Source organism: Oreochromis niloticus, linkage group LG16, assembly GCF_001858045.2.
Source record: "Oreochromis niloticus isolate F11D_XX linkage group LG16, O_niloticus_UMD_NMBU, whole genome shotgun sequence".
NCBI lineage: Eukaryota > Metazoa > Chordata > Actinopteri > Cichliformes > Cichlidae > Oreochromis > Oreochromis niloticus.
In genome coordinates, this window is record NC_031987.2 from 10,994,110 (window position 1) to 11,114,571 (window position 120,462).

Below are 120,462 nucleotides of genomic sequence, written 5' to 3' on the forward strand. Positions count from 1 at the left end.
GGATGATTTCATGGCTGTGCCTTCAACTGCAGACTGGTGGTCCATTGCAGAGGGATTCCAGGAGCGCTGGAACTTCCCTCTCTGCTGTGGAGCTCTGGATGGGAAGCACGTCTAGACGAAGGCACCCCCCAACTCAGGATCCATGTTCCACAACTACAAGGGAACTTTTTCCATTGTTCTCCTTGCGGTTGTGGATGCAAGGTATCGTTTCCGTGTTATTGATGTTGGGGGGTATGGGAGGACCAGCGATGGTGGTATTCTGGCCAACTCCACCTTTGGTCAGCCTCTTCGGGCTGGGACTCTCCATCTGCCTCCTGACCAGCCTCTACCTGGTGGAGAACACCGTGGAGCCCAGCCCCATGTCTTTGTGGCTGATGAAGCGTTCCCGCTACGGCGGGAGCTCATGAGGCCTTTCCCTGGACGCCTCGTCCCATTAGAGAAGAGGATCTTTAACTATCGCCTTTCCAGGGTCTGGCTGATAGTGGAGGGTGCCTTCGGTATCCACTCCTCACAGTGGAAGTTGTATCGGCGCTCCATGGAGCTCCGTCCTGAAATTGCGGAGAAGTGTGTGAAGGCAACGTGTGTTCTCCAAAATGTTCTTCGCTGTTTGGACGAGAGAGGGGCACCTGCTGTGAGGGGTGTGGCACCTGCTGTGGTAGAGCCGTTGCAAGGCCTGGGTCATGTAGCAGCAAACAACTCCTCCAGAGAGGCTGCCCTGGTGAGGGAGAAGTTCATGGCCCACTTCTTGGCGGAGGGAGCAGTGTCTTGGCAACCAAAGGAATAGCCTGTTTGTAGTCCGAGCGACTTCCCCACAACGGCTCTTTTAAGAGCCACCCACAAACCTCTAAAGAGTGTTCCTGCCTTTTTAAAATTTTCTTAATAAATGGAGCTCTACTCCAAAATAAACTAACCTCTCTTTATTCTCTTAAATAACTTGTCTTCACTATGTTCCTATATACAGTGGGATGCAAAAGTTTGGGCAACCTTATTAATAGTCATTATTTTCCTGTATGAATCGCTGTTACAATAAAAAATGTCAGTTACATATATCATATAGGAGGCACACACATTGATATAAACTAAATATTTATTTAATTTCTTTTTTTTGTGTGTTGCCAATTTATGCACCTGCTTCATTTTGTTTAAACAATTATTGCACACTTTCTGTAAATCCAGTGAACTTCATTTCACTTCTCAAATATCACTGTGTGTGTCTCCTATATGATATATTTAACTGACATTTTTTATTGTAACAACCAACGATTTGTACAGGAAAATAATGACTTTTAACAAGGTTGCCCAAACTTTTGCAACCCACTGTATTAGTATATTTTGTCATTAGTATAATATGAAATCAATTCTACATGTGTCAAGTTGGGTGCCAATATTTGCTGTGTAGTAGAACAGAGACATTAGTCATTACAAATGTTTATTGGAAAAATTTTAAAATTCACTAACAAAAACATTGAACATAAATATATAAAATTTAACTATTGACAGAGATAAAGGAATAAAAAGGACCCAGCTTGGAGTGGAAGAGCCTCAGGGAGAAGGAGGGGAAAAATAACAACATTGTTTCTGCCCTGGAGAGCCTGCTGCCTCATCAGAAAACTACTGATCATTAGGGTCTAATGTTTCCAAATTTAACACAGCTGTGCTGTTTTCAAAAACTAATTCATACATTTGAAATTTCACGAATTCTCATGTCTGAGGCGGCATGCTCTCCAGAGCAGGAACAAGGGCGAGGAGGAAATGCTCCGTTGGAGACCGGTGTGGCCTCTTCAGGGACTCCAGGATGGCCAGCTTCACCGCTGTTGGACCGTCCTGGGACCCGTCCCTCGTCCGCCTTTGAACTGTCCTCATCTGTGGGCCTGTAAAACACAGCACAAAACAACACAAAGTAATGAGAAGGCTGCTACTAGATTTTCATTTTCAAAATTGAAAAAAAAAAAAAACAGGATATAAACAGATTGGTTGTAGATATTTAGTAAAGGTAATCACAGGGGAATCCAAGTGAGTAAAAAGCTATCAGTGCTTGATGTACATACCTGTGGTTGCAGCAGCAGGAGTGGAGGGACCAGGGACTGGGGAGCCAGGAGAAGCAACAGGGGATGGCTCTGCTGCAGAATCAGTTGGCTCTATCAAGACAATATTAAATGTTAACAGGTTGAAAACAATAGTCATAGAGAAATTATATACAGTGGTCCCTCATGTATTGCAGCACATGAACAGTAGTCACAGTTCTCACAAGTTGATTCTCAAAGTGCAAACCTTTGTCAATTTTAAAACGTATAAGTATTATTATGCCGCGCTTTTTCTCCGTCTGCGGCGCCACTTTTGTGCGCCTTTTTCCCTCCCGGCGCAGGTGTGTATTTCCGAATGAGGGTCATAGTTATGAGTGTTTCTGTGCTGTTTTTTCTATTGGACGTGATGGTTATCAAAACCAAACATGATAAGTTTGGAAAGCGCAGGAGACACGACAAGGAGGAGATTTGTCAATCAGGCTGCAGAATTCAATGCGCATTGTTGAAAGCTGTATGGTGCAATAAAAAAAAACAGCGAAAAGGCGAAGTAGTGACGGATGAACAGCGGGACCACTGTATACTGTTTATTAATAAACAAAATATATTCCTATATGACAACACGCATAAATTAACTGCCTACATTAATTCATTGTAAACATACCTTCTGACTGACACTCCCCTGCTGCCTCTCAGGGCTGTCCCTGGTCCTCGGGGGGGAAGTTCTCCACGGTCCGCACCATATTGCCGCTAGTCTCCCGCGGGGTGAGGAAGGGGTCCAGAAACCCCATGACCGCGAAGAACTTCCATCGCTTCCCCGATCCTGCTGCAGACCCACTCCTCTTCTCCTTCTCTGTCCTCTTCTCCTTCTTATACGTGTCCCTGAGGCGCTTCCACTTTTTCCTGCAGATGTCCTCTGAATAAACACATTATCTTGTTAGCCGAAAGGTATTTGTACATCAGTGGGAAAATAGCGGGACAGTAGGCGGGCTTGCTAGCTTTTGCGCGGCTTCATTGGGTCAGTCTGAAAATTCAAAAGAAGAATGAATGAACTTACCAGGTTGCCCGATTTCCTCACTTATGTGCCTCCAAGCTAGGTCCTTTTCATTCCTGTCTCGGTAGAAGTAGCAGCTAGCATCATACAGCTCTGGATGGTTAGCCACCGCACTGATAAGCCTTTCCTCCATGCTGAATGAAGAATGAAGGGCTTTGGCTGGATCTGCCCCTTTGACCTAGGTCAGAGCCACGTCACCAGGCTCCTGATTGGTTGTCACGGCGCGAATTGACGCTGGAGTTCAGATTTTTCCACCTCGAGCGGTTGACGCGATATGCGTGTATGCACAAAATGCAACACAAAAACTGACGTGCGTGGTTTTATTCGCGAGTCAAACGCGCCAGACGCGGTACACTGATGCGCATTTCACTCGTTTTCGCGATGCAAATCTGCTTCCGAATGTTCGTGGGACCCGCAATCGCGTGTCATCACGCTTTCCCATTGACTTTACATGTAAACCTGACGCTCTGTTTGCGTCTATCACGTTCGGTGTGAGCGATTCACTACAAAGCACTCTCTAAGCACGGCTCTTAGCCCTCATTGATAGATTTAAAATTACTGTGCTTGTAAGATACAGTAGTTTGTTGTGGTTGAATAGAAACTGTCTTACGGATTACTATTTCCCTGTTTTGTAGGTACTTGGAATACAAAGCAGGATCTGCAACATCAGTGATAGCGGTCAATCCCACACAACCTCAATTATCATTGTTTGCTCCAAGCATCCATTTATTTTCCCCGAATTCACCCAGGCAACAGGCCATCACCCAGTCCATCCTCCAGGACCTTATTGTAGGATGGTCTCTCCCCCTGTCTATTGTTGAGAATCCACATTTTAGACACTTCCTGCATGTCCTGGATAGCAAATACACTCCTGTGTCTAGGACCACCTTGACAGAGAAGTTGATACCTCAGTTTGTCACTAAAGTGAAGGGTGACATAATCAAAGCCCAGGAAATCCAGCTAAATGTAGCAATAACAACAGACCTCTGGTCTGACCGGAGGCTTCGGTCTTTCCTGGAAGTTACCGCTCATGTTGCCTGCAAGAACAAGGACTCTTACAGTTTACAATCATTTTTGCTTGACTGTAGGTGTTTCACAGAGAAGCACTACAGTGAACGAATCGCCTCAGCATTTGACAACATAGTTAAGGAGTATGGCATTGGCCATAAAATAAGCTACATTCTGCCGGATAATGCATCGAATATGAAGCGGGCCTTTAAAGTCAGGATACCAGAAGTAGAGCACCCTGAAGGTGACAGCAGTGATGACCTCGATGATGAAACAATGTGGGAGGATCCAGAAGATTCTGATCCATGGTCAACGGATGAATGTCTTTCTTGCTTCGCCCACTCGCTGCAACTCTTAATCAGTGATGGGATGAAAGAGGTAAAGGCAATAGCTAGAGCCATTGCCAAAGCCAGCATGTTTACAACCCTGTTGCACAGCAGTAGTAACCAAAAAGACTTGTTTGAGGCACACTTTGGCTCCAATAAGTCCATCCCAGCAGCAAACAACACCCGCTGGAATAGCACCTACAGACAGTTAAAGGCTATGATCACACTTGACCACAGGGCCATCACTGAAATGTGCAGCGATACAGAGAATTTAGTGTTTTCAGCCCGAGAGTGGGCTCAGCTGAAAGACCTTTGTGCTTTGCTTGAGCCTTTTTCTGAGGCAACAGACCTTACAGAAGGTGATCATCAGGTGACTATTAGCATGGTGGTCCCCACTGTTCTGGACTTGAAGAATCATCTTATAAAGAAGTGCAAACCCCCCAGGTCATACCTATAGTCAGGGCACTGAAAAGATCCTTAGAGAAACGGTTCTATGGAATTTTCAGGCAGATTTACATGGACAAAAAGGATCCAGAAGAGCTGTGTAGCCATCTACTTCCTTGCCACCATGCTCGACCCCCAGTTTGGACTGACCTGGATTGATTTAGATGTCCAAAATGGTGAAACCGGACCAGCACTGAAGCGGTTCAGAGATGACCTTAAAAAGTCATTAATAGGTATAGGTATAATAATTATTATTTATTATTATTGTTGTTGTTGCACTTATTATCACTGTCTTTGGTTTTATAGCATCATTAGAAGCATCCCGTCTAATCCTGTCTTTGTGTGTGTGTGTGTGTGTGTGTGTGTGTGTGTGTGTGTATGTGTGTGTGTGTGTGTGTGTGGATACACCCTTTTCCAGACCTTTTGATCACAGAGGTAGACAGAGATGCACCTGCAGCACCAACAGAAGAAGACACAGAATTATCGGATAGTGACTCAGCGCCACCCCTAAAACAACGTCTTCTTTCACGCTACAAGGCATTTAGGTTGCAGCACAAGTCAGGACTCGAGCACTGATGCACAAATAAGCAAGTACCTAGACAGCATAAATGACTGTGAATGTGATGCACTCACCCTTTGGTCAAAAAACAAAGAGCGTTTCCCAAGTCTACACAGTGTTGCCTTGAAGGTCCTCTCTGTCCCTGCCTCTTCTGCCCCAGTTGAGAGAGTTTTTAGTAGAGGAGGCATTCTAACTAGACCCCACCGCGCACAGCTAGGTTATAAGATGTTGCAATCTTTAGTTTTCTTGAAGTGCAATCAATCACTGTTTTAAAATGTGAACCGTTTTCTCTCCCTCCTCTCTGAAAATATGCTGTTTGTTCATTATAAATTTGTTCATGAGATATCTGTTATTTGTTCATAATGTCTGTGTTCTATTGTTCCTGCCCTACTGAACAACAGGCTTAATTTCATTGGCAGTGTGTTGTAATCACATGCCACTGAAGACGTCAAGATGTCAAAATCTTTTAAGCACTTGTTCTTATTCTTATTAATGCACAATTTGCATTGGTATGTAATATTTGTGGTTTGCATCTGATTCATGTGAGGTGTGCGCATGTCTTTATATTGTTTAATTACTGAATTTTACTTAAAATTGTTGTTTGACTAAATAAATGTGACCACTGACTTTTGAATAACATCTGCATATCACTTTGTTTTGACAGGCCTAATCCATTTCAAGGAAATTGATATCATACAGTGTAATTTGGCTAGTACTACTACAATGGGACATGATGTAATTTCAAGCTTATAATCTTCAGTTTGTTACTATTTTATCTATATATAAAGTATAACTGAAACCAGTTAAATATTTCTCATTCTTTAGACAGTTGTTGGAGGTGTTCGCTATTTTGTCAGATGACTTTGGAGCCAGTCAGTACCATCATGTAAGTCCTCAAAAGCACACAAAACTTAAAGTCTTTTTTGTCTCAGTCTTGGTCTTGTCTCAACTTGGTCTCGGTCTTGTTCTCTTCTCAACTTGGTCTTGGTCTTGTCTTGTTCTCAATACCCTCTGGTTTTGGTATTGTCTTGGTCTCGGTTTAGGCGGTCTTGACTACCAGTCTAAGTGAGGGTGCACTGAGAGTGTCTGGCAAAGGCCCCAACCTGTGAGATCTTCAATTCCCAAATCTAGCAGAATGTCAACCAGCATTACGAAGAAGGAAGGTAGTCTCATTTTTCCTCCATGAAGAGGCTGGGAAGATCAAATCTAAGTTGACTATGTTTCTCACCTCCATTGTCGAGGGAGCTGCACACATCTGTAGTTGTAAGGTAGCTGTTGCCTGTTGAGGTGTCAGTCCCATTGCTACTAGCCATTTGATGCACTTAGCACTAGCCACAACAACACTGATCGCAAGATGTGTGACTTGTTCCTGGTGGGACTTCACCAGGGCTCTACATTTTTATTGTTTATGTTCATAATTCTTTTTTTTTCTTTTTTGTGCCTGTCCCATTTGGTTCTTTAGCCATCAGAATTGTTGTCTGAAGACCAGCAACGATGCCCAATGGATTTACTTTACCAAGTGGATCATCACAGCCTTGCCGTATTGGTCCATTTGATCGACCTTTGTTGTTATTATTTATTTTATTTTATTTTCAGTTGTTACAGACGGGACAGACATGACTAGGGGATAGGAAAGGGAGACAGAAAGATGAAGGAAAAGAAAAACAGATGGGAAGAGGGACAGTGAGAAAGGGCACTTAAAAAGAGAAAGAGAGAGAGAAAAAAACTCCTGGATCACCTGTTGAGAGAAAAAGAAGAGAAAACAAGCAAAAAAAGAGAGCAACATAATAAACACAACACCATCGCATTAATCTAGCTAAGTGTAAACAGCAGTAAATACTAAATCTCCTGTTTTAATCTCCTGCACTTGAATCTGCCAAGATTCAAGTGCAGGAGACACCAACTTTGGTGGTGTCAAGATCTCAACTTAAATTATGTGGTTTTGTTGGCTTGTATATTTGACAAATGAGTTCATTTGGTAATAGTACAACATAAATGACAACTGGATTTGAATGTGTAAATTAAGACGACAAAGCAACAAGATGCTTAAATTAAGCTATGGGCTACTTAAAAACATCGATGGAGAAATTTTAAATTTCCCTTAAGAATAAAAAAAAGATATATATCTTCTTTCTCTACAATACCAAAGACTTCTAATAACTGATGTGTTGATGTACTAATTTTACAGTCTTATCTTATGTAAAACAAACAAAACATTCAGACATGACTGTCAATAGAAAAGACTGCCACTGTTTGGCCCTCCTCCCCCTCCTCTGTGTTGCAGCTATAAAAGTGTTGTCTTGTTCAGTGTGGAGGGAAGCAGCTGAGTTTAATGTTATGTGTTCCTAATATGTAAGAATCTATGTAACTGAATCTTAAATCTTTTAAAGTATAAAACTACTTGCTGTTTGTTTTTGATTGCTAATGTGGACATTGTACAACAGGTGCAACAGCTGCTGAGAAGGAACGTGTCTTAATCAGGTAACATGTGTGTGTAAAACAGCATTTGAACAGTATCATAGAAACGTTGTTCAGCCATATTGATGTCTGGTATTTCTTTCTAATGAATATAATATATCATTATTACTGATCTATCTTATCCACTGTGACATATTATGGAGAAAATGGGAAACTCAAGTGAGACTGTATCATTTGTGCTGGCTGCTTATGGAAATGTTGGAGAGTTAAAATACCTGTATTTCATCATAATACTGATCTGGTACCTCTCTATATGTGTGGCCAACACAGTCCTTATTTTGGTCATACGTGTGGACAGAAGACTGCATGAGCCAATGTATATACTGCTGTGTAATTTATGTGTGAATGAAATAAATGGCAGCACATCACTGTATCCTCTTTTGCTCTCACAAATGTTTTCAGACAGCCACGAGGTGACTGTGCCATGGTGTTTTCTGCAGATGTGTTCTTTGTACACAAGTGCTTCTGTTGAGCTTTGTAGTTTAGCAGCCATGGCCTATGACAGATATATCTCAATCTGTCATCCATTCACCTATAATGTGATTATGAACACAGAGAGAGTGTTTTTGATGATTCTGCTTGTGTGGGTTTTTTCATTTCTTAGTTTTATTTTCTCATATTCATTCATCTTCAGTTTGAAGTTTTGTGGAAATATTATTCACAGCGTGTATTGTGACCACCAATTAATAATTAGACTTTCATGTTCAGTTTCAATCCAAAGCTTTATTTCTGACATATCCTTCGCCATTCTGAGTTTTTTCTTACCCTTCAGTCTCATTTTAGTTTCTTACCTGAAGATTTTGAGAGTTTGTCAAAAAACATCAAAAGAAAACAAGCAGAAAGCTGTGACTACTTGCACCCCTCAGATCATCTCTGTGTCAAACCTGTGTGTCGGGTGCATTTGTTACTCTATTGACTTCAGGTTTTTAGTTTCTCAGGTACCAGATGAAGTTCGTATAATTTTGCCTATGTATGTCCTCATTTTTCAACCTATGCTCACCCCATTTATGTATGGATTTAATTTGCCAAAGATAAGGCAATCATATCAAAGGTTTCTGTTTGAGAGAAAATAAATATCTTTGTTTAAAATGAGGCTCTTTTAGAGCATCTTTGCCCTGTAGGAGAATAACATTCAGCAGATATATTTGAATTCACAAAACACCCATGCAATACTTAAAAAGAACTTTGTACATGTAATTCCTCCTAATTCGATACAAAGCAATTTATTAAACAATACAAAATTGTGTCTTTTTATGAATTTATGAGTTTTAAACAAACTACCAGACTCAGGTCATGGTGTGACCCTCTATAGTATTGTATTGCTTTTAACCAGGAAACCAAATTTTTGGTTGTTACACTGTCCTTAACATTGTCACCCCAGAACAGTGAGAGATGGACTATATATGCTGTCAGATCATTGCTCATGAACTTATACCAACGTACCACAAATGCACACAAGATCTTTTCACTGGATGTAATGTTACTCCAAAGGCCAAATGACAGAGATGTGATATTCAACCCCTTTTCATGAAGTTCCACACAGAACACAGGAACAGATAGGCCTACAATCATAATACAGACTAACTCATGCATGAACACAGACACAAACAGAACCCCAGTTTTTATGGAAATAAAAAAATCATTGTTTCTTTGCCTAGTGCCAGTTCCACACCTGAAATAATGTGGCAGCTGCATGAGGCTCTTCTTACAAAGTGGTTGCTGCCTGTAGTAATGGTAATCCCTGAATGAGATAGTGGACACTAAATTTCACTATGTGTTTAGATTACTTCTGGTAGGACAAGCATAGTGCAGTTATAAAATCAGCTAAAGCAAAAACTCAGGTGTGGGAGGCCATGGAATAAGACGTAGGGCCTACTGGGTGTAATTTTTGCAAAACTTCAGTTGACTCAGGAGAAGAAAACAGTTCTCTACTCACATAGAGTACAGGGTGGGCCATTTATATGGATACACTGTAATAAAATGGGAATGGTTGGCGATATTAAAGTCCTGTTTGTGGCACATTAGTATATATGAGGGGGAAAACTCCTCAAGATGGGTGGTGACCATGGTGGCCATTTAGAAGTCAGCCATCTTGGATACAACTTTTGTTTTTTCAATAGGAAGAGGGCCATGTGACACATCAAACTTATTGGTAAAGTTTCGTGAAACTGGTTCAGTGTTGGATTTGCCAAAGTGTGGACGCAAGAAAACTGTCACTAATGAAGAAACATCAGTGGCTGTCCTAGCTTCATTCAGCAAGAGCCCACAGCGTAGCACTCGCCGCATGTCACTGGAGAGTGGCATTAGTCGAACATCCCTTCGGCGGATATTAGCTACTCACAAATGGCACCCTTACAAACTCAAACTACTGCAGCATCTCAATGAGGATGACCCAGATCGGCGCACAGAATTTGCAGAATGGGCAAAACAAAAATTGGAACAGGACCCTCAGTTCACGCAGAAGATTTTGTTCAGTGATGAGGCAAACGTTTATGTGAATGGTGAAGTTAACAAACAAAACCACCGCTATTGGTCTAACTACCAGAAATTTCAAAGCACAGGCCGAGGGGGCGGTGTGGCAGCAATTTTTCACACCAGCCTATTAATCAGCGAAAGACCAAGACAGACTTTTAATTCATTTGAAAGCCTGATGCTTAACCTTGTCCACCCCAGCTGTAAAACTCAAAATCCAGTCTTATTTGTGATCATCTATCGTCTACCTGGGCCTTACACAGAGTTGCTCTCTGATTTCTCAGACTTTTTATCTGATAAAATAATAATAATAAAAAATAATTATTGTGGGTGATTTTAACATCCATGTAGATGCTAAAAATGACAGCCTCAACATGGCATTTAATCTGTTATTAGACTCAATTGGCTTCTCTCAAAATGTAAAAGACCCACCCACCACTTTAATCACACTCTAGAGCTTGTTTTAACGTATGGCATAGAAACTGAGCATTTAACAGTGTTTCCTGAAAACCCTCTCCTGTCTGATCATTTCCTGATAACATTTACATTTACAATAATTTAATTAATTACACAGCAGTGGGGAGTAGACTTTGTCACAGTAGATGTCTTTCTGAAAGCGCTGTAACTAAGTTTAAGAATATAATCCACCCACTGTTGGATAAAACAAACAAAAAAGTCAGACATAACTGTCAATAGAAAAGAATGCCTCTGTTTGGCCCTCCTCCTACTCCTCCTCTGTGTTGCAGCTATAAATATTAGCAGAAGCTTATTTTTGTCTTGTTCAACCTGGAGGGAAGCAGCTGAGTTTATTGTTATGTGTTCTTAATATGTAAGAATCTGTGTAACTGAATCTTAAATCTTTTAAAGTATAAAACTACTTGCTGTTTGTTTTTGATTGCTAATGTAGACATTGTGCAACAGGTGCAACAGCTGCTGAGGAGGAACGTGCCATAATCAGGTAACGTGTGTGTGTAAAACAGCATTTGAACGGTATCATAGAAACGTTGCTCAGCCATATTGATGTCTGGTATTTCTTTCTAATGAATATAATATATCATTATTACTGATCTATCTTATCCACTGTGACATATTATGGAGAAAATGGGAAACTCAAGTGAGACTGTATCATTTGTGCTGGCTGCTTATGGAAATGTTGGAGAGTTAAAATACCTGTATTTTATCATAATACTGATCTGGTACCTCTCTATATGTGTGGCCAACACAGTCCTTATTGTGGTCATACGTGTGGACAGAAGACTGCATGAGCCAATGTATATACTGCTGTGTAATTTATGTGTGAACGAAATAAATGCCAGCACATCACTGTATCCTCTTTTGCTCTCACAGATGTTTTCAGACAGCCACGAAGTGACTTTGTCATGGTGTTTTCTGCAGATGTGTTGTTTATACACAAGTGCTTCTGTTGAGCTTTGTAGTTTAGCAGCCATGGCCTATGACAGATATATCTCAATCTGTCATCCATTCACCTATAATGTGATTATGAACACAGAGAGAGTGTTTTTGATGATTCTGCTTGTGTGGGTTTTTTCATTTCTTAGTTTTATTTTCTCATATTCATTTATCTTCAGTTTGAAGTTTTGTGGAAATATTATTCACAGCGTGTATTGTGACCACCAATTAATAATTAGACTTTCATGTTCAGTTTCAATCCAAAGCTTTATTTCTGACATATCATTTGCCATTGTGAGTTTTTTCATACCCTTCAGTCTCACTTTAGTTTCTTACCTGAAGATTTTGAGAGTTTGTCGAAAAACATCAAAAGAAAACAAACAGAAAGCTGTGACTACCTGCACCCCTCAGATCATCTCTGTGTCAAACCTGTGTGTCGGGTGCATTTTTAACTTGATTGACTTTAGGTTTGTAGTTTCTCAGGTACCAGATGAAGTCCGTATAATTTTGCCTATGTATGCCCTCATTTTTCAGCCTATGCTCACCCCATTTATGTATGGATTTAATTTACCAAAGATAAGGCAATCATATCAAAGGTTTTCTGTTAAAGAGAAAATAAATATCCTTGTTCAAATTTAGCCTGTCTTAGAAGATCTTTGCTCTGTTGGAGAACAACATTCAGCAGATATATAACCAAAAAGATAACAAAACAACTTTGTACTTGTAATTTCTCCTAATTCTAAACAAAGCAATTTATTAAACACTCTGAAATTGTGTCTTTTTATGAATTTATTTAAAATAAATTACCGGGGTCATGTCACAATGTAACCCTCTATAGTACTGTATTGCTCTTAAGTAGGAAACCAAATTTCTAGTTGTTACACTGTCCTTAACATCATCACCCCAGAACAGTGAGAGATGGAATATATATGCAGACAGATCATGCTCATGAACTTATACCAACGTACAGCAAATGCACACAAGATCTTTTCACTGGATGTAATGTTACTCCAAAGGCCAAAGAAGAGAGATGTGATATTCAATCCCTTTTGATGAAGTTCCACACAGAACACATAGCCTACAATCACAGATGCAGACTAACTCATGCATGAACACACACAGAAGCAGAACTCCAGTTATTTTGTTATAAGAAAATCAAGGAACCGGGTTTGGAACACCTGCAATAATACTCTAGTTTCAAAGTGCTTGCTGCCCGTAGTAATGGTAATCCCTGAATGAGATAGGGCACTAAATTTCAGTATATGTTTAGATTAGTTTTGGTAGGACAAGCATAGTGCAGTTATAAAATCAGCTAAAGCAAAAACTGTCACGGTCCTGGGTCGGTTCGACCCAGCATTTTGAGTTTCTTATGTTTTGGTTTATTTTTGCATTATGGATTAGTTCTTATTCTCGGGTGATGCTGTTTTGATTGTGATTGTATTCTGTTTCTTTAGCTATCTGGTGATGATGATGATGATTATTTCTGGTTTAGGTTTCGTTATCTTGCCCTCATGTTTAGTTTAGGTTGCCTGTGCTTAGTCTTCTCTGTCTGTCCCTCTGTCTGTCCATGATGTCTTTATGCCTGCTTATGAGTCTGCGTCTGTGTCTCTGTCTGTCGTGTGCTTCCTGTTTTATTTTGTAGGTCTGTGTCCTATGTCAGTGCGTTCAGCTTTGTGCTCTCCCTGTCTCGTCAGTGTAATCAGCGTCAGCCGTGTCTCCCAGCTGTTTCCTCTTCGCTCCGTTCACCTCTTGTATTTAGTGTCTGTGTCTTTCCCTACTCGGTGTCGCGTCGTTAACGTCTGTTCACCCTCGCTTCCTCTGTGTGTTCTGTTCGCCAGCCTGTCAACCTGCCTAGTTATTCTGTTTCCCCAGTTTAGTTAGTGTTTTCCTGTTCTGCTTCTTACCAGCAATAAAGCTGTGTATTTTGAGTTACTTCTGCCTCCGTGAGTCCTGCATTTTGGGTCCTCTCTTCCTGCCTGCCTACACACAGACATGACAAAAACTCAGGTATGGGAGGCCATGGAACAGGACGTAGGGCCTACTGGGTGTAATTTTTGCAAGACTTAAGTTGACTCAGAAGAAGAAAACAGTTCTCTACTCGCATAGAGTATAGTGCTGGTCGGGTGCCACTTCCTTTAAATTAAGATAAGATAGCAAAAGACTCTGTGATACAGTGAAAGGGATCTACTGACTCAAGGGTAAATCCGCTACACTGTGTCACTCAATTCTTGCTATGCGGACAGGATTTGACCCACCTGCAGACAGCACATCATCAAACAGTGGACCGACCATTCAGCAAATACTTCCTTTTTTTAATTTCCAAATTTTACGAATGGCTCTCACAGAGAAAGTACTGAACAGGACAATAGCATTTTCCCCAAAAGAAAAAAATGTAAAAAAAATAAAAATAAAAATAAAAATAAAATAAATAAAATATCTATCTATCTATCTATCTATCTATCTATCTATCTAGTCATATATGCTTTATTCATGGTGTTACCTGTTCAGTGAAATTATACTCTGTAACAGTCACAATGGTGGGGTGTCTCTTTAAGACAACATTAGTATGCGCCACTGCCCTACTTGTGAAGTAGGGCAGTGGCAATGAGCTGTTTATAGCAGAACAGACACCAACCAGCAACCACCTTACAGCAACCACTCTGAATCAATGTCGTCAGCTTTCCTTGGAAAACTGCTGAAGTTCTGCTGGAGGTAGGAGTTGAAGATGTCAGGGACTGCTGCTTCTGCCAGGTGTTCCCAGCACAACCTCACTATGTTTAGGTGCACCAGGTCTTTCCAGCATCCTCTCCCATCACCTGATCTTACTCACCACCAGGTGGTTATCAGCTGACAGTTCAGTTCCTCTCTTCAACCAAAAGTACAGAACAGCAATTAACTTTGCATGAAGGGAGTAAAACAAGCATTTTCTCGGTTAAAACTGTCTTAGCCTAGTCCCTCTATTTTACAGGTGTTGGGGTGCTGGGCCTTTTGACCCTGCTGTTGTGTCTTGCCCGTGAGTCTTAGGTCTGCGTCTGTGCTTCCTGTTTTATTTTGACAGTCTCATGTTTCATGTTCAGTGTCTTTAGTTCTGCTTCCCCTTTAATGTCATGTTCAATTGTATCAGCTGTGTTTCCCATGTGTTCCCCCTTCTCGCATCACCCTCATGTGTACTTCTGTGGTCTGTTGTCATTCACTCTTTGTCAGGGCATCTGTTGTGTTCACGCCATGTTTCCAAGGTCTTCACTTTTCCATGTCTGTTTTTTCCAGGGTTCACTTGTTTAGTTTAGTACTTAGTTTTCCCAGTTTTGTCTTAGTTAGTTCCTGCCTTTTGGTTTGTATGTCAATTATCAGAGTGTAATAAACAGATCACCATCTGTTCTGTTTCACCCATGATTGTAGTGTCTTCATTTGGTTACTCCTCTCTCTACACGAAATTTCAGATTGGGACAATATGCAGTGCTGACATTCCTGGGTCTGGAGTAAATTCTCTTATTATAAACTACGCAACATGTGTAGCTTTGCTCTCAGGTTCAGAATGTATTGAATTTCGTTCTTCCTCTGGGTTAGACCTTCCTCCCAGTTTCCTTTAATTAGAAGCAACAACTCAGCGACTTCTTGCTGAACAGCAACTCAAGGAAGAACGGAGTGAGGCCACCTACCGCAGCAGAGACACTACATGTCATGTACTGATCATTAATGCATCCCCACGCATGCTTCATTAATCTACTCAACCTGGGCATATGTCTCCCTAGAATAAAGGTTGGCATCAAACAGAAACTAACCACAGCTTTTAGTCTGTGTTTTGCCCTTATACTTAATTTAAAGTATCACTACATTGCTACCTGATGGCAGCATAACCATTCTGCTGTCTCACCAGGAAGTAATGCCAAAAAATGCTCCAGCACACTGGCATCCAGCAACCGATCCTCCTCTCTCATCAGCCACCAGAGAGGCCCAGCCAGGCCAGGATCGCCATACTTAACATTATTAATGGTAAGGCTAACGAAAGGGAATACTGATACCTTCGATTAAAATGTTTTTTTGAATACATGTTGACAACATTTTGGCTCGCCTTTGCATTATTACAATTTGAACATTTCTCATAATTTTTTGACAATGTCATAAAACAGACACACACAGCAACACCTTAATCAAAAATGACAAAGTAAATTGAAACTTTGATCAAATATCCACTCTAGGCATGAATCTACTTTGATGATAGTCATGTTTTGCTCTCCCCGACTAGGGCGAAAAATGACCCCACCTTCACAAGGTACAAATCCACAATCTGCTTATCTCTGGTTTTTCTTTTTCCAATTAAATCGTACAAAATTATACACCTGGGTTGGCACAAATCAGTGTATTCGATAGCACCGGAATTGTCCAGTATTTTGGCTAAACTAAAATCAAAGATGTTCAAAAGATGACTGGAGTGCAGAGGGGCACAGATGTATAGTGAGGGTGCACTGAGAGTGTCTGGCAAAGGCCCCAACCTGTGAGATCTTCAATTCCCAAATCTAGCAGGATTGCTGAAGGGAGGTAGTCTCATTTTTCCTCCTGGAAGAGGCTGGGAAGATCAAATCTAACTTGACTATGTTTCTCACCTCCATTGTTGAGGGAGCTGCACACATTTGTAGTTGCAAGGTAGCTGTTGCCTGTTGTTACAGAAATACCCAAACCAGAGGTGCATATGAGGTGTCAGTCCCATTGCTACTACCCATTTGATGCACTTAGCACTAGCCACAACAACACTGATCGCAAGATGTGTGACTTGTTCCTGGTGGGACTTCACCAGGGCTCTCCATTGCTATTGTTTATGTTCATCGTTTTTATGGACAGAATTTCTTGGCAGATTCAAGTGCAGGAGGCATCAACTTCGGTGGTGTCAGGATCTCAACTTAAATTATATGGTTTTGTTGACTTGTACATTTTACAATTGAGTTCATTTGGTCATAGTACAACATAAATGACAACTGGATTTGAATGTGTAAGCTTAAGTTAAGTTTTGGACTACTTAACCCTCTGGGGTCGACGGACGCACCGGCGTGTCAAAATCACGTGACGAAGTTAAGACGACACAGCAACAAGATGCAGTGACCCAACAACCCAGAGTCTCCATTTCTTGGGTCGAAAGTGCGGACTTCAAGTTATAGACCAGTTTTTAAACTGTGTTGATAGGCCCCGTAAAACCAGAGTTATGATTAAAAAATACACGCCATGTTTTTGTCTGCATAAAACTGTGGTGTTTACAGCGGGAAGAAATGGTAAAAACAGCGTTTTCTACAGATACCGCTAGCAAACACTCTCTTCTCGCGAGAGAAAAAAGAAAAAGAAAAAACACCTCTTCCCTTTCCTGATGGTGTTAAAGTGTACCATGTCAACCAATCAAAAAAATGATATGGCAACATCTGGCATTTGGTTGTTTGGGAAGAGGGGGAAGTTTTAGGAGCAACGCTGGTGAGAGAGAGCGAGTGAGCGAAAGAAAGAGAGAGGGAGAGAGAGTTTTCGCATTCGAGAGATTAGTGATGCTTAGTGTGTTTGGAGGCTATAGTTAGTGTGTAGTGTAGTCATTGTTCTGTTTTGTGTGTCAGCTATACTGATGAATGTCATAGTTGCTCCAAAAAAGCTACCAAAGGCAGATTCCAGTGTAAGTGCTGTCTCCACATGGAAAACAGGACTGATACATCTCCTGCTGTCAGACCTGCAGGGTTTAGGCCTGTGCTGTTGTCCTACGGATGATCTGATATCGTCTTGTTGGTGTTGTTCCCAGATCATCATGAAAATGTTGTTCCAGGTTCAACATTGCAAGTGACCAATCACATTGTTGTGACGTTATTCTTTTGCGCGCCAAGCCATTCGTGCATTTATGAAATTCCAATGTTGCAAGAACAATATCAATTCTGCTTACCGTTTATTAAAGGCTTAGGGTTAGGGTTAGGATTAGGGTCAGGGTCCGTTGATCGGTGGACAGAGGCGGTTTCTCGCAGCTTAAGTACAGTTTTTTGTTTTACGGCGGTTTTTCCCGAAGTCGCAAAAGTATGACGTCACAACATTCTGATTGGTCACTTGCAATGTTGATTCTGGAACAACATTTAGTATGATGATCTGGGAACAACACCAACACGACGATATCAGATCGTGCGTTATCCTACAATGTAAAGAAACTATTTTTTGGAGTGGCACAAATCATTTGTGTGCCTTCCTATTTGATGCAGAACACCTGATTGTTCTGTAAATAGTTTTTAATGGTTATATAAAAAACGCATGAGGTCATGGCTGCATTTTTAGGTAAATAGTACCATATAACTTTGGTGTTTGCAAAAATTGTGTATAATTTGTAGAAATGTTCAATTTCTATTTGCATTTAAAACATTAATGGAGAAACTTTAATTTCCCTTAAGACTAAGAAAAAGTTATCTTCTTCCTCTACAATATTCAATTCAATTCAATTCAATTTTATTTATATAGCGCCAAATCACAACAAAAGTCGCCTCAAGGCGCTTTATATTGTACAGTAGATAGCACAATAATAAATACAGAGAAAAACCCAACAATCATATGACCCCCTATGAGCAAGCACTTTGGCGACAGTGGGAAGGAAAAACTCCCTTTTAACAGGAAGAAACCTCCGGCAGAACCAGGCTCAGGGAGGGGCGGCCATCTGCTGCGACCGGTTGGGGTGAAAGAAGGAAAACAGGATGAAAGACATGCTGTGGAAGAGAGACAGAGATTAATAACAGATATGATTCGATGCAGAGAGGTCTATTAGCACATAGTGAGTGAGAAAGGTGACTGGAAGGGAAAAACTCAATGCATCATGGGAATCCCCGGCAGCCTACGTCTATTGCAGCATAACTAAGGGAGGATTCAGGGTCACCTGGTCCAGCCCTAACTATATGCTTTAGCAAAAAGGAAAGTTTTAAGCCTAATCTTGAAAGTAGAGATAATTTCAATACTAAAGACTTGTAATAACTGATGTGTTGATATAATAATTTTACAGTGTACCTTATTTAAAACAAACAAAGAATGCCTCTGTTTGACCCTCCTCCTACTCCTCCTCTGTGTTGCAGCTATAAATATTAGCAGAAGCTTATTTTTGTCTTGTTCAACCTGAAAGGAAGCAGCTGAGTTTAATGTTATGTGTTCTTAATATGTAAGAATCTGTGTAACTGAATCTTAAATCTTTTAAAGTATAAAACTACTTGCTGTTTGTTTTTGATTGCTAATGTAGACATTGTGCAACAGCTGCTGAGAAGGAACTTGCCTTAATCAGGTAACATGTGTGTGTAAAACAGCATTTGAACAGTATCATAGAAACGTTGCTCAGCCATATTGATGTCTGGTATTTCTTTCTAATGAATATAATATATCATCATTACTGATCTATCTTATCCACTGTGACATATTATGGAGAAAATGGGAAACTCAAGTGAGACTGTATCATTTGTGCTGGCTGCTTATGGAAATATTGGAGAGTTAAAATACCTGTATTTCATCATAATACTGATCTGGTACCTCTCTATATGTGTGGCCAACACAGTCCTTATTGTGGTCATACGTGTGGACAGAAGACTGCATGAGCCAATGTATATGCTGCTGTGTAATTTATGTGTGAATGAAATAAATGCCAGCACATCACTGTATCCTCTTTTGCTCTCACAAATGTTTTCAGACAGCCACGAGGTGACTGTGCCGTGGTGTTTTCTGCAGATGTGTTGTATGGTAACATGTGCACCTGCTGAATTTTGCAGTTTAGCAGCCATGGCCTATGACAGATACATCTCAATCTGTCATCCTTTTAACTATAATGTCATTATGAAGACAGAGAGAGTGTTTTTGATGATTATGTTTGTATGGCTGTATTCATTTCTTAGTTTTATATTCTCATATTCATTCATCTTCAGTTTGAAGTTTTGTGGAAATATTATTCACAACGCGTATTGTGACCACCAATTAATAATTAGACTTTCATGTTCTGTTCCAATCCAAAGCTTTATTTCTAACATATCCTTTCTCTTATTGAGTGTTTTCATTCCCTTCAGTCTCATTTTAGTCTCTTACCTGAAGATTTTGAGAGTTTGTCGAAAAACATCCACAGAAAACAAGCAGAAAGCCGTGACTACTTGCACTCCTCAGATCGTCTCTGTGTCAAATCTGTTTGTCGGGTGTACTTTTTACTTTATTGACTTCACGTTTGTAGTTTCTCGAGTACCAAATGAAGTTCGTATAATTTTGCCTATGTATGTCCTCATTTTTCAGCCTATGCTCACCCCATTTATGTATGGATTTAATTTACCAAAGATAAGGCAATCATATCAAAGGTTTCTGTTTAAGAGACAATAAATATCTTTGTTTAAAATTAGACTACCTTAGAGGATCTTTGCTCTGTAGGAGAATAACATTCATCAATCATATTATGGTTCAGAGATATATTTGAAACTCCAAAAGACCCATGCAATTCTCTCTTTTTAAAATCATTTGGCAAACGCTACTTTGCAACATGTAATATTCTCCGAACTCTAAACAAAGAAACTAATTAAATACTCCAAATATATGTCTTTAAATGAATTTATTAAAATAAACTATCAGGCTCATGTCACCATGTAACCCTCTCTAGTGTTTTATTGCGGTTAAGTAAGAAACAAAATTTTTGGTTGTTATACTCTCCTTAAAATTGTTATTTTATATTTTTAAGTGTTCCTCTGCTCCAGTTAACGTGACTCATGTGAGTTACAGTATAAAATACTGATTATTTGACCAGTCAGGATTAAAACACCAACCTTCCATTTACTAAATGATCTGCACTACCTCCTGGGCTACAGCCACCACAGAGCACTGAGTTATGATCATTGCTCATGAACTTATACTAACTTACAGCAAATGCACACAAGATCTTTTCACTGGATGTAATGTTACTCCAAAGCTCAAAGAAGAGAGATGTGATATTCAACCCCTTTTCACGAGGTCCCACACAAAACACAGAAACACAGGCCTACAATCACAGATTCAGACTAAGTCATGCATGAACACACACACAAACAGAACCCCAGTTATTTTGTAATAAGAAAATCAAGGAATCAGTTTACTTTGCCTAGTGCCAGTCCTGGGAAAAATGGCTGAAAGAGAGCCCCTAATTGACAGGCCTTAGCACCTGATGGCCACCACTGACAGGAGGTACCATAGAGGAAATCTGACATTATTCCAAGGGAGGCTGAGGATATTGAGTCCAAATAGACTGCACACCTGCAATAAAGAGGCAACTGCATGAAGCTGTAGTACAGTTACACTATATGTTTAGAGTAGTGTTGGTAGTACAAGCATAGTGCAGTTATAGCAAAGACTCAGGTGTGGGAGGCCATGGAACAAGACGTAGGGCCTACTGGGTGTAAATTTTGCAAAATTTAAGTTGACTCAGGAGAAGAAAACTGTCCTCTACTCACATAGAGTATAGTGCTGTTCGGGTGCCACTTGCTTTAAATTAAGATACCAAGATAGCAACAAACTCTGGGCTACAGTGGAATGGATCTACTGACTTGAGGGCAAATCTGCTCCGATGTGTCACTCAATTCTGGCCATACGGACAGGATTTGACCAAGCTGCAGACAGCACATCACAAACAGTGGACCTTTTCTCAACAGGTGATCCAGATGATCGATATATGTATTTTTGTGTCTGCTTATTCTGTTGGTTTTTGGTTTTTTGCCCTTTTTCCCCGTCCCTCTTCCCCGCTGTTTTTCTTTCCCTCTTTCTTTCTCCCCTTTCTTTCCCCCAGTTAAGTCTGTCCCGTATTCAGCAAGTGAAAATAAAATAAACAATAAAGGTGAATCAAATGGACCATTACGGCAAGGCTGGGATGGTCAATTTGGTAAAGTAAATCCGTTGGGCATCTTTCTTCGCCTTTAGACAATAATTCTGATGGCAAAAGAACCAAACGGGACAGGTTAAAAAAAACAAAAAAAAAAACAAACAGTGGACCTACTGTTCAGCAAACACTTCCTTTTTTTAATCTCCAAATTTTGCGACTGGCTTTCACACAGAAAATACTGAACTGGATTGAGATTGTGTCATGACTTCAAGTTATAGACCAGTTTTTAAACTGTGTTGATGAACTGTGTTGATAGGCCACGTATAACCAGATTTATGATAAAAAATACACACCATGTTTTTGTCTGCATGAAACTGTGGTGTTTACAGCGGGAACAAACAGTAAAAACAGCGTTTTTCTACAGATACCGCTAGCAAACACTCTCTTCTCGCGACTTAAAAAAAGAAAAATAAAAAACACCTCTTCCCTTCCGTGATGGTGTTAAAGTGTACCATGTCAACCAATCAAAAAAAATGATATGGCAACATCTGGCATTTGGTTGTTTGGGAAGAGGGGGAAGTTTTAGGAGCAACGCTGGTGAGAGAGAGCGAATGAGTGAAAGAAAGAGAGAGAGAGAGAGTTTTCGCATTCGAGAGATTAGTGATGTTTAATGTGTTTGGAGGCTATAGTTAGTGTGTAGTGTAGTCATTGTTATGTTTTGTGTGTCAGCTATACTGATGAATGTCATAGTTGCTCCAAAAAAGCTACCAAAGGCAGATTCCAGTGTAAGTGCTGTCTCCACATGGAAAACAGGACTGATACACCTCCTGCTGTCAGACCTGCAGGGTTTAGGCCTGTGCTGTTGTCCTACAATGTAAAGAAACTATTTTTTGGAGTGGCACAAATCGTTTGTGTGCCTTCCTATTTGATGCAGAACACCTGATTGTTGTGTAAATAGTTTTAAATGGTTATATAAAAAACGCATGAGGCCGTGGCTGCATTTTTAGGTAAATAGTACCATATAACTTTGTTTGCACAGATTGTGCATAATTTGTAGAAATGTTCAATTTCTATTTGCATTTAAAAACATTGATGGAGAAACTTTAATTTCCCTTAAAACTAAGAAAAAGTTATCTTCTTCCTATACAATACTAAAGACTTGTAATAACTGATGTGTTGATATAATAATTTTACAGTGTACCTTATTTAAAACAAACAAAGAATGCCTCTGTTTGGCCCTCCTCCTACTCCTCCTCTGTGTTGCAGCTATAAATATTAGCAGAAGCTTATTTTTGTCTTGTTCAACCTGAAAGGAAGCAGCTGAGTTTAATGTTATGTGTTCTTAATATGTAAGAATCTGTGTAACTGAATCTTAAATCTTTTAAAGTATAAAACTACTTGCTGTTTGTTTTTGATTGCTAATGTAGACATTGTGCAACAGCTGCTGAGAAGGAACTTGCCTTAATCAGGTAACATGTGTGTGTAAAACAGCATTTGAACAGTATCATAGAAACGTTGCTCAGCCATATTGATGTCTGGTATTTCTTTCTAATGAATATAATATATCATTATTACTGATCTATCTTATCCACTGTGACATATTATGGAGAAAATGGGAAACTCAAGTGAGACTGTATCATTTGTGCTGGCTGCTTATGGAAATGTTGGAGAGTTAAAATACCTGTATTTCATCATAATACTGATCTGGTACCTCTCTATATGTGTGGCCAACACAGTCCTTATTGTGGTCATACGTGTGGACAGAAGACTGCATGAGCCAATGTATATGCTGCTGTGTAATTTATGTGTGAATGAAATAAATGCCAGCACATCACTGTATCCTCTTTTGCTCTCACAGATGTTTTCAGACAGCCATGAGGTGACTGTGCCGTGGTGTTTTCTGCAGATGTGTTGTATGTACACATGTGCACCTGCTGAATTTTGCAGTTTAGCAGCCATGGCCTATGACAGATACATCTCAATCTGTCATCCATTTAGCTACGATATCATTATGAACACAGAGAGAGTGTTTTTGTTGATTATGTTTGTATGGCTGTATTCATTTCTTAGTTTTATACTCTCATTTTCATTTATCTTCAGTTTGAAGTTTTGTAGAAACATTATTCACAACGCGTATTGTGACCACCAATTAATGATTAGACTTTCATGTTCTGTTCCAATCCAAAGCTTTATTTCTAACATATCCTTTCTCTTATTGAGTGTTTTCATACCTTTCAGTCTCATTTCAGTCTCTTACCTGAAGATTTTGAGAGTTTGTCGAAAAACATCCACAGAAAACAAGAAGAAAGCTGTGACTACTTGCACTCCTCAGATCGTCTCTGTGGCAAACCTGTTTGTCGGGTGTATTTTTTACTTTATTGACTTCAAGTATGTAGTTTCTCAGGTACCAGATGAAGTTCGTATAATTTTGCCTATGTATGTCCTCATTTTTCAGCCTATGCTCACCCCATTTATGTATGGATTTAATTTACCAAAGATAAGGCAATCATATCAAAGGTTTCTGTTAAAGAGAAAATAAATATCTTTGTTTAAAATGAGGCTGTCTTAGAGCATCTTTGCTCTGTAGGAGAATAACATTCAGCAATCATATTACGGTTCAGAGATACATTTGAAATTCCAAAAGACCCATGCAATTCTTTCTTTTTAAAATAATTTGGCAAAAGCTACTTTGCAACATGTAATATTCTCTGAACTCTAAACAAAGAAACTTATCAAATACTCCAAATATGTGTCTTTATATGAATTTATTTAAAATAAACTATCAGGCTCATGTCACGATGTAACCCTCTATAGTATTGTATTGCGCTTAAGCAGGAAACAAAATGTTTGGTTGTTGCACTCTCGTTAAAATTGTTGTTTTATATTTTTAAGTCTTCCTCTGCTCCAGTTAACTTGACTCATGTTAGTTACAGTATAAAATACTCAGCTGTTTATTTGACCAGTCAGGATTAAACCTCCAACCTACCATTTACTAAATGATCTGCACTACTTCCTGAGCTACAGCCACCCTAGAGCACTGAGTTATGATAATGCTCATGAACTTGTACTGACTTACAGCAAATGCACACAAGATCTGTTCACTGGATGCAATGTTACTCCAAAGCCAAATAACAGAGATGTGATATTCAACCCCTTTTCATGAAGTTCCACACAGAACAAAGGAACACATAGGCCTACACAAATGCAGACTAAGTCATGCATGAACACACAAACAGAACCCCAGTGGTTTTGTAATACGAAAATCAAGGAACCAGTTTACTTTGCCTAGTGCCAGTCCTGGGGAAAATGGCTGAAAGACAGCCCCTAATTGACAGGCCTTAGCACCTGAGGACCACAACTGACAGGAGGTACCATAGAGGAAGTTTGACATTATTCTAAGGGAGGCTGAGACTATTGAGTCCAAATAGATTGTATTGCACACCTGCAATAATGAGACATCTGCGTGAAGCTGTAGTTCCAAAGTGGTTGCTACTTGTAGTGATATTAACCTCCTACACTATATGTTTAGAGAAGTTTTGGTAGGACAAGCATAGTGCAGTTATAACACCAACTAAAGCAAAAACTCAGGCGTGGGAGGAGTTTAGTGAGGCCATGGAACAAGACGTAAGGCCTACTGGGTGCAATTCTCGCAAAACTTAAGTTGACTCAGGAGAAGAAAACAGTCCTCCACTCACATAGAGTATAGAGATGGCACGATACCACTTTTTTATGTCCGATACCGATACCGATATCATAAATTTGGATATCTGCTGATACCGATATGAATCCGATATAGTGTGTTTTTTAATCAATAAAACTGTTTTTTTAATATCTTGCTGCATTTTGTATAAGTTCATACTCAAGTTTAAATAAACAACAACACTAAAGCTATTCTGTTATACCTGTATGTAAAAAATACACTGCACCCAAAATATTTCATAGTTCAGCAACACTGATCAGTCTAATAAACTTAAACCTGCTCCATCCTTCCTATTCTGGTATTTTAAAGAGTACTCAGCAGAAATATTAAGCAACCTAACTAATAGGGTTGCAAACTCCCAGCAAAAAAAAATAGGGAACCACCCCCCCACCCTCCACCTCATGATGCTTAATCGATGTAATCAACTTTAATTTGATGCAGTGTGAAAAAAAATGCACAGAAATCAATTATTTTTCAAGAATAATTAAATAGATTCAACATCTTTCTTCAACAGAATTGCAGAATTCACAGATGGTACTTTCCCAAAGGAAAAAGTACTATAGCTTACTAGGGTATATTAGACTTCACAGTTACTATATACAGTAATGGACTTCTATACATTTTACATCAGATTAATACTTTGGGTGTAAGATTCAGATAATTATTTATTAAAAGCTAGACATTTTAAATGAGAATAAGCAAGAAAAGTATGTCTTTGTGCCCCCTTTTCCCTGTTCATGCCCTATCGGCCCCCCTGGCTAAACTTTGCTAGATCCGCGCCTGCACAGTTACCAGCCGTCAGCTACGTAGAAAAGGATCCTGGTGTAGAAAGTAATATTAAATACATTCTAACAACAGCTTATCAAGGTTAAACGTGCTGCTGTTGTTCAGCCGCTGGTTTCCTCTTTCTGGTGCAAAGTGGGCCAAAAACAAAGAAGAGAGACGGACTCGAGACAGAAAAGCCGATCAGCTGATCATTAATCAGTTTCATGATTGAAGTAGCAGCAGGAGAGGGAGAGAGAGAGAGGCAGTCGCTCCATATATCGGTTGTTAAGCTTAACGTGGGAATGCTTTACAAACTTTCAGAGATGAATTTACACACTTGCTTACTTCTCTCTGGGATAACTTCCTCGGAGATGAAATGCTGGATTGCTAGCGAGGCTACAAATACACACAGCCGCTCTATCACGTGACGCATACTGCTCCAACGTGCTACGGTTATGAGCTGAGTTACGCTGTGTCGCAAGTTTTGTGAGGTGCTTTTTTGATATTTAATGGATCGGATTACATTTTTTATTTCTCTCCGATATCCGATCCAGTAATTTAGGTCAGTATCGGACCGATACCGATACGTAATATCGGATCGGTCCATCTCTAATAGAGTATAGTGCTGGTCGGGTGCCACTTACTTTAAATTAAGATACCAAGATAGCAACACGCTCTGTGGGGGCAAATCCGCTCCACTGTGCCACTCAATTCTGGCTGTGTGGACAGGATTTGACCAACCTGCAAACAGCACATCATCAAACAGTGGACCGACTGTTCAGCAAACCCTTCCTTTTTTTACTCTCCAGATTTTACGAGTGGCTTTCAAACAGAAAATACTGAACTGGACAATAGCATTTTCCCCAAAAGAAAAATATGTCAAAAAAATATGTCCTGTCATCTATGCTCATTCATGGTGTTACCTGTTCAGTGAAATTATACTGGTAGGGGATAGTGAAGGTAATTCCTTTCTTTGCCATTTTTATTAGGAAATGTGAGATTGTGTCGAGCTGACACAATAGCTGTTTATAGCAAAACAGACACCAACCAGCAACCACCTTACAGCCACAGATGGAAGCTGCAGCCTCAACAATGGAGGTATGGAATATTACATTGAGCCCAGTTGGACCAAGTCTTCTTCCATGACCTCACCAAACTCCTTCCACTCCTACGTTTTTGATTTAGCTCATGTTAGAACTGCACACTGCTTGGCTTGCCAGAAACTTTCAGCTGTCTCAGGAGCCTAACAGGCTCAATTCAGTGTCCACCATCTGATTTGGAGATTACCACCACTACAGGCAGAAACTACCTTGCATCCACAATTTTGTGCAGCTACTTCAACATTGGATGTGTAGAATATGGTCCACTCTGAGTCAATGTCGTCAGCTTTCCTTGGAAAGCTATTGAAGTTCTGCTGGAGGTGGGAGTTGAAGATGTCACAGACTGGTGTTTCTGCCAGGTGTTCCCAGCGCAACCTCACTATATGTTTAGGTGCACCAGGTCTTTCCAGCATCCTCTCCCATCACCTGATCTTACTCACCACCAGGTGTCATGGTGCTGGGTCGTTTACCCAGCGTTTTGTGTTTTATGATTATTTTCCTCTGTTCTAGTTATTCTGATTTTGGTATTCTGTGTAACCCCCCCCCTTGTGCCCGGTTCGTGTTCTGGATTTCCTGTTTTATTCTGAAGGTCTGTGTCTGTGGTCATTGTGTTCAGCTTGTGTCCTCCAGTCATCATGTGTATTAGGATCAGCTGTTCTTCCCTCCTGTGTGTGATTACCCGATTACCTTGTGTGTGTGTGTATATAGTGGGTGTCGGTCTGTGCTCGTGGTCGGCTCGTCTGTGTTACTCCGTGTCAGTCTGCATTACTCTGTGTTCCATGCTGTTCTGTTCCTCTGTCTGCGTCTCTCTGCCCCGCACCTAGTTTCGTATGTTCTCAGGTTTGTTATTTAGTTCTCCCAGTTTAGGTTTCTTCAGTTATTTGTCATGCCTCACTGCCTGTTTGCCACTACACCACCTTGTAAATAAATGTCACTTGAATCATCAGTCATCGCCTGCATTTTGGGTCCTCCTTTCCTCCAACACCACACGGCTCGCCTCAGCAGCCGTGAGAGTACGAGCCGACCAAACATGGACCCATCAGCAACCGCACCTTCCGAGGGGCTTCGGGAGGAATTAATTGACTCTGTTTCAAGGTTTGTTAACCTGTGGCTCGAACGTGAGGGAGAGGAATTTCACCGGGCTGTAGAAGCCAGGCTACAGCAATTAATCTCTGCTCACCCCTGGCTACTGGACTCTCTTCACCCGCTCGCACAGAATTTCATCCTCAACGAGCTTCATCTTCACCCTCCAGCCGCTACCGCTTCCCAACCCAGCCCGGCGGTGAATGTTTTGCACGGCCCGCCAGGGAATCTGCGGCCTGGCCCGCCGGATGTGGAATTACCCGGCCGGTCGGAGCTATTTCCGAGAAGGAAGCGACGTTCATGCCACCGATGCCCATCACCACAGCCGGGTCCCGAGACTTCTGAGTTGCCGGCTGTGGTGAGTGGAAAAGACACTCTTTCTGTTTTGCCAGACCTTGTGACTGTTTATACCGGGGCTGTGTTTTTTGAGTCAGCTGCCCAGCCAGAAGCTCAGTTAGCTGCCCAGCAGCCACCAGCTCAGTTAGCCGCTCGGCCTGAAGCCCAGTCGCCACCTCCACCACATTCAGCCTTACTGCCCATAGCTCAGTCACTACCACAGCCAGACTTACTACAAACTTTGTTACAGTCCATAGCCCAGTCAGTAGCTCAGTTGGTAGAAGAATCATCAGCTTTGTCATCAGTTCAGTCTCCCACTTCACCACCATTATTATCTCCACCTTTACTTCAGTCGCCCTCACATCAGCCACCTATTCAGCCATCATCTTCACCTACTCCTCCGGTACAGCAAGCTATGTCTATTCAACCCATAAAGAACTGTTCTACAACCTCCAATTCTAAGCAGAGAGACAAACCAATTAATAATGTAATCAGTCCTCAAAAGCTGGCCAGTTCAGAGACTGTGACGCACTCCAGGGCCTCCCCAGAGGCTGAGTTTCAGCCCTCAGCCCACTCTGGACCCCTGGAGGCTAAGAACCCAGCTGAGGACTGCACCCAGCTGTCGCTGCCTGAGCAGGGTCAGTGCTCTGCGCAGCTGCAGTCTGCCATGTGTTTTCCAGAGGCCCGTGTGCCTGCTGGTTCAGTTTTGTCCCTGCCAGAGGCTCGTGCGTCTGCTGGTTCAGTTTTGTCCCTGCCAGAGGCCCGTGCGTCTGCTGGGTCCAAGGGGTCCAAGGGACCGCTCCAGCCTGCTGTCTCCGCTGGAGGGCCGCCGCCTGCAGTCGCAGCAGCTTCATCCGCCTCGCCTGGTCCGGCCTCCGCTTCAGCTTCTGCCTCGCCTGGTCCGGCCTCCGCTTCAGCTTCTGCCTCGCCTGGTCCTGCGGGGGCCATGCAGCCTCAACATCATCACTCATCTGCCAGGCCGCTTGTTGACCATTGTTGCCACTGTGGACGACCTCCTGAAGGCCACCACTGCCTTCCGCGTGGCCGGCCTCCGGACTCGCTCTGTCGCCGACGTTGCCGCCCGCACGGTCGGCCCCCAGAACTGTTTGCCCGTCGCCGCCGTTGCCGTCCGCACGGTCGGCCCCGTGAACTGTTTTCAATTCGCCACCGCTGCCTTCCGCGCAGTCGGCTTTTGGATTTGTGCCGCCAACATGGCCGGCCTCCGGACTTCTGTCACTGCCATTGCCTTCCACGTGGCCGGCCTCCGAAGGTGAACTGTTCCGGACTCCTGAGTTGTCAGCCTCCGGGTCACCCTCCTGAACTATGTTTTGGGACCCTGTTCATGGACTCCAGTATGTGTGTTTGTGTTTTGGACAATTCATTTGGATCACTGGAGCTTGTCTTTGTTTGGTTTTGGTTTTACAGGCAGTGATCACATTCCTGTCTTCCTCTACAGTTCTGGAAACCTATGGTAACTGATGAAAACTGTGTTGATGTTGTAATTTTAAAAAGCAGCATACTTAAAACAAATGTCAGAAACAGACAAGAAAATAAATGAACGTATGCTATTTTCTCCAACCTTGACCCACCCACTCCATTCCTTCTGCTCTTTGCTGCAGCTATAAAAGTTTGCAGAGGGTTTTGTCTCATTGAGCTGGGAGGGAGTATAATGAGTATACTGTTATCTTATAATGTCATTTGTTCTTCAGTTCAAATTAATTTCTTGGCTTGAATCTTGAACCTTATATAAAATTGTTTACTGTGCTTATGTGAACATTTTGTCACAGGAGTCACACCTGCTTTGAAGGAGTATGTCTTAATGACATAATTATTTGTAAAATAGCATTTAAACAATATAATAGAGACTTTGATTTGGGGATTGGGATCTGATACTTGGAATTATATCGTAAAGAACCACTGATAAAATTATTATTGATTTTGTTCACTCTCATATTAAGCAGAAAATGGAAAACTCCAGTGAGATTGTGTCATTTGTGCTGTCTGCATATGGAAATGTTGGGGATTTAAAATACCTTTATTTCATCATAATATTGTTTTGGTACCTCTCTATATGTGTGGCCAACACATTTCTTATTGTGGTCATACGTGTGGACAGAAGGCTACATGAGCCAATGTATATACTGCTTAGCAATTTATGCATGAATGAAATAAATGCCAGCACATCACTGTATCCTCTTTTGCTCTCACAAATGTTTTCAGACAACCATGAAGTGACCCGGCTGTGGTGTTTTCTGCAGATGTGTTCTTTGTACACAGGTGCACCTGCTGAGTTTTGGAGTTTAGCAGCCATGGCCTATGACAGATATATCTCAATCTGTCATCCATTACGCTATAATGTCATTATGAATACAGACAGAGTGTTTTTGTTGATTCTGCTTGTGTGGGTTTTTTCATTTCTTATTTTTATACTCTCGTTTTCATTCATTTTCAGGTTGAAGTTTTGTGGAAATATTGTTGACAATGTGTATTGTGAGCACCAATTAATAATTAGACTTTCATGTTCAGTTTCAATCTACAACTCTATATCTATCATATTCTTTGTCATAATGAGTATTTTCATACCTTTCAGTCTCATTTCAGTTTCTTATGTTAAGATTTTGAAAGTTTGTCGAAAAACATCAAAAGAAAACAAGCAGAAAGCTGTGACTACTTGCACCCCTCAGATCGTCTCTCTGTCAAACCTGTTTGTCGGGTGTATTTGTTACTCTATTGACTTCAGATTTTTATTTTCTCAGGTACCAGATGAAGTCCGTATAATTTTGGCTATATATCTCCTCATTTGTCAACCTATGCTCACCCCATTTATGTATGGATTTAATTTGCCAAAGATAAGGCAATCGTGTAAAAGGTTACTGTTTAAGAGAAAATAAATATCTTTGTCTGGTGCAGAAACATTAACCAACCAATTTCAATGTCTTCACACACACACACACACACACACACACACACACACACACACACACACACACTATACACATGACACCTGATGTTTAGTCCCAAGCTGCTTTACTGACTCGGGAAAAAAATGTGAGACATGAAATTATTTCCTGGTTAGTTTGTATTACCTTTACCCGATGTGGCTAGGTTTTAATTGAGCACAAGGGAAACGCTGCAGAATAGAAAGTACTTTTACACATTACATTCACCATACAATTAGTCACAGCCTTGCTCTTTGGCAATGGACCAATATGGTGGAGAAATCTGTCGTATGTTTTCTTCAACACGAATTGACCTACAATGCCACTATGTGACATGCTCAATAGGGTTGGATGTGGGGCTGTGTGATATGACCAAAATCTCATATCCCGATATAAGACATTTATCGTCCCGATAGCGATATATATATTTCACAAAAATTTGTAATTTTCTGTAAATTCTGTGAATCTCGGGCAACTCAATTTGCGTGAAGTGCTTTCAGCTGGGCATCGTGTACCTGGAGTTGACCGATGCGTGAAACTATACATTTTTAGACAACAGTTTTAACAGCCACCCTTTTCTTAGTGAGTATTTATTACATGGCGTGCTGCGGTGAAAAGCCTGTTCTAACGTTTGAGTATTAGGTTTATTTTGAGCACTCTTTTTTTGCTTCTCATGCATAAACTCTCTCCATACCCTTTCACGTGATTCTTGCGTAGGTGGTAGAAGAGGTTTGTCATGTTTGAGGTAGACTTGTAGTCAAGACCGCCTAAACCAAGACAATACCAAGACCAGAGGGTATCGAGACCAAGACAAGACCAAGACAGACCAAGACAGACCGAGTCAAGACCAAGACAAAGTCGAGACGAGACCAAGACAAAAAAGTCTTTAAACTGCAGCCAGATGCTGTTTCGTTTACGGGTGTCAGGCATATTTATGTATTTTTGCGATGCACTCGCACAGCCCTCCTCACCGCTGTCTACTGTCTCACTCACTTACTGAGAGGACAGACGCATATGGAGGGATTGGAGCATAGCTGAGCCACTGTGTGAATGCTGAGCAGAGAAAGGAAATTAAGTGAGGAGCAGGCTCTCGCTCAATGGGAGTCGACTCTTCTGATTCACTACAAAGCACTCTCTAAGCATGGCTCTTAGAGCTGATGCTTTTGCGCATGACACATTATCGAACGTTACGTTGTGTGTCATGGATACTGTTGACTCCAAATCTCCTGACCACTATGTCAATCTGAGACAGCAAGACTGAGACAGCGAGACCGAGACAGCGAGACCAAGACGAGACCGAGGGATCCGAGACCAAGACCAAAGTCCGTTGAGACCAAGATAAGACCAAGACCACGTAAAAGTGGTCTCGAGACCGGTCTTGGTCTTGAGACCGGTCTTGAGACATCCAACTCTAGTCTGAGGTGGGGACGGTTTCCTGCATATTTTGCATAGTACAGTTTTCTGGTCCGTGTCAGACTTTTCATAACCAAACCATGTCCATGCTACAGAGATAGGCCTTCGTTTAGAAGAAAGGTCCTCGATTTGTTTTGACTGGTCCTTCTGTTTGTCATCATTCCAGTTTATTTTGAAAAATCTCAACAGGATCTTCAGCTTTATTTTGTTTATGTGGAAAATAAACAAGCAGACGGCAGAGCCACACGCTGGGTTTACTGTTGTTGTGGCTAATGTAGCCGGATGGGCTACTCGCCTTTCTTTTTCTCTCTCTCTCTCTCTCTCTCTCTCTCTCTCTCTACCGCCCACGCTCTGTCCTGCGCTCGCTCTCTCAACTGCGCAACTAGGTTAATTGGGAGCCCACCTGCATATTGATTGCAGGGTGGCATCAGTCCGTATAAAGTTAAGCTGGTGTCCTCCTGGATCATTCCTCCCGTGCGTTTGGCACAAAGCAGCAGTAAATGCTGGCACACCGCAACTGATTGATCAGCAAGCGAGTAGATCGCACAACAGCTACAGGTTGACCTCCGATTCCCTCACAGTATCGGAATTTGTATTAATATAGTTTTGTGGCCCTGTTGTAGCGCGGCGGTTTCTGTTTAACTCCAGCGTTGCGGAGAGAGGTGCTCGAGTTATCTCCACCAGTGAGAGCATAGTGCCTCCGGTCCTGGGGTAAGCCGTTAAAACGACTTTTATTAGCATTCACAGCTACAAGAGGCTAAGGTTACATTTATCCTTTGTTTTAGGGTTTGATTGCTGCCTCTCCGTGGCAAATCCCCCAACCTTAATTGGAGAATCGAGACACCTGCCTAGTCGCTGTTTGAGGGCTCCTTCTCGGTGGAGCTGCTGTCTTGTCTTGTCGTAGAACTGTTTTTATTAAGTGGGCTTACCTTTTTTCTTGTTCACCTGGTTTTATCCTATTTTATTCTGGATTGTTGCTTGTACTCACGCCTCATCATCGGGCTGGAGCAATCCTCTGCCCAAGTGTCGTGCTGGGAACTTTAAACCACCTCAGTTGCCGTTCTCAGCCAGTGGGGAGCCAGACCAGCTTGTGATCAAGGCCTGGACAATTACCACCAGCACGAGTTGTAGTTTGACTCGTGGGGCATAAGCCTTCCAGTTTGGTGTGTGTGTGTGTGATTTCTTTTTATTAAAGTTATTAAAGATTGAAGTTTTAGTTTTTATGATATGTAGCGAGCCTGACGCTCAGTGTCCTTTTATTCTTTTAACGTATTGCTCTGTGTTTATTTCAGTGAACGGAGGACGTGCCAGTGGCCCTGGGACCTCAGGTGGTGGGTCATTTTCACACTTTCCTTTGCCGGCTGTAGTGATTTTCTTTTGTGTGACTTTTTTTGGGTCCGCGGCTGCTGTTAAGTCCAAGTTCCATGATTGTTTTATTGTGCTTTTAGGACAGTGTCAAAAACGACGCTATATTTCTTTTTCTTAATATTTTACTCTTTACTTCTTTTACTATAAATAAAACTGTTAATATTTGAGCCAACCTGCCTCCATGTGCATCTTTGAATCTGTGCGGCCTCTTTTATTCACTTTTACTTATTTTTCTTAAATATATATTTCCTAGGGGTGAAATTCCCCTAGGTGGCGTTGTCGTTTTTACTAGTTTTTTTTATAACCCCGCCGACCACTTGGTCACACCAATGACAACTCGTAAAAAAAAAAAAAAAACAGTCACTTGTCCATCCGTAGTGTGGTTATTTTAAATGGAAAAGAGAGAACTTTAAGATTTATATAGCCACTACAGTGACTATCAAAACGCTGAAAAAATATTGCCGTAAACAGTTTATTTTGCGACACCACGAAACAAAAGATCGACTGATAGACGTTTTCATATCATCATCCGATATATCTCAATATATCGAACAGCCCTAGTTGGGCGATATGTGAAAATTTTCCAACCGACAATCGTCAGTCCAATAACCGACGATGGGCAATATATTCGCGCATGCGCAGACTTTTTTTCGATAGGCGGAGCAATGTAATCATTCACGGACTGATTTGCGTGTTTACAACACAGAAGAAGTCCAAACATGGGCGAACTAATTTCCCCCAAAAAATTAGGCCTGTTAGAGTTAACAGGTTAATGTGAGGTTAACAAAGTAATCACAATTAACTTTGGACAAACTGCCCGAAATATGTTGACAAAGACATTTTGAGTCAGTCTGTGCTCCAGATGGATTAATTGTTAATCGCATTAGTTGTGATGATGGCGCGTTAACGCTGACAGCACTAAAAAAAAAAAATATATATATATATATATATATATATATATATATATATATATATATATATATATATATATATATATATATATATATATATATAGCTTCTTTGGCTTTAAACCAGATGAAAGAGGTAAACATAGGCATGTAACCAAAGCGATGTGCTTGTGCAGATGTATAGTCCGAGCAAAGTACACAAACATGATTAACTTGCATGAGCATGTACATGGCTACCATCCAGCTGAGTATGCTAGGCTATCACCAGCTTCTGCAGCTCCATCAACAAGCATTTGGGCACACTCTGACGAGGGTGCATTTGCTCGCAGATGAAAGAGGGAGCTGTTAAAACAGCACTTATTTTTTTTTTTTCTGTTGACTGCTTCTATTAGCGCCATCATTATTAGCATACTTACTCATGGGCAAATATATAAATTGCCCTTGTAAAAACAATCGATGATAGGGCTAAGCCTATTGCCGATAGTCGATATAAAACAACTTACAGCCTAAACAATCACACATATAAAATCTGTATTAAGTGTCTCTGAGTCTCCGCACTTTTTCTACTATCAGCACTGTTATGTGGTCTGAGGGTGGGGTCCTACCAAACCATGAATCTTTGGAATCTTTAGTAGTGAAGGATGATCCTTGTGGCAGATGAATTCTAGGGTCTGGGACGGCTCGCCATTGTTATGAAACGGCTGTGTGCAGGCAGGAAAAGGACCCAAAGTGCAGACTCAAAAAACAGCTTTAATGCTGAACTCAAAGTAACAAACTTCCAAAGTACAAACATTAACACACGCAGGCAAACAAAACACACAACATGCATGAGAGTAGATAAGGGTAGATCACAACACGGACACAGAAACACAGGGCTTAAATACATAGAGGGAGCAATCAGGGAATGGGAAACAGGAGGGAAACACAGCTGGGGCAACTCAGGCCTAACGAGACAAAGGAAGCAAAACCAGACACATTAACATAAGACATGGACCTTCAAAGTAAAACAGGAAACATAACACAGAGACGCAGACTTGACACGGGGATACAGCAGACAGGGGAGACAGCAACTATGGATCACAGACAGAAAACCAGAACATTAAAACTCTAACAAAACCCACATAGAAAACCTAAACTAAGAATAAACCTTTAACCCATAATATAATGAAATAAACAAAATCAAAGAACCAAAACCACAAAACACTGGGTCGATGACCCAGGCACCCTAACAGCCATCTCATCGCAGAGTTCCAACATCAAAAGTCCATGAATAACCACCAATGGGATGGAAGGGGAAAAAACCCAGCCTGCATGACAATAAAAACCCTTATTACATACAGCTTTGGTATTCAGCTCACACACACACACACACACACACACACACACACACACACACCTGTGTATTCAAGTGTGTTCAACATATGAACATGGCATTATTTCAAATCTTATGCAAAATGCAAACACACCATTGAACTAATAAAATACTGCAAGTCTGCATTGAAAAACACATAACAGAGGCCTTTTCTTTTCTGAAATGAAAGAATTGATTACGTTTTAACTATTGCTACTGAAGTCTGATCATCTTTAACCAGAAAGTTATCAAGTTTTTCTGAAACAACTTGAACTCACCTTACAATAAGTTTTAATCAGCATGTATCATTAAAATAACGAATAATAAATAATAATAAATGAAATGAAATTTTTTCATGTACAAAACCATATTTTCATCTCTTTAAATCAACCTCTGAAACAATAATAACGATTTGTGTAATACTCTTCATCCAACTACGGGACTCCAATCACATTTTACACATTGCCCACAGCAGCAGTAACCATCGCAGATGAATAAAGAGGATTAAAGAGCGTTGGCTCAGGCAGGACTATCACACGGTTAACTTGAACATAAAACATATTCTTACAATATTAATAAGAACAACTGAATGCTCCAAAATGCTGTTTTGAAAACTTCATCATTGCCTGCCTGACACAGCCACACACCAATAGAGTTGGGAAGCAGGTACCAAGCTCGCTACATCTGCTAGCAATGCTAACTTTCATCACACTCACCAAGACAGTCGGAAGTACTATAATTCCCGTCGAAACAACCTCCGGTCTTCTTGATGATTCCGTTCTGCTCCTCCTGAACTAAATCCTGGTTACAGGCTGTTACTTTTTTCCACTGAATAAAGTATTTTTCATCACTGATCAGGAATTGCTTGCTCTAGTACTTCACCCGATGCTCTATAGCCTCATCTGCATACATGTGGAATCTTCCCTCAATCAGCATGAGGAGAAGGGATCTACTTCTCCTAACCCATCACAGGCAAGCGTGTATGGTTTCAGCCAATGAGGTGAAAGGATGGCAAAATAAACTTGATAGAAAAACAAATGAGCCAATAGAGAAAAGGTCTGGCAAAACAGAGCAAATAAACTATAGAGCAGTGGTTCTCAAACTTTTCACAATGAGTACCACTTCATAAAATATATGGCTCTTGAAGACCCAGCCTCATGACCGACATGACCTAGTGTTTAGTTTTCTGTCTTCATTTATGTCGGAAGTAAGAGGAGAGCTGTACGTTTTAATTTTTGCTGTGGTGGTTAAGCTCCTGGATTTTTGGCTTCAAAAGCCTCCTTCGTGGTTCGTGCACATTGAAGCTCAGTTTGCTCTTTGTGGCGTTTCAGCCGACAATATGAAATACCATCATGTGGTGGCCTTGCTGGACCCGCTTACCACCCGCCATGTGATGACCCTCCTCCGGGATCCCCCCACCCCAGGGGAAATACACAGCTCTCAAGGTCCTGCCGCTGCAGCGCTACTCCCTCTCGATGCAGAGTGGCTGAGAAACTCCTCTCTCTCTCGGGCCTGGGTGATGGTACTGCTCTCGAGCTCATGGAGAGCATGCTGTCCTTGCTAGGAACGGATGACAGTGGATTCCTCTTCACTCACGTCTTCCTCCGACAGTTGCCAGTGCGAGCTGGCCTCGCCAACTCCCCCCTGCTGGCTGCGAAGGATTACCACTAAGAAGTGGATCACATTCTCCTGGCTACCAGGAGCTTAGGCATCCAGGCGATAGTTCCCGACTCACAGACGGCATCTCCTGTAACCCCACCGATTCTCCCGGTGGCCTCCGATTCATCGATGGTGGCTGGGATCGCCGCACGGTGGCACAGCGGAAAAGGGCTGTGTTTTTACCATCAGCGTGACAGCACCGTGCCACCTTTGCAGTTTTAAGGCCCAGGGCAACGAGCCCGCCAGCGCTCTGTAGTAGCCGCGACGGCTGGCAATTAGGAAAGGCAACTCTTCATAGAGGACTCACTCAGGTGACATTTTCTGGTTGACTCTGGCTCCCAGAAGAGCCTCAGGAACTCTTGAGTCTTCTATGCATACCTCCACAATGGTATATTATTTAATCTTAAAAAAGGGAAAAAAAAGTAAAGATTAGACAGAGAAGGAAAAGGAAAAACTGTGGAAGCTCAGTTCCACTGGGCTACAGGTGTGTGTGTTTTATATCTCCTCCCTCCTGTGTTGGTGTCTCTGTGATTGGCAGATTCAAACAGGCTCCATAGGTTGGGATTTGATGATTGACTGGAGTGCAGACTCTTAACCTCCAGCTAACAGCCATCTCACCTCTCTCCTTAACTCCTCTACTACCTAAAAAGTGTCAGCTGATTTTCCATTGATTTGAGCTTTTGTGTGAAAACCCTGAGCTGGAGTGTTTTTGGAACGTGTGAGCTGTCAGTAATTGAGCTACCTTGTGTGAGTTAAGAGCACCTTTGTAAATAGTTGTTTGAACATTGGATCTCGCTGACCGGGCCTCTGCTAGGAGTTCCCAGCGCACCCTTACTATACACTTGGGTGTGCCTGGTCTGTCCAGCATCCAGTTGATAGCTTAGACCTAATCTTCACTCGACTGTACAGAACATACAGAACTGATGATACAATTACAAAATCAATCATCGACCTGCAGCCTAGGGTGTCCTGGTGCCATGTTCACCTTATGGATGAGTGGTGGTTTGCACATTCTTCCAGTAACAGAACACTGTTCAGGTTCAGGTCAGGCACGCTGTTTCTCCCAGTCACACCCTTCCAGGTCCCACTGTTGTTGCCAACATGAACATTGAAGTCTCCCACTTGGACAACAGAGGTGGAGCACTCTCAAGGACCCAGGTACTCTAAGAAGGCCAGGTGCTCTCTGTCAGGGAACAGGTAGTCCACCTGAACGTCAGTTCAAAGGCACAGGAAACAAACCCTCTCATCTACCGTGAAAAACCACAGTATACAGGCAGGAAGCTAACTGGGATACCAGAATACACAGCTATCTGTGACACACCAAGTGCCAGAAGACTGATTCCCAAGCCGTTCGTTGAGTTGAACCCGACTATATCTAGCCAGAAATTCTCAACCTCACACACTGACTCCAGTGAGGGGCCCTGGTAACCCTATCCTGGGCAGGTTGAACTGTTCCTTTGAAGTCTTGCTTATAGGGGTCTTCAGAATTATGGGAGATCCTACCAGGGGCAAAACAAAAAACCCAACAACAACATAGCTTCACCCTGTGACACACAAACCCCTCCACCACAATAAGATAGTGATTAAGGGAGGGGACTACTGTTAGTGTTTTCCGAATACATGTTGACAACATTTTGGCTCGCTTTAGCATTATTACAATTTGAACTTTTGTCATAATTTTTTGGCAAATTTCATAAAACAGTTTTTTTTGTGTGTGTAACAGGGAGTGAGTGTGGGTTTGTGTGTGCAGCTGAAAAGGCCATCACAGGTGGAGAGAAGGGAGGGTGTCTGTGTAAAAAAAAAAAAAGAAAAGGAAAAGGCAAGAATAGTGTGGAAGTGTGAAAGGGGAACTGTCTTCAGTTGGGGCAGAAGGTGATACTGCAGGTCACCAGCTGCCCTAGGTGAACACAAAAGAAACAAAACAGCAGTGTTGTTGATGAAAATAAGTGGATGGAGATGTGTTTCCAACAAGTTGCAACTTCACTGTGCATGAATGGACCTTGAGAAGACTGTCTGAGTTTGACATTTGCCACGTTTGGAGTGAAATGGCAATGGAAGAGACAGTGGGATTACACAGGACAAAGCTGAAGAGAACGGACTGCTGCAGGTGGGGAGACGAGACCACAGTGGAAGGATGGGGAGGACTAGGGATGGGAATCGAAAACCAGTTCTTGTTGAGAACCGGTTCCCACTGTTTCAATTAATTGGAATTGTTTGCCATTTTTGCAAACGATTCCCCTATCGATTCCAGTCGCCTCGAATGACGTCACCATGTTGCATAACGTCATTTACCTGGCAGGAAACATGGCGCCTAAGCGGCACAAACGCTCAAAAGTTTGGTTATACTTTACAAGAACGGATGACAACAGGGCAACTTGCAATACTTGCAAAGTAGATATTTCATCAAAGGGAGGAAACACTACGAATATGCAAAATCATTTGCTCACAAAACACACGATAACCTTGAATGAATGTCGTGTTTTTAATTCCGCTCGGACTAGTGAATCTCAACCCAGCAGCAGTGGTAAAGTTTGCAATACACCTGTTTTAGGATCACTCACTTCTAAAGGGTGGATGTATGTGTGACTTTGCAGGAGCAGAGGGATACGTTACCCATAGCACTGATGACAAATCAATGAATTGAAAGCTCTTATCTTAAATTATACCAAACAAGTTGGAGAAAGAACAAGGCTCACAGAGGGAAGTACGCAGCCAGAGGCTCGGTGAGTCCATCTCAAGGTCCTGAAAAAGAAATGGTCGGAGCCAAGGTGGATGAAACCCTTCGAGGTGGTGGAGAGGATATCTCGCACGGTCTGGCTGAAAGGAAAGAGAGACATGGTACCGTTGCAGCCAGTGCACAGCAGCTGAGGAGCCTGGAAGAAGCATTTCAGAGATCCAGAAGGACCTGACCAGGCAGGTCCAAAGCCCTGACTTAACTGAGTCACAAAAATCCCAGACCTCAACCGCAGGGGCAGAATAATCCCCTGGTCTGTGGAACAACAGATCTCAGGGTAGTCTACTTTAACACTTCCTCCTCTTCTTGCTTCAATCTCAGGGGTAAAGTGTTAAAGTAAAGAAGGTCAAAAAGCCCCTCAGAGGTTCTAGTTTTTGTACAGAGAGAAGAAAGAGACACCATTGAAGATGGTTTTCTGGGAGAGCAAAAAAAAATGCTTAGCTTGCTTAGGCTGGATTAGTGTGTGTGACTCATTTGTATACTATGCAAACTGCTTGAGCCAAAAGGTCATCCAGCCACTCCAAGGCCTGAAAAGCGCTGGGTTGGAACTTACACTTGGAGACCATATTATAATGGGAAGAAAGTGGACTACGTTAAAGGGTCCTCAATGGCCTTCACCTTTGACTTATGTGATGTACTAAAGTGCTGGGAAAGAATTCCTTGTGGTGGGGTTATGATGTATATCTTTGCCATGTCCCTAACTTTGACCACGGGTGTGAGAACAACAAGTGGGACCCTGTGTGGCTTGTGCTACGGCCAGGCCCCACCTTTTCACTGGACCAGCTCCTAATGACACCTGGGGATTGAATTGCATGCTGCAAATTACCCAAGCTGCAACTTGTAAATTGTATCACTCTAGCTAGTTTGTTTGCTAACACCACAAAAGTAGGCCCATTCACCCCTAAACAAGACAACTACACTTGTTTTAATCCATTCGACTGGTGCACCCTAACCCATTTATGCAATCATACTGGAGCCCGCATAAGTAAGTGGGCTCGTGCTGGGCTCTATTACTACTGTGGGGGAAATCAGCTTTTCATTCGTACCATAGAACAAAAGGGGGTGATGATGCCTTTGCTTGCAGTGGACCAAGACGACTTGGAAGGAAAACACCAGCTGAAAAGTGTGATCTCTTATCGGAGATCAAAAGGGGGATTGTGAGAAAGTATTAGAGCAGGTGACATGTTTCAGTTCCCCTCTGACGTGCAGAGATAAGGAGTAGGTTGTAAAGAAGAATAGAAAAGCAGGAAACTACAGAGGAACAGTTGGGGAGTGTACCCTTCTATGTAAACGTTTGGGGGTGTGTCCTTGGGTGTGCTTGATAAGGAAACAACATGTATTCTTTTTATGACTTGTTTTGCTGACTGTAGCGAGCATGAGGGTGGGCTCACCTGTAGCCCCTGTGACTAAGCATGTAATCTAAAGGTTGCAAGATGCTCGTGTGACTACTAGATAACTATAGGGGCAGTCCCTTAAGGAAGCGCCCAGAGCCTTTATAATAAACAGACTGAGGATTGGTCCTCGGATCCACTGCTGTGGCTGCATGTAGTGTGATCTCCCAAAGCACATTGGTAATAAAGCTTTGATGAAAGGATACTTCAGCCTCATCTGACTCTTCTTCTCCAGCTGCATTATTAAAGGATCGGTGAGGTCGAGAACTGAACCTCAGCAACCTCCTCCTCCTCTGTGTTGCAGCTATAAATATTAGGCTTATTTTTGTCTTGTTCAACCTGGAGGGAAGCAGCTAAGTTTATTGTTATGTGATCTTAATATATAAGAATCTGTGTAATTGAATCTTAAATCTTTTAAAATATAAAACTACTTGTTTGTTTTTGATTGCTAATGTAGACATTGTACAACAGGTGCAACAGCTGCTGAGAAGGAACGTGCCATAATCAGGTAACGTGTGTGTAAAACAGCATTTGAACATCATAGTAGAAGCATTTCTCAGCAATTTATACCTGGTCCTCGTATTGCTGTCTAATGAATGTAATATATCATTATTACTGATCTATCTTTGTCACTGTGGGATATTATGGAGAAAATGGAAAACTCAAGTGAGATTGTGTCATTTGTGCTGGCTGCTTTTGGAAATGTTGGAGAGTTAAAATACCTGTATTTTGTAATAATATTGTTCTGGTACATCTCTATATGTGTGGCCAACACAGTGCTTATTGTGGTTATACATGTGGACAGAAGGCTGCATGAGCCAATGTATATATTGCTGTGTAATTTATGTGTGAATGAAATAAATGCCAGCACATCACTGTATCCTCTTTTGCTCTCACAGATGTTTTCAGACAGCCACGAGGTGGCTGTGCCGTGGTGTTTTCTGCAGATGTGTTGTTTGTACACAAGTGCTTCTGTTGAGCTTTGTAGTTTAGCAGCCATGGCCTATGACAGATATATCTCAATCTGTCATCCATTACGCTATAATGTTATTATGAACACAGAGAGAGTGTTTTTGATGATTCTGCTTGTGTGGGTGTATTCATTTCTTAGTTTTATTTTCTCATTTTCATTCATCTTCAGTTTGAAGTTTTGTGGAAATGTTATTCACAACACGTATTGTGACCACCAATTAATAATTAGACTTTCGTGTTCAGTTTCAATCCAAAGCTTTATTTCTGACATATCTTTTGCAACTGTGAGTGTTTTCATACCCTTCAGTTTCATTTTAGTCTCTTACATGAAGATTTTGACAGTTTGTCTAAAAACATCAAAAGAAAACAAGCAGAAAGCTGTGACTACTTGCACTCCTCAGATCATCTCTGTGTCAAACCTGTTTGTCGGGTGTATATTTTACTTTATTGACTTTAGGTTTGTAGTTTCTCAGGTACCAGATGAAGTTCATATAATTTTGCCTATGTATGTCCTCATTTTTCAACCTATGCTCACCCCATTTATGTATGGATTTAATTTACCAAAGATAAGGCAATCATATCAAAGGTTTCTGTTGAAGAGAAAATGAATGTCTTTGTTCAGCAGATTTATTTGAATTCACAAAATACCCATGCAATTCATTTTTTTAAATAACTTTGCAAAGAACTACTTGGCAACATATAATTTCTCTAAATTCTAAACAAAGCAATTTATTAAAAACTGCAAAACTGTGTCTTTGTTTGAATTTATTTAAAATAAACTACCAGGCTCACGTCACAGTGTAACCCTCTATAGTATTGTATTGCTCTTAAGCAGGAAACCAAATTTCTGGTTGTTACACTGTCCTTAACATCGTCACCCCAGAACAGTGAGAGATGGAATATATATCCAGACAGATCATGCTCGTGTACTTATACTAACGTACAGCAAATGCACACAAGATCCTTTCACTGCAATGTTACTCCAAAGGCCAAACAACAGAGATGTGATATTCAACCCCTTTTCATTAAGTTCCACATAGAACACAGGAACACATAGCCTACAATCACAAATGCCGACTAACTCTTGCATGAGCACACACACACAAACAGAACGCCAGTTATTTTGTTATAAGAAAATCAAGGAACCGGCTTTCTTTGCCTAGTGCCAGTTCCAGAATTGGATGACACAGTGGAGCGGATTTGTCCTCAAGTCAGTAGATCCATTCCACTGTATCACAGAGACTGTTGCTATCTTGGTATTTTAATTAAAGTAAGTGGCACTGCTGCCTGGTGCAGCTGCCGCATTATTGCAGGTGTGGAACACACTAATGCTGTAGTTCCAAAGTGGTTGCTGCCTGTAGTAATGGTAATCCCTGAATGAGACAGTGGGCACTAAATTTCACTATATATTTAGATTAGTTCTAGTAGGACAAGCATAATGCAGTTATAAAATCAGCTAAAGAAAATATTCCGCTCTTCTCCCCTCTGCTCTTCTTCCCTTTTCTGGGAGGCAGTGGGGAGGAAGAGCGTACAGCCCGATCCAGCGGGGAGGTGTGGAATGCCAGATCGGGCACCCCCCTTCTGGCTCTCCTCTCTCCTCTCTCTTACTTACTTGTCTTGCTTCTCACTGTCACCTTTTCTGTCCCTTTGAAGAAATGAGGCTCCATAAATATTAAAGAGGTAAGTATTTCTCAGTTGCAGTGAATAGATAGAATAAACTGTAGAAAACTAAACAGCAGAAAGAAGAAGAGAAATAACAATTTTAACATAAACCAGTGACACACTCCGGGGCCTAATCAACCCTGGCAGGGCCTCCTTGGATGAGGGTGTCTAGTGATAATGGCTGAAACACCCGATGAATCCAAGGTCCACTACTGACGATGTGCCCCAAATTTTAATATGATAATTTAGATCAGATCTTTAATCCCTAAACCTAACCAAGGAAAAATGGCAGATTAGCCTGGGTAAAAGAACAAAAGTTGAGGCACACAACGATGTGTGCCGCTGGTAAAGTTTCTGGGCTGCTTTTCCTCATAACAGATTTTCTCCATTCAAAGCAATGCATTGTCTGGGATTGTAACATGTAGTCCTTTTACTGAAAAAGGGGAACTGAGGTGTGGGAGGCCATGGAACAAGATGTAGGGCCTACTGGGTGTCATTTTTGCAAAACTTAAGTTAACTCAGGAGAAGAAAATAGTCCTCTTCTCACATAGAGTATAGAGCTGGTCGGGTGCCACTTACTTTAATTTAAGATACCAAGATAGCAACAGACACTGTGATACAGTGGAATGGATCTACTGACTTGAGGGCAAATCTGCTCCACTGTGTCACTCAATTCTGGTAATGTGGACAGGATTTGACCCACCTGTAGACAGCACATCATCAAACAGTGGACTGACTGTTCAGCAAACACTTCCTTTTTTTAATTTCCAAATTTTACGAGTGCCTCTCATACTTAAAGTACTGAACTGGACAATAGCAAAAGAAAAATATGTCAAAAAATATGTCTTGTCATATATGCTTCATTCATGGTGTTACCTGTTCAGTGAAACTATAGTGGTAGGGGATAATTAAGGTAATTCCTTCCACAACCAATCCAGACAATCTTCTATACTAAAGAGGAGACCATCCGTTCCTTCAATTGTTTTGAAGTTTTTTATAAGTGCTCAGTTTATTCACCAAGTTCAAAAGTCTGCATGTCTAATGGGGACACTAATGTTTATGAAATTGTGGAACTCATTAGGAAAGGTATTATTAGTGATGAAAGGTGTAATGATACCTTTGGTGATAGAGGTTTTAGAATGAATGAACAGTATGTGCATCTACAGATGAGAATTTGCATGTGTGTAAAAAAGATTTGTGTTTGTAATATAAATATTTACACGAGTTACTTTTTTTTTGTTAAGGTCTGGTTACAAATACAAAGAAAAAAATAAAAAACTCTGGGCTCAGGTTGCTTGGCTGTGTGTGGATTTCAACTTACAAGTACAAATTTTGACCCAATTTTTCTTCCTTTCAGCTGATTGGTCAATGTCATGTCAGTCACAAATTTAGCACTCCTTCAACAGCCAAACCCATCTGTTCGCTGACTGGATTGTTAAATTTGTGATTGACATGACATTGACCAATCAGCTGAAATGAAGAAAAATCGGGTCAAAATTTGCAACGCGTGAGCTGTCAGTAATTGAGATATCTTGTGTGAGATAAGAGCACCTTTCTAAATAGTTGTTTAAACATTGCTTGTAATTGTGTATTCAGTGTATATATTGAGCACTGCAGCAGATTTAGTATGAGTGAGAAGCCCTTTTTTTGTTGAACCCTTTTTCTCATGTTTTTGACAAGGGAATGTAGGATAGAAAATTGTCTTTTGTTTGCTTTTGTTTTAAAAGGAAAGCTTAAGGAACATTAGAAACCTTTCTGTTTGTTATTTTGGGCACGGCTCACGTCAGAAGTAAATAAATTGCTGCTAGCACCTTCATGCGCCTTTTGCTGACCTTTCTCAGGAGTGGTTGGAGCGGGAATTTGCACCTTCATGTTGGGTCCCGGTTACTCCTAGGCCAGGACATAACACCATGCAGGACGCGTCCCTAGGAATGCTATCAAAGTCTGCCAGAAGTGAGAGTCTAGGATCTTGCTGACTGGGCCTCTGCTAGGAGTTCCCAGCGCACCCTTACTATACACTTGGGTGTGCCTGGTCTGTCCAGCATCCAGTTGATAGCTTAGACCTAATCTTCACTCGACTGTACAGAACATACAGAACTGATGATACAATTACAAAATCAATCATCGACCTGCAGCCTAGGGTGTCCTGGTGCCATGTTCACCTTATGGATGAGTGGTGGTTTGCACATTCTTCCAGTAACAGAACACTGTTCAGGTTCAGGTCAGGCATGCTGTTTCTCCCAATCACACCCTTCCAGGTCCCACTGTTGTTGCCAACATGAACATTGAAGTCTCCCACTTGGACAACAGAGGTGGAGCACTCTCAAGGACCCCACCCAGGTACTCTAAGAAGACCAGGTGCTCTCTGTCAAGGAACAGGTAGTCCCCGACCTGAACATCAGTTAAAAGGCACAGGAAACAAACCCTCTTGTCCACCGTGAAAAACTTTAGTATACAGGTAGAAAGCTAACTGGGATACCAGGATACCCAGCTATCTGTGACTCACCAGCGGTCAGGAGACAGATTCCCAAGACGTGCATTGAGGTGAAGCTGACTATATCTAGCCGAAAATTCTCAACCTCACGCACTAAGCTCAGGCTCCTTCCCCACCAGAGAGGTGATGTTCCATGTCCCCATCGCCAGCCTCAGTAGCAAGGGATCAGTTGTGAGTGTCTCTGCCCTTGGCCGTCACCCGGCATGCAGAGCAACTAACACCTGTGGCGCATCATGCAGGTGGTGGGCCTACAGGAGGGTGATCCCATGTCCTTCTTCGGGCTGCACCTGGTGGCCGGGCTAAGGCTAAGGCCCAGCCACAAAGCACTCGCCTTCAGGCACCCTCCTCAAGTCTGGCTCCAGTGAGGGGCCCTGGTAACGCTATCCTGGGCAGGTTGAGCTGTTCCCTTGAAGTTGTGCTTATTAGGGGTCTTCAGAAAATTTGGGAGACCTTACCAGGGGCAAAAAACCCAGCAAAAACAACAACAACATAGCTCCTCCACCACAATAAGATAGTGATTAAAGGAGGGGACTACTGTTACCTTTGGTTGAAATGTTTTTTGAATGTTGATAACATTTTGGCTTACTTTAGCAATATTAGAATTTGAACACTTATCATAATTTGTTGACAATGTCATAAAACCGTTTAAAACACACACACACGCAGCAACACCTTAATCAAAAATGACAAAGTACATTAAAATTGTAATCCACGGTATGCAAAAGTGTAGTTCGATGATTGTCTTGGGAAAGTACAAATCAAAGTCAAAGTCAAGGTAAATTTTATTGTCATCTCTACTATATACAGTACAGTATACATAGAGACGAGACAACGAGGTTCCAGTTCCATTCAGTGCAAAAGAACAACAATAAATATAGGAAGAGTAAGAATAAATATATACTTTGAGACTGAGGTAAGGGGAGTAAATATACACTTTGGGGTAAAAGGGGTTAATAACAGTCTAAAAATTGAAACTTCGATTAAATATCCACTCTAAGCATAAGTGTACATCGATTATTGCCATGATTTGCTCTCCCCAGCTAGGGCAAAGAATGACTCTACCTTGGGAAGTTACAAATCCATAATATCCTTATCTCTGGATTTTTTTTCTCTAGTGAAATCCTGTAAAATTATACAACTTATTTAGCAGGTATGTTCGATAGCACTGGAATTGTCCAGCATTTTGGCTAAACTAAATTCAAATATGTTCAAAAGAAGACTGGAGTGCAGAGGGGCACAGATGTATAGTGAGGATGCACTGAGAGCGTATGGCAAAGGGCCCAACCTGTGAGATCTTCAATTCCCAAATCTAGCAGAACATCAATCAGCATCCTGAGCGAGGAAAGTCTAATGTTTTCTCCAGGAAGAGGCTGGGAGGATCAAATCTAAACTGACTATGTTTCTCACCTCCATTGTTGAGAATGCCTTTAATTGGCCCTCCTCCTCCTCCTCCTCTCTGTTGCAGCTATAAATATTACTAGAAGCTTATTTTTGTCTTGTTCAACCTGGAGGGAAGCAGCTGAGTTTAATGTTATGTGTTCTTAATATCTAGGAATCTGTGTAACTGAATCTTAAATCTTTTAAGATATAGAACTACTTGCTGTTTGTTTTTGATTGCTAATGTGGACATTGTACAATAGGTGCAACAGCTGCTGAGAAAGAACGTGCCATAATCAGGTAACGTGTGTGTAAAACAGCATTTGAACGGTATCATAGAAACGTTGCTCATCCATATTGATGTCTGGTATTTCTTTCTAATGAATATAATATATTATTATTACTGATCTGTCTTATCCAGTGTGTCATATTTTGGAGAAAATGGGAAACTCCAGTGAGACTGCATCATTTGTGCTGGCTGCATATGGAAATATTGGCCAGTTAAAATATGTGTATTTCATCATAATACTGATCTGGTACCTCTCTATATGTGTGGCCAACACAGTTCTTATTGTGGTCATACGTGTGGACAGAAGACTGCATGAGCCAATGTATATGCTGCTTAACAATTTATGTGTGAATGAAATAAATGCCAGCACATCACTGTATCCTCTTTTGCTCTCACAGATGTTTTCAGACAGTCATGAAGTGACCCTGCCGTGGTGTTTTCTGCAGATGTGTTGTATGTACACAAGTGGACCTGTTGAATTTTGCAGTTTAGCAGCCATGGCCTATGACAGATATATTTCAATCTGTCATCCATTACGCTATAATGTTATTATGAAGACAGAGAGAGTGTTTTTGTTGATTCTGCTTGTGTGGCTGTATTCATTTCTTAGTTTTATATTCTCATTTTCATTCATCTTCAGTTTGAAGTTTTGTGGAAATATTATTCACAGCGTGTATTGTGACCACCAATTAATAATTAGACTTTCATGTTCATTTTCAATCCAAAGCTTTATTTCTGACATATCCTTTGCCATTCTTAGTTTTTTCATACCCTTCAGTTTCATTTTAGTCTCTTACCTGAAGATTTTGAGAGTTTGTCTAAAAACATCAAAAGAAAACAAGCAGAAAGCTGTGACTACTTGCACGCCTCACATCATCTCTGTGTCAAACCTGTTTGTTGGGTGCATTTTTTACTTTATTGACTTTAGGTTTTTAGTTTCTCAGGTACCAGTTGAAGTTCGTATAATTTTGCCTATGTATGTCCTCATTTTTCAGCCTATGCTCACCCCATTTATGTATGGATTTAATTTGCCAAAGATAAAGCAATCATATCAAAGGTTTCTGTTAAAGAGAAAATAAATATCTTTGTTCAAAGTGAGCCTGTCTTAGAGCATCTTTGCTCTGTTGAAGAATAACATTCAGCAGTCATATTATGGTTCAGAGACATATTTGAATTCACACCCATGCAATTCTTTATTTTAAAATAATTTTGCAAAAGCTGCTTTGCGACATGTAATATTCCCTGGATACTAAACAAAGCAATTTATTAAATACTCTAAAATTGTGTCTTTTTATGAATTTATTTAAAATAAACTACATATATATGCAGACAGATCGTGCTCATGTACTTATACCAACATACAGCACATGCACACAAGATCTTTTCACTGGATGTAATGTTACTCCAAAGGCTAAACAACAGAAGTTCCACAAAGAAGACATACGCCTACTACCACAAATACAGACTAACTCGTGCATGAACACACACACAAACAGAACCCTAGTTATTATTGGCCGATTATTATTATTATTATTATTATTATTATTATTATTATTATTATTATTGTAACAGGAAAATCAAAGAACTTGTTTTCTTTGCCTAGTGCCAGTTCCACACCTGCAATAATGTGGCAGCTGCATGAGGCTGTTGTTCCAAAGTGGTTGTTGCCCATAGTAATGGTAATCCCTGAATGAGATAGGGCACTAAATTTCACTATATGTTTAGATTAGTTCTGGTAGGACAAGCATAGTGCAGTTATAAAATCAGCTAAAGCAAAAACTCAGGTGTGGGAGGCCATGGAATAAGACGTAGGCTCTACTGGCTGCAGTTCTTGCAAAACTTAAGTTGACTCAGGAGAATAAAACAGTCCTCTACTCACATAGAGTATAGTGCTGGTCGGGTGCCACTTACTTTAATTTAAGATACTAAAATAGCAACAGACACTGTGATACAGTGGAATCGTTCTACTGACTTGAGGGCAAATCTGCTCCACTGTGTCACTCAATTCTGGCTGTCCGGACAGGATTTGACCAACCTGCAGACAGCACATCATCAAACAGTGGGCCGACTGTTCAGCAAACACTTCCTTTGTTTTTTTCTCCAAATTTTACGAGTGGCTTTCACACAGAAAATACTGAACTGGACAATAGCAATTTCCCCAAAAGAAAAATATGTCTTGTCATATATGCTTGATTCATGGTGTTACCTGTTCAGTGAAATTATACTGGTAGGGGATAGTGAAGGTAATTCCTTTCTTTGCCATTTTAATTAGGAAATGTGAGATTGTGTCGAGCTGACACAATAGCACGAGCTGTTTATAGCATGACAGACACCAACCAGCAACCACCTTACAGCCACAGATGGAAGATGCAGCCTCAACAATGGAGGTGTGGAATATTAAATTGAGCTAAGTTGGACCAAAAGTCTTCTTCCATGGCCTCACAAAACTCCTCCCACTCATACGTTTTTGATTTAGCTCATGTTAGAACTGCACACTGCTTGGCTTGCCAGAAACTTTCAGCTGCCTTAGGAGTCTAACAGACTTAATTCAGTGTCCACCATCTGGTTCGAAGGTTACCACTACTAAAGGCAGAAACTACCTTGCATCCACAATTTTGTGCAGCTGCTTCAACACTGGATGAGTAGAAGATGGTACACTCTGACTCAATATCCTCAGCTTTCCTTGGAAAACTGTTGAAGTTCTGCTGCAGATGGGAGTCGAAGATGTCACGGGCTGGAGCTTCTGCCAGATGTTCCCAACGCAACCTCACTATGTTTAGGTGCACCAGGTCTTTCCAGCATCCTCTCCCATCACCTGATCCAAATCACTACCAGATGGTGATCAGCACAGAAGGCGGAAACTAACCACAGCTTTTTAGTCTGTGTTTTGAGTCTGTGATACTCAATTGTAAGTAGTACTACATTGTTACCTGATGGCAACATAACCACCCTGCTGTCTCACCAGGAGGTCCTGCTCCAGCATAATGGCATCCAGCAACCGATCCTCCTCTCTCATCAGACCAAGCTGCAGCCACATGGCTGCTGCATCCCAGAGCTGACAGTTACACTTGCCTTCATCCAGCTAATCAGGATCCAACGGCAGTGCTCCTCCAGAGAGGCCCAGCCAGTTTGAATCACCTTACTTAACATTATTAATGATAAAGCTTTATAAAGATTTTAGAACAATGAAATGTCCCATCAGGATGATGTCATTTTCAGGGAAGATCAGGGATTGTATAGCAGCTACAATCTTAAATCAGACAATGATGGGACAACATTCCTCTCCCCAAAATCCAGCAGTTAGTCTAATCAGCCCAGATGTTTACAGACAGTTGTTAAAGGAAAAAGGGAAGCTACATGATGGTAAAAATGGACTTGCCCCAACTTATTGTGGCCATCACTTTAAAAATGACTTTTTTTCCTAAAAGGTTATGTTGTGAGTGAAATATGGGTTTATGAGATTTGCAAATGATTGTATTCTCCTTTTACGTTTTGCACTGTGTTCGAACTTCAGAAATGTTGCTTTTAGTTTTTTCTATGAACATGAAATTCATTCATGTTTGAGATTTCACCACTCCAGAACTAAATGTCTATAGATTCAAATTCCATTTTGAAACACATAACAAACATTTAGACAAACATGTAGGGACATTAGACTTTCCCTTAACAACAACACAAAAGTTATCTTCCTCTACAGTTCTGAAAAGCCTTGATAATTGATGAAAATTATTTATTGATATTATATTTTTATAAAGCTGCATATTTAAAACAAATGTCAGAAACAGACAAAGACAAAAACAAAGGAACATATGCCATTGCCTCCAACCTTGACCCACCCACTTCATTTCTTCTCCTCTGTACTGGTGCTATAAATGTTAGGCTTCTGTCTCTTTGAGCTGGGAGGGAGTGTAATGACTATAATGTTATGTTATAATTTCATTTGTTCTTCAGTTCAAATTAATTTCGCTGCTCAAATCTTGAACCTTATATAAAACAGTTTATTGTTTATTATTTCACTGCTTATGTAAACATTTTGTCACAGGTGTCACACCTGCTGAGAATGAATATGTCATAATGGCATAACAATTATTTGTAAAATAGCATTTAAACAATATAATAGAGACTTCTCTTGGGCATCTGATACCCATATCTATGTCTTAAAGAACCACTGATAACATTATTATTGATTTTGTTCACTGTCTCATGTTAAGCAGAAAATGGAAAACTCCAGTGAGATTGTGTCATTTGTGCTGGCTGCTTATGGAAATGTTGGGGATTTCAAATACCTGTACTTTATCATAATATTGTTTTGGTATGTCTCTATTTGTGTGGCCAACACAGTTCTTATTGTGGTCATACATGTGGACAGAAGGCTGCATGAGCCAATGTATATACTGCTCAGCAATTTATGTGTGAATGAAATAAAAGCAGGCACATCGTTGTATCCTCTTTTGCTCTCACAGATGTTTTCAGACAGCCATGAGGTGACCCTGCCGTGGTGTTTTCTGCAGATGTGTTCTTTGTACACAGGTGCACCTGCTGAGTTTTGGAGTTTAGCAGCCATGGCCTATGACAGATATATCTCAATCTGTCATCCATTAAGCTATAATGTCATTATGAACACAGAGAGAGTGTTTAAGATTATTCTGCTTGTGTGGGTTTTTTCATTCGTTATTTTCATACTCTCATTTTCATTCATCTTCAGTTTGAAGTTTTGTGGAAATAATATTGAAAATGTGTATTGTGAGCACCAATTAATAATTAAACTTTCATGCTCAGGTTCAGCCCAGAACTCTATATCTATCATAATCTTTGTCATAATGAGTATTTTCATACCATTCAGTCTCATTTCAGTCTCTTATGTGAAAATTTTGACAGTCTGTCGAAAAACATCCACAGAAAACAAGCAGAAAGCCATGACTACTTGCACCCCTCAGATCGTCTCTGTGTCAAACCTGTTTGTTGGGTGCATTTTTCACTCTATTAACTTCAGGCTTTTAATAAGTCAGGTACCAGATGAAGTCAATATCATATTACCTATGTATATGCTCATTTGTCAACCAATTCTCACCCCTTTTATGTATGGATTTAATTTGCCAAAGATAAGGCAATCATGTAAAAGGTTTCTGTTTAAGAGAAAATAAATGTCTTTGTTCAGCAAAAGAAAGTCTTGAAGCCTCTCTGCTGTCTGGTGCAGAAACATTAGGCAATAGTCTTATGGTTTGTAGACATGAAGAAAATAAAATCTGGTAAGTCATATATTTTAATTTAAAAAATGCTCATTGTCATTGATCTAGTTAAAGTTGTATTACTTTTTTAAAGTAACCTTTTAACATGTAATTTACTCTTTTTCCTGAGATAATCAGCTTTCAGTGAAAGGCTAATGTTATTATTCTGACTCAAATCAATGTATTAAACAAATTGCTATGAATAATTTTTTTTTTAAATTTAGTTAAAAGTTTTCTCATGCAGCAAAACAGGGTTTATTTTTTATTACACTGTCATTAAAATGATTTTATTATTGTTTTAGGTGTTTCTCTGCTACAACAAACATCATTCATCCAGTTATCAGACAGATGAAAGTTGATGATCAAGGTGGCTAGATCATTTAAATAACGAATGTTAGAACAAGGGTAGAGTTTGTAACAGCAGTCTGGCGAGGAAGGAGCGGCTAGCAGGTCCAGCAGGCATGTGGTGTGGAGGTTAGCCGGATAACTCGAAGCCAGTCAGTTAAATAAAACAACAGACCTTTTCTTCATTATCAGCAACATAAGACCATACAAGCCAGGTCTCCACGGCTCTACTCTGTCCGTACATATATGTGCGGGGATCGGTAGTCGCCGGCGCCAGCCCATTACAACAGTAAGGTTTCTCCTGAGAACATAACATGAGCTGCATGTAATGACTGCCGCTATACTCACACAACCACCAGGAGACTCCCCCAACTACTACAATAGTAGGGCAACCCCCCCTAGTGATGCTATAACACAACAAGGGTTGTTACAAGTTCATAGGAGAAACTCAATTCATTTTAGGAGCACTGAATAGTGGCATATATCAGCATTCACATCACACAACATAAATTTATACCAATTTACGGGAGATAATGATGAGAACTTTTTATTAAAGAGTGTCATTGTACAGTTCGAGTCTTCTCCTCAATAAGACCAGTGAACGTGATGAGAGAGAAAGTGAGTAAGAGTAGACCCCTGAATCAGGTTTGAAGAACAGTTAGAGATCAGGAGTCAGTTAAAGGTCTTACCCTATTTGACACAATTGGGTAAGCAATAGTGTGTGGATAAAAATGATTATGATCCATACACACGTGCAGGTCTGTGTGTGTGGAGCTTGGAGAAGACTTAATGAAGAGAGATGTAAGGCACCAGGATGCAACAATACTTCAAAGTTAAATGACAGAAATGTAACCAGAGAAAAGGTTCAGTCAGGAAGAAAATAATTAATCTCCCTTACCAGATAGTAAAAAAGAAGTCCTTTCTATTTGATTTGACTAGTGCTGAATTTAAATATTAATGGCTGCGGCATTTACTTGACTAATTTTCTATCTGATTGCCAATGATGCCTGAACATATTTCCCTAATTTCCTTAGGGGTTAAGAAAGTATTGTGATTCTGATTTTGAGTATACGTTGACAACATTTAGGCTAGCTTTACCCCGCAAATCGTGACAGTAAGGACCAGTCACCATGGACCCAGCGGCATTCAGTCCATCTGAGGAGCTCCGAGAGGACATCATTTACTCGGTGGAAAATCTTCTCAACCTGTGGATGGATCATTCAGGAGAGGAGTTTCATCGTGCTGAGGAGGTTACAGCAACTGATTTCCAATCTTCTGTGGCTACTGGGATCGCTTCCTGCGATCACACAGGATTTTCTCCTCAACATGCTACATCTTCGCCCAGCCACAACTGCTTTGCTGCTCAGCCCAGCGGAGGATGTTCTTCCCAGCCCGTCGGTCCAGTCGGGCTGAGTTTGGTGTTGGGAACAATGAAAAATGTTTGTTTTATCTCCCGTAGCTCCATGTTCAAAATCAGAGAACATAAAGGACTACTTGTCAACTACTCATGCTCAACCTGGAACGGTTTTCACTAAGACTGTTTTTTTCAAAGACTCCCCGCCGAGGTGAAAAAGGGGCAAAACCTATTTGTGATAAGACTATTTTCATGGAGTCTGCTCCTCTGCCGATCTGTGTTGCTATTCAGCCGCTGCCCAACCTGTAGCTCAGCCAGCTACAGGATAGAATAAACCATCAGCCTGTAGCTCAGTCTGCAGTTCAACACTAAGCGCAGCTTGCAGCTTAGTTACCTGCTCAAGTTGCAGTTCAACTGTCAGTTCAGTCATTAGCTTAGTTTCTAGCTCAGTCTCCTGTTGTGTTACAACCTCACTCACTAGTTCACTCTCTAGTTCCGTTGTCAGTGCAGTTTTGTGTTCAGCCACCTTCACCCACTCTTTCTGTGCCTGGTGCTATGTCTACACAAACTGTAAACTCCTACTCTAAAAGAATAAGCACAGCCTGCTCAACAGAAAGCAAATCAGGGGCAACTCATCTTCATCCCATGAATATAAAGAACAGTTTTTCGCCTGCTCATTCTAAGCCAGGAGCTAATCTTATAGGGAACTTGCCTGTTTCTCAGGAGCTGGCCTGTTTTGAGACTGTAGCTCTCTCAAGAACCTCCCCAGAGGCTGAGTTTCAGCTCTCAGATGACTGTGAACCCCTGTAGACTAAGAAGCCAGCACAACTTGTATTATATGAGAGCTCTGCTGAGCCATCTCAACAATCATTCTCCACCGAGAGTTCAAGTGAGTTAACCCATCTGCCTCAGTCCCCTACTGGGAGTGTCAGTGAACACTTTCAGCCCACTGAGGACTGCATCTTGCTGTCACTGCCTGAGCAGAGCCAGTGCCCTGCACAGCCCCAGCTTGCTTTGTGTCTTCCAGAGGACCTCGTGCCTCCTGGTTTTGTTTCTGTCTCCGCTAGAGGGTCTGAGGGCCCTGTTCAGTCTTTTGTCTCTGCTGGAGGGTCCGTGGGGCCTGTTCAGCCTCCTGTCTCCGCTGGAGGGTCTGAGGGGCCGCTTCAGCCATCTTCAGTTCCCGCTGGGTGGTTTTGTTTTGTGTCTGCCAGAGGACTCCGTGCCTGCTGTTTTTGTTTCGTGTCTGCCAGAGGACTTCCCGCCTGCTGGTTTCGGTTCTTGTCTGCCAGAGGTCCTCGTGCCTGCTGGTTTTGTTTCTGTCTCCGCTAGAGGGTCTGAGGGGCCCGTTCAGCCTTCTGTCTCTGCTGGAAGGTCCGAGGGGACCGTTAAGCCTCCTGTCTCTGCTGGAGGGTCTGAGAGGCCTGTTCGACCATCTTCTGTTCTCGCTGGAGGGTCCGAGGGGCCTGTTCAGCCTTTAGTTCCCGCTTGAGGGTCCAAGGGGCCCGTTCAGCCTCCTGTCTACGCTGCAGGGTCAGAGGGGTCGCTTCAGCCATCTTCAGTTCCCGCTGGGGGATTTTGTTTCGTGTCTGTCAGAGGACTCTGCGCCTGCTAGGTTTTGCTTTAGGTCTTCCAGAGGTCCTCGTCCCCACTGGTTTTGTTTTTGTCTCCGATGGAGGGTCCAAGGGCCCGTTCAGCTTCCTGTCTCCGCTGGAGGGTCCAAGGCCTGTTCAGCCATCTTCTGTCTCCACTGGAGGGTCCGAGGGGTTGTTTCAGCCATCTTCAGTTCCTGCTGGCGGGATTTCTTTCGTGTCTGCCAGAGGATTCTGCACCTGCTAGGTTTCTTTCATGTCTGTCAGAGGACTCCGCGTCTGCCGGTTTCGCTTCGTGTCTTCCAGAGATCCTCGTGCCTGCTGGTTTTGTCTCCGCTGGAGGGTCCAAGGGGCCCGTTCAACCATCTTCTGTTCCCACTGGGGGGTCCGAGTGGCCCATTCAGCCTTGTGTCTCTGCTGGAGGCCCGAGGGTCGCTTCAGCCATCTTCAGTTCCCGCTGGGGGGGCTTGTTTCGTGTCTGCCAAAGGACTCCGCACCTGCTGGTTTTGTTTTGTGTCTGCCAGAGGTCCTCGTGCCTGCTGGTTTTGTTTCCGTCTTCGCGGGGCCCGGTTCAGCCCCCTGTCTCTGCTGGAGGGTCCGAGGGGCCCGTTCAGCCATCTTCAGATCCCGCTGGAAGATCCGAGGGACTGCTTCAACTGTCTTCTGTCTCCGCTGGAGGGTCCGAGGGATCCATCCAGCCTGCAGCATCACCACCTGTGGCTTCCATACCGTCACCTGCAGCGCCATCATTGTCTGGTCCTGCTTCTGCCACGCCGCCATCTGGTCCACGACCTGTTTGGACGGCACTTCCACATCTAGGCAGCTAGCTCTTCCACGTTCGCCACCTCAACATCATCAGCCACTTTCAGGCCGCTGGCTGGACATCATATGCGTCGTGGGCGGCCTCCTGAACTGTGTCGCCGCCGTTGCATTCCGCATGGTCGGCCCCCAGCGCTTCTAAACTGTGGACTGTGGTCCCGTCGACCTCCGGGTCGGCCCCTGGAACTGCGCTTGGACTTTGTGTTTCTGGATGCATGGCTGACCTAGCTTTTCTGTTTTTTTCTGACTTCTGTTGCTGGGATTTTGATTTTGTGTACAGTTTTTCTGGACTCCAGCATTTTTTGTTTTTGTTTTTTATTGATATTATATTTTTGTAAAGCAGCATACTTAAAACAAATGTCAGAAACAGACAAAGATTTTAAAAAAGAAAAGAGGAACATTGCCTTCAACCTGGACCCACCCACTTCATTTCTTCTCCTCAGGTTTGCAAATGATTGTATTCTCTTTTTATTTACGCTGTGTTCGAACTTCAGAAATGTTGCTTTTAATTTTTTATAGTATTTCACCGCTCTCAAACTAAATGTTTGTAGATTCAAATTCCATTTTGAAACACATAACAAACATTTAGAGAAACATTAAGGGACATTTGACTTTCCATTAACAACAACACAAAAGTTATCTTCCTCTACAGTTCTGAAAAGCCTTGATAATTGATGAAAATTATTTATTGATATTATATTTTTATAAAGCTGCATATTTAAAACAAATGTCAGAAACAGACAAAGACAAAAACAAAGCCGTATGCCATTGCCTCCAACCTTGACCCACCCACTTCATTTCTTCTCCTCTGTACTGGTGCTATAAATGTTAGGCTTCTGTCTCTTTGAGCTGGGAGGGAGTGTAATGACTATAATGTTATGTTATAATTTCATTTGTTCTTCAGTTCAAATTAATTTCGCTGCTCAAATCTTGAACCTTATATAAAACAGTTTATTGTTTATTATTTCACTGCTTATGTAAACATTTTGTCACAGGTGTCACACCTGCTGAGAATGAATATGTCATAATGGCATAACAATTATTTGTAAAATAGCATTTAAACAATATAATAGAGACTTCTCTTGGGCATCTGATACCCATATCTATGTCTTAAAGAACCACTGATAACATTATTATTGATTTTGTTCACCGTCTCATATTAAGCAGAAAATGGAAAACTCCAGTGAGATTGTGTCATTTGTGCTGGCTGCTTATGGAAATGTTGGGGATTTCAAATACCTGTACTTTATCATAATATTGTTTTGGTATGTCTCTATATGTGTGGCCAACATAGTTCTTATTGTAGTCATACATGTGGACAGAAGGCTGCATGAGCCAATGTATATACTGCTCAGCAATTTATGTGTGAATGAAATAAATGCCAGCACATCACTGTATCCTCTTTTGCTCTCACAGATGTTTTCAGACAGTCATGAAGTGACCCTGCCGTGGTGTTTTCTGCAGATGTGTTGTTTGTACACAAGTGCACCTGCTGAGTTTTGGAGTTTAGCAGCCATGGCCTATGACAGATATATTTCAATCTGTCATCCATTACATTATAATGTCATTATGAACACAGAGAGAGTGCTTAAGATTATTCTGCTTGTGTGGGTTTTTTCATTTCTTATTTTCATACTCTCATTTTCATTCATCTTCAGTTTGCAGTTTTGTGGAAATACTGTTGACAATGTGTATTGTGAGCACCAATTAATAATTAGACTTTCATGCTCGGTTTCAGTCCAAAGCTCTATATCTATCATAATCTTTGTCATAATGAGTATTTTCATACCATTCAGTCTAATTTCAGTCTCTTATGTGAAAATTTTGACAGTCTGCCGAAAAACATCCACAGAAAACAAGCAGAAAGCCATGACTACTTGCACCCCTCAGATCGTCTCTGTGTCAAACCTGTTTGTTGGTTGTATTTTTCACTCTATTAACTTCAGGCTTTTAATAAGTCAGGTACCAGATGAAGTCAATATCATTTTACCTATGTATATGCTCATTTGTCAACCAATGCTCACCCCTTTTATGTATGGATTTAATTTGCCAAAGATAAGGCAATCATGTAAAAGGTTTCTGTTTAAGAGAAAATAAATGTCTTTGTTTAAGCAAAAGAAAGTCTTGAAGCCTCTCTGCTGTCTGGTGTAGAAACATTAGGCAATGGTCTTATGGTTTGTAGACATGAAGAAAATAAGTCATATATTTTAATTTATAAAATGCTGATGTCATTGAAAGTTGTGTTGCTTTTTTTTTTAAAGTAACCTTATAACATGTAATTTACTCTTTTCTCCTGAGATAATCATCTTTCGGTGAAAGGCTAATGTTATTATTCTGACACACAAATCAATGTATTAAACACACTGGTATGAATAAAGTGGTTGTTTTTTTTTTAAATAATTTAGTTAAAAGTTATCAGTTTAGTAGTTTAGAATAAACCTTCACCGCAAGACAATGCAATATTCTGAGAAAAGACCCAAGCGCTACATCTTAGCCTCCATTAGCATCTTAAATGTTAAAGTTCAGGACAGCACAATTAAAAAAAGACCAAACAAGTATGGCTTGTTTGGAAGGGTTTCAGCAGAAAGCCAGTAATGCACAGCACCACATTTGGTGGATACCAACCGCAACATACAAGCCCAAACAGAACCAAATCTCAAGCACGGTGGTGGAGGCGTGATGAGTTCTTGGGCACTTTGCAGTCATTGAGTCGACCGTGAGCAAAGTTTTCTTTTTTTGCCTTTCCTGTTTGGATCTTTAGCCATCAGAATTGTTGTCTGAAGGCCAAGAAAGATACCAAGCGGCTTTACTTTACCAACTGGATCAACATGACCTTGCCATATGATGATTGACCTATTGATTGACCTTTATTATAATTATGTATTTATTTAATTTGATTTTCGGTTCTTACAGATGGGACAGACATGACTGGGGGATAGGACAGGGAGAAAGAATGAAAGAAAGAGAGGGAGAGAAAGAAAAATAGAGGGGAGAAGAGATGGTGAGAGTGGGGAAGAAAAAAAAAAGAAAAACAAACAAAACACCTGGATCACCTGTATGGAGATAAGAAAAAACAGATGAGAAAACAAACAAGAAAGACCAACATAATAAATACAACACCATCACAATAAACTAGCTAACAGTAGATAACAGTAGATACTAAATATTACATGTTATTGTGCAGTACGCAAGATCAACAGTGCACAATGTGCTTTGAGGTAGCAGCCAAGAAAGGTGTAGTTTGTGTCTGTGAACACCCATGTGTACACCTGTGTGCACACCTGTGTGGATCAGCACGCTTGTATTCAAAAGGTTTCTCCACGTAACGATCTGCTAGGGAGTGTGGGGAGCCATAGCCCCGTCCCCCAGGGCATGAAGCAGGTATGGAGGAGATCCAGGCCCCAGACATCCAGAGGCCCCAGAATACGAGGACCCAAGGAGGACCACCAGGGGGGCAACCGTGCCACCCTCCTGGGAAGAGCTGAGGAGAGCAGCAAACGAGAGGTCACCCAGCAGCCACGGAGCAGAGGCCAGAGGGGGTTGCAATGACGTGCCCGCGGGCTCTGTCGGTAGCCAGCTGTGCCAGGGAGGACCGGGCCTCAGGCCCAGAGGCCAGAGGCCTGAGGGCACCCCACCCGCCGGAAGGGGCCCAGCTGGCCCACAGGCCCCAGGCCCCGCCAATCGGCCACCAGGAGTGAGTTGGTACATACATGAGCGCCCAGCCCCGAACACCAAGAACCACCAACACACCAACGTCTGAGTGTGGTGAGGGGAGATAGGTCTCCATACCTCGGAGAGCCTGAGATTTTCCCAGAGAGGTGGAGTCTAAGACCCAAGCTGACATATAGGGCTTTGGAGCGTGATGTCACGGGAGAGGGGCGTGGCCACAATTTTTGGTCGAGCCGCCATCTTAGTGGGCCAAACAAAGGGCTACAGGAGCGAAAGCACACGGAAACATCAGCTATGGCTCGTACTTGCTGTGTTGTCGGTTGCAATGTTAGATCGCACGATCAGGAAGGGAATAAGCTGGAAAATGGGCTCTCATTTTATCATTTTCCCGTTAAACAACTCCTCGGTGGCAGAGCCCCTGGTGTTGATGAGGTCCGCCCCGAGTTCCTGAAGGCTCTGGACGTTGTAGGGCTGTCCTGGTTGACACGCCTCTACAATGTTGCGTGGAGATCAGGGGCAGTACCCCTGGATTGGCAGACCAGGTTGGTGGTCCCCATCTTTAAGATGGGAGACCGGAGGGTGTGTTCCAACTACAGGGGAATCACACTCCTCAGGCTTCCTGCTAAAGTCTATGCCAGGATGCTGGAGAGGAGAGTCCGGCCGTTAGTCGAACCTCGGATACAGGAGGAACAATGCGGTTTTTGTCCTGGTCGTGGAACACTGGACCAGCTCTTTATCCTCTTGAGGATACTCGAGGGCGCATGGGAGTTTGCCCAACCAGTCTACATGTGTTTTGTGGACTTGGAGAAGGCATTCCACCGTGTCCCTTGGGGGATCCTGTGGGGGGTGCTCCGGGAGTATGGGGTGTCTGGCCCATTGCTACGGGCCATTCAGTCTTTATACGATCGTTGCAAGAGCTTGGTCCACATAGCCAGCAATAAGTCGGACTTGTTCCTGGTGGGTGACGGGCTCTGCCAAGGCTGCCCTTTGTCACCGATTCTGTTCATAATTTTTATGGACAGAATTTCTAGGCGTAGCCAAGTGGCGGAAGTCTTTCGCCTGTTGGCTTCATCAGGTGTTGGCATCCAGCTCGCCTTCGAATGGTTCGCAGCCAAGTGTGAAGCGGCGGGAATGCCTCCTGGGCACCTCCTGGGCGAGGTTTTCCGGGCATGTCCCACCGGCAGGAGGCCCAGGGGCAGATCCAGGACACACTGGAGAGATTATATCTCTCGGCTACCCTGGGAACGCCTTGGTGTTCCCCCGGATAAGCTGGAGGAGGTGGCTGGGGAGAGGGAGGTCTGGGCTCCTCTGCTTGGGCTGCTGCCCCTGCGACCAGGCCCCGGATAAGCGGAAGAAAATGGATGGATGGATAAGAGGATCCAGTATTGCTGATGGCAGGCAGTGTGCGCCTCTGAAGGTAGCATCATGGTAAACACACTGGTGTGATAGAGACACGGGGGGTTCAGAGATCATTATTTTGAGCCATTTTATTTACCGTGGCTGCAGCTCCCAAGCTGCCAGCCGCACATTCATCACACCACAACACAACACAACACAACACTCAACCCCTGCTTCCTCGTGTTTTTAAACACAGCGGCCATGATTGCGGATGCCATGCAGGTGCGTCCCTCCCCAACCGGCTTCCAACCTGACAACAGGACCACGCCTCCAGTGGTGGCGGCAATGCTGGTGTGGAGGCCGGCCATGCCTCCAGCAGCGGCGGTGATGCTGGTCCAGAGGTTGCCACCTGGCGAGCCGCCACAACCCTGCAGCCCCTGCTCAAGGGCGGCTGGGCCGGCAGCCGTTGCTTCAGAGCAGCTCGCGCCTCGACCTCGGACCCATATTCAGCAGATTCCCCTTGCATGGGGGACTGTCTCCCCACACGGTTCCTCCATCACTCCCGGCTCAAGCGGACCCTTGTGCACCTCCTCCATCTCCTGCTGGAGCAGCTCCTCCACCTCCAGCAGGCAAGGACCCTCTGGCACCTCATCCACCTCTGGCTGGAGCAGCTCCTCCACCATTCCCAACTGGAGCAGCACTTCACCCAGCTGTCCCCCCTCCTCCGGCTGCCGAGGTGCCCTACGCGGCTCCTCCATCACTCCCCACAGTCAGGATACACCGGTGGGGGTGGCGGCAGCATTGTTGACCAGGCTTGAAGCAGCATGGTCAGGTTCGCCATTCTCTCCAGGTGACGCTTGGTCTGGTCCCGCAGCTCTTCCCACTGGTGGCGCGCCTCCACCGCCTGCTCCCGCTGGGTGGCTGCCAGTTCGGCCACCATCTGGGCCAGCTTCCCTCTTTCCTGGCTTTGGCATAGACACACCATGCCACGTCCTGGGTTTTGACACCACTGTGGTGTGATAGAGACACGGCGGGTCCAGAGATCCTTATTTTGAGCCATTTTATTTACCACAGCTGCAGCTCACAAGCTGTCAGCTGCACATTCATCACACCACAACACTTCTCAACCCCTGCTTCCCCATGTTTTGAGTAGAAGCCTTCTATGGAAGGAGTTAAAAAAAGAGTCTGTCCAGGCTGTGTAGAGCAAATTTGAATATGCCGAAAGCAGGAGAAAGGAGAAAGAGAGGTGTACTTTCCAGTATGCAAGACAGCTCCTAAGTGTTAAGTACAATTTATTTATTAAGCCCTTTTCATAGTCAAGCAGTCACACAGTGCTGTACACAAAGGCTAAAATAAACAAAGCATTGGGCACCAAAATAGTATATATAGACAATACAAAAGGTTAAATGTAAATGAAAGTTTTAAGATTAAAAAAAAAAAACTCATCAGAAGACTTCTTTAAACAGAAACATTCTTAACTGCTTTTTAAAAGATTTCAGAGAGTCAACCAAACGTAGTTGTGGTGATAGACTGATCAGCTGATGAGACAGGATTGTAGAGAAAATTTTGAATTTCCTTTAACATTCACACAAGTTATTTAAGTTATTTTCTCTGCAGTTTTGAACACGTGTAGTAACTAATGAAAACCATATTTTGATGTTAGAATTTTATAAGAATTTTTTTAAACTAAAAGAACATCATAAATGTTGGACCAAGGAAAGAATGCCATTCTCCCTGACCTTGGTCCTGAAGTTCAGACCCACCCATTCCATTTAGTCTTCTCTGCACTGCAGCTATAAATGTTAGCAGGGGCTTTTTTCTCATTCAGCTGGAGAGAGTATAATGAGTACAATGTCATGTGTTCTTCAGTTCAAATGAATCTCTAGCCTAGAATCTTGAACTTTGTAAAGTATAAAATTGTTCTTTGATTGCTTTGATTGCACATTTTATCAAAGGTATCACATCTGCTGACAAGGAATATGTTATACTGACATAACATTTATTTGCAAATCAGCATTTAATCGATATAAAAGAAAGTTTGCTCAGCCATTGGGATCTCGTACTCTAATATCTAAAAGTACAGCTGATCATTTTTTACAAATATATCTTGTTCACTATCTTATGTTCAGCAGAAAATGGGAAATTCAAGTGAGATTGAAGTTGTGTCATTTGTGCTGTCTGCTTATGCAAACATTGGAGCTTTAAAATATATGTATTTTGTCATAATGTTGTTCTGGTACCTCTCTATATGTGTCGCCAACACAGTTGTTATTGTGGTCATACATGTGGACAGAAGGCTACATGAGCCAATGTATATACTGCTTTGCAGTTTATGTGTGAATGAAATAAACAGCAGCACATCACTGTATCCTCTTTTGCTCTCACAGATGTTTTCAGACAGCCACGAAGTGACCCTGCCGTGGTGTTTTCTGCAGATGTGTTGTATGTACATAAGTGCACCATCTGAGTTTTGGGGTTTAGCAGCCATGGCATATGACAGATATATCTCAATTTGTCATCCATTACGCTATAATGTCATTATGAATACAAAGAGAGTGTTTTTGTTGATTCTGCTTGTGTGGATTTTTTCGCTTGTAAGTTTTATGTTCTCATTTTCTTTCATCTTTAGTTTGAAGTTTTGCAGAAATATTATTGATAATGTTTATTGTGACCACCAATTAATGTTTAAACTTTCATGTTCAGTTTCAACCCAGAGCTATATATCTGAGATATTCTTTGCCATTGTGAGTATTTTCATCCCATTCACTCTCATTTCAGTCTCTTACTTTAAGATTTTGGCAGTTTGTCGGAAAACATCAATAGAAAACAAGCAGAAAGCCGTGACTACTTGCACTCCTCAGATTGTCTCTGTGTCCAACCTGTTTGTTGGCTGCATTTTTCACTCTATTGACTTCAGGCTTTTAATAGCTCGGGTACCGGATGAGGTCCGTATAATTTTACCTATGTATATCCTCATTTGTCAACCAATGCTCACCCCGTTTCTGTATGGATTTAATTTGCCAAAGATAAGGCACTCATTTAAAAGGCTTCTTTTTAATAGAAAATAAATCACTTTGTTTAGCAAGAGACTGTTTTAGAGCACCTCTACTCTGTGGGAGAGTGATATTTAGCAATCATCTCATAGACATATTTCAGGTATTTATTGATACATACAGCAAAAGCTCTTTACAAACTCAAATTTCCTCTTAACTCTTTTGGTGAAATGTTAATGGTACTATTCTTGCAAACAAAACATTCATGGGTATGCATACAACGGGTTTGTTAAAATAAGAATTTATTTCGAAAACTCCACTGATGTATGGATTTAATTTGCGAAAGAAAAGGTAATCATGTAAAGGACTTCTGTTTACCAGAAAATACATCTCCTTGTTCAGTATTTTTGCTGTGTGGTAGAATAGCATTCAGCAATTATCTTATGGTTTGTGGACATGGCATGAAGAAAATAAAGCCTGCTAACTTAATATATTTGCATTAACACAATCTATTGTTTCATGTTGTATTTATTTTTTTTATCAACTTTTAACATGTAATATCCTCTTTTCTAGTGAAATGATCTTTTTTCAGTGAAAGCAAATGTTATTATTCTTGCAAACAAAATATTATATTAAAGACATATGAGTATAAATAGATGTTTTAAAACATTGTCCTCTATGGAATTCTGATGTCATTGCTGTATATCCTGGTGGTGTGGATCAGTGAATCAATGTCTCGTTCACTTTTGCCATACAGCTTAATGTCATCGACTTGATGTAAACTCTACTTCCTTGTCCCAACTCTGGTTAGCTGCTGAAAGATGTTTTTTGGACATCACTCAGGTAGCCAGCAATTTAAGGAGAACATACAACTAAACATGTCGCTCCTGGAACGATTGGGGGGGGGGGGGGGGGGCAGAAAATACTAGAATCCAACATGGTTTTGCAAAGTTAAATATTGATTCAATATTAATTTAGGTGATATCCAACTGCTGTAACCGGGTGCCATTACTGCTGTTGTGAATTATAATTTTATGGTGGCTACACTACCTTCATCTGCACTGTCTGGCTAGCTACGGGTTTTTCGAGAGTGTGAAGCCAGTGATCCTGGCCTGCAGAGCTGCAAACAGGCTACATTTATTATAAATATTGTTAATACTAAAGGAGGCTGAGTAGTTACAAAACATCTGACACAAATGAGCAGAAAGGTGCAGGAGGGACAGATGAGGAGGCCATACTGCTAGCAAGTTCGCTACAAACTATGCTAAGCTAGCGAATCCCTAAAGACACAGTAAATGAATACTGTGAAAATAACAGTGCATGTGCTTTCGATGAAGCACGTAATATTACACCATGAAATTAGAGGCTATCTATTAGTTTTTAATTAAATTGGCTACACAAAAACACCAATGTGCATTGTAACAGGAACAGGAAGTGATACTCTATGACAGAGAGCCAACAAAATTGACAGAACCACCCAAAAGTCCAAGGTTTGCCCAAAGGTTACATCATGCACAGAGTAAAGTGGCATCAGAAGAGCTGCAGCCCTTAATCTACTATCATGGCTACTGCCGCCACATTAACAACCACGCCCCATTACAATGTTTACACATTTAAAATACAACTGGCATTAAATGCTTTAAAGGAAATATAGAGTTGTGTTTATACTGCGGCCGCTTGGCCATCACTCCCATCACTCTACAGCTCCAACTGCAGTGATAACTGCAGATGACTTTTGCCTGCACGCACTTTGAGATCTGCAAATCATTGCATTCTCTTTTTCTTTACATTTTACAGTGTGCAAACTACATTTCTAGTTCCACTGTGTTCAAAGTCTTGCCACTCCAAAACTGAGTATCATTAAATTCAAAATCGGTTCTGAAACCTTTAAGAAATGTTTGTAGAGAAATTTGAATTTCTCTTTAGAAAGGTTATCTTCCTCTCCAGTTTGAAAAGCTGTGGTACCTGATGAAATTTGTGTGTTTATTTTAAAATTTTAAATGCAGCATACTTAAAAAAAAAAAAAAACAAGTCATGATGTTTTCAAAGGAAATAATGGCATTCTCTCTGACCATGACTATTGAATTCAGCCCCACCTACTTCATTTCCTCTCCTGTGTGCCGCAGATATAAATGTTAACAGAGGCTTTTAGCTCGGAGGGAAGCAGCTGAGTATAATGTTATGTGTTATTGACAGCTGATGAATCTTTACATTTAAGTTTTAAACTGTTTGGTGTTTTTGATTTTTAATGTGCACATTTGAACACAAGTGGAACAGCTGCTGAAAAGGAATATGTCATGATGAGGTAACATGTATTTGTAAAACAGACCCTAAAGCAAAGATCATAAAATTTGCTCAGGTACTCTTTTTTCATATCTAAAAGGATCATACATAAGATTAATACAGATCTATCTTGCTTAATATATGATATACAGAAAATGGAAAACTCCAGTGAGATTGTGTCATTTGTGTTGACTGCTTATGGAAATGTTGGGGATTTAAAATACCTGTATTTTGTAATAATATTGTTCTGGTACCTCTTTATATGTGTGGCCAACACAGTCCTCATTGTGGTCATACGTGTGGACAGAAGGCTGCATGAGCCAATGTATATACTGCTTTGTAATTTATGTGTGAATGAGATAAACATCAGCACATCGCTCTATCCTCTGTTGCTCTCACAGATGTTTTCAGACAGCCATGAAGTGACCCTGCCGTGGTGTTTTCTGCAGATGTGTTGTATGTACACAAGTGCACCTGCTGAGTTTTGTAGTTTAGCAGCCATGGCCTATGACAGATATATCTCAGTCTGTCATCCATTACACTATAATGTCATTATGAACACAGAGAGAGTGTTTTTCATGATTCTGCTTGTGTGGATATATTCATTCCTTAGTGTAATACTATCATTTTCATTCATCTTTAGTTTGAAATTTTGTGGAAATAATATTGAAAATGTGTATTGTGACCACCAATTCCTAATTGGACTTTCATGTTCACTTTCAGTCCACAGCTTTATAGCTGACATATTCTTTGTCTTTGTAAGTATTTTCATACCATTCAATCTTATTTCAGTCTCTTATGTGAAGATTTTGGCAATTTGTCGAAAAACATCCACAGAAAACAAGCAGAAAGCTGTGACTACTTGCACCCCTCAGATCGTCTCTGTGTCAAACCTGTTTGTTGGATGCATCTTTCAGTCAATTGATTCCAGCGTTATTGTTGCTCAGTTACCACATGAAGTCAATATCATTTTATCTATATATCTTTTCATTTGTCAGCCGATGCTGACCCCGTTTTTGTATGGATTTAATTTGCCCAAGATAAGGCAATCATGTAAAAGGTTTCTTTTTAAAAAGAAATAAATCACTTTGTTCACCAAAAAGGCTCATATAAAGAGCCGCTCTGCTCTGTTCGAAAATAACATTCATCAATCATCTGATAGATTTAAAATGTAAAGAAAATAAAATCTGCTCACATCATATCATGTCATTTATGCAGTTTGTATTTTAATTATTGCATTTTTAAAATTTGTTTTGCAATAGCAGCATTTCAACATCTATTTTCCTTGTTACTCCTAGGATGATCAGCTTTCAGGGAAATGCTAAGAGTATTATTCTGCACTGACAAAACAATGCATGACACTAAAGGCATCGATGGATTGATGGACTGTATAAATCAAACCAATGAGCTCATTTCACAGCTTAACCCTCTATTACCGACAGGCAGTAAACCATATTTCTGATTATCATACTATCCTTAAAGTTATATATTTTTAAGAGATTTTAATACGTTTATATTGAAATAATTAGAATTAATTTAAATATGAGCACACATAAATGAATTTATGAAGATGTATATTTATTTTTGAAAACAGCTATCTATGTATCTACCTACCTGTCTTTCCACACACACACACACACACACACACACACACACACATATATATTTCCATGGCCGCAGGTGTATAAAATCAAGCACCTAGGCGTGCAGACTGCTTCTAGAAACATTTGTGAAAGAATGAGTCGCTCTTGGGAGCTGAATTCCAGCATAGTACCTTGATAGGATGTGCAAAAGGTCCAGTCGTGACATTTTGTCGCTGTTAATGGTATCGAAACACAGCAGAAACAGTTGGAAATGAAAGGAACTCACAATGTGATAGACCATGTAAAATCACACAATGGGATCATTGGATCTTGATGAGACAGTTGCTACAGACCCCCAAAGTTCATGTGGACTTCAGCTAAACTCAAGTCGATACAACAAGGCATTTGAATACATCCCTCTGGGGATCTTCTGGGCTCTGTAGGATGTTGGACTTCATCTTGGCTGCCCTTGTCACTGATTTTTTTCAGAATTTTGAACAGTATTTCTAGTTCCAGTCAAATGGTAGAAGGCTTCCACTTTGGTGGTCTCAGGATTTCATCTCTTCTGATTGCAGATGATGATGTTGTTTTTGTTGACTTCCAGCTCCAATGTTAGTGGTACTCAGCCCAGCATAAACTGGAAGGAATGCATATGATCCTCTTAGGCCGTGGTTCACAGATGGGAATAGGTGAAGTGCCTGGTCTCCATTATGTATGAGACGCTATCCCAAGTGAATGAGTTTACCTGTCTTGGGGTCTTGTTCATGGTGGTGCAGCGGGTTCAGAGGCAGTGCCAGGGGAGGCTGGCCAGTGCAGCTGGAGATTATTATCAGATCATATCTCTGCTATTTGAGCAGCACGCTGGGATCTAAAGGGGGAGAGGAGCTGAGAGAGAACAGTAGTGTGTAAAAAAACCCCCAAAAAACAACAAACAAAAAAGCTGAGTGTGCCAATTGGTAACAACAGCGTGTAAAAGCAACAGTGACAATGAAGAACTTTCCACTAAAACACTCGGCAATATAGCACAAGCGTGTGTTACAGCCCCCTTCTTAAAATCAACAGTCATCGCCTTGATCTCACTGGTGTTTATATTCAAATAATGTGTGCCACACCACTTTCAAAAATCATGTCTTTCAGGTCCATGATTCTGTTTACCATCCGGGAGCCGACTTGTGACAAATGTATCATGTGCAGCCTTTAAATTTATTTATGTATTTGTTTCTACAATCATTAGTACAGAAAATAAAAGGCAGTGGAGGAAAAAAAGTGCAGCCCTGAGGAAAGCGAGCTGGGCCTATACAGCCCATATTATGCTCTGACAAAATGACATTTTAAATTCAGTTTTTCTATTTACTTATTTTTATATAGCACAAAATCACCACAACAGCCACCTCAAAGGGGCCTAAGACAAAGACCCTACAATAATACAAAGAAAACCCAACAATCAGATGACAACAATTAGCAAGAATGGTGATTAGGGTGGAAAAACTCCCTTTTAACAGAAAGAAACCTCTGGCAGAACCAGGCTCAAGAAAGGGTAGCCATCTGCCATGACCAGTTGGAAGTGAGTAAAGAGAGACAGAACAAAAGACACAATGGAAGAGCACCAAAGATGAATAATAATTAATGATTAAATGCAAAGTGGTGTATAAACAGAGAGTAAAAAAAAAAAAAAAAGCCTAATCATAAAAGAAGAGAGGGTGTCCGGCAGGAGCCTGTGGAAACAGAGACAGCTTACGGGGGAGGCTGTCCATAGAAGTCGTGATCGGAACCATGGGAGCTTTGCAACAAGGGGAGAAGCGATTACTGGCAGGTAAAGGAGCAGGTGAGTAGGTGCTGTTGGCTTACATGCAGGACCAGACTGAAAAGCTTCAGGGAGGGTTTCTGTAGGAGAATCCAGAGAGAAAGTGTGAGGGGAGAAACGGTTGTTTGAGTTGCCAAGAGCGTCTTGGCTGGCAGGAGGACAGGCAGGCAGAGCGACAGGTTGATGATTTCCCTAGTGAGCTGATTACTGAGTGGAACAAGGAAGCCAGCGCTGGAGAGCATACAACAGGTGGTGAGTCCAAGGTGGAACTGTGTGGAGACCTGTACAGTTAAACACGACTAAAGGGCGATGGAAGAGTGGAGCGTAGATGAGACCTAGTTACCACAGTAGGTGGAAGAATGAACTGGCAATGAGTAGCAGGCAGCACTGGCTTAAATAGTCCTCCTGTAATTGACAGCAGATGGGGCTCAGGTGCTACGCAGGCAGCTCCACTCAGGAGAATAGCCAGGGAACCATCTTTTTTTTTTTTTTTTTTTTTTTGAGGCCATTAAGAGGTTTTTGTTGTTGTTGTTGTTGTTTTTTTTTGCTTTTAATCAAACATTTTTAATATCATTATTGATTTTACTGATTCTTTTCTCAGTAGGACACACCCATGGCATGAGAACCCAAAAGCAGAATGCCCCCAGAAAGAAATCAAGAATTAGATCAAATATAAATTCCAAACAGAAACCCTTTACAGGAATCCAGGCAAAACTAGGAATACATTGAGAAGATAAACAGACAGTATGACATAATTTAATTGGAAGTGTATAAATAGTCCATTTAATGGACTATTTATACACATAAGGTTCAAGAAAGTGAAGACAGCCAGAGGAATGAGACACAGGTGAAAACAATCAAACCAATCACAGGGGAGTAAGTAAAACTCTATTTTTTTTTTTTTTTATTAATTTTTTTTCGCAAGGGAACCATCCTAAAGACAAATACAACACCCCTCAGCTTCTCCCACAGACCATGACAAAACAGGGTTGAAATTCAATCTGAAATTCAAATTCTACTATGTTTGATGTTTTACCCAAATCAATTCAAATTCAGTTTTGAAACCTTTAAGAGATGTTTGTGGCAAAATTTGAATTTCACTTTAAAAAGGTTATCTTCCTCTACAGTTCTGAAAAGCTGTGGTACCTGATGAAATGTGTATCTTGATTTTTATTATTTTTCAATGCAGAATAGTTAAACAAAAAAGTCAGAAATGTTTGTCAAAGGAAAGAATTTCATTAACTCTAACCTAATCCTCAAGTTCAGCCCCACCCCACTTCATTTCTCCTCCTTTTTGCTGCAGCTATAAATATTAACGGAGGCTTTTGGATCATTTAGCTGTGAGGGAAGCAGTTGAGTATGATGTTACTGTATGTGTTAACATCTGATGAAAAATTAAGTTTTAAAGTTATATAAAACTGTTTGCTGTTTGTTCTTTGATCACTAATGTGCTCATTTATTAACAGGTGGCTGAGAAAAAATGTGATAATGAGGTAACATCCATTTGTAAAACAGTATTTAAAGAATAAAATTAAAGGAAACTAATGAAATACTCTAAAAGGATCATTCTTAACATTATTACTGAACTATCATTTTTACCGTGGGATATTGTAAAATTGTTTGTTTGTTGATTGCTGATGTGAACATTCTATTACAAGTGTCACACCTTCTAAGAGGAAATATGGCATAATGAAATAACAATTATTTGTAATACACTATTTAAACAGTATAACAGAGAATTTGCTCAGCTGGTTCTCGTTCTTATATATTAAAAGACTATTGATGAAAAAAAATATTGATCTTGTACACTGTGGGATATTGTGTAGAAAATGGGAAACTCAAGTAAAATAGTGTCATTTGTGCTGGCTGCTTATGAAAATGTTGGGGAGTTCAAATACCTGTATTTTGTAATAATATTGTTCTGGTATGTCTCTATATGTGTAGCCAACACAGTCCTTATTGTGGTCATACATGTGGACAAAAGGCTCCATGAGCCAATGTATATACTGCTTTGTAACTTATGCGTGAATGAGATAAATGTCAGCACATCGCTCTATCCTCTTTTGCTCTCACAGATGTTTTCAGACAGCCATGAAGTGACCCTGCCGTGGTGTTTTCTGCACATGTCTTGTATGTACACAAGTGGACCTGCTGAGTTTTGCAGTTTAGCAGCCATGGCCTATGACAGATATATCTCAATCTGTCATCCATTACACTATAATGTCATTATGAAGACAAAGAGAGTGTTTGTCATGATTCTGTTTGTGTGGATATATTCATTCCTTAGTGTAATACTATCATTTTCATTTATTTTCAGTTTGAAGTTTTGTGGAAATAATATTGAAAATGTGTATTGTAACCACAGATTAATAATTAGACTTTCATGTTCACTTTCAGTCCACAGCTTTATATCGGATATATTCTTTCTCATTGTGAGCATTTTCATACCATTCACTCTAATTTCAGTTTCTTATGTGAAAATCTTGGCAGTTTGTCAAAAGACATCCACAGAAAACAAGCAGAAAGCTGTGACTACTTGTGCCCCTCAGATCGTCTCTGTGTCAAACCTGTTTGTTGGCTCAATTTTTCACTCTATTGATTCCAGCTTTATAGTCACTCAGGTACCAAATGAAGTCCGCATAATTTTACCTATGTATATGCTCATTTTTCAACCAATGCTCACCCCATTTCTCTATGGATTTAAGTTGCCAAAGATAAGGCACTCATGCAAAAGGCTTCTTTTTAAGAGAAAATCAGTAGCTTTGTTTTAGAGCATCTCTGCTCTTTGGGAGAGTAACATTCATCAGTCATCTTATAGATTGGTTATACATCTTATACATTTACAAAAGGTCATTGATGCAATTCACAGTTTAATCCTTTATCCCCTGCATTTACCTACAGGCAGTAAACCATATTTCTGGTTATTACACTGTCCATAAAATTGTTTTATGTATGTTTTGGAATGTTATTTTGTTGTTGCTGTTGTTGTTTTTCTTTTTCAAGAAAAATGTCATTTGTAACTAATAACATTTTATGCATGTTTAAACGAAATAATGATATTAAAAATAAATATGAGCATATGCAAGAATTGTGTTTTGTTGTGCAATTTATTTACTAAGAAAAATAGCTATTGAAGTGTCTGTCTAAAAACACACATACATATACACACACAGACAAATAAATTTATACATACAGTCCTGATCAAAAGTTTAAGACCACTTGAAAAATGGCAAAAAATCATAGTTTGCATGGTTGGATCTTAACAAGGTTCCAAGTAGAGCTTCAACATGCAACATGAAGAAATGGAAGTGAGACAAAAAAAAAATTTTGCGCATGCAATTTATTGAAACAACGTCTCAGATGGCATCTGAGACTAAAGGGCTTCCAAAACAAAAAACGTCTTCAAAGGCCTTGTCTCCTTGAATGCCACAGAACTGATCATTTGGATTTTGCAAGAGAGCAGCAAACATGGGACATTGAAAGGTGAAAGAAAGTTTTTTCAACAGGAGAACGGTACACAACGCGGGCGGGACAAGGGATTCTTCCAGGAGAATAACATCGCTCTTTTGGACCATCTTGTATGTTCCCCTGATCTAAATCCAATTGAGAACCTTTGGGGATGGATGGCAAGGGTAGTTTACAAAAATGGACAACAGTTCCAGACAGTAGATGCCCTTTTGTGCTCACCTCATGGAAATGCTGGTATCAAGCATGCTGCAACGAATTTTTTGAAGTGATCAACAATTACGGTGGAGCTACTTATTACTGAGTTTATGTTTGGAGCTCTGATTTCTGTTTTGGGGAGGTTTGCTGGGGGTTTTTTTTGGAAATGTGGTGCTGTTTTTCAGTCCAGCTTTGCCCAGCCACTGGTAAGATTTCTGGTTGTCAGCTACTTCCTCTTTCCGCTGGTGGTACATACTGCACGGGGGCTTGTCATTCCATGATGGTTCCTGCTCTTGCTCCTCTTTCTTGGGTTTCTGCTGCATGAGGTATTCACTGAACATTCAGTCAGTTGTGGCCATCTTCCTGATGTACTTGTGGATGTTCATTGTCTCAATCTGGACTGTGGTACTGATACTCACTAGTCCTCGGCCTCCTTCCTTCCACTTAGCATACAGCCTCAGGGTGCTGGACTTGGGGTGAAACCCTCCATGCATGGTCAGGAGCTTCTTCGTCTTGATGTCAGTGGTTTCTATCTCCTCTTTTGGCCATCTTTTTATCCCAGTAGGGTACCTGATTACAGGCAGGGAATAGGTGTTGATAGCCCGGATCTTGTTCTTACCATTCAGCTGACCACTTTGGACTTGCCTGACCCTCTGCACGTACTTGGTGGTTGCAGCTTTCCTTGCGGCCTATTCATGATTCCCATTTGCCTCTGGGATTCTCCAGGTACTTGTAGCTGTCCTCGATGTCTGCAATGTTACATTCTGTAGTTTGATCCCCTCAGTTCTGACTACCTTCCCTCTCTTCGTTACCCGGACTACACTTCTCCGATCTGAACAACATTCCAATGTCGTTGCTGTATATCCTGGTGGTGTGGATCAGTGAATCGATGATTTGTTCACTCTTGGCATACAGCTAGACGTCATCCATGTAGAGGAGATGGCTGACCATATTCTTTTCAAGTATCCATAGGCAGTCCTACCAATGAGCTCACTGAGGCATGTACAGGCCTATGCAGAACAGCAGTGGGGACACGGCATCTCCTTGGACAATCTTGCAGTTGATGGTGACTTGTGCTATTGGCTTCAAATTGGCCTCTAGTGTTGTTTGCGACATCTCCACTGAATCCCCAATCCTGATGAAGGCTGATAGGGTCCTGTTGATCTAAGCACTGATCATAGGCAGGTTCTAGGTATTGCAGTGTCCATGTGTGGGGCACTAAGTCATAGGCTTTCTTGTAGTCAAACCAGGCAGTAGACTTGCAACGTTCAATACTATTGGCCATAAAATTTTATTACAATGATTAAAGGTACTACACTGCGGCTTGAGTCTTATCTATGTAAGAGACTCCAATTTGTTCATCTAAGTGGAGATTCCTCTTCACACACTAAGGTTAATTATGAAGTTCCACATGGTTCTGTGTTAAGACCAATTCTTTTTACGTTACACATGCTTCCCTTAGGCAGTATCATTAGTATACATTTTTACTGCTATGCAGTTGATACCCAACTTTATCTATCCATGAACCCAGAAAATGCGCACCATTTAGTTAAAGTGCGGGAATATCTTAAAGATACAAAGACATGGATCACTTCTAATTTTCTGCTTCTTAATTCACATAAAACAAATCATTGCACTCTATTTTTATTTACATTTTACAGTGTCCAAAGAGGGTTGAAATTTATTCTTCCAACAATTCCGCTGCATTCAAAGTTTTGCCACTCCAAGATTGATTATCAATAAATTCAAATTCAGTTCTGAAACTGTTAAGAAATGTTATAATTTTTAAAGGAAGCATACATAAATAAATTTTAAAAAGTCAGAAATGTTTGTCAAAGGAGAGAATTTCACTATCTCTACCCTAACCCTCAAGTTCAGCCCGACTCCACTTCATGTCTCCTCCTTTATGCTGCAGCTATAAATATATATAAGATCATCTCATTTAGCTGAGAGGAAAGCAGCTGAGTAAAATGTTATGTGTAATTTATTAACATCTAATGAAAGTTTAAGTTTTTTATATCTCCGTGAATCGCTACCTTATCGTGGTGGAGGGGTTTGTGTGTCCCAGGGATCCCAGGGGCTATGTTGTGTGGGGGCTTTTGCCCCCTGGTAGGGTCTCCCATGGCAAACTGGTCCTGGGTGAGGGTCCAGACAAAGAGCGATTCAGAAGACCCTTATGAAGAGAATATCGAGGGAACAGTTTACCCTGCCCGGGATAGGGTTACCGGGGCCCCGCCCTGGAGCCAGGCCCGGGAGGGTGCCCGAGGGCGAGCGTCTGGTGGCCAGGCCTTAGTTCATGGGGCCCGGCCGGGCACAGCCCGAAGAGGAGACATGCGCCCATCCTCCCGCAGGCCCACCACCCGCAGGAGGCGCCATAGGGGTCGGGTGCATTGTGTGCTGGGCAGCGGCCAGGAGCGGAGGCCCTGGCGGACTGATCCCCGGCTGCCAAGACTGGCAATAGGGACATGGAATGTCACCTCTCTGGTGGGGAAGGAGCCTGAGTTAGTGCGTGAGGTTGAGAGGTACCGGCTAGATATAGTCGGGCTCACCTCTACGCATGGCTTGGGCTCTGGAACCAGTCTCCTGGAGAGGGGCTGGACTCTGTCTCAGTCTGGAGTTGCCCCTGGTGAGAGGCGGCGGGCTGGGGTGGGTATTCTAATATCCCCTCGGCTTGCTGCTGGTACGTTGGGGTTTTTCCCGGTGGATGAGAGGGTTTGTTCCCTGCGCCTTAGGGTCGGGGAACGGGTCCTGACTGTCATCTGCGCTTATGCGCCGAGTGGCAGTTCAGAGTACCCAGCCTTCTTAGAGTCCCTGGGGGGGGTGCTGGAAGGTGCCCCATCTGGAGACTCTGTTGTCCTGCTGGGAGACTTCAATGCTCACGTGGGTAACAACAGCGAGACCTGGAGGGGCGTGATTGGGAGGAACGGCCTCCCTGATCTGAATCCGAGCGGTGTTTTGTTATTGGACTTCTGTGCAAATCACAGTTTGGCCATAACGAACACCTTGTTCGAACATAAGAGTGTCCATAAGTGCACGTGGCACCAGGATGCTCTAGGCCGCAGGTCGATGATCGATTTTGTAATCGTATCACCAGACCTGCGACCATATGTTCTGGACACTCGGGTAAAGAGAGGGGCTGAGCTGTCAACTGATCACCACCTGGTGGTGAGTTGGATCAGGTGGCGGGGGAGGACGCTGGACAGACCCGGTGCACCTAAACGTGTAGTGAGGGTGTGCTGGGAACGTCTAGCAGAGGCCCCAGTCCGTGAGATCTTCAACGCACACCTCCGGCAGAGCTTCAACAGCATTCCGAGGGAGACTGGGGACATTGAGTCCGAATGGACCATGTTCAGCGTCTCCATTGCCGAAGCTGCTGCAGTGAGCTGCGGCCGCAAGGTGGTTGGTGCCTGCCGTGGTGGTAACCCCCGAACCAAATGGTGGACACCAGAGGTGAAGGGAGCCACCAGGCTGAAGAAGGAGTCCTATCGGGCTTGGTTAGCCTGTGGGACTCCGGAAGCAGCCAACAGGTATCGACAGGCCAAGCGGAATGCGGCTCGGGCAGTGGCTGAAGCAAAAACTCGGGTGTGGGAGGAGTTCGGAGAGGCCATGGAAAAAGACTTTCGGACTGCCTCGAAGAGATTCTGGCAAACCGTCAGGCGTCTCAGGAGGGGAAAGCGGTGCTCTACCTGCACTGTGTATAGTGCTGGCGGAGCGCTGCTGACGTCGACTGAGAAAATTGTCAGGCGGTGGAAGGAATACTTCGAGGACCTCCTTAATCCCACTGACACGTCTTCCGAGGAGGAAGCAGAGTCTGGGGATGAGGGGAATGACCCGCCAATTTCCGGGGGCGAGGTCACTGAGGCAGTTAAACAACTCCTTGGTGGCAGAGCCCCTGGTGTTGATGAGGTCCGCCCCGAGTTCCTGAAGGCTCTGGACGTTGTAGGGCTGTCCTGGTTGACACGCCTCTACAATGTTGCGTGGAGATCAGGGGCAGTACCCCTGGACTGGCAGACCGGGGTGGTGGTCCCCATCTTTAAGATGGGAGACCGGAGGGTGTGTTCCAACTACAGGGGGATCACACTCCTCAGCCTCCCTGGGAAAGTCTATGCCAGGGTGCTGGAAAGGAGAGTTCGTCCGCTAGTCGAACCTCGGATACAGGAGAAACAATGCGGTTTTCGTCCTGGTCGCGGAACACTGGACCAGCTCTTTATCCTCTCGAGGATACTCGAGGGTGCATGGGAGTTTGCCCAACCAGTCTACATGTGTTTTGTGGACTTGGAGAAGGCATTCGACCGTGTCCCTCGGGGTGTCCTGTGGGAGGTGTTGCGGGAGTATGGGGTGTCTGGCCCATTGCTACGGGCCATTCGATCCCTATACAACCGTTGTAAGAGTTTGGTTCGCATTGCCGGCAATAAGTCGGACTCGTTCCCGGTGGGTGATGGGCTCCGCCAGGGCTGCCCTTTGTCACCGGTTCTGTTCATAATTTTTATGGACAGGATTTCTAGGTGCAGCCAAGTGGCGGAGGGCTTTCGCTTCGGTGGCCTCAGAATCTCATCTCTGCTTTTTGCGGATGATGTGGTTCTGTTGGCTTCATCAGGTGAAGGCCTCCAGCTCGCACTGGAACGGTTCGCAGCCGAGTGTGAAGCAGCGGGAATGAGGATCAGCACCTCCAAATCTGAGGCCATGGTTCTCAGCCGGAAAAGGGTGGAGTGCCCACTCCGGGTCGGGGATGAGTTCCTGCCCCAAGTGGAGGAGTTCAAGTATCTCAGGGTCTTGTTTGCGAGTGATGGAAGAAGGGAGCCGGAGATCGACAGACGGATTGGTGCTGCGGCTGCAGTGATGCGGACGCTGCACCGGTCCGTCGTGGTGAAGAGGGAGTTGAGTGTAAAAGCGAAGCTCTCAATTTACCGGTCGATCTACGTCCCTACCCTCACCAATGGCCACGAGCTGTGGGTAGTGACCGAAAGAACGAGATCGCGGATACAAGAGGCAGAAATGAGCTTCCTCCGAAGGGTGGCTGGCCTCTCCCTTAGAGATAGGGTGAGAAGTTCGGCCATCCGGGAGGGGCTCAGAGTAGAGCCGCTGCTCCTCCACATCGAAAGGAGCCAGTTGAGGTGGTTCGGGCATCGGACAAGGATGCCTCCTGGGCGCCTCCTGGGTGAGGTGTTCCGGGCATGTCCCACCGGGAGGAGGCCCCGGGGCAGACCCAGGACACGCTGGAGAGATTATATCTCTCGGCTGGCCTGGGAACGCCTTGGTGTTCCCCCGGATAAGCTGGAGGAGGTGGCTGGGGAGAGGGAGGTCTGGGCTTCTCTGCTTAGGCTGCTGCCCCCGCGACCCGGCCTCGGATAAAGCGGATGAAGATGGATGGATGGATATTGTATAAAAGTGCTTGCTGTTTTGTTCTTTGATTAATCTCCTCATTTATTAACAGGTGGCTGAGAAAGAATATGTCATAATGAGGTAACATGTATTTGTAAAACAATATTTAAAGAACAAAATTCTCTTTAAATCTGGTCAAATGCTCTTTTTCATATCGAAAAGGATCATTCATAGCATTATTATTGAATTGTCTTTTTCACTGTGGGATATTGTGTAGAAAATGGAAAACTCCAGTGAGGTAGTGTCATTTGTGCTGGCTGCTTATGGAAATGTTGGGGAGTTCAAATACATGTATTTTGTAATAATATTGTTCTGGTACCTCTCTATATGTGTGGCCAACACAGTCCTTATTTTGGTCATACGTGTGGACAGAAGGCTGCATGAGCCAATGTATTTACTGCTTTGTAACTTATGTGTGAACGAGATAAACGTCAGCACATCACTGTATCCTCTTTTGCTCTCACAGATGTTTTCAGACAGCCATGAAGTGACCCTGCCGTGGTGTTTTATTCAGATGTCTTGTTTGTACACAAGTGGATCTGTTGAAGGTTGCAGTTTAGCAGCCATGGCCTATGACAGATATATCTCAATCTCTCATCCATTACGCTATAATGTCATTATGAACACAGAGAGAGTGTTTTTCATGATTCTGTTTGTGTGGATATATTCATTCCTTAGTGTAATACTATCATTCTCATTTATCTTCAGTTTGGAGTTTTGTGGAAGTATTATTGAAAATGTGTATTGTAACCACAGATTAATAATTAGACTTTCATGTTTGGTTTCAGTCCACAGCTTTTTATCTGATATATTCTTTCTCATTGTGAGCATTTTCATACCATTCACTCTCATTTCAGTGTCTTATGTTAAGATTTTGGCAGTTTGTCGAAAAACATCCACAGAAAACAAGCAGAAAGCTGTGACTACTTGTGCCCCTCAGATCGTCTCTGTGTCAAACCTGTTTGTTGGCTCAGTTTTTCAGTCTATTGATTCCAGTGTTATAGTTGCTCGTGTACATGTCCGTATAATTTTATCTACATATCTTTTCATCTGTCAACCAATGCTGACTCCATTTCTGTATGGATTTAATTTGCCCAAGATAAGGCAATCATGTAAAAAGCTTTTGTTTAAGAAAAAACAATAGCTTTGTTCACCAAGAGACTTTTCTAGGGAATCTCTGCTCTGTGGGAAACTATCCACAATCATGTTATAGTCTGTAAACATAAAAAAACAGAAAATCTGTTGATGTCATATATTTTTATTTATAACAGGACTGTGTCATTTGGTGCATGTCATGTTTTGTTTTTTTATTTAGAAAAAAAACTCACTTTCCACACTTTACTGGGCTGTGTGTTATGGTCGCAAACAAAATACTGTCTTAAATGGATGGGTGTTAACACAATGATTTTCTCCTCATTTTAATTTATTTAGAATAAAGCATGAGACCAATTTCCCAGTTTAACCCTCTATGCCGTTCTGTTACCCTTGACAAGTAAGGTAAGAAGCATTTTTCCATTGCAGGGCTTGAAGGTTTTCATTTCACAATAGCTTTTGATCCTCTTTACAAATAATCTCTAAGTTTACGAATGTTGAAAAAAAATTATAAGGTTAAAAGCTTGATATACACATAACAATATATAAGCAGTATAACAACTTTAACATGAACACTGCGCTTGTGTGTCGGGCGTGGTTTGTGGATTTGGGATCTAATCACATCAGCTCAACAGTGACACAAAAATATGTCAAAATGATGTTAAAATGACCTGGTCAGCAACAAAAGCGAAGCCACAGTTACACAAAGGCATAAGATGTATGTCTGCAAGTATTAACTAAACATTTCTATGTGCTACAACATGGACATAATGGTAAATGTGCTTATGTGACATTGGCCTTTCAGTAACTTTACCACTGTCGTCTGTTAACCAGAAAATTAGTCTATGCTGGTGTGGTAGTGCTCGCAAGCTCATTGAGAGCACGCTGTCCTTGCTAGGAACGGATGACGGCAGATTCCTCTTCCCCCAACAGTTGCCGGTGCGAGCTGGCCTCGCCAACTCCCCGCTGCTGGCCGCGAAGGATTACCGCTCACTTGCAGAAGAAGCGGATCGCATTCTCCTGGCTACCAGGAGGTTCGGCATCCAGGCGATAGTTCCCGATCATCGACGGCATCTCCCACGCCCCTACCGTTTCTTCCGGGGGCCCCGAATTCATCGATGGTGGCTGGGATTGCGGCACAGCGGCACCGCGTAAAAGGGCTGTGTTTTTACCATCAGCGTGACAGCGCTGTGCCGCCTTTGCAGGGAAACGAGCCCACCAGCGCTCCGTAGCGGCCGTGACCGCTGCCAATAAGGAAAGACTACTCTTTATAGAGGACTCACACTCGGGGACATGTTTTCTGGTTGACTCCGGCTCCCAGAAGAGCCTCAGGAACTCTTATGTCGTCTTTGCATACCTCCACAATGGTATATTATTTAATCTTAAAAAAAAAAATTGGAGATTTCCTGCGTACCACCAGAGAGAGGCCAAGTACCACTAGTGGTACGCGTACCACAGTTTGGGAATGACTGGTCTAATGTGAACAACATATGAGTTTGTGAGATCTGCAAATCATTGCACTCTGTTTTTATTTACATTTTACAGTGTCTAAAGAGGGTTGAAATTTATTCTGCCAACAATTCCACTGTGTTCAAAGTTTTGCCACTCCAAGTTTGATTATCAATCAATTCTAATTCAGTTCTGAAACCGTTAAGAAATGTTATAATTTTTGAAGGAAGCATACATAAATAAACAAAAACAGTCAGAAATGTTTGTCAAATGAGAGAATTTCACTATCTCTACCCTAACCCTCAAGTTCAGCCCCACTCCCCTTCATGTCTCCTCCTTTTTGCTGCAGCTATAAATATATACGGATCATCTCATTCAGCTGAGAGGAAAGCAGCTGAGTAAAATTTTATGTGTAATTTATTAACATCTAATGAAAGTTTAAGTTTTAATATTGTATAAAATTGCTTGCTGTTTGTTCTTTGATTAATCTGCTCATTTATTAACAGGTGGCTGAGAAAGAATATGTCATAATGAGGTAACATGTATTTGTAAAACAGTATTTAAAGTTTTTTTTTTTTCATCTGGTCAAATGCTCTTTTTCATATCGAAAAGGATCATTCATAACATTATTACTGAATTGTCTTTTTCACTGTGGGATATTGTGTAGAAAATGGAAAACTCCAGTGAGGTAGTGTCATTTGTGCTGGCTGCTTATGGAAATGTTGGGGAGTTCAAATACATGTATTTTGTAATAATATTGTTCTGGTACCTCTCTATATGTGTGGCCAACACAGTCCTTATTGTGGTCATACGTGTGGACATACAGCTGCATGAGCCAATGTATATACTGCTTTGTAACTTATGTGTGAACCAGATAAATGCCAGCACATCGCTGTATCCTCTTTTGCTCTCACAGATGTTTTCAGACAGCCATGAAGTGACCCTGCCGTGGTGTTTACTGCACATGTCTTGTTTGTACATAAGTGGACCTGCTGAGTTTTGCAGTTTAGCAGCCATGGCTTATGACAGATATATCTCAATCTGTCATCCATTACGCTATAATGTCATTATGAACACAGAGAGAGTGTTTTTCATGATTCTGTTTGTGTGGATATATTCATTCCTTAGTGTAATACTATCATTCTCATTTATCTTCAGTTTGAAATTTTGTGGAAGTATTATTGAAAATGTGTATTGTAACCACAGACTAATAATTAGACTTTCATGTTTGGTTTCAGTCCACAGCTTTTTATCTGATATATTCTTTCTAATTTTGAGCTTTTTCATACCATTCACTCTCATTTCAGTCTCTTATGTTAAGATTTTGGCAGTTTGTCGAAAAACATCCACAGAAAACAAGCAGAAAGCTGTGACTACTTGCGTCCCTCAGATCGTCTCTGTGTCAAACCTGCTTGTTGGCTCAGTTTTTCAGTCTATTGATTCCAGTGTTATAGTTGCTCGTGTACATGTCCGTATAATTTTATCTATATATCTTTTCATCTGTCAACCAATGCTGACTCCATTTCTGTATGGATTTAATTTGCCCAAGATAAGGCAATCATGTAAAAAGCTTTTGTTTAAGAAAAAACAATAGCTTTGTTCACCAAGAGATTTTTCTGGGGAATCTCTGCTCTGTGTGAAACTATCCACAATCATGTTATAGTCTGTAAACATAAAGACAAGAAAATCTGTTGATGCCATATTTTTTTTTCACAATAGGCCTGTGTCGTTTGGTGCATGTCATGTTTTGTTTTTTCATTTTGACAAAAAAACCCCACTTTCCACACTTTACTGCACTGTGTGTTATGCTCGCAAACACAATACTGTATTAAATGCATGGGTGTTAATACAATGATTATTTCCTCATTTTAATTTATTTAGAATAAACCATTAGACCAATTTCCCAGTTTAACCCTCTATGCCGTACTGTTACCCTTAACAAGTAAGGTAAGAAGCATTTTTCCATTGCAGGGCTTGGAGGTTTTCATTTCACAATAGCTTTTGATCCTCTTTACAAATAATCTCTAAGTTTACGAATGTTGAAAATTTTTATAAAGTTAAAAGTTTGATATAGATATAATAATATATAAGCAGTATCTGTCAGGGGGCGGAGAAAGAGCGGACTCGACAGCGGAGCTCCTTGCAGGTAAACCGTGTGGTTTATTTACAAAGTAGAGAAAACAGTGAACAGCTGATCTAGGTACAATGAAAGGTGAGTGGGTGGTTTTCTCCTCTTCTTTTCGTCCGTGCCCGAGAAGAGAATAAACACCCCGTGTTCTCCGGTTACCCTCGTCCCAGGTGGTGATTAGCCCTCAAAATTCCTCTCCTCTCCTCGCGGTCCCTGGCGACAAACAAACAGAGCACAACGATGACGAGGCAGTTCCTGAGGGAGAGGCTTAATTCACACATCAGCAGCTACACTACCGAGCTTTGCTAATACTCCAGCGCTGACTGAAGGTCGATTGCTCTGTTAAATAGTCCAGCTAAGATGGCGGATGATTAGCAGCAGGTGCGAAGGCTTCAGCACAGGGACGCTCCCAGGAGCGCGCCCCCGACGGACGTAAACAAACACAGAGAGAGGGGAGAGGGAGCGAGAACACAACATCACAGGCAGGCCGACCGGTGAGGACCGTCGGACCTTGACAGTATCCCCATAAGGCATATAACAACCCTAACATGAACACAGCGCTTGTGTGTCGGGCGTGGTTTGTGGATTTGGGATCTAATCACATCAGCTCAACAGTGACACAAAAATATGTCAAAATGATGTTAAAATGACCTGGTCAGCAACAAAAGCGAAGCCACAGTTACACGGAGGCATAAGATGTATGTCTGCAAGTATTAACTAAACATTTCTATGTGCTACAACATGTGCTTATGTGAAATTGGCCTTTCAGTAACTTTACCACTGTCGTCTGTTAACCAGAAAATTAGTCTATGCTGGTCAGCTAACTAGCAGTCTTTCCTTTAGCAACCTAAATCAGAGGCTAATATTAGTATTTTTCAGCATCAGTCAAAAAGGTCTGAAGCTAAAACGAGGATTGAAAGTAAAGGTATCTATTAAAGAGAAGTTGTTATTATAAAACTAATTAGAGTCCCAAATTATTCTTTCCTGTCAATACTTTAGTACAGTGGTTCTGGCAATGAGTACCACCTCATAAAATATATGGCTCTTGAAGTACCACCCTTATGACCGACATTAAAGTACAGTAGTATAGGCCTATTAAACACCACATACAGTTTACACAGACAATTTTATTTCTTATATGAATGTTATTTACTGTACTGCATTAAAACATTCACAGCAGGTTAGATATCCAATCTTTAAATGATGACCTGTTGAAACCTGCTTCCGGGTCCAAACTACTTGGCATTTATTAAGGCTGTTGTGTTTTTAACATGTTTAAATGCGTTGTACTTTGTTCTATTTGATCTGAACAAGCCCCTAAAAAAGTCAATGATCACTGTCGGCCTCTCGGTTTTTATCATCACTGTTCATTTTAAAGCTCAGTTTTTAAAACCTTTGCTGTGGCGGTTGAGCTACCGGATTTTTGGCTTCATGACCCTCCTTCATGGTTCGTGCATGTCGAAGCTCAGTTTGCTCTTCGTGGCGTTTCAGACGATGACACAAAATACCATCATGTGGTGGCCTTGCTGGATCCGATGTCCACCCACCGTGTGATGACCCTCCTCCGGGATCCCCCCACCCAAGGGAAATACACCGCACTCAATGCACAGTTGCTGTGGTGCTACTCCCTGTCCGATGCAGAGAGGCCCAAGAAACTCCTGTATCTCTCGGGCCTGGGTGATGGTACTGCTTGCGAGCTCATTGAGAGCATGCTGTCCTTGCTAGGAACAGATGACAGCAGATTCCTCTTCCCCCAGACAGTTGCTGGTGTGAGCTGGCCTCGCCAACTCCCCGCTGCTGGCCTCGAAAGATTACCGCTCACTTACAGAAGAAGCGGATCGCATTATCCTGGCTACCAGGAGCTTCAGCATTCAGGCGATAGTTCCCGAATCACCGACGGCATCTCCCACGCCACCACCGATTCTCCTGGGGGCCTCCAACTCATTGATGGTGGCTGGGATTGCAGCACCAGGGCACTGCGGAACCACTGAATAGGGCTGTGTTTTTACATCAGCATGACAGCGGTGTGCCGCCTTTGCAAGGAAACGAGCCCACCAGCGCTCCGTAGCAGCGGTGACCGCTGCCAATAAGGAAAGGGTACTCTTTATAGAGGACTCACACTCGGGGACATGTTTTCTGGTTGACTCCGGCTCCCAGAAGAGCCTCAAGAACTCTCGTGTCCTCTTTGCATACCTCCACAATGGTATATTATTTAATCTTAAATAAAAATTGGAGATTTCCTGCGTACCACCAGAGAGAGGCCAAGTACCACTAGTGGTACGCGTACCACAGTTTGAAAACGACTGGTCTAATGTGAACAACATATGAGTTTGTGAGATCTGCAAATCATTGCACTCTGTTTTTATTTACATTTTACAGTGTCTAAAGAGGGTTGAAATTTATTCTGTTAACAATTCAAAGTTTTGCCACTCCAAGATTGATTATCAATAAATTCAAATTCAGTTCTGAAACTGTTAAGAAATGTTATAATTTTTGAAGGAAGCATACATAAATAAACAAAAACAGTCAGAAATGTTTGTCAAATGAGAGAATTTCACTATCTCTACCCTAACCCTCAAGTTCAGCCCCGCTCCCCTTCATGTCTCCTCCTTTATGCTGCAGCTATAAATATTTGCGGATCATCTCATTTAGCTGAGAGGAAAGCGGCTGAGTAAAATTTTATGTGTAATTTATTAACAACTAATGAAAGTTTTAATATTGTATAAAAGTGCTTGCTGTTTGTTCTTTGATTAATCTGCTCATTTATTAACAGGTGGCTGAGAAAGAATATGTCATAATGAGGTAACATGTATTTGTAAAACAGTATTTAAAGTTTGTTTTTTTTTCATCTGGTCAAATGCTCTTTTTCATATCGAAAAGGATCATTCATAACATTATTACTGAATTGTCTTTTTCACTGTGGGATATTGTGTAGAAAATGGAAAACTCCAGTGAGATTGTGTCATTTGTGCTGGCTGCTTATGGAAATGTTGGGGAGTTCAAATACATGTATTTTGTAATAATATTGTTCTGGTACCTCTCTATATGTGTGGCCAACACAGTCCTTATTGTGGTCATACGTGTGGACATACAGCTGCATGAGCCAATGTATTTACTGCTTTGTAGTTTATGTGTGAACCAGATAAATGTCAGCACATCGCTGTATCCTCTTTTGCTCTCACAGATGTTTTCAGACAGCCATGAAGTGACCCTGCCGTGGTGTTTTCTGCACATGTCTTGTATGTACATAAGTGGACCTGCTGAGTTTTGCAGTTTAGCAGCCATGGCCTATGACAGATATATCTCAATCTGTCATCCATTACGCTATAATGTCATTATGAACACAGAGAGAGTGTTTTTCATGATTCTGTTTGTGTGGATATATTCATTCCTTAGTGTAATACTATCATTCTCATTTATCTTCAGTTTGAAATTTTGTGGAAGTATTATTGAAAATGTGTATTGTAACCACAGACTAATAATTAGACTTTCATGTTTGGTTTCAGTCCACAGCTTTTTATCTGATATATTCTTTCTCTTCGTGAGCTTTTTCATACCATTCACTCTCATTTCAGTGTCTTATGTTAAGATTTTGGCAGTTTGTCGAAAAACATCCACAGAAAACAAGCAGAAAGCTGTGACTACTTGCGTCCCTCAGATCGTCTCTGTGTCAAACCTGTTTGTTGGCTCAATTTTTCAGTGTATCGATTCCAGCGTTATAGTTGCTCGTCTACCAGTTCGTATAATTTTATCTATATATCTTTTCATCTGTCAACCAATGCTGACTCCATTTCTGTATGGATTTAATTTGCCCAAGATAAGGCAATCATGTAAAAAGCTTTTGTTTAAGAAAAAACAATAGCTTTGTTCACCAAGAGACTTTTCTAGGGAATCTCTGCTCTGTGGGAGAGAAGCCACAATGATCTTATAGTCTGTAAAGATGATGAAAATAAAATCTGTTCATGTCATATATTTTTATTTACAGTAGGCCAGTGTCATTTGGTGCCTTTCATGTTTTTTTTTTTTTTTTGTTTGTCTGCTTTTGGATAAAAAACTTTCCACTTTGCTCCTGGGATGTGTGTTATGCTCGCAAATGTATTAAACACATGGGTATGAATACAGTGATTTTTTTCTTATGGAGAATTTATTTAGAATAAACCACCAGACTAATTTCACAGCTTAACCCTCTATTATATACTGTTACTCTTGACAAGTAAGGTAAGGAACATTTTTCTTTTGCAGGTTTTTTTCATTTCACCATAGCTTTTGATCCTCTTTAAAAATAATCTCTAAGGTTATGAATGTTGAAGAAATACATAAAAATATCTCTGCTTATTGTAAGGTTAAAAACTTGATATAGACATGTCTTATGGGGATACTACTTATATATTGTTATAACAGCTCTAAACACCAACACTGGACTTGTATAAGACTTGAATCGTGATATACTTGGGATTTAACCACATCAGCTCAACACAAAAATATGTTGCATCCTTTAAATGACCAGGTCAGCAACAAAGGTTAGAGTGAAGCCACGGTTACACAAAGGCGTTGGATGTATGTCTGCAAGTATTAACTAAATATTTTTATGTGCTACAACATGGACATAATAGCAAATGTGCTTAGGTGAAATTTACTTTTCAATAACCTTATCACTGTAGTCTGTTAACCAGAAAACTAGTCTATGCTGGTAACTAGCAGTCTTTCCTTATTTAACCTAAATCAAAGGGTAGCATTAGTTTTTGTTGGCATCAGTCAAAAAGGTCTGAGGCTAAAACTAGGGTCTAAAGTAAAGGTATCTGTAAAACATGAGTCGTTATTATAAAACTTACAAGACTCCTAAATTATTCTTTCCTGTTTATACTTGTTAAGGCAGACTGAACTGACTCAGGTGTGGACTCAGGGAGAAAATGCATTGAAGGTTTATTTACAAACACCAAGTGAGTTATATACAGATGTGGGGGAGTCAAGGGTTCCAGGGATCCACAGAAAGGGGGGTAGAGGGACATCACTCTTGACTGTCGATCCACACACCACGCTCCACTTCAGCCACAGCACACGCTCCACTTCTGACACGCCACGCCACTCTGCCAAACACTCCTGCTCAGGAATCCTGGGGAGAGAAACAAGGATAGGTCCAAGAAATCTATTCACAATAAACAGACGATGAGATCAGAACCAGGAAATCACAGGAAAACATGAGAGAAGGTTAGACCCGGGGCTACACTAATGTGAGTTGTACAACGATCCTGCGACGAGAAGCTCTGAGCCACTGCCTTAAATAAAGGCCAGGCGTAGCAGGATAACAATCCACAGGTGAGTGATTGCTTGCAGGTGCATGGGCCAAAGGCAGGCCCATGAATGTAATCGAACTGTTTATCAGAGGAAAAGTGTGATTTTTTTGGGACACTCAAGCCAAGATTAGCTGTGACAATGTTAGTTTATGACCAGCTGTTTAGCCAGCTCTTGTCAGCTGTCCAGAGACCTGAGGGTCACATGTGTGATCAGCTGACGATAAATCAACATGTTTTTGCATGTTTTCATGTGTCAGAGCCCTGATTTAAGTTCAGGAGGTGAGGCCTGAGGTGAGAAGGAAGAAGACAGTGTGTTATTAAGATGCCAAATGCCAGTCTCTTTCATTTCTCTGTTGACGATGACCACTTTGCTGATGATAAAACAGAGATATGATCGTTCATATCTTGAGTCTGAAGGTGCAGGCACCAATTTAAATAATGCATACAACTTCTCCTCCAACTTTGGCATGCTACATATGTCACTGGCAGGGCTGGACTGGGACAAAAAAATGGCCCAGGCATTTTGACTGGAGACCGGCCCACCAGGTATTATACGAAAAGCCATAAAGCCTTTGAATGAAAACAAACGCTGTTGTGACAGTGATGAATGCTGTCTTTTTGGTTTATATGTATGATTTCTATAGATTTTACATCAGATGACCCCTTAGGTTTAAAGGTTCGGGTAATTATTTATTAAAAGCGAGACATTTTAAATGAGAATAAGAAAGTAAAGTATTTCTTTGTGCCTCCCTTTCCCTGTTAATGCCCTACCTGGCCCCCCTGGCAAAACTTTCCTAGACCCGCCCCTGCACAGTTACCAGCTGTCAGCTACTTAGAAAAGGATCCTGGTGTTATTTATCTCTCAGAAACAGTTCATAACTTCTCTTCAACTCATTCATGTCACCTAAAAGGTAAACCTGTTTCTCCGTCACCTGTTCAGCTCTGATGATTCAATAAGGACATGTCCTGCTTTCATCGATATCATGACCAGCAGCTTTTACGGCTGTGGCTCCAGCAAACATCAGCTGATACTAAAAAGTAATATTAAATCAGTTCTAACTACATCTTATGAAGCTTAAACGTGCTGCTGTTGTTTATTGCGACATCCGTTGGTTTCCTCTTTCTGGCGCAAAGTGGGCGACAAACAAACAAGAGACTTGCAACAGAAAAGCCGATCAGCTGATCATTGATCAGTTTCATGATTGAAGTAGCAACAGGAGAGGGAGGGGGAGAGAATGAGAGAAGAAGAGGCAGCTGACAGCGTAAAGACACATAATAACTCCAGCTTTGTGTCTTTTATTTTTTCATTCTAACTGAAGTACGGGACAAATCGCGTTCCTTTTCACCTCGGATGTATTGTAATAAGTCCAGTCCAGTGTCGATCATGACCAACTGGCCACTCCACCACCTTTCATTGTTTATACCGCTACAAACAAACAAAACCACCAATGGAGATATCGTTCCCGCCAACTGCATTCAAATACTGGGATAGGGGGTCATGACCGCCTCCACAAACCACAAACTCATTCCTATGTATTTTTAAGAATTATAAGTTTTGAGAATGCATTTTTTTTGCTGGAAGGTGTACTTACACATTACTGTATCTATATTTATGATTGCAGTATCCTTTTTCTATGAAATAAATTCAAAAATTACTGACTGTACCTTTAAAATAAAACATATCAATAAACTGCATGTATAATTCCACTGACTACTCATAGATGCATTCAGCAGCTGTGGCCACCAGAGGTCAGTACTACACCTGGCATTGGAAACCTGAGTACTGGGCTCGAGGTAGTTCCTCTGAACTGCCTGCTGGATAGTTTGAGAACAGCTCCTACAGGAGATAAATCAAACCGTACTCACAACATTTGCAGTACTGTGGCATTTTTAATATACAAGACTGGACCATTCATTTTCTGCTTAATGGCATCACAGTGTTGCCTGTACATCTTTGTTAGTGTTTGTAAAGTTATGCCCATGCAAGAAAAGTATTTTCACTGTCAGGCCTAAGTGTCTACATGATAAGTGAATGTAATAAAAAGCTGAGCTGGCTGCTGGGCAGTTTAAGGATTGCTGAAATAGGGAGTAAATCACTGCATCGCTCAGGACAGTGTTTGTTCTTGTGGCATTTTTAATATATATTATTACAAGTCTGGATTTTTAAAGTCCTGCTTAATGGCACCACATATTACCTGTTTATGTTTGATAATGTTCTGAAAGTAAGATCGATGCACTAAAGGCCCCTTTCAGGAATTTTTAGATTTATTTAAAAATAATGGCAAAAGGAACCAACTGAAACAAGCTACCTCCTCAACAACATAGCACAATTCACATCTCCCAAAGAAAGTCTTCTCAAGGAACTGACTTTCAGTTGTTTTTTTGTTCTTTTTTTTAATTCTGTGGTAGCTGGGATACAAATACCCAAATCACCATTTGCCATTTGATCACACAAGGGAAGTTTTGTGTTACGGCAGCAATATAAAGAGTAAAAATAGTTCCAAAAAATTTGCTTTTGTTTATGTTTAATTAATTTCTGACTCCAGTAGGCAGTCCAGTATGCTGGCTCAAGTATCAGGTATCAAGCTCGAGTATCAATTATCAATTTAGTTTGCTATTTGTCTAATAAATAACAATATACGTTTTAGCTATAAACAAGCAAAAAGTTCTGCTGCATCCAGTTTAGATGCATTTTTTTATATGAAGGGCATGTTTCTCTCAGTGTTGCTACTTGAATTCCCAGTGTTTATTTAGTCTGCATGTCATTATGTTAGCATTAGCCAGCTTTTCCCAGTAGATGACACTCCTGGGCTAAGACTCGTGATGCAGTGAATGAATGACCTGATGCAGCTTTATCTATTTTGTAATAATAATATATGCTTTCCATAAACCCTAAGACCCAAAACCTAGCCTTCTCATTTGAGAACCACTGACTAATATAATGCTTTCTGTCCCTGAAAGGGTTTCGAGATGACTAGGAGACGTGATTCCCATTACAACCTTATTGATATCAGCAGATATCTCTCCCCGTCTCGCCTGAGAATGAACCATTGTGTCCTTCTGTTTGTTTGCATGAAGAGTAAACACAAATTAATACAGATTGTTTAGAAATTCAGGATGTAAGAATATTTATATTTGGCCAGAAAGTTATGTTGCTCTGTTTGAGAGTCTGGACTGTTGCAATGAATCAACATAAACAAGCCATGCACCAAGTGAAGTTCAACAAAAATTGAGTGTAAACACACTCAATTAGAATAACTTTCTCTTGTATGATTAAAGCAACTCTCCCTCAGGGCTGTATTTAGGATATTTTTTAAGTGCAAATTATCATTAATCTTTGTAACTTTTGTTGCCCACTAGTTCACCAGATTCCTCATGTATATGTTTCCTAATCTACATAAACTAATGCCCATATAGGTAACTTTATTATGGTGCTTTAGTATTTAAGTTAGTGAAGGCATATCGTGGCTGAGGTGATCAAAAATGACTTAAAAATATCCACGTAAACTGTGAAAACCTTCTGCTTGTGCTGCTGGCATTTGTTTAACAATACACGTGACTCACAGTTTGACAAAACAACCCAAACTCAAGCCCGACTTTGACGGATTTCCAGGGTCAAAGACTGTAAGAGCTACTACGTGCCCTTATTTGGTAAAATATGTTGTCATAAAATGTTATGAACATTGACTGATTTAAGTATATTATTGTGTCATGCATAAACAATACGTCCAGCCCGAAAAGGCTTACAGCAACATAAAACCAGAGCCAGAGTAGCACCATAACTTACAAACACTGAACAAATAATCCAACCTGAGATCTTTCCTAAGCTTCAGAAACAAAGGCCGCTGACTTATAAACACCAAAATTATTAAACAAACATTTCATTCAGTACATTAAAATATTTCTGGGGATTTTAACAGACACCTCGCGGATTATATATGTTCTTTTCTCATTATAATAACAAGACAGAATAAAATGTCATTTGTTTGTTCACTTAAAGACCTTTGAATCGCTTTGAAGTAACAGATTGCAGTCCTGTACTTTTATTTTACATTAAATAAACTTTCTGTTTGTAGATGTGAGATATTGAATATATTTTACATCATGATTTTGGGGAAGTGTCTGCCTTGAGGCGTATTATTAAATCCGGTTCTTTAGATTCTTTACGGCGAAAAAGACACAGGGCTCAAAGTGGTCTTTTGCTTTAAAATGATCTTTAATTTTACATATTCCGGAATATGGAGACCCAAGCACAACAAACACAACCTCAGGTCTCAAGAACAAACAGGAAGCCTAGTTATATCTATATACTCCATCTCGACGTCACACACACTTTACGTTTCGATCAAACACTCTGTTTAGTTTCACTTTGGCCTGCAAAAGCATCTGTCAGTCCTGTCGGCACAAACTGTACTAAGAGTTGGGCCTCCAATATAATCAGCGTATTAGCATTTAAGATTATATATTCAAACTCAACAGTATGCAGCAGTAAATCCTGCTTCTCCAGTTTGGGGTAGCCATGGTTCAGAGTTAAACACTACAATACAGTGGCCAAGTCCTGAAAGAAAAAAAACTATAAAAAATTGTAGAAGAATTAAATAACTATGAAAAATTCATGATAGGAATTCTTCTGATGTAAACAAACTTCACTAGGTTTGAGTCACTGAAAGTGAAAATGACAAAATTGTTAGTTGGCTCTATTTTTTGATGTGCTATTAGGTCTGTTCTAATACCACAAGTTTTTCATTTAAACCAGAAATGAATAAAATTCATTTTGACTCTTTTAGCAACAAGAAATGTGCTATGCAAAGATCCTGGTACCCTACAGTGTTAAATATTTAAACAGGTTTGGTTGTGGCCAGAACTCTTTTAGGAATTCTTACATGTAAATTCTTTAAGTAGTCTTTAATAATAGTTCTCCAGGCTTCTTGAAGGACACTCAAAGTTCTTCGTAAAAAGATTTAAAGAAACCATATTGAGTAGTATATTAAACAAAAGGGCATTGAGATAGCCCTGTGACATCACAGTGATGCCATAACAAGCTTATATCATCATACTGTAATAAAAACAGGCTGAAGTCAGCATGTTATAATAAAAACATCATGAAACATCAAAGTTTTACTATAGTCCTTGCCTTCTGGGGAGTTGCGCTCTTTAAATGTTCTTGTTCCATCAGTTTTGAAGCTGAAATGCAGCCCCAAACTGTGACAGAGCCTCCACCGTCTAAGACGGCCGCAGACACTCACTGTCATCCCTCTTTACTGAACTCCTCTGCACATACGGAGTGATAAACCCAAATTTGAAATTTTGGGTTCAAATCATCACTCCATAAGTACTATTGCTGCTTATTTTCAGTCCAGCTCTTGTGTAATGTACCACATTTCAGTCTTTTCTCCCTGCTTCTGTTCCTAAAGAGTGGCTTCTTGACAATCAGCCTTTCACAGAGACTATTTAATGAGCCTTTAGAAAACAGTAGCTGAATCAGCTTTGGCATTATATTTGTATATTCAACTAAAGAGGTGGAAAGAAATGATGTGCTTTTATGACAGGATCCTAGTAACAAAGTGTCTGACAATACAATTAAATGTTTTCTTGTTATGGGTAAACACATCACTGGTTCGTCCCTTGAGTTAGGCGTCTTTTTTGAGTGATTCATAGTTTTAAGTGGCTAAACAAACTAAAAGCACATTGCTCTGAAAAATGAGTGAAAACACAGACAATGTCCAAAGAAAAACTTCACAAAACCTGGAGAACTAAAACCACCCAAATGCACTTTAAAAAATGACAACAAAAAAAAGTCTGGCTTCTTGGAAGAAAAATGAATAGAAACGAACGATGGCTTAAGACATTTGTGGTAAAATTCTGATAAATAACTGATAAAACTCCACGTCCCACCTATACTGATATCTGTTTCTAAATGAAAGACCTCTTTATAGACTATTTTTCTGATTCTTAAATTGTTACATGATGACAAAAAGTGAACTATCATTAAAAACCATTAAATAAATAGCAAAATTTAAGCTCACAATGCGTGATTAAAATGTATCTAATATGTTTACATAGGTGTAACATGTAAAAAAAAAAATTTTCAAATATATTGGAAGAAGTTGCTAATCAGCTTCTTTAACAGTCCAATTTGGATTCATCACATCAGAATTCATAAGAAATAACAAATTTTATCTCCAAAGCAGAGGCACATAAAGCAGATGTCATGAAAACATGACTCAGTCACTTGAAGGTTAATACTATAGACACGGTTTGTAGTTTTGGACAAGTATGCAGGATTTTGATGGTTGAATACACACAGAAGCATGACTGTTCCACAAATAATTAAAGACTGAGTCTTTTTTTTAACCACACTTTACAGACATCTGTGCATTTTCCTTTTATTTTGGGGCCTTCTTTAACAAACTGATTCAGCTTCAGTTTGTTTTTATGCAGGAAAAACAAGGTTGCATGGTAATACAGATTTGGCCTGTGATTTTTGTGACATACTGGCGTGAGAATGAAAAGTCAGCAATGACTCGAGCTGAGGTGCAAGTTTGGATCACCTGCCATATCTCTGGATTTAATGCTTGAAGCACTGCCAATAAGACAGATTCATTAAAAATATGATGAGTGGCAAGAACAAATCACAGAGGTCAACAGATTACAAACTTTATCGCTTTTTATTCAAACTGTACACGTACATCAGGCTTATCTCATTTTAAAAAACAAGTTAAAAAAAAAAAGAAGACAAAAATATGAGTACCCCCCATAAATACATTATGCTTTTAAAAAACTCAGTCTGTGTTTACTTGGTACCTTGCATATGTTGTGATAAAAACACTCTTATTCCTTCTGAAAACACAAACAGTGCAGTCGGTCTGGTAACACAGACCTGCTCTGCATTGTTAGGTGATGAGTGAAGGGAAACGTTTCCTAACTCAGTCCTACAAACAAATTGTACCCAGGCTTTGAGGTATGTGGTAAATTCACATGGGAACATTGGCATTTCCTATATACACACTGCTTTAACATATAATATGAAGACTGGTACAAAGTATGCAGTTTTACTATTATTATTATAACAACACAAGGATTCAGGACACAGTACCAATACCAGCTCTGTAATACGAGTCATCCCTCATTGCTGGAGCGTTCCCGTTCATTACTTATGTGTATGCATGTGTGTGACCTATGCAGAGAAAATGTACTGCATGGAAAGAAACAAAAGCTACAGGCACTCGTCTGCTGCCTAACGGCTGACTCAGGGTGAAAACATGTTTTTCTGCTTCCCCACAATGACTCCAACTGATTTCATTACTCAAGTCTGAGAGGTCATTTTCTCATTTGACCAATGCTCTGCGAGGAATAGCAGCCTGCGAAGCAGAACAAATCACTGATAACTTTATTGTTATTGTCACCAATTACAGAGGCGCCAGCAGCTGTAATCCTTTCACTATCTTGCAAATACAATTCAGAGAACTGCAGTGTCTGTCTCTCGTTTTAGCTGCATCAGCATTTATGTGATGTGAAACCTGGTAATTGGTGTTAATGTCACACAGAAATAACGTTTTCTTTTTTATTAAACCTGTGCGGTGTGATCCGAGTTCTACTGGCACCACTTACTAAAAGGGTTTACATTTCAACACTACAAAATGCTCTGTCCTGAAAATGTTTTATTTCAACAGTAACAGCATTAAGTTTCCCTACTATTTTATGAAAAGACTGCAAGTTATTTAAAATATATATATATTAACTTGTTTTACTGCCCTTAGATTCAACACTGCTGAACTCCCACCTGGCTTTGACCTTTTGACTCTCTGCTACCTTCCAGATAAAAACCTCAAGTTTCTCTGTGGTTTGAGGAGTTTTGTGAGGCAGCATAGACACTAAAATCATGACAATTTAACAAAAGTTCCAACATGTTCAGTCTACTTGGGAAAAAGAGAAACCTTTAAACACTTCAAGTGAAATTACAAGAAAACCGGCATGAGCGTGTACAGTCATCTTAATCCAGGATGAAACAAAAACCCAGAGCAGCCTTTCGAATTAAATCTGGATGGGTTGAAATGGTGCTTTGGATGTCTTAAAGGATCAAACAAACAAAAAAAAGAAAAAAGTCTTTTAGATAGGAGACCACACACAGAGACAAACAATGAGTTGGTGTGTCTTAATTACAGAGAGTGGAGGTGTATGTGTGTGTGGTCTCTCTAAGTGTTAGATCCAGGTCAATCTGTGGTGTAAATCATATTTTTTAACACTTAGGATAGATGTGCAAACAAATACATAAAAACTTCATTCACCTTCGGAGTGAACATTCAATACAGGAAAAAATATTTAAGAAAAAAAAGGAAGCAAAAGTTTTGATTTGTGGGCAGCCACTTGGCACATAATGGCAGAGCTGGTGTATAAAACAAAAACAAAGAGATTGTACTCTGCAAAATCTAACATGTGTATTAAAGCTTTTCAGTCTTTAGCTAAAAGCAGAGTAACTTAAAACGCCCCAAGTATTGAATTCACAGTCAGAGGGGGTGTGGCTGTTGGAGGGATCTGAACTTTGACCTTTTCTTGCAGTTTGCAGTCTTTTTTGTGACAATTTCTTAAAAGAGCTGAGAGGAAGTACATTCAAATAGTAATACAAGGATATAATGGATAATATGCGGGGAGTTTCATAACAAGTCTGGCATTACAGTCCAGTAATCATTATGATTATTTAGGCTAAAATCCAACTTTTTTTTAAAATGCAAAAGCAAAGATTGTGGGCAGAAAAAAGAGAGAAGAATAATGAAATTTAAGCCAGCTTTTGTGGCATCTGTTAAAGTTTTGGTTGTGTTCAAAGGCCTGGATTTGCGCCACAACCTTGTAACAGAAAAAAAATGATCAAAAATACATCCATAAGTGTGGTAAAAATGAAAGCTATTCGACCTCATTCTCAGGTAACGGGAGCTCCAAACTTCACACCGTCGTCTCTCCGTGGCTGCCGTTACTGAGCCGCTTGTAGAACCGCCGCCACGACTGAAGCGTTTTCCCGGACCAGACCCAGAAACCGGAGGTGATCCCGACTATCATGGTCATCAGGTATTTGATCATGAACACGGTGAAGTCCGGGGTCATGGGGGCGAAGTTGTGCACCGGGCAGGGCACAGCGAAGCGCTTGCAGGTCTGCATGTGCCAGGTGCGCTCCCAGTGCTCCCTGAAGGCTTGCTCGTAGAAGTAACAGGCGATCACGATGGTGGCCGGTACCGTGTAGAGGACGCTGAAGACGCCAATCCGCACCATCAGCTTCTCCAACTTCTCTGTCTTGGTGCCGTCGTGCTTCATGATGGTGCGGATCCGGAATAGAGATACGAAGCCGGCCAGGAGGAAGGACGTGCCGATGAACAGGTAGACGAAAAGGGGGGCCAGGACAAAACCGCGGAGGGCGTCCACGTTGAAGATCCCCACGAAACACACCCCCGTAAGGACGTCCCCGTCCACCTGGCCCATGGCGAGGATGGTGATGGTTTTGATGGCCGGGACAGCCCACGCGGCTAGGTGGAAGTACTGGGAGTTGGCTTCAATCGCTTCGTGGCCCCATTTCATCCCGGCAGAAAGGAACCAAGTCAGAGACAAAATCACCCACCAGATGGAGCTGGCCATGCCGAAAAAGTATAACACCATGAAAAGGATTGTGCAGCCCTCTTTTTTGGTCCCCTGAGCCACTGTCCTGTAGCCGTCCGGCTTGAATTTATCCACGCAGACTACTTGGTCTTCTAGGAAAAACCCGGCGGCGTAGGCTACCGCCACCATAAAATAACAGCCAGACAGAAAGATGATGGGCCGCTCGGGGTATCGGAACCGTCTCATGTCCACTAGATAGGTGAGCACCGTAAACAAGGTGCTCACACAGCATAGGATGGACCAGATCCCGACCCAAAGCCGGCCGAACTTTACCTCATCCTCTCGGAAGTACATGATCCCGGTTGGTTTGGTAGGTTCGCAGGGGGCTCCGCAGTCTTTGACCCCCATGAATCTGTAGCCCAGGTAGGAGGGCACTTCCAGCTGCAGCGGGCAGGAGAACTGGTGGTACTGGTTTGGTTGTGAAGGGTGCTGGTTCGGTCTTCCCATTTTGGGGGGGAGAGTAATTGGGTCCGGTGCGTAGGGAGAAGAAGAGGAGGCCGGGGTACCCGGTTCCGACGTGTTCTGGCCGACGCAGATCTCCCCGGCTCCGTGGACGGGGAAAGCCTCGCAGCGCAGCCGCTCCGGCCACTGGAAGCCGAATTTATTCATCAGGGCTTCACATCCCTGCCGTGCCCGCTCACACAGGGACCGACACGGGGGGATGGCCTGCTCCAGCACGGTGCACACGGGAGCATACATTGAGCAAAGGAAGAACTTCAGATCCGCAGAGCACTGGACCTTAACGAGAGGGTAGAACTGGTGCACCTCAAGTCCGGCGTCCTCCTGGTTCGTGTGGCCCAGGAGGTTCGGCATGATGGTCTGGTTGTAGGCGATGTCGGTGCAGAGCGGGATGGAGATGGGCTGACAGAAGCCGTGTTCCGGGACGGATATTCCACTCTCACTGTTGTAATGCTGGGCAGAAGCGGGTGAGAAAAAGGAGAGCCCGCACAGCAGCCACATGATCCGCAGAAACACGGAGCCAGTGGTGAACCTGGCCGCCGCCATAGTTGAGGAGGAGGGGGGAGGGAAGGAAAAACTTTGATCCAAGTAGGGCGACTCAAAAATGGTGGAAAATGGAAAGAAATTTTCAATAAATGTCCAAATACTTGACTAGAAGTCCAAGTAATTTCAGTTTAAATGATTGTAATTGACTTTTCTCCCGCGTGTAATGAAGATAAATCCAAGAGAAACACTCGTCATGTCATGACTTCTTAATGGTCTTTGTAAGTGACTCCAAGCAGTCCACTCTGACTCCCGGTCCGTTCAAAAGTCCTGTTTTCTCCAAACAATGCAATTTCACCTTAGTCCAGCTTACTTAACTTTTACAACTACTTACTTTAGCGCTGAACGATGCAGGATAAAGGCGTAAATGCTTAGTATTTCCACTGTTTGTCGACTTAAGTTCGCGCAGCGAGTCGCTTCACATGCTGGGCGGTTGGAAGTCCGGAGGCTCGCGCTCCTCACTCTGTGCAGATTCCACCGGTTTCCAGGCGCCCATTCCATTCACTGGACCCCCTCCCCTCCGGCCGAGCGCGAGGCGCCTTGAAACCGCCGCAGTGTCTCGGCCAATCACCGCGTTTGTTTTCCTACAGCACTCGTTTCTGATTGGCCGTTGCACCCCCACCACAGGAAAATATGTTACAGTAATTACATTACACCAGAGATTTTAACAAATAATACCCAATTAATCATTTTTTTCTGTTTAGGGTATCATACCATTTCGCCAATAATTGTGTGTTTTTAACACTTGAAATGAATGGTCCAAGTCTGGATTTAGTTCTGAAAAAGAAAACATGTAGGTTAATCCTAAACATAAGAAATACCTTATATTCTCTTTTTGTAGTCACACACACCTATTGTTTGTTTACTGGGCTGTAAAACAGAACAAAAATTATGAGATATATATTTTTATTTGTCCAAAAAAAGTTGTGAAATCACTTTGTTTTAGCAGCCATAACCTTAAGCACACCAATAAAAAAGCTTAAAGAATTTAAATCAGGACAGTAAAATAAATGCATTAGCTCAATGCAGTAAAAAGGCAGGAGCACAAAAGTGAAACAAAATAAAAATGATTTGTATTAATGAAAATCTAGATATAATACAATAAGTAAAAATCTAAATAAAATAAACAGAAATAAAGTCCAGTTGCACACTTTTGTGTATGACAACTGTTGAGCTCTTGATTTTTCTTTTTCATATTTTCTCAAACACATCTTTTAATGCAGTTTTCTCTGTTCGCTACAGAAAGTTATGTCTTTGAGTGTGCAGCTTTAAAGCTGAGTTTTCCCCATCGCCCCACACAGTCTCTACACACAGCCACTCAATGTGTGCAGGACATGTAAACACTCTGCAGCACAGTGAGCAAACCATGAAAAAAAAAGAAAAACTTCACGAAAAAACCCAGAGTCTTAACCACACAACCACAGAAAGTACCTGTTGCTGTTTAAGGGTTTTATTGCAAGCACTCAGATGCATCTCTTGAGCTGATATTCAGCATTCTATGGAGGAACAACAGCCAAAGCAAAAGTAATTTGGATTGGCAGCATGATCGATCTGCTCAAAGGCAGTGTGGGAGGTGCAGGCGGTTCCTGGGGGCCTTGCTGCATTTGGTGTCTTTCTACCCTGAGTGGGATAAAAGAGGGTGGGGGTAGGCTTGCAGTGGGGGAAGGGACAGGAAGAAGAGAGAAGGTCGAAGAGGGCAGGGGGAGAAGGAAAAGGAGACAGAGTAGGAAGAGAAGTTGAACCAAAAGGAAAAGGTTTAGAGCTCTGTGCTGTAATCTTCAATAGAAAACTCAGTATAGATTTCTGACTGACCACACAAAGAGATTCAGCACCAAGTTCTCAAGCGTCCTTGTGCTTCATGTGATACAGTTGACCATAATACTACAAAAAAGACTGAAAAAGTGTTTTAGTTCTCAAGGGAAGGAGCTACTTTTTCACATTTAAACATTTAACAACCAAGTTCTTTCCCAAAGGCTCAGCTCATTGCTTGCTAGACAGTTGTAATCTCCACAAACAGTCATCCTCAGTTCATCCAGAGCACTACAGTTATTGTCATAACAAAGACGAAGAAAACTGAACCAGGTGGATGAGACCAGGTTCAGTCTTACGTGTTTTTTTAGTTTGTGCTCAATTCTCAGTTTTATCTACTTCTTTAAAGTTCTTTTATAACCCTTTCTATTTTTCACGTTTTGCATTTTCAGTTGCCTTCTGTGCATGCATGTGCTACAACTGTTACTCTGCATTTAACAATCAAAGCTGCCCACTGGCATGCCAAGGCAAGTTTATTTTTGCCTGAATCGTTATCTGTCTACCTAAAAGGCCCATGATCAGGGTGTAGCCCACCTCTCTGGGACAGAATATACTTGGCTGGATTACAAATTCCTTACAACGGGAAGTGAGAAAATTATTTACTCTTGAGTGTCCATATTTTTATTTTCACCACTGTCCACGGATTAAATCCGGCTGGTGATACGTCCCTGCATGTCACCACCATATGTTTCTGCCTGTCTTTCCCACCTGCATATTTGATCAAGTTACAAATGAAAGACAGCTCAAACAAAAACAACAAAAAAGGAAGAAAATTCAGCAGCAGAACCTACTCAATGCTACCCCAAAGTGGATTCAGTAACATCTTTAAAAAGTTGTAAAAGGCAGACAGATTGAGGAATGTTATGGTTTTGTTGATAAAAATCAGTTTAAAACCTTGTTGATAATGTGCTGCCTTTGTTTCTGATCTAATCAATACACACTGACCCTAATGTTATCTTACCAGGCAATACACTGATTACTGAAAAAGCAGGTTTTATTGATGAGTACAAGAGGAGGAGGGAAAAAACAAAACTGCAAAATTTACCAGGATACTCAAAAAAAGACATTAATATGATTTGGCGAGGGTCACTCATTGTTTACATCAGGGGTGCCCAATCCTAGTCCTCGAGAGCTACTGTCCTGCAGCTTTTAGATGCATCCCTACTCCAACACAGCTGAATCAAATGGTTTGATGACCTCTTCAGCATGCCATCAAGTTTGGCAAAGGCCTGATGATAAGACATTCATTTGATTCAGGTGTGTTGGAACAAGGATGAATCTAAAAGCTGCAGGAAAGTAGCTCTCGAGGACTAGGATTGGGCACCCCTGGTTTACATAATGTTAAGATAAGCAATTACATTAAAGTGTGAGATATATAGGCTAATAGGGTTATTAAATAGGGCAGCCCAATCAGTGTTTCCAGCAGGAAGGCTAGTTTCACTAATGCAGAGCTGATGGATGATGTAATAATTAAAGACTCCAGACTCCAGCATCTGATTAATGTTACAGATACTGTGATGTTATACACTAGAGTGAATGAATAAATAGACTGAAGCAATAAATCAATCCATCGTGATCACACAATGGTCATCGGGGAATCTGGACTCTAATGAAATATAACAAAAACTATTTAACTAGTTTAATCTGGCATATGTATATAATTCAAGTTAAAACATTGCCTAAAAACCCACATGAAAAAGTAACATAAAAGGCTTTTCCATTGCAAAAATTGCAATTTTAAATTCAATTACAATCATGAAAAAAAAAAGGTCATGGAGATAAAACAGTTAATTTGCTGCATTCCTTTTCGCTGCAGTGCTCTTGTTTTGTCTTTCCTTTACATCAGTGCACTTTCACCTCTCTCTGAAACTCCAACCTCACTCCCTGACATGTGATAGGTTTAGTCCAGCTTGAGGCAAAATGATAGAAAGACAGACTTAGGCAACAAAAACAGTAAAACCAATCCAGCTGAATCACTTTGATTTCAAAGAGTCACGCGAGAAACACTAGTTTAAAAGATAATTGATAAACAAAGACACATTGAAAAATTACCTTTTTTGACAAAGAAAGTCGAGTTCTTACATTAAAAATCGTGACTATAATTTGACATTAATGGGCAGCAGCATCTTAAAACGCAATTTATTTATGAAAGTGTCTCTTTCACATTTTTCCTTTGCTCTATAATTACAGATCTGAGTAAAGTAAACATTATGTTGTAAAAAAATTCCAAAGGTCATCACTTTAGTTTTGTTATTGTTAACCTCTGAGTAGTGAAGTGAAGAACATTGATTGTTTTATTACAATGCAATGATCTTCTGGGAAACCTCAGGTATTGGTATTCATGTGGGTGTTATTTTGATGCCGCCTACCTAAACGTAACTGGAACACCCCCACATAAAACTCCCTGACAACAGTATCCTCCTCCCAGCTGGCAATGTGCCACACCACAAAAACTATCCAGGTGTACTCAAGAAAAACATAAAAAATACAAGGTTGTGACCCAGGCTCTAAACTGATCCCAGTCTGATCTACGGCTTGTGGGATCCATCAGTGGACACTTAATCCATGTAGGCCCTCCTACACAGCAAACCACAGGACACAAAGTATCTTCTCCCAATGTCCAAGTGCTAGATTCTGTAGGAGACTCCCAGAGGTGCACATATGCGATATTAGTGAAAAAAACAGAAAACAAAATGTTATTAGTGGCAGGTCTGTGAGTATTAATGTCAGTGTGGTACTCCAAGAACATTACCTAACGCCAGCATTGCAATTTGTCATAAATTTTACCATTTACCATGACGTTGTACCATGAACATTACTCTGTGGTTAAAAAAATGTAAATAAAATTTATAGAACTACATGATAAATCAATAAGTCAAACCACTGAAAGCCATCATATTCATCATATTCACTGGGAAAAAAAGATAATGTTGAACATTTCCATGACCATGCTTTTAAACTGATTTATATTTGTACATTTTTACAAATCCAGATCCATATTATTTTGCAGATTCACTTCACATACTAATATGTACATGCTCCTCATTCTTGTCCTCATTTTATTTATTTATTTATTTATTTTAATTTAGCTCAAAATGTATTTTAATGTATTTTAATGTAGCTATGGTGTTACATTCTTATCAAACGTATCAACATTTTTTTAGTTGAAATGTAATAATTACAACGTTGTTTTGTAATGTCGCTCGTCTTTACATTTATTTATACTACCAAGTATTGCATAAGGGAATAATATAGGATATTACTACGCTGCCCAATCCCAACTCTTTTTTTAAACACAGGGGGAGAAAAGTCCAAAAGGATAGCTGACTTTGTTCAGGAATCTGATCATTTTGATTGACTTAAGACAGGCTTTAAGGACACAGATAACTTGCTTTAGTTTAATGATAACAGCTCTTAGACTATACAGGCCATAGAATGTTTAAAATTCCATCAAGTCTGCAGACAGATATAAACATGTAAAAACATAAACTTTATATAAATGTGTACCTAGCAAGATGATAGTTGTATTTTAAATGAGTTCTTCCTGCCCCTCCCTCACACAGTGGCTCTGTCTGAGGTGTAAAACACAGCAGTTAGTAGCCACACCACACACTTCATCATGTCTAACTGTAGCTGTTTGTGTGTATGCGTATGTTTGTGGATAGTGTCTGCAGTGGTCAAACAGATGTGGGCAGTCCAGCGGGTTTCCAGACAGCCAGTCACTGTTTAGACAGCGGTCTGCTGCAGCTGGACATTTCCTGGAGAAGAAAAAAAGAAGAAGAAAAAGAGAGAAGGGAGAAAAGCAAAACAGTGGAAGAAAAGTGGGCTAGACCAGGGGTCTGCAACCTTTTACACCCAAAGAGCCATTTGGACCCGGTTTCCACGCAAAAGAAAACACTGGGAGCCGCAAATACTTTTTGACATCTAAAATGAAGATAACACTGTATATATTGTTTTTTATCTTCATGCTTTGTGTGAACAACTAAGGTGTGCTGCTTATGAAATCCATGAAGTGCAACAGAGAAAATTAAATTATATTTATGTAATCAGCACATTTTGAACTCTTAAAGAAATATAACAAAAGGAAAGACACCAACCTGAACTAAAATGATCCATGTAGCAAACAAAAACTGTTATCAGCCGCCACCCTTATATCGCCTTTGGGCTGTTGGAGCCTTGACCTGACTCTTAAAAAATAATTGGAAAAAAGCACTATGCTGCTGAAAAATGGATATTTGCAAAATTCTGCCTAAATATGTATTTTACCTGGTTAATGTGTGCGGCGGGGGGTGGTTTGCAGCGCCGCTGCAGGGGAGGCGGACGCACCTGAGCGACACCCGCAATCACGCCTCGCTGCCTTAACGTCTGCGCTATCTGTGCTGTTGTGTTGTTGGTGGTGTATGTCGGGCTGTGAGCTGAAAAGCTACAGCCGGCTGTATGGGTACAGCAACCGTGTGTGAAAAGTGCTCAATAAAGAGATGCTCAAAAGCATGCTCATGGAAACATCGTCGGGTCTGCCGTGATTTGTTTACAATGGGACTTCTGCTCCTGAACCTCTGCGCACAGAGTCCGCAAATCGGGGCTATACGAAGTCAGTTTACGCAGGACTGTAAGCTGTCATCTGTCAGGCGTGAACGGTGTTTGTCTTTAACATAGTTCACGGTGGAGAACAGCTGCCGACATAATGTGGATCCGAAGATCCATAATTGGCCTACCTGGGGTTGAAAGTCTCGATAAATGCACGACGTTTCGGCGGGTACACCGGCTTCCGCGAGTGTGACTCTTATTTTGAGTGATGAAAAAATAATAGAATATAATTTTATTTTTATATTTCAATATCACAATAATCTTCCATTTTAGAACTACGAGTTAAAAAGAACTAACATAAATAAAATACACTTCAGCTAAATACTTCTAATTTATTTGCCCAAACCACGCGGAGCCGCAGTATAAGGACTAAAGAGCCGCATGCGGCTCCGGAGCCGCAGGTTGCCGACCCCTGAGCTAGACAAACAAAAACTACATTTACAGTAGAGTAAGGTGAGAGTTAATGATCCAAAAATGATTTGGATGGTTTGTGCTGTGTTTGCTCCGTTCTAGTGGCTGTAAAGCAAAGTATTTGTGCTACCACGTGAAACCCAACACTGAGCAACTATTTAGATGTTCAGCTGAGGTGCACAAACACAGTTAGGTTTGGTTTGAGAAGGTTTTCTAATCTGAGGACAACTTAAATGAAATGTTGGCTGACCAAATTGGTCTAACCAGCGTGTAAGTGTTTCTGAGGAGTCCATATATTAGTCCATGGGCAATTACCATGTGAGTCATTGTGAAATAGTTGTAAAAGTTGTATATTTAAGCGTTTTTTAAATTGTAGATACACTCATTATAATTGCCAAAAATCTTGAAATTATTCATTCCCATTCATGTTTTCTTTTAAACATTTGCTGAAAGAATAAAAGAGCTCACACATGGATGAACACGGTCAAAAAGTTTGATTTGCTCAGTTTTATTTCGTTTGCAGTAACATATACAGAGAGAGAGAACAGAAAAGTTTTTGTTTGCTGATCCTACCATGTTTATGTCACCTTGATACTACTAAGGCTTACCCTGCTTAGTTTGACTGTTTTTCTTAACCTCTTGATAATGCAATTAAAATTAAAGTAATTATCATTAAAACTGCAATTAAAATTTAATTGTAAGTGATTGCAACTACTTTTATGTGAAACGTATTGCTTGCAGTTATAAATGGAAAATTCTCATCTGATGGCAATTCAGCTTTTGCTTCTTGTTTTAATTTCATCATTTTAACTTCATCTTTTTGATTCATGTTGTCTTTACTTGTAGTAGTTAGCTCTATTCGGTGAAACCCATGCGCTGAACAACAGTCGGTCAAAGTTCAGAGTATCCAGCTTGTGAACATAGTGAAGCATTTAGCAACCACAACCCAATACTTCCCTTAGGAATTAGTAGAGAGCAAGACAGAGCTAACAGGACAACGTATGTTGGATTCACAGTCATCTGGTGGACAGAAACACAACTCCAAATGAATAATGACACTGCTACATGACTGCTGGATGTGTAAATAGGCATCCATCTGTTGACAAATTTTCTCTCTTAACTTAAAGGGTGATAATGTATTAATGTGTTTACAGCTCTTGCAGTTTCCACAACACTAAAGAGGGGAAAAAATCTGTTAGTGAGGTTTTAACCTCAAAATAAACACACACACACAACCCCCAAGCAGAGTCTATACCAATGTTAACAACAACAGAGCAAAGCAGAATTAAACCAAACAAGTGAAGGCAAGTTTCTAAAGACATAGTGGAAAAAGATCTGATTGGCTGAGAAGGTGGAGCTATTGTACCTCAAACTCATGAGATGAGGACGAGTTTAGAAAGCAGCTCTTAAGGTGTAAAAAGGAACAAATTATGTTCTGCTCTAGACGATTTATTTTACTTTTATTGTCCGAGGTGTCTCTTGCCTCGTTTCCATGTTATGGCTGAGTATATATAGCATGACAGAAGTATGTGTGGAGACTCATCTGAGCGGGGGGAGGGGAGATCAACCATAAGAAGTCAGCAGAGAGAGAGGGAGAGCGAGGGTGGGGGGGAGAGAGGAATGCGGGCAGCTGGTTTGTGTCTGTCAATGCAACACAGAGGGCCTACAGTACTGGACTACACACACACACATACACACACACTGTGATGAAAGAACGATTTATTTGGACCAACAGAGTGTGTGCTCGGACCGTGGTAGGCAGCAGGAAGCTCACTGGCTGACATCTCAACTACTACTTGGACAAAAACTACAGATTATGTGGCCATAAAAATCTGAGCCATTCACATGTATAGAAATAAGAGTAAAATGCAGTCAAATGAAATACAGTCAGTGCGAGAATAGTGTCGGTGTAAAAAACTTACTATAAGTTATAAACCCTGTGGTAAAGACAAGTGACCTGGGCAGGTCTTGTTTATATAGCGTCACTCTTGCCATTACTCTAAATGGCTGGGAACACAAACATACTGTACAGCACAGTTAAAAAGCATTAAGACAGTGACAGCTTTCTTCCCCAGTGTTTGGGTTTGGAAATCTGAACTCTGATTTGAATGAAAACAATGGGGTTCAGCTTCAAATGTTTATTGTTCAGCTTTAAACCATTATCACTCAACTTTTTTTTCATTTAAATCACAATGACACTCTCATTTACCAGCTTATAAATATGTGTATTTATTTAAATACGCTGGGGACGTCATTGGTTTTGCAGGTATTTGGTGATAAATTTAAATACTGGACAAACTACAGGGCGGGGCCATCAAAGTTATTCTTATTCGTGTTGCAGGGGCTTAAATGTGTGTACAAAAATTCACAGTAATCCATCCAACAGTTGTTGAGACTTGGCTCTTAAAGGCACAAATGTCAGCTTCATGATGGTGCCAGAGGAAAATGTGGAGCTCCCCACAGTCAGCAGGATTCTTCATCTGTCAGCTAAGACTGTTTGTAAAATATTCACTCGTAATCCTTCTACTGCATGTTGGGATATTTTAGACTGGGCCATAGTAATGGACCGACACTCTGAACACATGTTGAAAACAAATCTGATGATTAAACATATAAGAGCACATTTAATCATCAATATTATGAATAATTTGGCTGATGAAGTCACAGGGGCACTTCAGTACTCAATGTCAGATGAGTCTAAGTGACCCAGTGCAAGTCTTCATGGAGCCTGGAGATAGAAACCTGTCACTGAGCCTGCAGGTCTGAGATATGACACTGACACCGTCTGCCAGATGGCAGAGGGGTAAACAGTTTGTTCATTGGGTGGCATAGATCATTATATGGGCCTTCCACTCTGACAACGAATGTGGTGTCAAAAATGACAGGGCGCTCTCTGCCAGTGGTCTGCTCCACTGTTCTGGAGAGTCTTGTGGGTGTGAGCACAGTGTTGCCAAATCAGGAGTTAAAAGATTTTGGAGCATAGCTGGGTACATGCCACACTTTGTCTTTAAAAGAAGCATTTTAACCATGTCTGCGTGAACAGTCCCGTCAGGACACCAAAGATAGTCAAACCTCTAACCCTCCCAGCAGGGATGTGGTGTCTCCTGCAGCTTCCTGTAGTCCACTATCATCTCTTTGGTCTTGTTGATGTTGAGTTGGGGGGTTTTGTTGTCATTACACCTACTCACTGGCTCTTGGAAAACAGTCTTAAGTCCACATCACTCACTGTCAGTGGTGAGGAGGTGGGGTTGGTTTTTTCTCAGCACTCAAGCCCTTTTTCCTTCAGGAAGTCAAAGATCCAGGTGCAAGGTGAGGTGTAAAGCCCGAAGCCTGTGACTTCAGAGCTGTTTTCACAAATGCACTAACAAAGACATGCATGTTAGGTTAACTGGTGATTTTAAACTGGATGTAGGTGTGGACAGACAGATAAAGAGCTTAAAATGAATACAATAAAGTACTGTATGAATGTCTGCGAGGAAAAGCAAAACAAAAACAGACTCCTTACTTCATTGTTCAGTCTCAGTTTAGTTAGGTTTCATTAACAAAGCTGTTAGATTAGAAAGAGCCACAGTTTAGCTTGTAAAATAAAGTCAAAATAGTTAACAGTGTGAAGAGTCGCATTTTAACCAAAGTCATATATTTTTCCAGAAGACAACAAAATCATTTTTATGCTTAAACCTGGCAAGATGGTAACAGAAGAATAAATTTTAAAAATATGTAATTTGCAAATCATCACCCCACATTTTATTAACAGTAAAAATATATCAAATGTTCAAACTAAGAGATTTTACCAAAAACATTTAAATTAGCTCATTTTGAATTTGATGACATGGAGACAACAAAAGCCTGGAAAAGAAAGTAGTACTAAAGAGAAACAGCTGGAAGAACATTTTGGAACTAATTAGATTAACTGGCCGCTGGTCAGTAACATCAGTGGATATGAAAAGACCATCCTAGAGAGACAGACCTCCTGAGAGGTAGAAATGGGGAGAGGTTCACCAGTCTGCAAAAAACAAATTGTGAAACATTTTCAGAATAATGTTCCTTTAGATAAAATTGTGAAGACTTTAAATATTTCGTCATCTACAGTGCAAAAGCAGCGAGAATCCTCTATCAGACAAGAATGGGACAACATTCCTCTGCCAAAAGTCCAGCAGCTGATCTCATCAGCTCCCAGACATTTATGGAGCGTTGTTAAAAGAAGGGACGCTACACAGTGATAAAGATCACTGTGTCGCAACGTCTTTGAGATATGTTGCTCCCATCATCTTCAAAATGGCCTCGTTTTTTTTTCTTAAAATGGTGCATTTTCTCATTTTAACCAGATGTTAAGTTTTTCAGTGTTGTAATCATTAAAATATGGGTTTATGAGATTTGCAAATCATTGCATTCTGTTTGTATTTAGATGTTGTTGGTGTTGAACATCCACCAACCAAAATAAGCATTCAGCTAGCCAACATTACAGCTAAGCTGAGAGAGTATGCCATTAAGTTTTACAACCTGTCACACTGTCACTAAAATAATCCTCTTACCAGCGGTCATCTTTTTTGGAAAGGATAATTCTGCAGAGTGTTTCAAATGTACCACTCAAAACCACTACATTTGGGGTGAACTCCCTCTTCCCCTGCTGTCTCTGTAGTACAAAGTCTGTGTGATGTCACACTCCTGCAGATAGGAGCACGTGCGATGAATTCACCCTGAGCCAGAATGCGTGCAGTGTGAGACCTCCTGCTTATTCCGCTTAGACAGCACTTGTGTCTAAATCAAATATAGTATTTTCAGTGGTGTCTGAAGTGGGCTATTTCCTACTGTGTGCTAGATGTGAGAAAGAGCAGCTGTGGAAAATTATCCTTACTTTACTATCCTCACATTGTCTAGGGATCAGATGTGAACACAGCCCAAAACTGCATAAATCAGTTCATTGCAGTTGGCTGGGGATTCTACCCTAGAATAGAATTACTTTTACATTTTGCCATCACAAGATCTGACAAATCTGTCAATCTGTATGTCAAAACAGTGGCATCTGGTAGTATGATCACTCCACCGACAGACATTTGAACTGGTTTAACTAGTTTGAACCGCAAAAATGGAGACACAATCAGCCCTTCGAAAGGCACAGTGGGAGAAACTTGCATAGCAGTGGTCCAGTGTGTGTGTTCACCTTGAATAGGTATGTTAAATACGGGCCCCGTTGAATTTGAAAGCTGCCTCAGCATGTGCATTCCCCAAAGCACTGATACCATCACAGTTTTCTTCCATTATGTTAGCTCTTTCTGCTCGTGGTTGAATGTAAACTACAACAGAGCTGCACTTTAAGCGAGTGAAGTTAAAGTAAAGCCTTGGGAACTTAGGATAAGAACCACGTCACCAGTTAAGCATGTAGCAGAGTTCTGTCGAGGCAGTCTAGGTGCAAAAACAGCAGTTGAGCAAATCCAGGTTATGCAATGCTGCGCTCACTTTTTCTAAGTTGTTGTCAGTGCACTTAATACTGATCGCATTGTCGACAAAATACCACAAAGGTCAATAAATCCACACAAAAGCCATGCAACAACACTGAGAAAATATAGCCAGAGCTACCAGACTACAGACAGCTTTAAGTGAAGCAACATGGAAACAGACAGCAACATTAAATTAAGTGTCACAGCAGCAGTGCGTGCCTTCCTGACAGCTGTGTTATACTGGGTTAAGATTAAATTAAGCAGCCTGTTAGATCTCTGTTATTTAAGTGAGTATACACAATTGTCCTGGTTCTTTACTTACCCTCCCCCACAGAACACACACACACACACACACACACACACACACACACACACACACACACACACACATGCACACAAAAGTCTTGGAGGTGACGTGCTAATTGATGCAAAGTAATGGAGGAGGTGAAATCACAATGGTTGCCCCACTAAGCTTCACACAGAGCTCTTTTTCAGCTTGTGTGGCTTGTATTACTGAAGTTTTGTGCTCTGAAAGTGTCTTTTTGGCTGACGAAGAGAAATAAACCAAAATAAGAGGAAAAGGGGGAAATTATAGGAGCTGAAAGAGGAAGACGGGTACTTGGTAGAGTAACAGGATTAAGACGGGGGAGGCCTCCTGTGGGTTTGAGGTCCTGACACCCAGCTGTGTTCATCACCTTGCTCTGCGAGGGACACACACACACATGCACACACTGCTGTGGTCATCACTCAGTGGGAGTTTGACCTGAGCCAGATGGTCACCGCTCTCTCTTTTTATTGCTCTCTTTTTCTGTCATGTCCACACTAAACCAACGTTTTTCACACCAAAAAAAACGGGAGCGTTGTCAATACACGTTCCAGAGTGGATGCTTTTTATACCACTAGTCTTGCATTATAGTGTGAAACAATTAAACAAGGCCAAATTAAGGATCTATAAATAACATGCTCATTGTGAAACCCAGGGATTTAACAGCCAGAGAATACAAACTCTAACTGCAAGTAACAATATTATGTCTGGGTTCTGGAACAAAGTAAGATATTTTATTTTAGCATTTTGCTCATAATTATACCATTTAATTTAATTATAATTATAAGTAATTGTATCGCAGTTTGGGGGCTTTTTTCACTCATGCACTCAAATATTTTCCACCATCGTGCTGCCAGTTGGAGCCAGTTTGGTGTCTTTTGAGAAGCAGCAGGTTTGAGAACTGATACTACGTAATGTTATGAGCAAAACTTCTTCTTCTATAGAAAGTTATCTGCCAGGTGTCTATGACTTTCTCGCGCTAACCCTTTGGCAATTTTAACGTGCCATGCTGATGACAGGTTTTTGGCCCTGGCATCAGTTTTTGTTTGGCTGGGCTCACACTGTGTAGGTCCATGGAGATGTATCCAGCGGCGAAAGAGTGCATGACAGATTAAATGCATTCAAATTAATTCATATAATTATTTTTGTTGGCAACAAACACACTGAGGGATAATTAAACCTATTTATTTAGATTTGCTCAGGTTTAAAATTACATAATACATTTTTTACTGTGAAACTTTAAAGACTGATTCTTCAAATGCCTTTTCAAAACATTCTTTGTACAAAGCCTGTGATCACTGCAAGGGTTCATTTACTTTATTTTATGTTGTTTCTAAAAAATAATTCAGGATTGTGTAAAATTTTAGCTCATGAGCTCTGATTATCACTTAATCTGACATCTCTTCAGGGTGAGATTGTATAGATCTGTATGGTGTTTGACGCTGTCTCCCTCTGCTGTCTCCTCGGTCCTCCCATCACTGACCTTACAGCTCTGGCTGCAAGAAAAAATATTTCCATTCATATTTTCAAACCAAGTCAAACAATCATCATTTTGCATTTTTTATAAATCATATTGTGTCCTTTGTCCAAGGATTTTCAGTCAGACAGTAGGCAAAATGCATATTAGTGGTGGATGCATAGGCTCCAGACTATTTTGGACAATTGCATTACATTTTAAGTTTAAAAGACTGCATAATCAACTCTCAATTGTAATGGAAAATGACCGAAATAAGCAGAGTAGAGTCCAGCTGATCTGAGTAGGCGCTCCATAAAATCTGACATTTGGGCAGTTTCCTTCAATTCAATTTTCAGTTTTATTTATACAGCATCAAATCACAACAACAGTCAACTCAAGGTGCTTTATATTGTAAGATAGACCCTATAATAATGCATAGAGAGAAAAACCCAACAATCATATGACCTCCTATGAGCAAGCATTTTGGCGATAGCAGGAAGGAAAAACTCCCTTTTAACAGGAAGAAACCTTCAGCAGAACCAGGCTCAGCTGGTCGCGGCAGTCTTCCTTCTCTCACCCCGCGACCAGCTGGGGTGAGAGAAGGAAGACAGAACAAAAGACCTGCTGTGGAAGAGAGCGAAAGATTAATAACAAGTATGGTTCAATCCTTGTCATTAGCATTTAGTTGTGTTAACACAATGCCAGAGTCTTCCCAGGAGTGGACATTCCAGCAAATTCAACTCAACGTCCCAAGATAAAATACTCAGAGACAGATCCCAGAGCTACATCTCAGACTCTACAGGCCTCAGTTAGCATGTTAAAGTTCATGAGAGTCCAATTAGAAAAAGACTGGACAAGTATGGCTTGTTCAGATAGATTGCCAGTAAAAATCCTCTTTTTTTATTCAAATGCAACTTTGCAAACCACAAAATCTGTCAAACAATGTCCTGACAGAGAAAATAGAGATGTTTGGACATAATGCACAAAGCCACATTTGGCAAAAACCAAACACAGCATATCAGCACAGTCACCTCATACTAACTGTCAAGCACAGTGGTGGAGGGATGATGATTTGGGTTTGTTTTGCAGCTGCAGGACTAGGGCACCTTACAATCAATGAGTCAGCCATGTGAAGTTCTAAAGTCACATGTGAAGCCATCTGACAGATAAAGCTTGGTCATGCAACAGAACAATGATTCAAAAGCAGCATATCTACAACACGTGGCTGAAAAAGAAAGGAATCAAAGTGTTGACCCACTCAAAGTTCAGATCAACCAGAATGAAATCAATGCTATGGTGTGACCTTAAGAGAGCTGTGTGTATATGAAGACCTGCAAACTTCAATGAACCTAAATGACACTGCAAAGAAGAGTGGGCCAAAATTCTTCCACAATCATGTAAGAGACTCTTAAAGTCGTAGAGAAAATGATTGCTCCAAGTTAATGCTGATAAAGGCGGCTCTATGAGCTACAGCTACTGAATCATGGTGTGTGCTTAGTTTTTCAAAGGACTGCATGCTGCTTTCAAGTGTAGCATTCAGATTACTCTAGGAATCAACTGATATTGATCTAAGGTAAACAAAGTACTCATCAAGACAGTTAATGTTACTATATTCTCACATTTTAATGCTTTTAGTACTCCAAATTAAGACAGAGAGGGAAACTGCTATATTATCTTCTTTTTAGATGTGTCAAGGTCTTTGTTTAGTTTTTATTTTCTTAAACATAAATCAAGTCCACACAGTTACAGTTAACATGAAGTCACAGTAACAGGTCTGTATATTTCTATATGTGGACATGTTTAAATTGATCTACTGCATGTTATACTGAAGATCTTCACAGCGTATCTGATGAAGATATTTTATATGTTATTTTTCACGAGGTCAAACTTCTTCCATCCAAGCCAGCCCGTCGGTAAACTTGTGTGTGTGTGTATGTGTGTGTGTGTGTACAGATCATGCCAAATTACCCACTGCCTAAAATATTCTTTATCAAGCTCCAGACATGTGTTTTCAATGTTCTTTAAATATACTGCCTACAAACACACACACGCACAGCACTTCCAGTGCCAGATAGTTAAAACGAAACCCCTCCCATGTTGTCTCTGAAACAAAGTTCAATTTATCATCGAAAAAAAAAAACATTTACACAACTTAACTTCAGGAGATTCACCTGTTGAGGAAACACCAGAGCAGCAGTCAAATCCTTTCAACCTAAAATCTGCATTTTAATACTAAATGTCAACTAGATTTACAATTTACTTTCTGAAATAGATCATTAAAAAAAATCCCTACAGTGTTAAGATCATTTCAACCCGGGAGTTCCAAATAAGAAAATATTAGAAGAGCTATTTCATAATGATAATAATTTATCAAAGTATCAAAGAGAGAATAAACAGAGAATGAATGTGAAAGAACGCTTTTTATAATATGTTTCAAATTTACACTAAACATGACTGGTGTTACCTGATTTTCCCTAAGACTGCTGTGTGTGTGTGTGTGTGTGTGTGTGTGTGTGTGTGCGCGTGTGTGTGTGCGTGTGTGTGCGTGCGTGCGTGTGTATGTTACTTACTCCTCACGACGTTGCGGTCAATAAAACCCGCCTTTCTTGCTGTGTTTCTGTGGCCTGGCTGCAACCCTGTATGGTTTTACCCACACACACACACACATGCACAAACACATACAAACACACACACAACACACACATACAAACACAGGCGCACACACACAGCTTCTGCAGTCTTGTAAACCCAGGTTGTGTTGTTTCCAGCAGCAGTAATATTTTATGAGGGTTTGGTGAGGGAATTACGGGCTGCTCAGGTCACGAAATCAGGTTACCAACTGTTTGTCAGTGATGTGAACGGATTTTATGTTTGAAATTACAGGTTACATAGATTTTACATGAACTACAACCAGACATTTTATTAGGTACACCTTTTTGAACACAGGTTCAAAAAGGTGTTGGAACCATTCCTCACAGATTTTGATTCATATTGACATGACAGCATAAATAAGTTGCTGCAGATAATGTGAATCTCTTGTTACACTGCATCATAAAAGTGCTCTGTTGGACTGAGATCAGGTGTCTGCTGAGGCCATTTGAGACCATTGAATTCATAGGCTAAATGAAGGTCAACTGGTAGTAGGTGGTTGTGTGCAAAGAAACCACTGATACAAGCCAGGATGAATCCATGCTTTTGTGTTTTTTACAACAAATTCTGAACCTACCATCTGAATGTTGCAGCAGAAGTTGAGGCTCATCAGATCAAGTAACAGTTTCACAAACTTTTGTCCAATTTTGGTGAGCCTGTGCAAATTGAAGCCACAGTTTCCTGTTCTTAGCTGACAGGAGTGGCACCCAGTGTGGTCTTCTGCTGCTGTAGCCCATTTGCTTCAAGGTTCAGCATTATGTGGTTTCTCTCAGGGAACTGCCGCTCAATGGATACTTTCTCTTTTTCAGACCATTCTCTGGAAACCCTAGAGATGGTTGTGTGGGGGAAACCTAGTAGATCAGCAGTTTCTGTAATAATAAGATCCAGCCTGTCTGGCATCAACAACCATGCCACATTCAAAGTCACTTAAATCATCGTTCTTACCAATTCGTCACCACGTCTGTGTTCCTAAATCTACTAATTTGCTGCCATTTGGTTGGCTGATTGCATATTTATGTCTGGTGACTGTACTTACAAGCACCTTTGCAGTGCTCAGTATTTTCTTGTGTGACAGTGCAGCCTCCATTTATAATAAAAGAACTGCATCCTTGCTTTCACGAGGCTCTCAGACTTGCCACGTTTTACTTTTCTTCTGATCAACCAGAGATTCTTCTACTTTGTTCAGAGTGTGAGAATTACAACAACATAAACTTGTTTAGGAAAAGATTGCAATAATTTTGTCACACTGTTTTAGATTAACATTGGAAAAGACATTGATTTTAAAAGTTTGATGTCATGAAAAACAGCGATTTCCAAACATAAGCCATTTTAATTTAACAAGCATCAAGATTTACCTTAACGGTTTGCACTAAAGAGGCTCATTCATTAACTTTAAAGATGAATGTTGGCAAATTGTGTCCTTAAAGCACTTTTTTCTTCCCTGTTAAATCCAGACTTTTAAAAAATTATTTTTAGGCAAATATTGATGAGAACAAGAACTATACTATTATTCGACTACGCATGAACTTGAAGTAATCCAGTCCCATGGTGATGGTTTGACGAGCATATGAAATCATGAGAACAGCAGCGACTTGAGCAATGTGTCTCCTTAGATGAGCTAGATTTCACAGCAGTGAGACATTTGTGTGATGGAAACTGAAAATTAGACTGCCAACAAAAAGCGCACATCAGAAGCTACTGCCAGCAGCTGTGATCCTTTAATGTCTCATGTTCAGCTCCAAGAAGGCAAAATATTAGATTTTCTCCCTCTGAATTCACTGCCCTTGTTCCGTCTTTCTTTCTTTCTTCCCCCTGTTTTATGAGAGGCTGTAAAAGTCTGAGCCAAAACCTGCTGGATGCTTTTATATAGAAAACACTAAAACGGCAAACGAGAGCTGATCACGAACATGGCTGAAAGGAAAGGAAAGGAAAGGAAAGGAAAGGAAAGGAAAGAGTGTTACGCTACATATATTGTTTATAAAAAAGTGTCTACAGCTAAAAATGATTGA

At 41.2% G+C, this 120,462-nt stretch overlaps 16 protein-coding genes and 2 long non-coding RNA genes across 19 annotated transcripts; 15 read left to right on the forward strand and 3 right to left on the reverse strand.

The window, feature by feature from the left end:
• Positions 1-1,420: 1,420 nt before the first annotated feature.
• LOC102081976 (uncharacterized) lies at positions 1,421-3,214 on the reverse strand. Its single transcript, XR_266168.3, has 4 exons — positions 3,079-3,214; positions 2,686-2,937; positions 2,049-2,138; positions 1,421-1,871 (listed from the first exon to the last, which is right to left on the reverse strand). It is a non-coding gene; the product is annotated as an uncharacterized LOC102081976 (long non-coding RNA).
• Positions 3,215-8,036: 4,822 nt separating this feature from the next.
• Positions 8,037-9,049, forward strand: LOC100698218 (olfactory receptor 8-like). The gene has a single exon (XM_013271408.3). It carries the CDS (start codon positions 8,037-8,039, stop codon positions 8,961-8,963), a length of 927 nt encoding a protein of 308 aa, XP_013126862.2. The 3' UTR covers positions 8,964-9,049.
• A 2,414-nt stretch (positions 9,050-11,463) lies between these two features.
• Positions 11,464-12,411, forward strand: LOC100696882 (olfactory receptor 4D1-like). Its single transcript, XM_005452014.2, has one exon. The coding sequence runs from the start codon at positions 11,464-11,466 to the stop codon at positions 12,409-12,411; it is 948 nt and encodes a 315-aa protein (XP_005452071.2).
• A 6,777-nt stretch (positions 12,412-19,188) lies between these two features.
• LOC102079729 (olfactory receptor 11A1-like) lies at positions 19,189-20,241 on the forward strand. The gene has a single exon (XM_019352792.1). It carries the CDS (start codon positions 19,189-19,191, stop codon positions 20,113-20,115), a length of 927 nt encoding a protein of 308 aa, XP_019208337.1. The 3' UTR covers positions 20,116-20,241.
• A 2,641-nt stretch (positions 20,242-22,882) lies between these two features.
• Positions 22,883-24,116, forward strand: LOC100697417 (olfactory receptor 11A1-like). Its single transcript, XM_013271393.2, has one exon. It carries the CDS (start codon positions 23,181-23,183, stop codon positions 24,114-24,116), a length of 936 nt encoding a protein of 311 aa, XP_013126847.2. The 5' UTR covers positions 22,883-23,180.
• A 6,409-nt stretch (positions 24,117-30,525) lies between these two features.
• LOC109197447 (putative gustatory receptor clone PTE01) lies at positions 30,526-31,452 on the forward strand. The gene has a single exon (XM_025903635.1). It carries the CDS (start codon positions 30,526-30,528, stop codon positions 31,450-31,452), a length of 927 nt encoding a protein of 308 aa, XP_025759420.1.
• An 11,525-nt stretch (positions 31,453-42,977) lies between these two features.
• Positions 42,978-43,904, forward strand: LOC100696617 (olfactory receptor 4D1-like). The gene has a single exon (XM_013271412.1). It carries the CDS (start codon positions 42,978-42,980, stop codon positions 43,902-43,904), a length of 927 nt encoding a protein of 308 aa, XP_013126866.1.
• Positions 43,905-49,270: 5,366 nt separating this feature from the next.
• Positions 49,271-50,197, forward strand: LOC100696353 (olfactory receptor 4D1-like). Its single transcript, XM_013271411.1, has one exon. It carries the CDS (start codon positions 49,271-49,273, stop codon positions 50,195-50,197), a length of 927 nt encoding a protein of 308 aa, XP_013126865.1.
• Positions 50,198-53,022: 2,825 nt separating this feature from the next.
• Positions 53,023-54,262, forward strand: LOC100696088 (olfactory receptor 10A6-like). Its single transcript, XM_019352798.1, has one exon. It carries the CDS (start codon positions 53,336-53,338, stop codon positions 54,260-54,262), a length of 927 nt encoding a protein of 308 aa, XP_019208343.1. The 5' UTR covers positions 53,023-53,335.
• Positions 54,263-59,418: 5,156 nt separating this feature from the next.
• LOC100695829 (olfactory receptor 10A6-like) lies at positions 59,419-60,550 on the forward strand. Its single transcript, XM_019352765.2, has one exon. The coding sequence runs from the start codon at positions 59,624-59,626 to the stop codon at positions 60,548-60,550; it is 927 nt and encodes a 308-aa protein (XP_019208310.1). The 5' UTR covers positions 59,419-59,623.
• A 5,045-nt stretch (positions 60,551-65,595) lies between these two features.
• LOC100695562 (putative gustatory receptor clone PTE01) lies at positions 65,596-66,528 on the forward strand. The gene has a single exon (XM_003445379.1). It carries the CDS (start codon positions 65,596-65,598, stop codon positions 66,526-66,528), a length of 933 nt encoding a protein of 310 aa, XP_003445427.1.
• Positions 66,529-68,891: 2,363 nt separating this feature from the next.
• LOC100695299 (olfactory receptor 11A1) lies at positions 68,892-69,818 on the forward strand. The gene has a single exon (XM_003445378.3). The coding sequence runs from the start codon at positions 68,892-68,894 to the stop codon at positions 69,816-69,818; it is 927 nt and encodes a 308-aa protein (XP_003445426.1).
• A 315-nt stretch (positions 69,819-70,133) lies between these two features.
• Positions 70,134-72,607, reverse strand: LOC112844078 (uncharacterized). Of its 2 annotated transcripts, none has more exons than XR_003216650.1 (3): positions 72,058-72,607; positions 71,065-71,204; positions 70,134-70,956 (listed from the first exon to the last, which is right to left on the reverse strand). It is a non-coding gene; the product is annotated as an uncharacterized LOC112844078 (long non-coding RNA). The 2 variants fall into 2 exon arrangements; XR_003216649.1 differs by having other exon boundaries at positions 72,168-72,595.
• Positions 72,608-73,952: 1,345 nt separating this feature from the next.
• LOC100695031 (olfactory receptor 10A6-like) lies at positions 73,953-75,005 on the forward strand. The gene has a single exon (XM_003445377.4). The coding sequence runs from the start codon at positions 73,953-73,955 to the stop codon at positions 74,892-74,894; it is 942 nt and encodes a 313-aa protein (XP_003445425.1). The 3' UTR covers positions 74,895-75,005.
• A 6,383-nt stretch (positions 75,006-81,388) lies between these two features.
• Positions 81,389-82,520, forward strand: LOC109197646 (olfactory receptor 10A6-like). The gene has a single exon (XM_019353221.1). It carries the CDS (start codon positions 81,389-81,391, stop codon positions 82,310-82,312), a length of 924 nt encoding a protein of 307 aa, XP_019208766.1. The 3' UTR covers positions 82,313-82,520.
• Positions 82,521-84,285: 1,765 nt separating this feature from the next.
• LOC109197445 (olfactory receptor 8-like) lies at positions 84,286-85,303 on the forward strand. The gene has a single exon (XM_019352442.2). It carries the CDS (start codon positions 84,380-84,382, stop codon positions 85,301-85,303), a length of 924 nt encoding a protein of 307 aa, XP_019207987.1. The 5' UTR covers positions 84,286-84,379.
• A 2,971-nt stretch (positions 85,304-88,274) lies between these two features.
• LOC109197444 (olfactory receptor 10A6-like) lies at positions 88,275-89,704 on the forward strand. The gene has a single exon (XM_019352441.2). The coding sequence runs from the start codon at positions 88,776-88,778 to the stop codon at positions 89,697-89,699; it is 924 nt and encodes a 307-aa protein (XP_019207986.1). The 5' UTR covers positions 88,275-88,775; the 3' UTR covers positions 89,700-89,704.
• Positions 89,705-97,780: 8,076 nt separating this feature from the next.
• Positions 97,781-102,450, reverse strand: LOC100694773 (frizzled-7-A). Its single transcript, XM_005451987.4, has one exon. It carries the CDS (start codon positions 101,779-101,781, stop codon positions 100,072-100,074), a length of 1,710 nt encoding a protein of 569 aa, XP_005452044.1. The 5' UTR covers positions 101,782-102,450; the 3' UTR covers positions 97,781-100,071.
• Between the last annotated feature and the right edge of the window lie 18,012 nt (positions 102,451-120,462).

Coding starts and splice junctions, on each gene's coding strand:
- LOC100698218 (XM_013271408.3), top strand. CDS start 8,037: ATGGGAAACTCAAGTGAGACTGTATCATTTGTGCTGGCTGCTTATGGA.
- LOC100696882 (XM_005452014.2), top strand. CDS start 11,464: ATGGGAAACTCAAGTGAGACTGTATCATTTGTGCTGGCTGCTTATGGA.
- LOC102079729 (XM_019352792.1), top strand. CDS start 19,189: ATGGGAAACTCAAGTGAGACTGTATCATTTGTGCTGGCTGCTTATGGA.
- LOC100697417 (XM_013271393.2), top strand. CDS start 23,181: ATGGAGAAAATGGGAAACTCAAGTGAGACTGTATCATTTGTGCTGGCT.
- LOC109197447 (XM_025903635.1), top strand. CDS start 30,526: ATGGAAAACTCCAGTGAGATTGTGTCATTTGTGCTGTCTGCATATGGA.
- LOC100696617 (XM_013271412.1), top strand. CDS start 42,978: ATGGAAAACTCAAGTGAGATTGTGTCATTTGTGCTGGCTGCTTTTGGA.
- LOC100696353 (XM_013271411.1), top strand. CDS start 49,271: ATGGGAAACTCCAGTGAGACTGCATCATTTGTGCTGGCTGCATATGGA.
- LOC100696088 (XM_019352798.1), top strand. CDS start 53,336: ATGGAAAACTCCAGTGAGATTGTGTCATTTGTGCTGGCTGCTTATGGA.
- LOC100695829 (XM_019352765.2), top strand. CDS start 59,624: ATGGAAAACTCCAGTGAGATTGTGTCATTTGTGCTGGCTGCTTATGGA.
- LOC100695562 (XM_003445379.1), top strand. CDS start 65,596: ATGGGAAATTCAAGTGAGATTGAAGTTGTGTCATTTGTGCTGTCTGCT.
- LOC100695299 (XM_003445378.3), top strand. CDS start 68,892: ATGGAAAACTCCAGTGAGATTGTGTCATTTGTGTTGACTGCTTATGGA.
- LOC100695031 (XM_003445377.4), top strand. CDS start 73,953: ATGGGAAACTCAAGTAAAATAGTGTCATTTGTGCTGGCTGCTTATGAA.
- LOC109197646 (XM_019353221.1), top strand. CDS start 81,389: ATGGAAAACTCCAGTGAGGTAGTGTCATTTGTGCTGGCTGCTTATGGA.
- LOC109197445 (XM_019352442.2), top strand. CDS start 84,380: ATGGAAAACTCCAGTGAGGTAGTGTCATTTGTGCTGGCTGCTTATGGA.
- LOC109197444 (XM_019352441.2), top strand. CDS start 88,776: ATGGAAAACTCCAGTGAGATTGTGTCATTTGTGCTGGCTGCTTATGGA.
- LOC100694773 (XM_005451987.4), bottom strand. CDS start 101,781: ATGGCGGCGGCCAGGTTCACCACTGGCTCCGTGTTTCTGCGGATCATG.